The sequence below is a fragment of the Narcine bancroftii genome, chromosome 9 (assembly GCF_036971445.1).
Source record: "Narcine bancroftii isolate sNarBan1 chromosome 9, sNarBan1.hap1, whole genome shotgun sequence".
Classification (NCBI taxonomy): Eukaryota; Metazoa; Chordata; class Chondrichthyes; order Torpediniformes; family Narcinidae; genus Narcine; species Narcine bancroftii.
The window spans coordinates 114,119,386-114,252,576 of record NC_091477.1 but is presented as its reverse complement, the minus strand read 5'-3'; the positions used below and the strand labels follow the sequence as shown (position 1 = coordinate 114,252,576).

Below are 133,191 nucleotides of genomic sequence, written 5' to 3'. Positions count from 1 at the left end.
ATTAATGTTAATGTCCTCTCCCAGGTCAATACATCCAGTCAGGTGGCCCTTGTTAGATTCAATTGGTTATGTTGGTCAGGACACATGGTTTGCATGCCTGCCTCACATATGAAATGACTCTTCTGATCCAACCCTTCCACTGGATGAGGTTACCAGTCAGACCAGTAGTTCTCAACTTTTTTCTTTCCATTCACGTACCACCTTAAGTAATCCCTTTCTAACTGATAATGATGGGAGAAAATTCTGGGCAGTGAAGGTAATACCAGACATGATCATCATTGGTGGCAACTGGGCATGCATATAAAAAACAAATATTATTCTTGAACCTCTCTGACCACAACTGAAGAATGTATCACATGTGAAAATTGTTGAAAATGAGTGGAACTAATATCGGACCTTGAGCATCATGTTGATGGAGAGAAGATGGGATGAGAACATCAGTGACCAGGACTGGAACTTATAGCATGCAGGCACACTTCTCAAGATAATTTTGGACATAAATATTACAGGCCATAACTGACAGAATATCAGACATAAACATCTCTGACAGCAACTGGAGTTTCGGAAATGAACAGTGCTGTTATATCGGGCTTGAACATCCCTGACAATTGATGGAGATGAGATCAGGCCTGAACATGGAGCATGACTGGAGATATCGTTGACCACTTTTTAACATTACTTTTTTAAAAAATCTGATCTTTACTGACAAAGCCCACCAAATTGTCCTTGAGAAGATGATGGCTGGACACCATCTTGATTCCGCTGCAGTCTTTCTGGTGAAGATATCTCGCAATGCTGTTGAACAAGAAGGACCAAGATTTCGACCCAGCGTTATGTGTGATCTGGAGGGGGACCTGCAGCAGAGGTAGTGTTCTCTGTCATCTGCTGTCCTGTCCACTTTGGTGATAGAGGTTACAGGTTTAAGAGATGCTGCCAAAGAATTTTGGTGAGTGACTGCAGTTTACTTTTATATAATGCACAACGACACCGACTGTGTGTCAACAGTGGAAGAAAGGATTGATTAGGATGGTTAATGGGATACCAATCAAAAAGATCTATCGTCCTTAATGATACTGAATTTCTTGAAAGTTAGTTACACTCCATGCCTGATTTGATGCAGACCATAAAATGAGATATAAGAGCAGAAGTAGGCCAATCAGCCCATCAAGTCATTTTATTACAAGCTGATCCATTCTCTCACTCAGCCTCACACCCTGACTTCACCCCATAACTTTTGTTGCCCTGACTATTCCGATACCTATTAACCTCTACCTTAAATATACCCAACGACTTGGCCTCCACAGCCGCTTGTGTCGTACCCTCATAGTCTTAAACTTAGCTGATATTTGTGAGACATCTCATGGTCCTGACAACTGACAAACAATTATTCTAGTGCAACCTCCTGCTGTGAACCAGCTTTGTACTTTGCATTGTCTGGTTACAAAGCCGTCCTTTTAATTTCAAAACGGATTTACTGCTTGTAATTTTAGGTCTTTGATGATTGGTTCTCGTTGGTATCAATGGCCACATATTTCGATAACTCCTGCACAATCCCTAACAAGATGACAAATAAAACCATCATCCTTTGTGAAAGGTACAAATCCAGCCATGGGAGGGATTTCCCATTCATAACAATTGACTTCAGTTTTACCAGAGCTCTGTAATGCCAGATTTTAAATTACCGGCCCACGAGCTCATGCCACACAATTACACCGAAATGACCTACCAGCCCCATACATTTTGAAGGGTGGTAGGAAACTGGACCCCTGGAGGAAACCCACGCAGACATGAGGAGAATGTACAAATCCTTACAGAGAGCGCCAGGTTCGAACCCAGGTCACTGGCACTGGTATGATAACTGTTGTACTATCCGTGCCACCCTTGATCAGATACAGCATCTGTCTCACCTCACACTATTTGGTCCATGTTTGAACCAAGACTTTGGTTAAGCCCAGACGTGTATGTGCAGGTTAAACTAAAATGGGTATGGGTGTGTTGACAACACTGTCAATGACAACTTTCTTGACTTTGCCGATAAATGAGAGGAGAGTGATTAGCTGGATTGGAGATCTCCTCCTTGTTGTAAAATGGGCCATTTTCCAGATATCGTAACTATACCTGTATAACTGATGATGCCCTTTGTTCTGAAGTTTCATTTTTCAATACGTCATCTGGAATGTTGTTTGGTCCTGAAGTCTTTGCTGCATTCAACCCTTTCAGTTGTTATTTAATAACACATGAAGTAAAGTAAACTGATTGAAGACTGACGTCCGTGACAGATTAGGAGAAAGCCGAGACGGATCATCTGCTTGGCACTTTGGTTGGACAAGCTTGTAAATGATTCAGCCTTTACTTTTGCTCTCACATGGTGGGCATGGCCATCACCAAGTGTGGGAATGTAGCTGGAGCTGCTTCTGCTTGTTTGTTGTCTGCCCACTTAACCATCGCTCCACCAATGATGTGGAAGGATGGCAAAGCTTCTGATCTGCTTTGATGTTTGTAAGATTGCTTAGCTCTATCGGTTGCATCTAATTTTTGTTGTCTAGGATGCAGATAATTATATGAGGCTGACACATTTTCATTTTAATTATTTAAGTCTTTCTGTACCATTCATTGTACTGGGTTGATCATCTGATATAATAGAAATTGTAAACATCAGGAACATTTATTGTGGTGATGTTCACTTCTGGTGCTCATTGTCCAGAGTGTCTGGTGCTTGCCAGTTTTCTGCTCTAAAATTTCCCATATCGTGCATGTGAACTGCTACGCAACATGAGGGGCATAGATAGGGTGAACAGTCATAAGCTTCCTCCGGGGGTGACAATAACAAATACCAGAGGGCATTGATTTAAGGTGAGTTGAGGAAAGTTTAGGAGTAAAATTTTTATTCAGAGAGTGGTGGATGCCTGGTTGTTGGTGGAGGCTGGTACAATAGGAACATTTAAAAGACCCTTAGATAGGCACGTGAATGTAAGAAAAATGGAGGGTTATGGGTGTGAGGTAGGGAAAAATTAGATTTTTCTGTACTGCAATATCGCTGCTCAAACTAAAATTTCTTTTGACAAGATGGACTAAATGCAAGTAGACTCTTCCCCCTGAGAGCAGGGGATGTTGAAACAAGAGGACACAAGTTGAGGGGGCAAAATTTTAGGAGAAACACTAGAGGGTGCTTCTTCACTCAGAGTGGTGGCTGAATGGAATAATCTTCCCGAGGAAATAGTTGAGGCAGAGTCAATTCTTAGGAGGGTCTTGGAGGTTATGGGTGGAGAATAGGTGGGGGGATCTAGCAGAGATGTTTGAGTGAACCGGCATGGACTTGAAGGGCCAAGATGGCCTGTTTCCATGCCATAAACTGTTATATGGTTATATGTTATATGGTAGTACATTTATATAGGTCAGTAAAACATGGACTGAGGTGCCTGTACTATACTGGAGTGTTCTATGTTCTATGATGAAGCATATGGAAGATCTCTAAACACATAGGAGTTATCAATAGAAATTAATGTCACAAAGCACAACTGGGCATAAATTAGATACGATCTTCAATGCATGCAACCAGAGACGGTTTAATCAATCAAAAACATGGTTAGGACCTCCTGCGTATATTTAGCAACATAATGGAGAACATTTCAGGCAAGAACACCATGAGGTAACAACTAGAGACCATATTAAACATTACTTCATTGACCAACTGGCTATAAGGTCTGAACATCTCTGAATATGACTAAAGATTATATGCTCTTTTTTAAAAAAAAAATTATTGGTATTTAAAATATAAACAATTGAACAGTAGGTGGAGTAATATCTTTCCATTTATTTCAAAATTGCACGTCTGGCGATCAATGAATTAAAACATAAAATTCGGCTCTGAGCGGGAGTCACTAATAAATCATCCTCTTGAGATATTACAAAGAGAGTGATTAAAAGGCAAGGTTCCAATTTTAAATTTAAAATCTCTGATAGCATTTGAAAGAACATCCTTCCAAAATTTTTCTAAGCTAGAGCAGGTCCAGAACATATGAATTAAGGAGGAGCCTGTTTTACATTTGTCACATAAGGGATTCCTATCTGAATAAAAATGGGACAATTTAACTTTAGACATATGTGCTCTGTGGACCACTTTAAATTGCAGCAAACAATGCTGCAAACAAAAAGAAGTATTCATCAAATTAAAAATAGAACCCCAGAGTTCACTGGCGAGCAAAAGGTTCAAATCCTGTTCCCAGTCATTCTTGATTTTAAAAAACAAGGCTTGTCTTAAATGAACCACTTTATCAAAAATAAGAGATATTAAGCCTTTATAAGGAGATTTTAGTTCAAAAAAATGAATCAAGAACATTTTTGCATCAGGGATTACAGGAAAATCAGAAATCTGTGATCAAACAAAATGTCTGATTTGTAAATATCTAAAAAAGTGAATTTTAAGTTAGTTGAATTTTACCACTGATTGTTCAAATTATGCAAAATTGTCAATAAAAAGGTCTTTAAAACATTTAATACCCAATCTGTGCCACTCGTTAAAGGCGGAGTCTTGCAAAGAGGGTTGAAAAAGATGACTGGATATAATAGGGCTGGCAAAAATGACACACTGAAATCCAAAAAACATTCTAAGTTGTTCCCATAGTCTCAAACTGTGTTTCATTATAGGATTAATTTATATAGAGAAGAGGATAAAGAGGACCTTACAATTACCAACATGGAAAGATTATATAAGTCAAGAGCATCACTAGAGATAATTTCAGACATCCTTAATATTAGAGAAAATTAATGATGATTTAATCAGACATGAATGTCACTGAACACAATTCAAGATGATATCAAGCATGAATGATACTGGCCAGAAATGGAGGTAATATTGAACCTGAGCATCACTGATCACAGCTGGAGACATGTTCAGCAATGAGCAATAATGAGCTCAATTGGATATAGTTTTGGATAAGAACACCACTGAAAATAACTGGAGATAATATTTGATAAGGAACATCACTGATCATAAATGGTGATAATATCAGACCTGGACAGTACTGATCACAGCAGGAAACATGAATATCACTGAATGCCACCAAACATAATACTGGAGATAAATTTCACTGCACACAATTGGGGATAATAGCAGACATGTATATTACTGAGCATGACTTGTAATAATATCGAACATAAACATCTCTGACCACAGTTGGAGATATTTTCAGACATGAGTGATCGGTGAAACTGAATTAAGATTTTCCTTTCCTCATTATTCCTATAATATATTCCAGACATCAATCAAACTACAGCCTTTGGGAATTAAAATAATTTGTATTGATTTCTAATTGAGTTGTGTAATTATGTCAACGCTCTATTGAATGTCTATGTTGATATCTGTGTGGAGATCTAGGGAGTACATTTCTCTAAGCATTAACTGTGGTCAGAATCAACTTCTCAGTGGCATTTATAATATTTCAAGAAAATATCTATAAAGCTCGGCACCCTAATCCAGCTGAATTGTGGAAATCTATTCCTGGGGAGCAATTGTTTTGATCCACTGAAATCCAGACATACTTGTCTTCTCGATGTTTACACTTTGTATTTAGTATTGTGCTTGAAATTTACATAAGAATTGCAAAAAGGATATGACGTAGAGGTAATGGGAAACTTCCTCGACTTACTTATCAGAATAAACAATAATACACAGAAGAAACGAGAAGGAGACTAATGTTAACAAGAATGACATGGGCAGCTTGTTCAAGTTAATTATGTATAAAGTTAATGTGACCTCTCAAGCTATATGAAGACCAGTAGGGGTTTTTTTTTGGTCATGTGTAGAATTGAAAGTTACATCTGACAGAACACCAAGGAAAAGAGGATTGACCCTCCTGCAATGTGGAAGATTGCTAAATTTTTCCAAGATAGCAAGGGAAGCCAGTCATTCAGTTTCTCAACTCTTCTCTCCAAAACATTCAAGCAGACTCTGCCATGTCTTCCCCAAACTTGTTACTTTATTATTGTGGATTTATGTTCAGGTTTACCCAGGGAGATTGTCCATTGCAGTGTTGGGGGATGTTTGTTATAACAATTGGAATCAGGATGAATCAATCCCCGTAATAAAAATAAGAAGTGCATGAAATTGGAGCAAAAAATCATTTTCAATCCCATTGCCTTCATTAACTGACTGCTCATAAGCAACAGGAAGTAGGTTCATTTGATGACTGATTAAAGAAGAGTAAATTCTCCATTAACTGCCAAATCACTCTTGGTTCTTTATTCCCCTTTGATATTCATTTGACTGATTATGTTGTGTTTATATTGTATGATTTGGGGAGATAAAGTGTGGCAGGTTTTTTTTTAGTGTAGGTCACATACAAACACTTCAAAACAGATCCCATTTAAAATACTGGAGCTCTGATCAAGCTAGATAGGCCGGCTCTGAAAGAAAGAGGTTATCATCTGGAAAGCCCTGATGAGGCAAGTTTCTTTGGCAAGACACTGATGTGGCTGATTAAAAGGGATCAGTTTGTGTCCAGGAACAACAATCTCTCTCTGAAAACCAACAAGAACCTTCCTGAGCGATAACCATTTACCTTTCAAGCACCAAAGCCTGGTGAACTTCATAAATGTTAAATTCTATGCACAGTATAAGAATTACCTGCATCCAGTGAACTTGGAGGAATGAGAAGTGAAATTGGACTGTGAACCAAAGAATTTTTCTGAACTTACACACGCATTACATTCACATGCGCTTAGAATTAGAAGGGGGTTAAGTTGGGTTAGTTAAGTTAATAGAGATAAGTTAAAGTGTGATTCTGTTTTCACGTTTAAAGATAATTAATTTAAGTAGTCATTTGTCCGTGAATATCTATTGCTGCTGGGTTTTGGGGTCCTCTAGGCTCGTAACAACGGGCAAACAAAATATAAGGTGAAATTTCTGCCCAAAGTCAGTTTTGGATCTGCTTCACGTGGCACTTTACATTTTGGTGTGGTGCTTTGTGTGAGTCCCATCTGGAATCCTCTAGATATACCATTGACCTTAACCTACTGCAAAGCAGTGGCTGCTTTGATACAACTGTGGCTGTAATTAGAATCTCTAGTATGACTATTTTTGTAGTTTCTTTCTCTGAAACATTATGATAAGAAATCAATTCATTTAAAAACATACTGTGAAACTCCATGGTAGATCACTGGTACTGAGAAGTAAGAGGTATTTGCATGATATTTTTAGCAAGGTGTTTGTTTCATTTATTGAGTGCAGAACTTTGCAAAATGTGGCATTTAATTCAGCAGTTTGGGGGGGAAAACTTGCATAATGTTCTTTGAGACTGAATGCAAGAGTTTATTGTTGGCACTTAGCGACAAAAACTTGATGTAGCTGATACAAAACTGATCACTGGTTGGACAGGAAGTGACAGCAGTGTTTCATTCTTGGACCCATCATGTTGACTGTCAGAACAATAATGCATCCAAAAAATAAAATCAATCCAGAAGAAGTGTTCCTGCTGTTTACTGGATAATTTTACACAAAATTTATACAATGTCTAAGGTTGTTACAAAGAAACTCGTCACTCTTTGTTTTAAAGTGCTCATTATAGTGAAGGATCACACAGCTGGAAAATGCTAAGTATTTTTCCATTGCCCTTCATTGAGAGTACCAAGCACTCCACAGTTACTTTTAGCACTAGGGTGTCCCATTAACATTTCACATTCAGATTGCAACTCAATTCTAACTTTGGGAACACAACCCACTCAACAATCCCACCATTTTTAATCCCTCGACAAATTAACTTCAGGATCTAACAGTCCAAATATTTATGGAACTGCTAATTTGCATTAAAAATCTAACAATTCTTTTCAGTCATAGCAGGTCATTTTCAAAAATCCATTGGATCAGCAGGAGGAACACTGGCTCCATAGCATTTGACTGATTGGCTGTCACTCACACATCTGATTCATCGATTCTGCCCATTTGATGTTGATGTTTAGGGGATAAATGGCTAAAACATGAGTACCTCCCTGGTCCTAATTGGAATGATGAACATCCACCTCAGCAAGATATGCACAAGAACACCCCTCTGGCTGAGAATTGCTCTCTTGCCATTGCTCTCAAACATCAGCTGAATTATCAAGTCACTTCCAAAGGGATGAAGCATTTTGACTTAGAAGCAAGCGCCACGGGCACGTAGGCTGGAAGGTCCTGTGACCCTATGTCTAAATTTAAATTAAAAAAAAATAAAACCTGGGACTCATTACACACAGGATGGGTAGAAGTAGAGATCAGCATTTATTTTAATGGGAAATGGGTCATATATTTGAGAAAAATCAATTTTCATGGTCAGGAAAATGGTGCAGGGAATGAGATTGAATAGATGGCTCAAAGAGGGACAATATGGGCAATGTGGGCCAAGTAGCCTCTTCCTGTGCTGGTAATAAATCAATAATTCTTCAGTATCTTATTTTTAATGAAAGGCTAGTTGAGTGGAGATGGCTTTGAATGGATTAGTATGGAAGGAATGGAAAGGATGACTGGTACACCAGAGTAGATTTCCAGATTTCAGATTTATTGTCAGAATACACACATGACATAACATAACATACAACCCTGAGATTCCTTTATCCTGATAACTGGTAATACACAGCATAAACATGTAAACAAATAAAAGAACTGTAAACAGATAATAAATGTAAACAAACTGACTGTGCAATACAGAGAGAACAAAAGAAAATCAATAGAGTACACAAGTAAGAGTCCTTAAAAGAGTCCCTGATTGAGTTTACTGTTCCTGAACCTGGTGGTGTGAGTCTTGTGGCACCTGTACCTCTTTCCTGAGGGCAGCAGCGACAACAGATCATGTGTTGCATGATTGCTGCTGCTCTCTGTCAGGAGTGTTCATGTAGATGTACTCAATAGTGGGAAGGATTTGCCTGTGATGTTCTGGACTGTGTCCACTATCTTTTGGAGGGCTTTACACTCAAGCATATTGGTGTTTCCATACCAGATTATGATGCAGCTGGTCAGCACACTTTCCACCACAACTCTGTAGAAATCTGCCAGGTGTCATACCAAACCTCCGCAAACACCTGAGGAAGTAGAGGCGCTGGTGTACTTTCTTCATGATGCTATTGGTATATTGGGACCAGGAAAGATCCTCCAAGATAGAGACGCTCAAGAACTTAAATTTGTTCACCCTCTCCAACTTTGATTCCCCCAAAGATCACTGGATTGTACACCTCTGGTTTTCCCTTTCTGAAGTCAGCAATCAGTCTCTTAGTTTTGGTGACATAGAGTGCAAGGTTGTTGTTGGTGCACCATTCAGTCAAGTTTTCAATCTCCCTCCTGTACGCTGACTCATCCCCTTCCTTTATACAACCCCCTACCATGGTATCGTCAGCAAATTTGTAGATGGTGTTATTGTTGTACCGAGCTTAACAGTCATAGGAGTAAAATGAGTAGAGCAGGGGGCTAAGAACACAGCCCCGCGGTGCTCTGGTATTGATGGAGATTGTGGAGGAGATGTTCTTACCAATGTTCACTGGTTTGGAGGTGAGGAAATCCATAATCCAATTACACAGTGGGGTGTTAACTCCCAGTTCTTGGAGTTTACTGATCAGTTTTGAAGGGATAATGGTGTTAAATGCTGAATTGTAGTCGATAAAGAGCATCCTGATATATGCATCTTTGCTGTCCAAGTGTTCCATGGTTTTGTGTAGAGCCATAGACCTGTTACTACGATAGGAGAACTGGATTGAGTACATGTCACTGCTCAGACAGGAGCTGATATGCTTCAAAACACTTCATCACTATTGATGTAATGGTCGACAGTCATTAAGGCAGGTTACTACACTCTTCTTGGTGTGATTGAAACAGGTGGGCACCACACCCTGTTGAAGTGAGATATTTAACATATCCGTGAATACTTTGGTAAGTTGGTCAGCTCAGATTTTTAGTACTCGGCCAGGTACTCCATCCGGGCCAGATGCTTTCCTCCAATTCACTCTCCTGAAGGCAGCGTGCACGTCATCCTCAGATATGGACAGGATGGGATCAGGAGGGGTGGTTCTGTTACTGTTGTCAACTCGGGTGTAGAAGCATTGAGTAACTCTGGGAGAGAAGCTTTTCCTTCTCCTACTTTACCGGATTTGCTTTTGTAACAGGTTATGGCATTTTGGCCTTGCCACAGCTGTTGGTCATCCCTTGATGTTTCCATTTTCATCCAAAATATTTAATGTGTATTTAAATATTTTGTTGTACTTGTCTTCTCACCTTCTTAAGTTAGTTGAGGAAAATTGCTGGACGTCTTTCTACCCTTAAAGCTTCCTTTTTCCATTTCTGTGCCTCCTTAAGGGATGACATTTGGCTCCACCAACTAGTCTTTGGGGCCTTTCAAAGGGATATGTGGCAGGTGGGTTCTCCAAAGGGAATGCAACTACTGCCTTCATTAAACCACCCAGGGAGTAATTTATTTATCTCTCTGTTTGTTTATTTGCAGGTAGATCATAACTGACCCTTCTGGCCCATAAGCCCATTCTGCCCAAATACACCAACTAACCTACACACTTTATGCGGTGTTTGTAACATGGGATGAAACCGGAGCACCCGGAGAAAACCCATGTGGTCACAGCGAAAACATACAAACTCCTTAGAGACAGGGCCAGATTTGAACCTGGCAGAAGGTGGCCCATTTCTGTCTATGTAGATATCCCAAGAAAGACAAATCCTACTCATAATCAAACTTTTCTGGGATTAACTGGATATTTTAAGCATAGAACAGTATTTATTTTCGAGGATCTGGACATCACCATCAAGTTTATTGCTCATTCCCTAATTGCCTGTGAAAAGGTTATCACCTTGCTAAAATATTGTAGCTATTACATAGCACATAGCCCTTTGGCCCTTGATGTTGTGCCGACCTATATATTCCTACCAAAAAAACTAAACCCTTCCTACTTCATAATAATCTATTTGTCTTTCATCCCTGTGCCTATTTAAGAGTCTCTTAAATGCCCCTAATGTTTCACCCCCCACCACCATTCCTGGAAATGCATTCCAAGCACCCACAATTATCTGTGTAAAAAAGAATTACCCCGATGTCCTCCTAAACCATCTGACCTTCACTTTGTACAGATGTCCTCTGGTGTCACCCTTCTGGTGAACATACTTCTCAGTGATGTGATGGATGGTGAACTCCATTATTTAGATCCAGCAACATGGTAGGATCAGCAATGCATTTCCACAGCATGAAAGAGGAGTCAACAGACAGTGGCGTTCCCATGTGCCTCCCTGCCCTCTACTTCATGATGTTGATGCTGTGGGTTTTGAAGATACTCCTGAGGTGTAATTCAGCGTAGATGCTGCAGCCACTGTACACCAGCAGTGGAGGGAATTGAATCGAGTTGCTGGGGTGACAATCAGGAGTGCTGCTTTCTCCTGATGATATCAATCTGATAGTTGTTAGACTCTTTCAGGCATATTGGGAGTATTCTCGCACATTCCTTGTTGAAGGTAGAGAGGTTTTTGGATGTCAAGGACTGAGTCAATTCCTCCCCCAACCCCCAGAATGCACCCTCTAACCTGTTTTAGCATCCTTAGTATTGATATTGCTGTCAAGTTGAGTTTCTAATGCATGGTGATCTCTAGAATGTTCATGGCTGTGGGACTAAGCAATGATAATACCATTGACTATCAAGAATAAGTAGCTGGACTCTCTTACGTCAGGGATGGTCAATGCCTTGCACCTTTGTGACATGAATGTCCATTCCTGAACACTGTTCATATTTTACAGCACAGAAGCCAAGGACTTCTTCACTGGTGTGAATGTAATTGAATATCAACCAAGTCAAGATTCAAAGTGCTTCACAAGGATATCCTTTAACAATTAAAACAATTAACAGCAAAGGAAAGAATGATAAATCAGAGTTTGAAACAAAAATATAGGGTGGCCAATCCACAGGACCATAGGAGTGGCAGGGAGGATAACTGGTCTCCCTCCCCTCCATCCCCATCGACATGATTTACCAGGATCGTTGTCTGAAGAAGGCACAAAATCATTGCGAACCCCTTCCACCCTACACATAGCATCTTTCAGCTCTTCCTGTTGGGAAAGAGATACAGGAGGATCAGAGCCAGCACCACCAGGCCGAGGAACATCTTCTTCCCAAGAGCATTGAGAAAGCTGAACGACCAAAGGAACTGCTCACACTATCCATTCGAGACTCTCATTAGTCATATTTATTTATCTGTGTGTGTGTGTGTGTCTGTGTGTGTGTGTATGTGTGTGTGTGTGTGTGTGTGTGTGTGTGTGTGTGTGTGTGTGTGTGTGTGTGTGTATACATGTCCTGCGTATAAATTTTTGCATGAATGTCTGGTTGTGTGTCTGCATGTTTTGCTCCATCAGGTTGTACTTGTGCAATCAGTTAAAGACAAAAACATCAGTTATGTATTTTTAACTTTCCAGCATTGTGTTTTTACTTCAACCACAGTTTTGTGTTTTACTTCTGATAATAAACTTGACTTAAAAAAAGTTTTTAGAAAGCTTTCAGAGCTACTTAAAGTAAGTTAAGGGAAGAAATTCCAGAACTTTCCCCCCCTTTATCTAAAGCTTATATCTAATGGAAGGATGAAGGCTTGTGATTGCATAAGCGACCAGAATTAGAGGATCACAGAATTTGTTGAGTGTTGCAGGGGAATTACAGAAATGTATAATATTATTTCAGTGAGTTTGCTACACATATCCATTACTCCAAGCCATGTGAAAAAAAATTATCCATAATCCTCAAACTTAGCATTACAAAGCTGAGACATTAAATATTAGAACAAGGAATGTGAAATATGAATGTGGCAAATAAGTATGAATTAGAAATGGGGGGAAAAAGAAATGGAGATAATGTATCTGTGACCAATCTATTTAACCTTGCAGAGAATAAGTGGATACAAGTGTGAACTTAACAGGATTCGATTGAAATTATTTTAAGTTCTATTTTCTCACTATATATTTTGACTATATATTTTGCAGCAAAAGAAACTGGCATTACTGGATCATTAGCTTTTTACAGCATAGATATCACTGAAGAATAATACTGTAAGGTTAGCATCGACAGACCTCATGAAATAGTCCGTGGAAGATCATAATTCCAGCACAATGTGACCATCAAAATATCCTCTGTGGAATGTAACTAATCATTGTTGAATGATACTGGTTGTAAAATAAGATATGATATGTTGTGGTTTAATGTGATTACTTCTGAGAATCAATGGGAAATTTTTTAAACACTCCTTCAAGAGATTGAGAAGTCCAGAGTCCAATTCCTTTTCATCTCCTTGGAAAATGAGGCAGTCCCAATGCCTAAAATAAAATTACATTTGAACCTTATAAATGGCAGGTCACATTAGCCACCTTTTTCTCCTCTTCAACCAGTCCCCTCAGGATCAAGGATTGCTGGCTTCCATTTTAGATGTGTGGGTTTCTGAGGTGAATTAACGAAGATAGATCAATGAAACTGACTTGCTGCAGCTTACCAGATACATAAAACACATGCACATAACAACACGAGAAGAGAAGGTAATAATATGAAAGGAAAAAATATTCACCGTTGGTTACAATGCAAAAAAAAATGTTCTGGATCCAGAGTGCAGACAGTTCATTGTAGTAGTGCTATGGAGCATTATGGACTGGAGAGGTTCAAGATCCTGGTTCCTGTTTCCATGATCAGTTACATTTCACAGTTGAAATTGTAATTGATCAGTGTGGTGGAATTATGATCTTTCATGGATTATTTCATTCTGCTGTCCCAATATGCCTGAAAGAGCCTAACAACTATCAGATTTCATTAGCCTGTCGAGACAAACTTTTCAATATCAGGCCATCATGAGAAAGGGTTAAGGCTCAAAACGCTGACCGCCTTTCACTTTCCATTCATGTTGTGTGACCTGCTGAGTTCCTCAAGCACCTTTGTGTATTGCTCTCCTTCTCCAGCATCTGCAGACTCCTTGATTGCCTCAAAATCCTAGTTGCTGTTGGGGAGAAAAAAAGCAGACTTCAGTCTTCTGCCTGCAGATAACAGCGAGGACCCAGATGATGAGGGTCCTATATGACGAGGCCAAGGTGGAAGGTGTAGGGCTGGAAGTTTGTGACTGGTCTGGGGGTAGCGAACACCCAGGTTATGCACTCTTTTAGCAGGGCTTCAGTGTGCTCCTGGTGCATGGACTTGAGATCCTCAATGTGGTCCTGAATATTTCTCCAGTTTTAGGTCAGAGATTCACATCACAGGCAAAACTTTCCCCACCATCGAGAGTATCTACATAGAAAGCTGCTGTCGGAGAGCAACAACAATCATCAAACATCTCTGTTCTCACTACTGCCATCAGGAAAGAAGTAGAGGTGCCATAAGACCCACACCACCCGGTTTAGGAACAGTTGCTACCCTTCCACCATCAGACTCTTAAACAACAAACTCAATCAAAGATCAATTTAAGGACCCTTACTTTGCTCATTATTGAATACTTGATTTCTAGATTGCAGTCGGCTTGTTTTATTTGTTTAAATTTCTCTCTTTTGTATATTTATCTTTTCTTGATTACTGCTCTTTGCACTGTTGATCAGTAGAAATTCTGCCTGGCCCACAGGAAAAGGAATCTCAGAGTTGAATGTGATGTCATGTATGTTCTCTGACAATAAATCTGAAGTTGAACTTTTGAGTCTGAGAGTCCCAGAAATCACAGGATTGGGCAGCACAGTGACATAGTCATGACCCACAACACTAGAGATCCTGACCTCAGGTGCCACTTGCATGAAGTGTACACATTTGCCCTGTAATCATGTGTGTTTCTTCCAGGTCCTCTGATTTTCACCCACACCCTAAAGTTGTGCAGATTGGTAGATTAATTGGTCTTTGTAAATTGCCTCTCATTTGGGTGAGTGATGTCATCTGAGTTGTGTGGGGGCGGGGGGGTGGGGGGGGGTAGTTGAAGAGACTGTAAGATTAATGTAGATCATTGTGAATAAAGTAAGTGTTTGATGGTTGGTGTAGACTCAATTGGTGAAATGGTTTGTTTCTGGGATGTATCTCTCCAAAACTCTAACAATTCTCCGAGTCAGTGGGAATGTTTACTTTCTTCCAGGAAGTTTGACTATATCAGTAAATTTTATTTCTCTCTACACCTAGACTTAGCTCTATTTTGAGATCTATCAGGAATGCAAGTGACATGGATGGCCATAAAATATCTAACTGAATATAACTCAGGCCTCCCTAGAATGGGGAAGGGACACTGATGTGGGTTCACTTATCCTACCAGAGCATTTGCAGAGACAACAACTTTTTTTTTCAGAAGGTATCATAGAGTCCCCCTCAAATAATGGGTCCAAAGACTTTTAGTGCAGTTGAAGAAGAAATGTAGAGTAGCTGGGAGTGCTCCCTGTATTGTTCTTGAGTTGTCATCCACTGTTCTGGAGATGGACAGAATCCACAGTGATTCAGCAAGCATCACATGTGTTGGAGAAGAAACCTCTTGACAAGCGACATAGAGATCCCTCTGAAGTTACCACAGACTGACTTGTCTCTTTTCTTGAAGATTGCCCTGACTGAAGCCTCTCTGAGGACCCCTGTTACATTCTCCTCATCCCAGATTTGCAACTAAAACTTATTATTGCCAGTTTTAGGATTTGAGGCCTTGTTGTTTTTTTATTTGGATATGGCCTTCTCAATTTCTTGTCAGTCAAAAGTGCAGAAAGGCTCACTGCAGTTTCAAGCCCAAGGCACCCACATCAAAGATAGAATTGCTGTCTTCAAATCGTTTGTTTCTTTACAACCACCATCTCCATTCAAATGATCCTGCACCAGGTCTAAATTGGCACAAGGTTCAACAGCAGATTCACCCAAGAAAGTCATAGGGAATCTCAATAAACTTGATTCATGGTTGGGCTCCACTTGGAATCCACAAGTAATAGACCAGTGGTTCTCAACTATTTTTTTTAACCAAGTCACATACCACCTTAGAATGCTGGAGAGCCTTGCGATCTTGTGCAAGACAATCCCCATACCAGATCAAAATACCGTATGTTCTCAATTCTGCCTCTGTAGAAATCCAACAGTATCCTCGGACAAAGGGAGGTGAATCTTCCTCATCCTCTATGGTTAGTAAGGGATTCTTTAAGGTGGTCTGTGAGTAGAAATAAAAAGATTAGGAACCCCTGCAATAGACAGAGCCCAAGTGGTGACTTTAGAAGATCAGCCTTTTCCACAAAAGTGCTGAAATTTATGCCATTTAGGGTGAGAAATGTTTGTACCTCCAGGTTAAAAAATCCCAGGGAACTTCACAAAAACTACTCCAGAGGTTTGGGCTCAATCAGAAACGCAGTGAAGCAGTTTTATGTTACTCTTGTCTCACTCCTACACTCTCTGGTTTAACATCTATTATCATAAAATTGGAACACCAATTCCTTTAAATGAGCTATGTTAATATTTTATTCATTATGCATACCTTAGCCAAAGCTTCTATAAGTTATTTACAGAAAATTGAATATGAAATTGTTGCGTGATAGAGGTGCAATTTTTTTAGATCTGTGATTTCCTCAGGTAGGGGGAATGTATGGCTTTGACATCTTAATTGAACTCCAGAGATCCATCTTCCACAGATTGGTCAGTGGGAGATTCATGGCCATGTCCTTAGTCCTTCTCCTAATCTTCCTGAATAGATGTCACTGCAATGCACAAATGTCCATCGAGTGCACCTCATTACAAAATATATTTTCCACAGCTTCTTAGATGGCAACCAGGGCTTGCTGATATTGCCATCCATCTGTCAATTCACTCATTAGAAAGATAAGCCAATACTGCATTATATATTAGACATTGCTTCCTGCTGGGTCAGAGGACAAGCTATTTTGCAACATCAGTTTTAATAACTTTAAATGCGAGGGTATAAAAAGAGGGCTTCTTTCAGAAAGTTCATATTACACACAAAATGTTAGCTAGGTATCCTGTGATGCTGCCCATCAGATACTTTATTGCTTCATGTCAAAACACAGAAATGCTGGAGGAAGTCAGAGCACCTCGCCTCTGTCCGCTGCAATAGACTGGATCTCCCTGTGGCTACCCATTTCAATTCCCTGTCCCATTCCCCATGACATGTCTGTCCATGGTCTCAAGCACTGCTAGACTGAGACCACCTGCGAATTGGAGGACCAACACCTCATCTTCCATCTGGGCACCCTCCAACCTGATAGCATTAACATTGACTTCTCTGGCTCTTATTAACCACCCCCCCCCCCCCCTTCTCCTGTCACCTTCCCCCAGCTCTGTCTCTCTCCCTTTGTCTCGCTGTCTCCTTTCACACAGGCAAAATCAATTCTCATTTCTCCCTTTATCATATCCAATGAACACCTTTTGTTGGTCTGGACTCCTTCCCCAGCCAGCACTGCCTCTGTTCTGAGATTCCCTGTTTTTTGTTTATTCCTTGAAGAAAGGCTCAGGCCTGAAATCTCTCCAGCATTTTGGTGGGTGTTTACTACAATCACAGAAAGTGCAGGTTTTCATGTTCCACCCATTTCAATTCCCCGTCACATTCCCTTGGAGACATGTCTGTTCCTGGTCTCATGCACTGCCAGACTGAGAACCCCCCCCGCCCCCCCCCCCCCACCCCCCCAAATTGGAGGAACAACATCTCACTTTCCATCTGTACACAAGCCTTAACCCTTTCTCAGTTCCAGTTGAAACCGCACCCACCTCACCCTGCCCCACTATTTTCTTTGTTTTCTGTCTCCTTTCCTCTCTCTCTCTCTCTTTCTTCTCTCTCTCTCTCACTCTCTCTCTCTCACTTACTCTCTCTCTCTCTCTCTCTCTCTCTCTCTCTCCCTTCCCTTTTCCCTCTGTCTCCTTTCACAGAGCTGAAATTAATTCTCACCTTTCCTCCAATTAAATCCAATTAACACCTTTTGTCTGTTAGGCTGTACTCCTCCCCCTCTCATTCCCCCCCCCCCTTTCTTTCCCCAGCCTTTAATTCAGACGCTTGTCTATTTTCACTCACACCATGAGGAAGGGCTCAGGCGTCAGTAATATACCGTTACCTTCTATGGATGTTGCGAGACCATCTAAGTTCCTTCAGCAGTTCTGTGTTTTGACTACAATCAGTGTCTGCAGACTTTGCTGTTTCACTATATTGCTATATGGCAAGGAGGCTTTCATGCATTTCATGCATTTGATGATTCCCTTTATTGTCATTGTACCAGTAAACCAGCTAATGAAATACAATCAGCATCTACTGGAAGTTGAAAGAAATAGTGCTATATACATTTCAATAAAACATGTGCAATTAAAACCAACAACAACACTATTCTACAGCGAACTGTTAGAAAGTACTGATGTTACAATGTGAGTGCAGTACCATTTAGCGCCATGATTCAGTGTTCAGCTTAGTCACAACTTCATTAAAAACAAGCTCTTCTTGACCCTACTGATGCACGAGCGAAGGCTCCTGTCGCATGTGCCCGATAGGAGAAGAGTAAATAGTCCGTGATTCAGGTGTGATGCATCTTTGATGATGTTTCTCTCCACGCTCAGACATCATTCCCTTACAGATGTTTTCGATGGTAGGCAATTGGATGCCAATAATCCGTTGGGCAGTTTTCACTACCCCCTGGAGAGCCTTGTGACCTTGTGCAAGACAATTCTCGTACCACATCGAAATTGTTTTCAATTGTGCCTTTGTAGAAATCCAACAGTATCCTGGGACAGAGGTGAATGTTCCTTGTGCTCCTCAAAAAATAAAGACGCTGTTGTGGCTTTTTAATCAGAATTTAAAAATTCAGGGACCAAGCGAGATCTTCAGAGATATGGTAAATGCTCCACCACCACTCCATTGATGTAAATCAGGACATGACTAGGGTTTCTGGCATGCCTGAATTCCACGATGATCTCCTTGGTCTTCTGAGTGCTGACTGTCATGTTGCTATTACCACAGCACAAGACAGATGCTGAACCTTATCCCCACGGGCTATTTCATCAGCCCATTGAATGCACTATCTATTGTCAGCCACATGTACAGTGACTGAATACCTCATATCAAAGGTTCACTCATTCCTTTTATTATCACGTTAAGAATGTAATATATATAATTTGACTTCTGTAAGGCAAACAAAGAATCACCATGAGCATTGACTGGTATCACTAACAATGGGAGAAAGAGAAGCAGAAAACAATCCCTTCTGAGGCATTGAATGTCCATGGATTCGCTTCCAGCACTCCCGCAGCCTCTGCAACCACACAGCCTCTAGTTCAAACCATCGGCAACCCAAGCTCCAGATCCAAACCTCTGATGCAATCTTCAGCTCCCGAGACCTTTTGGGAGCCCTTCTTATCCTCAGCACCCTCTCGAGTCTATTCCAATTCTTGGTGTAGAAGGGTATAATATTGGGTAGAGAACATAATAATTTAGGATTTTTATCTGTCCTTTGGGAGGATTTCCAGAACTCGATCCCCAACTTTAAATTGACCTTCTGCACTTAGGCCAATTGTGCTCGATACCAATCTTCTCCCACCTCTCCGAATTTAACTCCATAGCATGACTTTCTGTCCTTTTCCCCTTCATATGTTACCCCACTTCCCCAATGTACTATGCTTCCGAGTGATCGAGCTGTACAGCAATGAAACAGGCCCTTCAACCCATCACATCAATGCCAACCCTTTGGCTAATTAACTCTAATCACATTTGTCTGAATTAGGTCCATATCCTTGCTTGCTAGGTCTGTTCAAATACCTATCTAAGTGTCTCTTAAATGCAGTGCTAGTATTTCATTCTTGCACTTTCACTGGCAGTGTTCCAGATATCAACTCCTGTGTCACAAGCTTTCCCGTTATTTTTTCTTCTCTCCTTCAACCTTTTGTTTTTGACACCTCTGCCATTGGAGAAATAGATTTTGACCATCTACCCTGCCATGCCTCTTTCCTACATCTTTTCTACATCTATCAGGTCAACGCTCAATCTCCCTGACTCCAGGAAGAACAAATCCAGCCTGTCTAATGTCAGACAACATGCTGGTAAATCTCCTCTGCACTCCCTCCAGTGCAACCGCATGCTTCCTGTCGTGTTCCAACCAGAAGTCCACACAATATCTTGTGTGGCCTAACCAGTATTTTGTGGAAATGCAACATAACATCCTAACTTTTATTTCATTGCAAAGGTAATGCAAATTATATTTTGAACAAGCAACCCTGTTTTGATAAATTGGTTTCATTTCAAAGAAAGTGAATTGCTTCAGTGACTGACTTTGTTACCTAAGCAAATTTGAATTATCAGGCACAGACTGGCTTACAATTCCAGCTTTGAACAGCAGATGGCACTGTTGCAATGTCAATCATATTTTTTCCCTGCACCAATGAAAACAGGTTGGCTCAGAGATTTAAATGGCATGCAAACACTGGGTATGCACAGTTGGAGGGGAGGCACTCCCCAGTGGAGGTCTCTGTATACAGGAGTCCTCCCCCTTTACATCAGAGACCTGGGATGGAGGGTGTTGCACCGAGCAATACCATTTAACTGCTTCCTGAGTCAGTTCTCTGACACCCCAGCCGTCAGACACTTTTGTGGCCGGGAGGAGACGGTGTACCAGATCTTTGTGGAGTGTGTGATGTTGCAGCCCCTCTGCCTACCTGAAGTGTCTGCCCTTCATATTCTGGATACGCTTCAGCCCCATGCACTTGATCTACGGCCACCCAGATCCGGGGGCAGGGGGGATCGGGCATTTGATGGGCTTGCTGTTGGGTTTGGTGAAACTGGCTATTCACGGGTCAAGGTGGCAGGCGGTCAAGGTTGTGGGGGCTAGCTGGCTGCCTGGCCATCTTTCGGGGTTACGTCCGAGGCCGTGCTGCTTTGGAGCGGGACGACGCGGTATCCGAGGGGACAGTGGCTGAGTTCCGGGAACAGTGGGCCCCTCAGGGAATTGCATGTGTGGTTGATGGTGAAAATTGTGTTTTAATTTGATGTGTGATACTCTGCAATAGAGAGCCCGTCATGATTACTGCTTCGCGCGGTTTTTTGCCACACGCTAATGGTTGTTTTCAAGTGTGACTCTGTGTGTGTTTTGTGTCTAGCAACGTTGTAGTTTTGAATAAAGTTTATACATTTTAAAAAATCACAGTCAGGGGCGCCCAGCTTGCTCAGCCATTTTATCAGTTCACGGTTAATCTGATAGTAACCTCAACTCTGTATTCCCACTTCAGTAAACCTCACGCATTTGCATACCAAGAAACTTATTTAGTCCATCTTTCTGAGAATGTGAGGGTTGACTTCCTTCAGTCACACCACTACCTTCCTGACCAAATTGGAAAGAGAATTAATTCGTTCGCAACTGAACAATATCTCACTACTGACAAACTGACCAGCAGAAGCCAAATGAAAATGGAGCAGTCTTTATTTCATTATTTATCTCGGGGTTTGTTGCCACAGCAACTAAAGGAACTAAGTATTGGCCAAAGAAAAATACACAAGTGAGCTTGAAAGGTGATGAATCCCAAAGCCTCAATGATTTGAAAACGGAGCTGGCTTTGGAAAGGAAGCCTGCTCTGGTTACTGGTTTCCAAAATGTGGTCATTTCTGCAGATGCTCCTGTGGATCAGAAGGGAGCAAATGTGACCCCAATATTTCAGAGAGAGAGAAAAACAGAAAAAAAAGCAGTGAGCTATCATTCATTGGGTAAGTCCCAGACTGATCAAGTCAGCCTCACATCCTTCAGAATGAAATTCCATCTGCCATTATTCTGCCCAACTTATCGCTGAAGACCTCAGCCCCCCCCCCCCCCCTCCTCGCTCACAACACCACCAATGCTTATGTCATCTGCAGACATATTATTCGCACCTCCTATGTTTATTTCCAGATTGTTGTCACATATAATGTGCAGCGATGATCTCAGAACTGGTCCCAGCGGACTGCTGCAAGCCACAGGCAGCCAAACAGAGAAAAAACAACCTTTGACCATCACCTTCTGCCTCCTACCAGAAGCTCCCAATTTCTATTTTCCTTTTATTTTTATTGTAATTTGCCAATGGTTTTGTTCCTTCATCTCACATTGTCTGTGCAGCGGCCAGTAGTACACTTGGATCAAAGTGATCGCTCCCTTTCTGTTTCTAAGCTCCACCCATAAGTCAAAGGTCTCGGAAAATTCTCCCTCATTTTTTTTTAATCATTCAAGTGATGTTGTCTTTGCTGGCTTAGCTTGCATTTAATTGCCCAGCCCTAAATGGCTTTGGAGAGGCGGTGATGGACTACCTTCTCGAACCACTGAAGTCATTGAGCTGTGGGTGTACCCACAATGCTATTGGGGAGAGAATTAACCCAGTGATGGTGTAGGAATGGTGATGCACTTCCAGGTCAGGATGGTGTGTGACTCGGAAGGCAAACTTCCAGGTGATGGTAATCCCATGCATTTGCTGCCCTTTTCCTCAAGTTATGGGGTTGGAAGGTGATGTATAAGGAGTCTGTGAGTTACATACAAGCCAGAATAGACAAGGATGGCAAATTTCCTTCTCCTTCTCAGAGGAGAGGCTTTATCTGATCTTTATTTTTTCAGTTGCTTCCACAGCTGATGTGCCAATAGATAGGAGTGGAAAAGGAAGACGAGCCTTGATCCTCTCAACAGGGTTGGTGTGGACAGGATATTTCCTTGAATGGGTAAAACAGGAGCAATCGATTGGGTCAGTCATTTTTTTTATCCCATGGTGGAAATGTCAAGTACCACAGGGTACAGATTTCAGGTGAGAGAAGAAACATTTAAAGGATATTTACAAAAACCACAGAGATCAGTAGGTACCTGGTCAGGAAGATGGTGGGAGCAGATACGATGACAACGTTTTAGAGGCATTTCGACAAACACATGAAGACGCGAGGGATGGAGGGACCATGTTCAGACAGACGGAATTAGTTTAATTTGTCGTCCTGTTCAGCACAGTCAATGTGCGATGAATGGCTTGTTCCTGTGCTGCCCTACCATTCTCTTAACCCATCCAAATCCTTGTGCAGGATCTCTGTAATCCCTTGCTTTCCCTCCTAGCTTCATCTGTTATCCATATAGATTGCACATCGTGAGGCCCCAGCACTTACTCCCGACTACTTACAATTGGCCAAGTTGAATGTGATCTAGTTACATTGGTTGCCATTATCTCGCATGTTGTACATTTTGTCCCATACTTTTACATACTTCCCAATAGTTTATTCCTTACCCATCCCACGTTAGCATCACTGAACATGACCCCGACCCTTCCGATTATACAGCAGCTTGTTCCCTATCAGAAACCCCACCACTGATCCATTCTTCGAGGTACAGACTGCATCTTCCTCAAACTCTGCTCACTCTATAAATCTAAGGACTGCTGGAAACAGGTCAGACAGTTCGGCAGCATAGAAACAGATGCTTTGGCCCAACGTCCTCGCCAAACAAGCTTGTCCCATTCTACCTGCGTTTGGCCCACATCCCTCTAAAATTTTCCTGTCTACAAATGACTTTTGAACCGTGCAATCCTTCCTGCTTCATCCACTTCTTCTGGCAGCTCATTCCATATTCCACCATCCGTTGTTAAAGGTGCTCATCAGATCCCTTTTAAATCTTTCCTTCTCATCTCAAATCTATGAGCATTCCTACTTTGGCTCAAAGACTATGATTATTTCCTTATCTATCCTCCTTACAATATTATAAACCTCTCAAAGATCCCCCCTTAGCCTCCTATACTCCAGAGAGAAAAGCCTCAGCCTATATCTCCCCTCCTTATAATTCATTCATATTTCTAATACAATCCAAACATTCTGGTAAATATTTCCAGTGCCTTTCCAACTTAATGATATCTTTCCTGTATCTGGGCAACTAAAACTGTTCCCAATACTCAAAGTACATGCATGGCATCACATACAACCCTGAGAATCTTTTACCTGAGGGCCAGGCAGAATTTCTATTCCAAGTGTGGTCTCGCCAACACCTTGTATAATGGGTATCATGATGTTCCCGCTCCTGTATTTAATGCCCTCACCCATGAAGGCAAGTGAGCAAATCCCTTCTTCACTACCCTGCACTATAATCTGCAATAATCCAGAAAATAACAGAGGTATCTAGCAGCCTCTGTGGAGAGAGTAACAGAGTCAACAGATCTGATCAATGAGCCTTTGTCAGAACTGGAAAATTTATAGCCTGCTGAGTGCCTCCAGCATATTTTATTTTTATCTGCTAATAACTTGGAACAGATTGGAGAAGAAATGGCAAGGTCTTCCAGAACAGAAGGTGGTCCTTAGAGAGTATGAAACTGTGGAGATGCCAATAATCCTTGTGCTTCATATCTCATTGTGTCCTGATCAGTGCATCTATCTGCTGTAGCTTTATGCCCAGGGAGATTGATTGACAGGAGCTAGCTCCTGAGTACAAGGGCAAAAATGATCTGCAAAGAAAATGGAAATATTTAAGAAACTGCCACTAGAGGGAAGTAGATCCTCAAACTTACTTGCACATGGCAGTTTAGAAATCCCAAATACAGATCTGTGAACATGCTTGGCAAATGGGTCAATGTTGGGTCATCAACTTTGGAGTTTGTTCCCGTGCTGATATGTTATTACAAGGTAAAATCACTAACAATCTGTCCTGGTCCCACCATGTTAACACTATAGACATGAAAGCAGACCAACGCTTCTGCTGCATCGTTGCCTAAGGCAATTCGGCATGTTCCCAATGTCTTACCATTTTTTTTAAACCACAGAAAGTATCTTGTCCAGATACATCGCAGCTCGGGACAGGAATTGTTCTGTGCTAGATGGTAAGACATTGCAGAGAGTTGTGAACGCAGGTCAAGCCATCACACAAATCAACCTCCCCTCCATCAACTCTGTCGACGCTTCCTGCTGCCCTGCGAAATCAGCCAACATATTAAAGGACACATCCCACTCTGGTCACTCTCTCTCCTCCCACTCCTGTTAGGCAGAAGACACATGAGTTTGAAAGCATACACACCACTAAATTCCAGAACAGTTATCAGAGCAAAGAACAGACTTCTCATTTGTACAAAACATAATGCCCTTTCACAGTTTAAACTTAACTTTTACTCAATAACACTCGACTCTGCACTTTTGTTTTATTTTACACCACTTCTCTACTTAAATATAGGTTGATTTTACTGGATAGCACACAAAACAAAGCTTGTCAATGTAAATAAATACATGTGACAATAAACACATTCCAGGCTGATGCTTAAGGAGTGCTACACTTTTGGAAGTACTATTTTTGAGATGAACTCTGAAATGAGGCAGATGTTAAAAAAGAACCTTACATATTACTTTGGAGAGAGAGAGAGAGAGAGAGAGAGAGAGAGAGAGAGAGAGAGAGAGAGAGAGGATGGATCATTCTGGTATTCCAGCTAATCTTTATCCATACTGATAATTTCTAAAGTTTTTTAGTTGTTACATATAGACAATCAGCATGATTACAGGCCCGTCTGACCCACAAGCCGGTGTCCCTCAAGTACACCAATTAACATATCCCCGTACATTTAGAAGGATGGGAGGAAATTGAAGCACCCATTGGAAACCAATGCAGACACAGGGAGAACGTGCAAACTCCTTACAGACAGCGCTGGATTCGAACCCAAGTCGTTGCCACTGTAATTACCAGGCTTATCTTATTGATTATCTCAATCAGACATTTTGCAAGAAAGTGTGGGAAACTGCTGCAAGGATTTTCATGGAATAAGATAAAAGGATCATCAGAGAGGTTTACAGCTCGGAAACAGGCCCTTTTGCTCCAAATCATGGCAACCAAGTTGTGTGTTTGAGTTAGTCCCATTTACCTGTATCTGATCTGAATTGTCAGTTCAGTATTACATTGGTTTCTGTGTTTCATCCCTGAGGTGACTATTAGCCAGAATCAGACACACACAAAGATAAAGACTGAACAATAGGCTTTAATCCACAAAGACTTCCACACAGCCAGGCTGGCCGTGGCTGCAGAAACTCTAACTGAAGCCTCGGGAGGCCGGCGCAGGCTTATAGCCCGGAGGATGATTGACACCTGACTGGGTGGGGCTTGATCCATTCAGGCCGACTGATTGACAGCCGGCCAGGTGTTGTCCTGTCCCCTTACACTCCTGCAGGTAGAGATTGCCCCCTGCAGTAGGCCGGTGGTGGACCACCACAATCCCACAGCGAGGGTTTGCATCAGTGTTCCAAAGATAGATTCTTTCAAACCAAGAATTCTGATGGAAGTGTTCCAACAAGAGATTCTGAATGAGACAGTTAAACTGCCAGTTAGCCTGGACATCAATACACAAGTAGGTTATCTGAAATAATATTTGACACTATTTTATATACCATTAATATCTGTTTAATATTGTCTTCATTTTGTCCTTATTATTGGCTCAATTATTTGGATATAGAGTATCGTCTTACCTGAGGATTAGAATACAGACATGCTGGACTAATGATGCAGAGTGAGTTAAAAATCCCAGTTCAAAAGTTTGTCACCTCACAGTGAAGATGATTCTTGGTCTAATTATTGTAAAACTCAAACTGGTCCATTGATGCTTTCTGGGGATGAAGCACACATCCCTTGAATCCCAATAAAGGTCGAAATATTGCTTTAGGCAGGATGCCAATGGCCACTTGAATCTTTGACCAGTCATTGCAATTCCAATAGAGCCCAGTATCGTTGAATTGAAGCTAGATATTTTTATTTACACATTGCAGAGCCCGCAAAGGGCAGATTACAGTTCAGAACCAGGTCTGGGGCCAGAAGCTGGAATGGGAGGGTGGGGGCAGGAGGGAGGCCTGACTCTTTAAGAGAGAAAGGATGATGGATTAGAAGATCAGGGTCTAGGAGGTCAGGGGAAAGGAGACTGGGACATCCACTAGGGACAGGCTCCTCAGATTGGGAGTGGTAGTGGATTACTTCCTGGCATTGGAACCATTAGGAATCAGGAAATTAGGGACCAACCAGGGATTGAGGCTGATAAGGGGGTGGAGGAGTTTGGTGCCGTGATGGAGAAGGTCTTCAAAGTAAGTTTGAGACTAACCTCAGGACAGAACTGTGCGTGCATCAGAATGCACTCCCAGAAAAAAACATAGTTAATGGGAAAGGGCCTCATTTAATGTGCATCTGACACCAAAGATGCATCAGATGCCCAGAGGTGACTCATATTGGAAAGAAGCTGGTCAACTGCCAGAGTGACGTAGAATGACCTAGAAAAGCCTATTGCTGTATTTCACTCTTACATAATTGTTTACAATTTTTTTTCTTTCCACTCACTATGCCATTGGTGCTCTGTGATTAATAAGGGAGAGCTTAAGGTGGGATGTGAGTGGGAAGGGAAGGTTGAGAATCACTGCTCTAAACCCAATGGTTACTGAAATATTTTGCTTGAGAAAAATTGTCATTGGCCCATTTCCTTTGGAGTTACGAAACCATGCACATAATGAGTCAATTAGATATGATTAAAACAGTGGTTTTCAAACTTTTTCTTTCCACGCACATACCACCTTAAGCAATCCCTTACTAATCACAGAGCACCTATAACATAGGGATTACTTAAGGCAGTATTTGTGTGGAAAGAAAAAGTTAGAAAACCACTAACCAAAGTTAATGACCATAAAACTTAGGAGGAGAATTGGGCCATTAAGCCCATCGAGTCAAATCATGGCAGATATATTTTTCTTTTCAAGCCCACTCTCTTGCCTCCTCCTAATAACCTTTGATGAACTTACTCCTCAAGAACCTATAAACGTTTACTTTAAATATACCTCCACAGTTGTTTGTGGCAACAAATTCCACAGATTCACACCCCCCCCCCCCCCATACCCCCAGCTGAATAAACATCTTCTCTGTTCTAAGTCATAAAGCAATGAAAAGAACAGATTCAAGATTCAAGATTCATAGGGACATCATGTAGGACTATAGGGTTAGGACATGGGAAGCCTGACCCTCCCAGTGAATTAGTTAAAAAAGAGTTTTAAACTATTAAACATTTGTAAAATACATTTAAACACTTCTAAAATACTTTCAAGATGCCTCCAAGGAAAGATAAAGTAAATGCTGTCTGACCTGGAGCTTGACACGATGGGAAGATCAAGAAAGATCGGAGGCCTGCTGTGAGTCAGAAGCAGGGAGTTAGCGATCAAGCTGCTCCCTGATTAAGTGATCCTGGTGACGGGACTTCTGCTGATGTCGCTCCCCTGCAGTGTCAGAGAGATGGCGTCAGAGAAGAACCCAGAAGCACATCGTGAAATGCTGTCGGAGGAGGAAGAAGAGAAGTCTGGTTCCCAATGGCCTAGCAGTGATGAAGAGGAAGTTCAGCTACTAGAAGAGGAGGTATTAAAAGAAACTAAAACTTTCAAAAGTTAAGGATATAACCAGCTTTGATTTATTAATTAAGGAATTTCATGAAATGAGAAGAGAAGTGAAAGGAGAAATAAATAGAGTTGTGGATGTTGTTAATAAGCTGAAAAGAAGCAATTGATAAACTACATGGGAAAATTAAGAAAGAACAGGGAGAAAAGCAACATATAGATGACAGAGTTACTAGAGTGGAAGATTCCACCACTGCCCTAATTATGGAAAACCAAAACCTTCAGCAAAAGATGGATATGCTGGAAATTTTTAGTAGAAGGAATAACTTTAAAATAGTCAGTCTTAAAGAAGGAGTGGAAGAGTGAGATCCAAATGCTTTTTTTTTGCAAAATGGATCCCTGAAGTATTTGGTCAAGCAAACTTTGAGCACCCTATAGATATTGGAAGAGTATACAGAGCTCTCAGACCAAAACCGCTTCTGAATCAGAATCCATGTTCTGTATTAATTTAGTTTCTCCGGTATCAAGACAGACAGAGCACCTATGGCATAGGGATTACTTAAGGCGGTATTTGAGTGGAAAGAAAAAGTTAGAAAAACACTAACCAAACTGTATTTTAATGACCATAAAACTTAGGAGGAAAATTGGGCCATTCAGCCCATCGAGTCAAATCATGGTGGATATATTTTTCTTTACAAGCCCACTCTTCTTCTTTCTTCTAATCACCTTTGATGAACTTGTCCATTTTTTGCTGAAGGTTTTGGTTTTGGTTTTGGTTTTCCATAATTAGGGCAGTGGTGGAATCTTCCACTCTAGTAACTCTGTCAGAAGAGTCAAGAGCAAAGAAAGGTCCACTTGAGTATCAGTGCTAATTTATTAAAAAGAAGAGAATTCAACCCAATTAAGACTATTCTTTGGAAAAAGACATACCGATTAAAAAGAAGAGAATTCAACCCAATTAAGACTATTCTTTGGAAAAAGACATACCGATTTGTACTGTACCATCTGGCAACTTTGAAGATTTTCTTGCCAGGAGGTAAAAGTAAGTTTTTCTTGGGATTTGTGCAAGCAGAAGAATTTGTGTATTATCTCCCATTAATCCAGAAGGAATGAAGAATTAGAAATATAATAGTTATTGATATGCTTTGTTGGATTAATATTATTTGGCAGTATAGTGGTTAGTTTAAATACTATCTACTTAGTTTTCCTTTGTGAATTTTTGAAAATTATTGGAATTATTTTGGAATTCCTTTTTTTAATTTTCTTTTCCATGTAAGATTTAAATATCAGAGGGTTTGGGAGAGGAGATGGATTTCTACCTCTTACTCTATCATGTGGGTAACTGTAACTTCAATCGCAACCCGTAAAATAAAAGGAATTAGAGTTGGGTATTATTTAACCAACAGCTACTACGGCGGGGTGGGGGTTCTTATTTATATATATAGTTATAAATGTGCCAATATCTATGCTCCAAAAGTAAATCTGTTTTCTTATTCAAAAAGAATGTTGAGGGAGGAGAGGCCGCAAGCAAGGGAAGAGGAAGGAGTGGACTATTGGGATGAGTAGTAGAGGCAAATTTATAAATTTTAATGTTAATAGGTTAAATGGGATGGTGAAAAGAAAGAGAATGTTATCATATATGGAAGCAGACTTGGTTTTCCTGCAAGAAACTCACTTAACTGAGAAAGAACATTTGAAGTTAAAAATGGACTGGGTTGGGTATGTGGCAGCTTAATCATTTCATTCTAAACCAGAAGGAGTGGCAATTTTGGTGAGAGAAAATCTTTTAATTATCATACCAAATGTACAAACAGCGCTGTTGAGAGACATGTGACGATACACTGACAAATACATTCAGAATTGTGGACTCTTCTAAATCTTTATGCACCAAATTTGTAATATGGGATGCTTTGAAGGCATATCAGAGAGGCCAAATTATAAGTTTTACATCTAAAATTCAAAAGGAATATAAGAAAGAGGCAGATCGATTAGAACAAGAAATAATGGTTTTCAAAAAAGTCCTTCAAAAGAGAAGCTTTGAGGATAAACATAGACAACTAATCAATAAAGAAATCTTCAATATAATACATTACAAACATATAGAATAGATTATGAGTTTGGCGAAAGATCGCATAAAATTGCCACTCCTCTTGATTTTGAATTGAATGAAGAAGATACAACATGGCCAATCCAGTCACTTTTCTATTTTGAGTGTTCTTTTTCTATCTAATGTGTCATCTGCAAAAAGGCTACATCTACACTCATTTTCTTAATATGTGCAAGTATTTTCTTCTGTTTGATGGGTTCATTAATCCCATTAATATTAAAATTTAAGAGTTTTACTGATTTACTCATTAACTTTTTTTTATTTGAACCTTCTATTTCTATCGCCTTTTCCCGCAAACCTCCACCACTTAATTGTAGAATTCATCGTCCTCTGTGTTTGCCCTTGGCCCACCTGACGATCCAAAGACAAAAAAAAGCAAAGGAATGTAAAAAGAAAAGAAAATAAGATACACTACAAAATATGACATCATTTAACAGAGCAAAGGAAAAAAAATAACCCTTGTCATGTTGCTATCCTTAGCAAAACTCTCACCTTCCCTGTGCAGGCCATGACCGCTGTCATAGATACGCACATGAAACGGCAGTGGTCGGCACCCTCCTCCACCTCTCCCCACCCTCCCCCACTCTCCTGAGATTCTAAGTACATTTCTTTTACTTAAAAAAATCCTCATAGCCATAGTTTAACTCCTGTTCAATTGTACAGAGCTAACAAGGAGAGTAAACATCACATTTAGTCCTCAAGGTCTTCATCCCGACTGTTTTCAGGACAAGTTTTCAGCAAATTCCTCTGCCACTTGATGACGTAGAAAGAACTTGCTTTGTCCATTTGGTAGAAAAATTTTAAAGGTTGAGGGTATCCTTTCTCTCCCACAAAATCTTTTTTTACAGGATTGAATACTTTTCTTCTTTTTAAAAGATCTCCGCTGATATCTGGATAAAATAAAATATTGCTCCCTTTATGTACAGCTCTTCTCAATACTTTTTCTCTATCCTGATAAAGCAGGAACTTTATCAACAATGAGCACAGATATTCTTCAGGGGGTGATTTAAGTCTGAGGGCCCTATAAAGTTTTCTTGGCCCAGTATTTCTGGAATCCATTTTTGAAAAATATTGTGGCATATCATATAACCATATAACAATTACAGCATAGAAACTGGCCAACTTGGCCCTTCTAGTCCATACCGAACACTTTCATCCACTTAACCCCACTGACCTACACTCAACCCGTAACCCTCCATTCCTTTCCCATCCATGTACATCGCCAGCTCCTCCTTAAATGCTAATATCAAACCTGCCTTCACCACTTCATCTGGAAGCTCTGGTGGGTGTGTGGTATGAACTCTGAGTAAAGAAGTCCCCCGTGATGTTTCCTCTAAACATTTTACCCCTAACTCTCAGCTCATGTCCTCTTGTTTGTATCTTCCCCTTTTATAAAGGAAAAGCCTCTCCATCCCAATTCTAATAATTTCAAATACTTCAATCAAATCCCTTCTCACATTACCCCCTCTTTCAAAGCCGCAATTTTAATATTATTCCTTCTACTATAATTTTCCAAAACATCCACTTCTTGCCAAAGCTTTTGATTTAAAACAGTCAGAGCGGTCTCATTGGCTTCCATATGAGACATTTTATCTTGAACTTGTTCCACATCTTCTTTTTAGTTTATTAGTTCCATGTTTAGCTTGATCTATATGTTTCTTCACAGTATTCATAACTTCAGTTAACTTACTTATTTTTCCTTTCATACTTCTAAGCTCCTTAAATTGATCCACGTTTCTCAATTTCCTGGGGATAGTAGATTCTGTATCTCTTGGTCACTGTCAGAAAAGGAACTACCTGATTCCGGCGCCTATTTGGACGGGCCTGCTCAACTTCTAGTTTCTTCACCTTCAATGCCATCATCCCGTTATGCCGGGTGTGGCAGCGGAGGCTGCTCACCCATCTCGGGGACAGCTGAAGCGCTGGTCCCCGGCTCTGGAGTCGGTGTAGGCCTCGTCGCCTGTTTCTTCTGGTCATCTTTGCGTTGTACGGATAGGCCACCAGCAGTGTTTCCCTTCTTTTTTCCCCATGATTGTGAGTAAGCAGGAAAATTCAGAAATTGTTTAAGGGAGTTTTTATACAAGTTGCATTACTTTTTTGGTACTTTTTTTAAACCAAATTTTCAGGAAGGTCAGGATTTAGCGTCCTAACCCCACGTCATCACATGACGTCCCCCAGAAGTAATGTATCTTTAATAATCTTATGCATCAGTACAGCTCTGATATGTAGTCATCCTCTATTTCAGGACATTGGCAATATGGTGGCATCACAAATTGCAAGCTCAACTATTCTATCTCAAATCACTCTCAGATTAATTTGGAAACATTACCTCATGTATTACAGGCCGAGTACCCCTTATCTGAAATGCATGGGACCAGAAGTGTTTTTCAGATTTTAGATCTTTTTCGGATTTTGGAGTCATGTGTTTGGGTAACTAAGCAGTAGAGTAGCATCAGCAAAATCCCTGTGTCAGCTGTTAAAGGACAACAACAAACAACAACAGGCTTTCAATCTCCACCTGCAATGCTGTGTTTTTGATCAAAAGGTTACAACACACTGTATTTTATTTTGTTCAACACAATAATGTTGCTGGTCATGTTACACTCAAACATGGCACTTTAGGTGGAGATGAATTTCAGATTTCACATGAAAATAATGTCTTTTACTTACCTTGATTCAGAACCATTTTGGCTATTTCACCATCAGTCATTTTCAACAATATCTTTGTACCGCAGAGTAGAGAATAAGCAAAAATCACCCTGAGTAATACACGTAGGTCTGGCGGTGATGATTATTGGTTACAACAGAGCGTCAGAGGCCCAAATGGGCAAGTCAGGTCAGGTGTGGAATTTTCCACTTGTGACGCCATTGTCAGCACTCAAAAAGTTTCAGATTTTTGGATGTTCGGATAAGGGGTACTCACACGTGCCAGCAACTAGAACTAACACTTTAAACCAAGGACATTGTAGTTGACATTTCAGGGCCCTCCACCCCCTATTGCATGGGTGGCAAAGTTAGCACGATGCTATTACAGTGACCTCGGGTTCAAATCCAGCACTGTCTGTAAGGAGTTTGTATATTCTCCCCGTGTCCATGAGGTTTTCCTCTGGGTGCTCCAGTTTCCTCACACCCTCCAAAACATACGGGGATTGTAGGTTAATTTTGGTGTAATTGGATGGCAAGGATTTAAATAGCCTGAATTGGCTTCTTCACTGTGTTGTAAATAAAAATAAAATTTAAATTCAAGTCATTACAGCCAGACATTGCATCTTCCCTCAGCATTCACTGCTCTCCAATTAGGGTTTTTAGACTGCAGGCTCGTAACAGCAAATTTGCAGTTACATGGACAGTCTAAAAAGGAAAGTGCAGGAATTTTTAATCAATTCCTGCACCACGATGTTTCCTGCAGGACCCCTACTACTTTTCAGACGAAGCAAAACTCATTCATAAAGGCGACGTCCAGCTGATGACTCAGGCCACGTTGCTCCACGTACAAGCGTGTACTGGAACTTAAGGTGTGCAGTGTAAATGACCACAAGGTGAGTAATTATGTTAATGTTTGTTAAATTTTTCACAGATTTTTCCAAAACCCACTAATGACTCCAAGTTGCAAGGGAACAGACTGCCTCTCCAATCCCCTGAATTACAAATAGAAGTAAGACAATTGTGCATGTTCCTTCAGTCAATCAGATCAAGTCTGATTGTTTACTTCAGGGTCACTTTCCTGTATTAACTCTTTATCACTTTATTCCTTTAATATCTCAAAGTCTAATAGTCTCTGTCTTGGTTATACTAGGTGACTGAGCTTCTACTGGCCTCATGTTAATAATTCCAATGATTTACCACCTGCTAAGAGAGGGAATTTCTTGACAACTCAGTTCTGATTGACCCACACGTTATTTAGAGAATGCATTCCTTGGTCTCTGATATCCAAACTAAGAGAAACATCATACCTACATCCACCCAGTCAATCCCTTCAGAATTTAATACCTGTCTCCTTATACAAGAAGGTAGAGGGCAAATCTACTTACTATCTCCTCATAAAACAAATCTAGCCTACCAAGAATCAATCTAACTAGTCTCTGGGGCACTCTGGTTATGGGAAATAGGTAGAATGGCACACAGCGTTCCTTCTGCCATTTCACCAATGCTCTTTCTAAAAGGGAAAGAAGTCTTTATTCATGTGCTCAAATTACCTTGCAATAAAGTCCAAAATTCTGATATTCAGAGGGGTTTTGGAGGGGCAAACCAATTACAGACTGAAAGTGGCAACACAAGTAGATAAGATGGTTAAAGAAAACACACAACATACTTGCCTTCATTGGTTGGTGCACTGGGCATTAAAGTGTGCATGGGAGCATTGCATTCAGTTCTGATCAGTGTGTTACAGGAAGGATGTGAGGGGCTTTGGAGAGGGTGTAAAAGAGGTTCACCAAGATGTTGCCTGGATAGAGAATATTATTTATCAGAGGAGGTTGGACAAACATGGATTGTTTTATCTGGAGCATCAGAAGCTGAGGGGTGACCTCATAGAAATATATAAAATTATGAGAGACAGAAATAGGGCAAACAGTCAGAGTCTGCACAACATTGTGGGCTTACTGGACCTGTTCTATGCTGTAGTGTTCTATGTTCTCTCTTCAGGGTGGAAATATCACATTTTACTTTTACTAGATCTAAGGAACATAGCCACAGTGGTTGATGGATTTAAAACGGAGATGAGGAACAACTGTTTCGCCCAAAGAGTAGTGAATCTGTGGAATTCTCTGCCCAAGGTCTTGCAATGGAGGCTGCCTCATTTAATATATTTGAGACACTGGTGGATAGATTTTTTTTTTGAAGACTTTATTTAAAATTTTATAACATGAGTACAATAGAGAATTACATTTAAAGAAAAATAAAAAAAAAATAAAAATGGTATGATTACAATATTACATCAGAAAACTACACAAAATAACCCCCCCCCAGTTAATTGTAACACAATATTAGTAATCTAACTTAAAATTAGTCCAGCCCTCCCCCCCCAAAATAAAGAGTGAAGAGTTAATAAAATTAACAATATTATATATGGAAAGAAAATACCCACTTACAAAAAAAGAGATAAAACTTAACCTAAAAGAAATTCTAACAACAAAAAAAATTTATCAATACTAAAATATCACGCTTAAACATATATTTAAATCAAACTTAAATGCATATAATTAGCAAACGGAGTCCACTTTAACTTATAAAAAGACATATTATCCTGAATTGAAAAAGATATCCTTTCCATAGTCAAACAAAATTTCATCTCCAAATACCACTTATCTAAAGTTAATATATTTTTATCTTTCCAAGTAAGTGCTATACATTTCTTAGCCACGACTAAAGCTGAATAGATAAAAGAAATCTGATAATCCTCTAAACCTAAATCAATTAATGATTGCATGTTCCCTAATAAAAATATATCAGGATCTAATACAAGATGGATATTATATAAACTGTTAAAAATAGATTGAATACCTTTCCCAAACTGTTGCAATCGATCACAAAGCCAAACAGTATGCAAAAAAGTATTGGCCGTCTGATCACATCGAAAACAAGAATCCAACTTACTAAGACCAATTTTTTTTAATTTCTCCGGCGTTAAATATAGCTGATGAATAAAATTATAATTAATCATCGCTAGTCTAGCGTTAATTAATGGTGGATAGATTTTTGTACTGTCGGGAACTAAGGGTTTTGAGGTAAAAATGTGTAAATGGAGCTGAAACCGTGGCCAGATCAGCAAAGATCTTGCTAAATGGCACAGCAGATTCGATGGGCCAAAAAGCCTTCCCCTGCTCCTATTTCTTAAGGTTAGAGGGGTAAAATGAAAAGGAAGTATGAGGCAAGCTCTTTTTACACAGAGTGTAATAGGGACCCTGCATCACCCTACCAGGTGAGGTGGTGGAGTATAGAGCATAAAACAGTACAGAACAAGAAGAGGCCCTTCAGCCCACTATATCTGTGTCAATCCGCACATCTACCTGAAGATGGTGTTCGTCCCTCCACTTCCCTGCCCGTCTGTCTAAAAATGTGTCTTATGTGTGTGATAGTACAGATCCATCACCAATGTACATAGTGTATATAGTTACTGTATCTAGACTGTGCTTACAGCGATTAGCTGAGAGCTAAGCCACACCTATTGTCTGGGCCTTAAAGGGTTGTGTCCCTAGCCAGGTCGGATCATTCCGGACTGGTCGGCCACCTGTGAAGAGCTCCGGTCTTTTGCTAATAAAAGCCTTGGTTTGGATCAACAAGTCTTTGGTTCTTTCGACGAGCTCTACAATGTGTTACTTCTTTCTCTTTGGCTTGGCTTCGCGGACGAAGATTTATGGAGGGGGTAAAAAGTCCACGTCAGCTGCAGACTCGTTTGTGGCTGACAAGTCCGATGCGGGACAGGCAGACACGATTGCAGCGGTTGCAGGGGAAAATTGGTTGGTTGGGGATGGGTGTTGGGTTTTTCCTCCTTTGCCTTTTGTCAGTGAGGTAGGCTCTGCGGTCTTCTTCAAAGGAGGTTGCTGCCCGCCAAACTGTGAGGCGCCAAGATGCACGGTTTGAGGCGATATCAGCCCACTGGCGGTGGTCAATGTGGCAGGCACCAAGAGATTTCTTTAGGCAGTCCTTGTACCTTTTCTTTGGTGCACCTCTGTCACGGTGGCCAGTGGAGAGCTCGCCATATAACACGATCTTGGGAAGGCGATGGTCCTCCATTCTGGAGACGTGACCCATCCAGCGCAGCTGGATCTTCAGCAGCGTGGACTCGATGCTGTCGACCTCTGCCATCTCGAGTACTTCGACGTTAGGGATGTAAGCGCTCCAATGGATGTTGAGGATGGAGCGGAGACAACACTGGTGGAAGCGTTCTAGGAGCCGTAGGTGGTGCCGGTAGAGGACCCATGATTCGGAGCCGAACAGGAGTGTGGGTATGACAACGGCTCTGTATACGCTTATCTTTGTGAGGTTTTTCAGTTGGTTGTTTTTCCAGACTCTTTTGTGTAGTCTTCCAAAGGCGCTATTTGCCTTGGCGAGTCTGTTGTCTATCTCATTGTCGATCCTTGCATCCGATGAAATGGTGCAGCCGAGATAGGTAAACTGGTTGACCTATGTGTTACTACCACTACGTCATCTAATAGTGTGTTTCAGGCACCCACCACTCTCTGCACCGGCTTATCAACTTTAAATGATTTGTGTACCCCACTCCCTCTTCACATCTTTCAGTCCCTCTCCATTTACCAAATGCTTTGCTCTCTACTTTTTCTGACTCGCATTTATTTCCACTCTTCCTTCACTGAAGCCTTCAAATTCCAGGACAAATTGTGAAAGTAACTTCCCTGCACGTTCGACAATAGGGGGAACAGAGTTTCTATATATCATGTTGCAGGGACTTTGGTTTGTGAAAGGTCTACAGTGAAAATAATTCAAAATGGACAAATTTTCCACTTAATGGGTGGCACGGTTGCCGTAACAGTCAGCGCAACGCCTTTACAGAAGCAGCAATTGGGACCAGATCTGGGCTGGAATCCCGGGCTGTCTGTAAGGAGTTTGTACGTTCTCCCTGTGCCTGTGTTGGTTTCCTCCCACCCTTCAAAATGGACCGAGGGTGTATATTCGGCGCCACAGACTCGTAAGGCCAAGTTGGCCTTGTTACAGTGCTGCAGGTCTAAATTTAAAAAATTAAATTAATCATAACAGGCTCAGCTGAAGCAACTAAATCAATCAACTAAAAATCTAGAAGCTGTTGCAGTGCCAGAAGGTGCCACTAAATTCATGGATAATAAAAATGATCTTTAAAATGTGAAATATGCATTTTATTTTGAACAATAAAAACTATGAAACTGTGGGCATGAAATACCGTGGTATTCATGCAGAAAAATACCTTCTAGTTGTCGTCAGTAGGTTATCAACCTGTACTTAAAAAGGAAATGGTCCCTGTAACAGTTGAACATAGATCAAAGCAACTTGCTTAATGTCTTTGCTGTTTTATACTTGCGCAGATGTTATACACTCCCTAGTGTATTTGTCCTGGGCATTGCGTAAACATGTTTGTCAAAAATTAGTGTAAGCCCTAAATGAGTTGCATTATAACCATGACGAAGGTTTCTGCAACCAATCGTCGACAATTCTTTTTCCCTCACAGATCCTGCTTGGCCCGCAGAGTTTCGCCAGCGGGCTGATTTTGCTCCAGATTCGAGCATCTGCAGTCTCCGGTGGTGCCCCATTGCCAAGACTCTTTAAGGCTTGCTGATCTTGAAGAGGTTTTCCTCCTCATCTTCAACAAGAGTTGTGAGAGTTTCTCTCTCACTGCACTCACCCATTCCTCCCTCCTCCTCACACCCACACCCACCCCCCCCCCAAGTTGTCTTTTTATCTTAGTTGCCTTTCACTGCACAGGTTCATAGTCTCATGCGCGCGCGCACACACACACACACACACACACACACACACACACACACACACACACACACACACACACACACACACACACACACACACACACACACACACACACACACACACACACACACACACACACACACACACACTCCACCAACACCACCACCCCCTGCCCCACCCCCCATTTGAGGATTCAAAATGCATTTGATTCTTGTAGATTTATAGACCAGATTTCCACCAAGAATTCATTTGCTTTAGAATTTGTTCAAAAGAGGTCACCAAAATTGGCCAGCTGTTTGACATTTAGCATGGTCACGTTGGGACAAGGGGCTTGTTTCTGTGCTTTTCTACTCTCTCACTCTGTTCCTTGTATTCAGCGCCACTGAAATCACTGCACATTATGTCTCAAGGGGAGCTATCCCAATTTGCGGACAGCCTGGGAGCCTAAAACTGGAATTTCTATCCCCATGTGAAGAGAATGCAGAAAGGAAGTAATAAGTGAGAGAGGAAGTGGAGGTGATGGGGAAGGAATGAAGGTAATTGCTGTGATGGATGAACAAAGAGGTTGGAGCCATTGAATGATAGAATTGGGCAATCAAATTTCATGTAAAAGGGAGTCATTAAAGGAGAAAACTCCGGTGCATTAGGCCGACTTACTCATCAAAACACATACAGCATGCACCTCGCCCTGTGTGATAATGTTACTTTTTGCCAATTTAAACTCCCAGTAAAGAACCACTTGAATGATAAGTGTGGGTTGGAAAACTAATGGCCAAGTGCCGCTCCATTTTGGGGCAGTATTCCCAGTGGAAAATCAGGATCACAGAATTCCCACCGCATCACCTGAGAAAGGTTCTTGCAAAAGTAAGAAGAAGAAAAAAAGAGGTCAAACAAAAGTTGGAAGTATCTATCTAACCTGACCCCCAATATTATGGAACCTTGTCCAGATACCTGGCAGCTTATCACATTGTCATAGCTTCTGTAGCAAAGAGGTATTCATATATTTCACCATCTTTGTTCCTATGCGTATCATTTTTATTCCAACTCATGATCATGGGACTTTGATGACTTTTGTGAGTTCAATGTTTGGCAGCAACTGAGCTGCGAAAAGTTAACGTGGCAGCACGTTTGGCACAGTGGTTAGTGCAACACTGTTACAGCGTCGTCGATTGGGACCGAGGTTCAAATCCCATGCTGTCTGAAAGGAGTTTGTATGTTCTCCCTGGGTCTGTGTGGGTTTTCCCTGAGGGCTCAAGTTTCCTCCCACTGTTTGAAACATACCAGGTGTCATTGGGTGGCATGGACTTGTGGGCCGAAATGGCCTGTTACTGGGCTGTAGGTCTACATTTTGTTTTTAATTAAAAAATGTAAAGAAAAGTGCAGATGCTGGGGTTGGTATCATTCACAAATGTGCTGGAGAAACTAAGCAGGTCACGCAGATTCCACAGGAAGTAAAGGGTAACCAACACTTCAGGAGTGCATCACAAAAATCTGTAGACCCCGTGGTTGAAGTAAAAACACAAAATGATGGAGAAGCCCAGCAGATCGACCAACATTTCAGGCCTGGGCCCTTCGTCAGGTGTACAGTAAGTTGCAAGTTGTGAAATGTTAGTGACTAACTCAGCAATAAAAGTTAACTAACTTTTCGAATTTTGATAGATAAGTTCACCTGGTCCTGACTCTCGCCAGCTTTCCCGAACTCAGGATGAATGAATTACAGTCGGTTCCAGGAAAGTGCCCACCAGGCCTAGAGTACCTTCTGCAGGTTGTATGGGCACTTAAATTATTACTCATTTTAATTTTGTCAGTTCCATCAGTTGTATGATATGGGATTAACCTTCTATTAAACACAATGCTCCTCAGTTTCTTTTGCTAGAAATGAGATTGAGGCAGGTAAATTGTGTTTGACCAAAAATGTTTTCACTCTCAGAAAATGCTTGCCTCTCTCATCGAGTGTTACCAGTTTTTGCTGATTTTCGAACGTGCAATGGTCGAGCCGTCCACCATCAGCAAATGTGAATTAGACCCCTTATAATGTGATGAGGTTGGTAGGTTTATTGGCAAATGTAAATTGTCTGTACTGTGCAGAACAGATTCAATGGGCTGAAAGGCATCCTTCCACATTGTCAGGAAATATGGAAAAAAAACTCAAAAGATACAGGCTTTTCTCTGAAAGAGAGAAAGAGAGAATTCAGTTCTACAGTTCAGCAGCAGTAGCTGGGACTGGAATAGGACAAGCTGGCAAATGTGGAAAAACCCCATTTTGAAGAAAGGTTGTGAGTTCTGAGTTCAGCCTGTTCAAAGCCCTTGTGGTCCTTACAAGAGGAAAGTACTGGTTGCATAATGTTTCACTTGAAATAAGGGAAACAAAAAAGAACTCTGTAGTGACCTGAAAGAAAGAGGGTATCACCTGGAAAGCCCTGATAAGGCAAGTTTCTTTGGCAAGACACTGATGTGGCTGATCAAAAGGGATCAGTTTATGTCCAGGAACAACAAATCTCTCTCTGAAAACTGACAAGGACCTTCCTGAGCGGTAACCATTTACCTTTCAATCACCAAAGCCTGGTGAAATTCATAAATGTTAAATTCTGTGCACAGTATAAGAATTGCCTGCAACCAGTGAACTTGGAGGAGTGAGACGTGAGATTGGACTGTGAATTAAAGAACTTTTCTAAATTTACACACACATTACATCCACGTGCACTTAGAATTAGAAGGGGGTTAGTTAAGTTAATAGTAATAAGTTGAGGTTTGATCATATTTTCATGTTTAAAGAAAATTAAAAGCAACTTTTGATTAAGTAACCATTTGCCTTGGTGAATATCTATTGCTGCTGGGTTTTGGGGTCCTCTGGGCTCGTAACAGTACAAAGTTTAGAATTGTTCGGTTCCTATCTCAAAAGCATAGGAATCGTGTTCATTTTGTATACCATTTGAAAGGATGCAAAACAAATTAACTCTGTTTTTTTACAGATGGACAAGATTCTGATAAATCAAAAGATGGAATTAGTAGAAAGTAAGTGACTCTGGGGCATAAGTGTTTGAGGAAACCCATCAATTGCCAGATAATTAGTGTTGCAAAACATTCCCTTTCTCAGTGGCACAATGAGGTGAATAATGCATGTTTAATTCTTGTTATCAAGGTCTTTGCTATGGATAAGAAATATTGCCATACAAAATTGTTATTCTCCCCCACACTCACTCTGCAATGCTATGTATGAACTTAAGTACTTAATTACATAAGACTCACTGACAAAAGGCAAAGGAGGAAAAACCCAACACCCAACCCCAACCAACCAATTTTCCCCTGCAACCGCTGCAACCGTGTCTGCCTGTCCCGCATCGGACTTGTCAGCCACAAACGAGCCTGCAGCTGACGTGGACATTTACCCCCCTCCATAAATCTTCGTCCGCGAAGCCAAGTCAAAGAAGAACATAAGACTTAAGAGTCTGGTATGGAGGTGCCAATGTACTGGTCAGGAAAAAAAACTATAGATGGTTGTGAACTCAGCCAACGCCATCATCGGCATCAGTCTTCACTCCATTAAGGACATCTACAGGAGGTGGTGTCTTAAGACAGCAGTGTCTATCCTCAAGGATCCCCACCACCCAGGCCATGCCTTCCTGACAATGCTACCATCGAAAAGAAGGTACAGGAGCCTGAAGACGAGCACTCAGCTCCACGAGGACAACTTCTTCCCCTCTGCTATCAGATTCCTGAATGGACAACGAGCCACAGACACGATCTCACTTTCTCTTATTTTTGCACTAATTTATTTATTTTTAAATGTAACTCATGGGAGTATTTGTACTGTAATATCGTCAAAAAGCAACAGATTTTGTGACTAGCTCATGACAATAAATTATGATCTTATTCTTATTCCCATTCCCAGTGTGCCACGTAATTGTTCGACACCAATACTGCCTGGAGTTATGAATGATGATCCAATCACTACTCATGAGTTAATGAGCAGTGATTGGCTCATCAATCATGACCCAATAATTGATGAGCCAATCATTGATTGCGAACTGTTGAGCCGCAATTGGCATTTTCAGTGAGCAGTCAGGCAAATTTCTCAACTTTCACACAGAGCTGCAAAGGTAATAACTGTCTAGAAAGTCTTTGTATTAATTTCTTAAGCGTTGAATTGCATTAAGGTGATTTCCATGATCAGCAGGCCAAAATCCATAAAATACACCCAAAAGTGTTCAGGAAGCACAATCTTTGTTGTCTAGTGTTCTTTATCTTGGAAAGAGAATAAATTGACCGGTACTTCCACTGATCTTTTGGCTCGTTGGACAAGAAGGGATTCCTGAAAAATCACCAATCGTTAACTCTTTCAGGAAAGAAAAAGAGATGAAAAGTGAGTGTATGCTGTTTAAGCAACTGCAGATCCCATAATTAAAATAATGATTTTGGTGGCCTTCCTTAGGCATTCTTGAATGCAGTTCTCTCGACACCAGGACTAGTTGTAGGGGGAGATTGGATGGGCTGGATCATATTGAGAACCACTGGTTTAAGGAGAGGGGCAGATGGTTAACAAGAACCTGAAAGGTGTTTTTTTCACTCAGAGGTATCTATAATAAAACGGACACAATAACAATGTTCAAGAGGCCTTTAAATCGGATAGGAAGGGCTTACAACGGTAGCCCTCAGCCTTTTTTTTCCCACTCAAAAACTGCCTTAAGTAATCCCTTACTAACCTGTGCCATCCTATGCCATGGACCAGATGCTGACAGGTAGGACTATCCCATAATGCCATTTTGTTTGGCATGGACAAATCGGAGAGAAGGGCCTGTTCCATGCTGTATGATCTATGACATAGAAGATCACTCAACTCATGTAAGGGTTCTAACCGCCACGGACACTGGTGCAATAGTTTTGCATTTTGAGTGGCTGATTCCCTCACATTGACATTGGTGGATATTGAATCTCTCTTTGTATATTTCAGTCACACTTGGGTTTGAGACCAACAACAGATATGAGATTACAAACAAGATCGGGCAGCAAATGTACTATGCCTTTGAAAAGAGTAACTTGTGCTGCAGATTGTTCTGCGGGCTGCGCCGTTCATTCAAAATATACATTGTGGACAACTTCGGCACTGAAGTAATGTGCCTCAAGCGGCCTTTGCGATGTGACCATTGCTGTTGCCCATGCTACCTGCAGAAGGTTAGTGACCAATTAAAATGTTGACTTTTTGAAAATTCTGCACCAGATGTCGGAGAGTACCACTGATTTCCTTCTCCCATCCTCACTCAATGTCCCGCCCTCTGTATCTGCTTTGCAGCCTGGCCAGATTCCTTTGTCATTGCTTTCTTGATACCTCACTCCTAGGAGGCAGTGGTTCGAACCCTGCTTTTGATTGGAACACAGAATGGCTGACTATTGTAATGGTTATGGAGTGTTAGTTTATTTCGGTACAGTCTTCCAAATGAGGCCCTGTGCGCTGTCTAATGTCTCACACCACATATTTCCTGAGCTGATATTTCATCTCATCCAACATCCAGGAGGCAGTATGGTTTTCAAACTGCCCTCCAAGCTCACATTCCACCTAAGCAATCCCTATACCCCAGGTGCTCTGTGGTTAGCAAGGAATCACTTAAGGTGGTATGTAAGTGGAAAGAAAAAGTTTGAAAACCTTTGTTTTAATGGTACCTCATTGACTCGTTATGTGCAGGGTTTCATAACTCCAAAGGATATTAGCCAATGACAATTTCTCTCAAGCAAATTATTTCAGTAGCATTTTGGGTTAAAGCAGTGGTTCTCAGCCTTCCCTTCCCACTGACATACCACCTTAAGTAATACCTCACTAATCACAGAGCTTTTATGGCATAGGGATTGTTTAAGGTCGAATGTGAGTTTGGGGGGGCAATTTGCAAACCACAGATATAACTCACTCTTTCCCTACCCCTCTGTCTCCTTTCCTCCTGCTCCCCAGCCTTCATCGTCCCTCTACCCTTTCCTCCTATCACCTTCCAGCTCCTTTCTCTTCTTCTACCACCCTCCCTCCCTTCCGCCCCCACCCAGACTGATTTTCAGTGCTCGAAGGGCTCAGGCCTGAAACCCTAACTGCCTTTTGCTTTCTGTGGATGCTTCATGGTCTACTGAGTTTCTCCAACACTTTCTCCAGCAAGTAACAGAATACAACTTTGAAAAACTAGAAGCTTGTGGTAAAAAAGTAAACTCAGGTGCAAGTTCCAACACTTACATCATGCAGTGTTAGAGAGTGATGGTGGTGTAAACACAGGTTTAGATCTGGATTGTCTGAATTATATTTGCTTTGCATGGAAGTAAATGATTGAGAACAAATTATCATAGATACCCTTGTAATTTGATTGAATTTGTCATTATTTGTTATAATGTCAGGTGACCATGGCACAAAGCGGGTGATTGGTGGGATAATTTGTCGTGGGGGGGTCCCAGAGTGGGGTGGGGAAGATTGGCATCCCATTGGCAAGAAATTTGCAAATGATGGGGTCTAGTGCAATGTACAAAAATGCTGGAGAAACTCAGCAGGTTATGTCGCATCCTTGGAAAGCAAATGTAATTCAGACAACCCAGATCTAAACCTGCACTTACACTGTTGTGACTCCCTAATGCTGCATGAGGTAAGTGTTGGGACTTGCAAGCTCCTGGTAATGCAGATCTCGTGGAGGTGATTTCCATTTTTTATTATACATGAACTGTGTCTGCTCGCCTGGGGGAGAGAGGCGTGCTCTATAACAAAAGTGAAGGCCTGGGTGATGGTCAAATACTGGGGATTAAAGGGGAAAGGAATTGCAGTAGAGGTGTTTTAGAAAGTTATTGCCTGTAGAATTAATTTAGTGAACAAAGACCCAGTGATTGATAAACTGGGAGTGAAACATTTCAGAATGCTTGATTGGCTAACAATTTGATGCATTCAGTTTCTGCAATTATACATACAAAATCAAAATTGTGCACATGTGGAAAATGCAGGCGGAAGCAGCAGGTTAGGCAATTTATGACTTTATCCTCAAGCTGATCATCTTTCGTCGCCAAGGTCACTTTGACGTTCAATTCTATTCTTAGATCAGCAAATGAAAGAGTAAAGGCCTTTATATCTTAAGGTTGAGAGAATAGCCAGAAGCTATTGCAAAGTAACGATCCTCCTACAGAAATGATCATCCATGTTCACTAAATGAAATGCCTACCTCTAATTAGCACCAACTGAGATGCCACCACTGAGTAGAAAGTCAACTGCGGCAGCTCTGTGTAGTGCGCGTCGAAAGAACCAAAGATTTGTTGATCCAAACCAATTAACTGATATTATTAATATCACAAGTAGGTTGAGCAGTCCAGAATGACCTGGTCTGGCTAGGAGAAATCCTTTAAGACCTGCCAGTAGGTGTGGCTACTACACTCTCAGCCAATCACAGTCATCCCTCACTACCATCTGTACATATGTACATATACGCATTGGTGATAGAATCTGTACTATCACACTCTGTTCTTATCAGGGATATGAGAACAGGTCAGAGGTTGTGGCATGCAGCTCACTGACCAAGAGCACAAAGCCTTGCCACCATCTACAACACACAAGTCTTGAATTCAATGTAGACATAATCCTCGGGAAGATCGTCTCGTTGAAAAGAGACAACCCATCTGGCTAACCTGCCATTCACCACGTTCTTCCTAGTGCAAAGGAGCTGTAGTGTCCACCACATAGAAAATGAAATGCAGCTACTCACCAGCTCCAGTTGAATAGCACCTTCAAACCCCATTCAATTTGTTAAGCAGTAATTAAGACTGGTGAGTGATTATAAGCTACTTGCACATCATGCAAAAATGCTTTGTATTTTCAGAAGTTATTACAAAAAACAATAACATTAATGAGTTTATTATTTTTTGGAGATTTTACTGGAGATTATTACAAAATAGCCATCCCAGCAGGTACAAGAAATGAGTGACAGAAACAGTTTTGTTGTACACACACAAACATATACACACACACACACACACACACACACACACACACTCACACACACACACACACACGCTCACACACACACGCTCACACACACACACACACACACATACACACACACAAACTCACACACACACACACACAGAGTCAGATTCCATGTGCAGACATACACACACCCTCCCACACACACACACACACACACACACACACACACACACACACACACACACACACACACACACACACACACACACTGTCAGATTCCCTGTGCAGACTGTCCTGAGTGGAGTAGGAGGGGGAGGGGGAGAGGGGATATCTGACTCTCCACCTATAATCAGATCTCAGAGATGCAGCTTTGCTCTTGAGACCAAATTTCTCACTCAGGAAGCAGCAGCTCTCGTGCTGGGGTGGCACAGTTAGCCTAGCAGTTACCATAACGCTGTTACAGCGCCAGCGACTGGAGTTCAAATCCAGCGCTGTCTGTAAGGAGTTTGCATGGTCTCCCCTTGACTGTGTGGGTTTCCTCTGGGTGCTCCAGTTTCCTCCCACTGTTCAAAACGTACTGGGATGTAGGTCAATGGGGTGTAATTGGGCAGCATGGGCTTGTGGTCTGAAAGGGTCTGTTACCTTACTGTACGCCTACATGTTAAAAATCGAATGATCTACCTTTTCCATAGTTCTGATCTTATTTCATTTACAGTTAGAAGTGCAAGCTCCACCTGGAGAACTAATAGGATACGTTGTCCAAAAATGGCACCCATGTCTTCCAAAGTTTGATATTCAAGACAAAAACCAAAAAGTCATTCTGAGGATCTATGGCCCGTGTTGTCATTCTGGATGTTTGCCAAATTATAACTTCAAGGTACAACTTTCTCAAAGTGTCAAGTCATACAAACAAAGCAATGGATTATTTAAGATAAAAATGTTCCAGGCTGCCCCATTTCCTTAAGGAATACTTAATCCATATTACTCTTCAATTTCTCAAACAGTATTGAGGAAAGGCAGGGTGAATTTTTCCAATTTAGTTCCACAGGGTTATGTTCTGGGACTCCTGCTCTTTATGATTTTTGTAAACAACTTGGTCAAAGAAATGGAGGGGTGGGTCAGTAAGTTTGCAGATGACATTGAGATTGGAGGTGCTGTAGAAGTTTGAACTTGAAAGCTGAGTACATTGTTAATGGCAGGATTCTTAGCAGTGCGGAGGGACAGAGGGATCTCGGGGTACAAGTCCATCAATCCATCAAGGTTGCCATGCAAGTTGCGAGGGTGCTGAAGAAGGTGTAAGGTGAGCTGCCCTTAATTAGATGGGAGATTAAGTTCAAATGCCATGATGTAATGTTGCAGCTCCATAAAATTCGAGTTAAAACACACTTAGAATGTTGTGTTCTATTCTGATCACCTCATTACATGAAGGATATGGCAGTTTTAAGGGAAGATTTATCAAGATGCCACCTGAATTGGAGAACATGTCTTACGAAGGTTGAGCAAGCCAGGGTGTTTCTCTTTGGAGCATGACTTCTTAGAGGTATACAAGATTAGGAAATGCAGAGGGTGGACAGGCAGCATCATTTCCCAGGAAGTCATTGGCCAATACGAGAGGACATCTGTTTAAGTGAGTGGAGGAAAATTTAGGGGAGATGTCAAAAGTAGTTAACTTATTTATATACAGACAGTTTTGGGGGCCTGGAATGCATTGCAGTGGTCGTGGGAGAGGCTGGAACAATAGTAACAGTTAAAATACTCTTAGATAGACCCAAGGATGTAAGACTAATAGAAGGATATGAGCTGTGAAGGAGGGAAGGGTTAGATTGATGTGGAACAGATTTACAACATCATTATTGGCCCAAGGGACTGTACTGTGATGTAATGTTCTATGTTCTGGAGCAAGGAACAGGCCTCAGGTGAACACACCCAAAAGGTGCATTCTGTGTGAAACAAGCTTTTTGCTGGAGCACGTCAAAATTAAGAAAGAGGTAATGTTGGAGCTTCTGGAAGTCATTCAGATACACATCCCCTGGAGGTTACCATAGAAAGCAAGGAAAGAGATTGCTGGCAAAGATCTTTGAATCCTCTGTGGCCATAGGAGTAGTACTGGAGGAATATAATTGTAGTTACGATGTTCAAGAATGGTAACAGGGAGAATCCTGATAATTATAAACCAATGTGTCTTACTTCAGTGAGACAATCATTTATGATAATTTGGAGAAGGTGGTTAGCATGTCCTTGTGAGGAGCAGGTCATCCCTAACATGCTTAATTAAGCATTTCCAAGAAGTGGATAGAAGAAATTGATAAAGGTAGGGTGATGTGATTTATATGAATTTTAGTAAGGTATTCGACAAGGTTTCCCTCTTGGAAAGTCCATGGAAACTTGGCTACATGGATTCAGAATTGGCTTACCCACAGTGGTCAATGGAAAATATTCTGCTGGAGGTTGGTGGGATGAGAGAGGAAGAAGGCTCCCATTGCTATCCTCCTGGATTTAGAGGCATACTTTCTTCTCTATTAACTGGGACTGCATGAAGAAAGCCTTTAATTCAACTTTTCTGTGTCAAATTTAGACATAGACATGCATCACGGTAACAGGCCCATTCAGCCCACGTGTGCCCAGTTACACTTAATTGACCTACAGTCCCGGTACATTTTGAACAATGAGAGGAACCCAGAGCACCTGGGCAAAACTGAGGTAGACTGGAGGAGAATGTACAAACTTTTTACAGACAGCGGCAGATTTGAACCCCGGTCACTGGTGCTGTAGCAGTGTGGTGCCAACCTCTCCGCTAAGCCTGCCACTCTATTAGATACTGCAATTGAGCCATTAATTACTCCATCAGGCATGGATGCTCCTCTGTGCAACCTCTGATTATCCAATTCCACTCTCTACACCCCCCCCCCCCCGCCCACCCCACCAAGCTAATAAGTTCTATCTTTCTGGCTCAGAATATAAGTGACCTCAAAACCAAAAGTCATTTCCCTCAGCCAGATGAAATGGCCATCTGCCTCATTATTTGCAAGGCCTTATTGGGGTCTGACTCATCTCCACATTGACTACATGGAAATGGCTATAAAGCATTTGAGAAATTCTGACTATTTTTCCGGTGCTAGAAAAATCATAATTCCTTCCTCATCCTTCCATTCGCCCTCCTCGATTCCTCTTTTCCCTTCTCATCCTTGCTCCTTTCCTCTTTTAATTGTTTTTTTGCATTTAGATGTACTGCGCAGTAACAGGCCCTTCCAGCCCACAAACCTATGGCACACAATTACACCCAATTAAGCTACAAGCCCCCGTACATTTTGAAGGGCGGGCGGAAACTGGAGCACCAGGAGACAAGGGAAGAAAGTACAAACTCTTTTCAGACAATGCTGGATTCGAGCCCCGGTCGCTGGCACTATAAAAATGTGGCACTAACCGCTACTCTAACCTTGCCGCCCCTTCCTTGTTCTCTTCCTCTCAGCTTTCCAACTCCCTGAAATGGTATTACCTACCATCAACAGTGTCAAGATTATCTCTGAAGTAAAATTAAATCCCAATCTGTCCCTGGCTGTAAAAAAAAAGCAATCTCAAGCATTCTGTTGATCAGATGAGGGTGGAACCCCAACAAATGACACTAGAGGCTCTCAATTACCTCAAAGTGACTTCCTTCTTGAGAAAGAAGCTGCCAACTAAGCTGAGCTGGCCTGGCTAGTCTTGGCTTGACCTGAACTCAAATACTTGATTGGGATAGAAAGCTGAACCTACCTGAAACCAACACAAGTGGACAGGACATGTCGGGCTTCAGTCTGGTACTTGATAGTGATCTTCCATTGTTATCCTTATCATTTTATTACAGATAAAAACTCTTCATTCAAGTGAAGTAATAGGAAATATTGTCAAGACTTGGGCTGGAATTGTGATTGAAGCTTTAACAGATGCAGATAAATTTGAGATCAGCTTTCCGATGAATTTGGACGTCTGTATTAAAGCAGTCCTTATGGGGGCCTGCTTTTTAATTGTAAGTATAAACGTATTCATGTAGCAGGCAAGATGTGTCCAGAACAGTGGTGGCCGATCTGAGTTATAAAGCAATAAAGTTTCCAAATCCAGAGGTGATCCAATAAATTAATCTTCTCAAGCTCACGAGATTGAGAGAAAATTTGTTAAAGCTATTCAAAATCTTTCTAAAATAGAGAATTAATTATTGTGCTGCAATAATTAACGTTGCAATGCCTCAAAATCAAGTTGAGCTTATCAGTTTGTACAACGGGTGAATGAAAGATAAAGTCCATGCAGTTCTTAGAATGTCAAGTGTATTACTGCAAACTGATCGTCATTGAACTGATTGCAACAGGAGTAAGGAGAGAGAGGGAGGATAGGCCTAGTCTGAGGAAGGAGAGTGAGTGAGAGAGAGAGAGAGGCTGGGAGAGAAAAAGTGCACAATTTTGAGGGATAGACAAACTGCACAGGAAACACCAGCTTAGCCCAGAAATTGCATGCCAATAGGAATCAGTAACCTCAGACTATGTGAAACCTCAGGGCTGTGAAACAAAGCAAGTTAAATCTCAGCATGAGTCAGTAACCTCAATGTTGCGAATCTAGAGAACGTTATTCCAGAATAGATCAGTTGAGAATGAAAAGCAAACAATTGCCTTAAACATCTTACAATGATGATCAATCCATAAACGCCTCTATTTGTTACTGTCAGTGAGGCATCAGTTAGTTTACCTAAATGATTATGGAAAGGTAAAAGCTCTGCTGCATAATATAATGGGCGTCAACTTCAAAACTGGAAAATGTTAAGGATGCCATTCATAATCGGTGATAGAAATTCAAACAGGCAGTGTTACAGAATGGGTACCATTGGATCTGCAAAATGAACAGTAATCTGACTACCGGCTGCAGGTTAATCTGGACTTCCTATCTGATAACAGTCAAGATATTTTCCAACTTTCCTCAACTTTATTCAATGAGTATTATCAAGTCCTTTCCGAGCTGTTATGATCTTGCTCTTAGAATCAAAGAATGTTACAGCACAGAAAACAGGCCTTCTAATCTGTGCTGACCATTATTTCACTGGTCCCATTGACCCGCTCCCATTCCATAATCCTTCAGATCTCTCTCATCCATGGATCTATCCAATTTATTCTTAAAACTCAAGATTGAGCCTGCATTCATCACACCAGGTGGCAGCCCATTCCACCCTCCCACCATTCTCTGAGTGAAGAACTTTCCTCTAATGTTACCCTTAAACCTTTCCCCTTTTACCTTAAAACTATGACCTCTTGTATTTATATCCCCCAATCTAAGTGAAAAAAGCCTACTTACATCTACTCCGTCTATACCTCTCATAATTTTGTAAACTGCAATCAAATTTCCCCTCATTCTTCTTCACTCCAAGGAATAAAGTCCTAACCAGTTTAATCTTTCCCTGTAACTCAACTCCTGAAGACTGGACAACATCCATGCAAATCTTCTCTCTGCACTCTTTCAATCTTATGATATCTTTCTTGTCATTAGGTGACCAGAACTGCACACAATATTCCAAATTGTCTTAAACAACTTCAACATAACATCCCAACTCTTGTACTCAATACTTTGATTTATAAAGGCTGAGATGCTCAAAAGCCTGTCCACCTGCGATGCCACCTTCAGAGAACAATGTATCTGTATTCCCAGATCACTCTGCTCCTCCACACTCCTCAGTACCCTACTATTTACTGTGTATGTCCCACCTTGGTTTTCCTTTCCAAAATGCATCACCTCACACTTGTTTGCATTAAACTCCATCTGCTATTTCTTGGCCCATTCTCCCAGTTGGTCCAGATCCCACTTCAAGTTTTGAAAATCTTTCTCACTGTCCACAGCGCCTCCTATCTTTATGTCATCAGCAAACTTGCTGATCCAATTAATCACATTATCATCCAGATCATTGCTATATACTACAAACAACAATGGTCCCAACACAGATCCCTAAGACACTACCACTAGTCACAGGCCTCCAGTCCGAGAAGCAACTATCTACCACCACTCTCTGTTTTCTCCCACACAGCCAATTCCGAATCCAGTTTACAACTTCTCCATGGATACCTAGTGTTATAACCTTCTGAACTAACCTCCCATGTGGGACCTTGTCAAAGACTTTAATAAAGTCCATTGTAGACAACATCCATGCTATTTGCCCCACTATTCGACCAATCCTGTGCTAAATAGTTCATTTGTCATTAAATAATGTCCTTTAATCTTTTGTGATGTCTAATACTGCTAGGATTGAAATGGTTCACATTGAATGGGAATTGAAACATGACTTTTTCAACCATTTGACTCAGTTTTCCACCTCTATGAATTTCTGACCCCAATCCTCTTTGGCAGTTCCTAGAAGGCATTTCCCATTTCTGTTGTGCCTTCCCTCAGTCTACCTGCCACTGCTGCCTTCATCGAAGCTTCTGTCACATGCACAACTGGCCTCTGCAACTCCCCCAGTTCCAGTAACCCAATGGCTCTGTGTCTGAAGTCTCCCAGTTTCTCAGGATCAAAGTCCTCATCCAAGTTTACAGATCTCTTCATTGCCCAACTATTCTCTGCCTACATTTGACTTTCTACTGACCCTGCATTTGGGAGTTGTGCAATCATTAAATCTCTGGCCTGGTGCACTCCTCAGAATCTTTCTTCCCTGCAAATGCCATTCAATGATGAATGCGCCTTCATCCACCTCAAGCGCACAATTCCCCCCTTAGACATCTCTGGGTCCCAACTGCTACTCTTTAAGAAGCTTGTTAATCCATTCTTCAAGTGTACATGAAGTAGCTAGTAAAATGGTGGCATGTTTCATGTAGCGGTTAGTGTATCGCTATTACAGCGCCAGCGACTCGAGTTCAAATCCACGTTGTGGAAGTTTGTATGTTCTCCCTGGGACCTGAATGGGTTTTCCCAGGGTGCTCTGTTTTCTCTCACCCTTCAAAAGAACATACATACATACATACAGCACAGTAACAGGCCATTTTGGCCCACGAGCCCATGCCACCCAATTACTCTACAACCCCCAGCACATTTTGAATGGTGAAAGGAAACCGGAGCCCCCGGGGAAAACCCACACAGACACGGGGAGAATGTGCAAACCCTTTAGAGCCAGAGCGGGATTTTAACCCTGGTCCAGATCACTGTTGCTGTAACACTGTTGTGCTAACAGCTACAGTAACCGTTACAGTGTTGGTTAATTAAGTGTAAATGGATGGTGTGGCCGAAATCAACTTCTACTGTGTTCAGAGCAACATTTTTTTTAAAATAACGTAACATTTTCTGTTAATTGTGTCGTACAGTAGTTGCTTCGTTCAGCCTGACACTAACTATGCTTCTCAAGGGCTCCAGAAGCTGTAATGTACAGGTTCATCATGAATGGAACTTTAAAAATACAAGTCTTTATTTTTGTTCTATTAATGAACATGGTTTAACTTGGCAGGATTACATGTATTTTGAAAATAAAGTCTGATTGGAAGTTACTGATTCGATAGTGATAGATCGGAACCAATCACTGAGTAAGTACGCACATTTGCATAACACAAGCTTAATTTTAAAATTAATTTAATTTAAAATAAAATATAATTTAATTCAGAAATCAACAATTAGCTCAGTAACGGTGAAGCAATCCCAAAAATCCTGCCGATTTTGTGTTTAAATTGCATTACAAAGCGATGTCCAGACTCATTTCACACTACTTCGATGCCTGTCTTTCCTGGAGAATTTCATTGGTTGGTGGTGGCTCACCACAAGGCAGGCGAACCGGCCCCACTTGTAAGCCGGCCAAAATGGCGCCGTCGGGGATTTCCCTTCCTTCCAGCTCGGGGCTCAGAAACCCGCGCTTGGGGATCACGTGACACCCGGATGACGTCAGCGCCCTCCAGCGCGGTTCTCAGCCAGGTCCGGGCTGGGAGTATAAGTGAATCTGGGAGTATAAACTAGTCTGCTCACTGAGCTCAACCCATCCGGTTGCATGTGTTATTGCAGGAGCAGTGTAGCCGGCGCTACAGGTTCAAAAATACTTGGCTTGGCTTGGGTGCAGATGACGATAATCTGCAATCATGTTTAGATAGGTAAGAGGGAGGAAACACGAAGGATAGGAAGAAATGAGGAAGTGAAGATTAGACATAAAACACGAAAATCTGCAGACACCGTGGTTGAAGTAAAAACAATGCTGGAGAAACACAGCAAGTCAAAGAGTGCACTTTATAGTGCAAAGATAAAGATACATAACCAACATTTCGGGCTTGAGCCCTTTATCAAGGAATGGAAGAAAGGTATGAATGATGTGGCAAGTTACATGTTGAAGGTGTCACAGACAAAAGTCTTGATATATCTATTGATATTGGCAAATTTTTTGCATATCAGAAAAAAAAATTGTATATATTTACTGTGTCAGTCAATACCAGTGGAGGGAGAAACAAAGGTAATGTATTGGGAAAATATCCTTTGGAAGTGGCAAGATGTTTTGATTTTTTAGAGCAGTAGCTGTAAGTGAATGAGAAGGCAAGGCAGAAATGACTGAAGGACAAATTAAGGCCAAAGAGCCCGGTAATTGGAACAGTCAGAGACTCAAAGCACAAGTCCTGAAGAGCTCAACATTCCATTGGCCACACTTTCAATCTGAATAAAAATAGAGACTAGTAGTTCTGATCTAAACTTACTGAATCTATAATGAGATTAATGAATGTATTCTTGATGAATTCTGTGCTTTATAAAAATTAACTTGATTAATTAATTTGACCTTTTTAGAGATTCTGGAAGAACTTCAGCATTTAGGAAGCAAGAACTTTGACATTTATGTCCCATTTCGTTGCCTACCTGTTGGAAATTAGAAGCTGCTGCACAGGTTGCTGAACAATGTTTACCCCTTGCGGGTTGGAATGTACCCTCCCGTTGGGCTGATTGTGGCCCAAGATTGCCTTTTTAATTTGGAAACTTCCTTAGGTTAAGTTCAAAGCAACCCTCTCACTTCATGGTTTAAATTCTTGTCGAACCAATGTTTGGAAGGTAATCCCTTGACGTGGCACTTTAATGAACTGCCTACAGATAGGTCAATACCTATAGCAGAGAAGGGGCTTAATCAGTAATGAACTGAGCATTAAATGAGGTTTCACCCAAAAGGCTATTGGATTTGTGGGCAGAATAAATAAACATTCCTGCAGATTTCTTTTTGGACTGAAGTGTATTGATATCATCCTACAAATCGAGTTGATTACAGCTGTTGTGTGCAGGAAATGAGATTTGCTACCCTACAATGTGGTTCTACCTTATCTCAGTAAGGGTCAGAGGCAAGCAAATAGTTTTTTTTTTCAGCCAAAAGACTCAAAGGAAAGATGGATCAAAAATTAGTAGGTAAAAAATAAAAACAAAAAAATGGATTTTAAAATTTAAAGTTGTAGAATTAACAATGATACCATAGCTTTTAAAAAGGGAAGTATGAATGTGCACTTGTGCGGGAGGGAGGAGCCGTCCAGAATTAGAGCCAGCAAACATGTGCCAGCTTGTTATCACTTCACTTCATGACTATCTGCGGGCGAAAAGCAACACGTAGTGCTTTGAGAACTGAATCTGATGGAGGAGTGCAAAAGAGATCTGTGTTTGTTCCATCACTTTATATAATTGCAATAGTACAGTGAGGATCCCTGAGTGAAAATGTACCAGTATTGTTTAACACTGAAAGCTAATGTCGCTGTTTGTTCAATAAGTGACAAAAGCTCCATCCAGATGATAAATTTTTTATAACACTGCCCAACATGCCTCATGAGCCTAACTGAGTTTTTTGAGGAAATAACAAAAAAAATTGATGGTAGGGAAGAGATGTAGTGTATATGGATTTTATTAGGGCACTTGACAAGGTCCCCCATGGTAGACCTATTCAGAAAGTCGAGAGCCACAGGATCAATGGAAGTTTGTATTCAGAATTGGCTTCCCTGCAGAAAGCAGAGGTTAGTAGTAGATGGAATGTATTCTGCCTGGAGGTCAGTGACTAGTGGAGTTCCACAAAGATCTGTTCTGGGACTCTTGGTGATTTTTATAAATGACCTGAACAAAGAAGGATGGATCAGTAAGTTTGCAGATGATGCAAAGGTTGGAGGTGTTGTAACCTACAAGAACTTTCTGGCAGAAGGTTCTTATGGGTTACAACAGGTTATAGACAGAATGCCGAATTTGGAGAAGTGGCAGATGGAGTTCAATCCAGATAAGTGTGAAGTGATGCATTTTTGCAATGCCGAACTTGAAGATAGAGTCAGCGTTAATTGCAGGATTTTTAACAGTGTGGAAGAACAGAGGGATCTTGGGGACCAAGTCTATAGATCTCTTAAGTTTACCATGCAGGTTGATTAGGTAGTTAAGAGGCCTTACAGCATTCTGGCCATGATTAGTTGGGGGATTGAGCTCAAGAACCATGAGGTATTGTCACAGTTCTATAAAACACCAATTAGACCAGATTTGGAATATTGTGTTCAGCTCTAATTGCCTCATTACAGGAAGGATGTAGATGCTTTGGAGAGGGTGCAGAGGACATTTACCAGGATGTTGTCTGGATTGGAGAAGGTGTCTTATGAGCCAAGGTTAATAGAACGAGGGGTTTTCTCTTTGGACAAAGAAGGATGAGGGTGACTTAATAGAGGTCTACAGGATTGTAAGAGGTGCAGATCGAGAAAAGGGTTGAAAAACCATTGTTTTAATCGTCCCTAATTGACTCATGAGCACAGTTTCATAACTCCAAAGGAAATGGGCCCATGACAATTTTTCTCAAGTAAAATATTTCAGTAACAATTGGGTCTAGAGCTGTGATTCTCAACTTCCTCCCCCTCCCCCCTCCCTCACATCCCACCTTAAGCAATCCTTAACTAATCACAGAGCACTTATGGCATAGATTGTATCAACATTGCAGGCTGAAGGGTCTGTACTGTAATGTTCTGTGGAGGTAGAATTACAATGTTTAAACAACACTTCCATGGATAGGAAAGGTCTGGGAGGACATGGGCCTATTTGGACCAGCTTAGGAAGACAACTTGGTTGTATGGGGCGAATCTCGAAAGTCTGCAGATGCTATGATTGTAGTAAAAACACAAATGCTGGGGAGGAACAGCAGACGTTTTGAGCCTGAGCCCTTCTTCAATATACGAGGAATTAGCTGGCAGGGACCCAAATATACCAGAGTCCTGCTCACAACTTAACCAAGAAAATGAAACTAAAAGATAAAATAATCGAAAGTAATGTACACAGTTGGAATCAGACCACAGGAGTTTAAACTCCAAGCTTTTCCCTTACCCCAGTTGTTGGTGTAAGGGTTTATTTCTCTCTCTCTTTAAACAGTGGTATAAAATTTGCACGAACGATTCCTGAATGGACTGATCACGTTTTCATCGTTAACATGATGCCTTAGGGCTCCGCTTCTTTTGTTAGCGGATAGTATTTCTATTGATGGCACCTTTAGATTCAGCTCCAAAATTCCCTGGTACTTGGAGCCACAAGTTTCACTGCTCAACGCCCTGTTCCCCCAGTCTTCTTGCTCCCCACCCCGAAGACCAGGTTGTCACCAGTTGACGATTAAGTCAAATGCGAAGCCCGCTGACTTCCTCAATCTCGATCCAGCCCCCCGTCCCCGCCCGGTGGAAATTCTATGCTGCAAACACCGCCCACCTAAACCACATCCGATCAACAAGTGGGACGGGTGTAGTCTGATCGGGACGTCCGTCCGTTCGCACGGGATTGGGTCTGCAAGGTAAGGACGGATTCTCGCCCCAGCCCCCAAAGTAAGGACTGATTCTCACCCCAGCCCCCAAGGTAATGACTGATTCTCGCCCCAGCCCCCAAAGTACGGACGGATTCTCGCCCCAGCCCCCAAAGTAAGGACTGATTCTCGCCCCAGCCCCCAAGGTAATGACTGATTCTCGCCCCAGCCCCCAAGGTAATGACTGATTCTCGCCCCAGCCCCCAAGGTAATGACTGATTCTCACCCCAGCCCCCAAAGTACGGACGGATTCTCGCCCCAGCCCCCAAGGTAATGACTGATTCTCGCCCCAGCCCCCAAGGTAATGACTGATTCTCGCCCCAGCCCCCAAGGTAATGACTGATTCTCACCCCAGCCCCCAAAGTACGGACGGATTCTCGCCCCAGCCCCCAAGGTAATGACTGATTCTCGCCCCAGCCCCCAAAGTAAGGACTGATTCTCGCCCCAGCCCCCAAGGTAAGGACTGATTCTCGCTCCAGCTCCAGCCCCAGCCCCGGAGGGATTTCAACGATAACGGGGTAGGTTCGCGACTGGTCCCCGCTCTCAGAAACCACTCCTGAAAAGACCTCTCTTGGGTGAAACCGACTCGGGTTGAGCCACTGGTTTAAACTTTCTGAAATGGACGCTGGAGAATGGGTACTCCTTAAAAGAAAATACATCATCAAGAACTGGCCAACGTGAGGATAATGCAAACATTTCTGAAAATCCCTCGTCACTGAGGCTGTGTTTTAAACGGTGATGAAGATGTTTATTCTTGCAGAACACGCAGATGCACTGAGCGCAATCATCTAAATTCAATCACTGTCCTGGGCCATCAGCCAGAGGGGAAGTGAAAGAGAGATGTCAATGTTCACAGATTCCAGGAAATGCCCGATCTGCAAATAGATTGGGGCAAGTTAAATGGTGCAAACTGCCCACCGATGAACAGGTCCTTAAAGCTTCCAGTAATACCCTCTTGATACCATCTCTGAGAAATATCCTCCTTTAAAGAGGGTTGGAAAAAAAGTGATGGGGTATGATAGGACTTGAGAGAGAGAAAAAAAGTCTGAAATGCAAAATGTTTTCTAAACTGTGCCCAAATTCTCGTGGAATATTTAACAGTTGGATTATCTATTAATTTTGATTAAGAATGGAAGTGAATAGACCAGAAGAGCTGAATTTAATAAAATTTGGGAGGGGGTGAAATACAGCTGTATTGATATTCATAATGGGCAGTCAGAATGATTATGATAAAAGGACGAGTAGGTAGAACTTCGTATGTTGACTGCCTAATAGCAGAATCTAAAGTTTTTGGTTTCCCAGAGTCTGAATTAAATTTTGTAGATGAGATTTTTTTTTAGTTTTGTGACTTCTCGTAAAGGTTTAATATTTATGAGAAATTGTTATGTTTAATTCAGACTGTGTTAATTAAAATCAAAAATGCTTGGGAACAGGATTTAAATCTGACTATATCAGTCGTGGATTGCCACACAACCGTCCTCTTTGTTATGTGCTCGACATTTCCTCTTAAAGTGGTACATGGAGTGCATTTGTCTCCGGCTAAATTGTCTTGCTCTTGTGTTGCTATAACTTCCTGGTGTGACTCCCTGGTGTAAAAGCGGAGAAGCGTCATTAATTCATATGTTCTGGATTAGTCCTAGTCTCGAAAAGTACTGGAGAGAGGTTTTCCATCCTTCGTCAAAAATTTTCAATATAGATTCAACACCGAATCCTTTGGTGGCCTCTTCGGCACAACAGGAGGGAATGATTCTTGTTTATCTCTGGTTCAGAGTCGCGCCATTTCTTTTCCCTCTCATTTGGCGAGGCATGTGATTTTTACTTAACCACTCATGCTCAGTGGTTGCGCGATATCATGTCCTGTTTGATCATGGAACAGATTTGTTATTCAGATACAAGATTCCGGAAGTTATGGGGGTCATTTGCGACTCACTTTGTTACTTTATAATTTTACTCCAATGTAATTAAATTGTCTGACTCATATCTTTTCCATGTTCCTCATGAGCACAATAAGGCACATTTTCAGCATTTTCTCTTTTTCAATGCACTCCACCTTATTTTAAAAACAATCTGGCAACACTTGACAGGTGAAGCAGCATCTATGGAGGCAAAAGGATGGTTTGGATTAAGTCCCTACATCACGAATGAGAGTGGAGTGGGGAATTAGCCAGTATAAAGATGTGAGGGGAGGCAGCTCTAGGTGGATCCAGGGAAGGAAGGGTTGATAGACTGGTGGAGCCACACGCAAGCTCCAGCAAGGGTAGTCTACAACCCACTGGTATGAACATCGAATTCTCCACCTTCAGGTCACCCACACTTCCTCTGTACTTTCCCTCTCCTTCTGATCCACTCTTTCACGTAAACTCTTTAATTCCGCCGCCCCCCCCCCCCCCTGTCTCCTGTTCCCCATGTTCTCTTCCTACTTGTTCTCATCTGTCTGAAAATATATGGAGATATTCTCCAGCTATAATTTAGTAATATCTCAAATAAGAAATTAATTGTTTCAGATTGAGATTAATTATGTTTTTTATGTGGATCGATTAATGCTTGGTCATTGCATATATTCAAGGCTGAGATCAATACAATTTGTGATACCAAGGGAAATAAAAGTATATATATGTGTTGGCAGCTATTCTCAATCTTTTTTCAGCTGTGCCCTCCCCACCCCCCCCCCAACCATGACTCTGCCCAACTTTTTATAGGCCCCCTTCCCTGTGAAGCAGTCGAGTTTTGGTTTCTTCCATACTTGCCTTCGACATTAAAATATTTGTGTTATGTGAGGTGAAATCAAGGCTTTTACTTAAATGTGCCATGGCCCCATATGGGGGGGGGCGGGGGGGGCGTCAGGATCTCACTGAATAGAGGAGCAAACGTCAGAAGTCACATGATTTACTCCTATTTCTTGAGCTTTTAAGAAGCAGTGTGCGGATATTCGCAAGAATGGCTATTTTTAGCTGAATGGAAGTTGCATCCTTCTCTTAATCAGACCTTTTCGGCAGCTGTTGTGAATTATTTAACTTTTCGATCTCAATAAAGAGATTAAATCGCTGTTGCTGCCATTCATTTAAAAAAAATGCCACAGAGTAAAGTCATTTCCTTTATTTGTTTCACAAAACAGGACAAAACGCTGTAGATGTTGGGAAATTCAGATTTTATCAGTGGCTTTGATCATACTGTTTTTTTAATCAGTGTTTGGTCATATGTCTGTTTTATTCTTTATTGAAAACTTCCAGTGCCTTTGTTTTAAAGATTCCATTGTTACCATATGGAATTTGAAACAAATGGATGGAAATAGTTTAGAAATTTGCCAAGGAATATCTGTTTACATGTGAACTAAGAGAGTTTTGGAGGGGGATATTACCAGAAAAGGATGAAATTGGAAAAGAAAACCAAGGATTATCCTTTCTGAATTTTGCCTCTGCATCCAGATTCAATGCTCCCACTTGATCAGCATATTCTCTCAACTGATCCAGCGTGAATATTGACACATAATTGTTCAACTTAATCCGTACCTTGCATTCATAAGCTTGCAAATTCATCTTGTAAGCCAATGTAACTCTTTAAAGAAAATCCTTTGAAGTATTTTATATCTGCTACTCCTGGCTACAATTTTCCACATGAGGCTCAACTGAACTTGTAAAATCTTTCTCTAAAAAAATCTACCACTGATCCTAAATAGTAAAAGCATCTGCAGATGAAACAGGCAATGTCCTAACCTACTTGTACTCTCAGAATCCGGTTTTACGCAGAATACCAGGCTTTCCGTCACAGGAGTAGTCTTGTCCCGACAACAAGACAGGTCCTCCAGAGGTATTAACGTACTGGTATATACTTAGGAAGTGGGAGTTTAGTGCTGCAGATGCCAGAATCTGCAAGCAGTCTTGTCTCCAATTAGGGGGCTAGCCTCACTCTAGATCCTGTGTCATCAGAATTGTATCACTGATCGTAATAATGTCACGTTTCTCAAGTATGATCTTCCCAGTTCCATTAAAAACATTACAGCACAGTACAGGCCTTCTGGTCCTCGATGTTGTGCTGGTCTACATATTCCTACCAAAAAAATACTAAAGCCATCCTACCTCGTAACCCTCTTTATTTTTTTTCTTTCATCCATGTGCCCATCTAAGAATCTCTTGGGCATGAAAGCTCAGTGGTTAGAACACTGGCCTTGTAAACCAGGGATCACGATTTCATTCTTCACTGGGGCCTTATCTCTGTGAAGGGTGCTGGACAAAATGGCGACTCTCTATCCTCCTAACAGTAGACAATGTTAAAGAATTTCATGTATGCTACATTCTAAATGCAGTATTACATGACAATATGAAACCTTGTACATCTCCTAATGTTACAGCCTCCACCGCCATCTCTGGCCAAGGCATTTCATACACAATTCTCTGTATGAAAATTTTGTCCCTGATGTCTCCCCTAAATGTCCCACCCTTCACTTTGTACATATGTCCTCTGCTATTTGCTATTCCTTCCCTGGGAAAAAGTCGTTGGCTGTCTACCCTACCCGTGCCTCTCTGAATCTGTTGAAATCTAACAAGTCACCTCTCATACCTCATCCTTCATCACTCCAAAGAGAAAAGTCCTAGCTCTGCTAATCTTCCCTCTTAAGATACATTTTCAAATCCAGTCAACATCCTGGTAAATTTCTTCTGCACCCTCTCCATAGCTTCCACATCTTTCCTGCAATGAGGTGACCAGAACTGAATAGAACACACCAAGTGTTGTCTCACTGGAGATTTGTAGACTTGCAACTCTGAGATGCATCTGCTGTATTCCAAAAGAGTCTGGCAGAGTTGTCCTGAAGCTCCGATGTGGGCCTCTCATGTGCAGCACATGTGTGAGCAACATACAAGGTTTATTGTCAAGTGGCTATCCAAAGTAAAGGGTGACTGGAGGCATCAGCTATCAGCTGAGCAGCAGCGACTGCCTGGAACTCAAGTGCATTGGATCACCCGTGAGAATCATTTGCAATGTAATGCTTATACAAACAATTTCTATGTTACTTTAAATTAGTCCATTGCAGAAAAAAGATGTTGGCGTACAGGTTGTCCTGAACTTACAACTGTAATTGGGACTGAAGGATTGGTCGTCAGATTTGCCTGTTTTATGGTAGACAAAGTTAATAATTTCATCTATGCTACATTCTAAATGTAGTATTACCTGTACATCTCCTAATGTTTCAGCCTCCACCACCATCTCTGGAAATTGAAAAGATTTTCAACAAATGAACCTTTAATGAAGAATCTGAGAACACGTAAAGTATTTTTTTAAAATTTCGGTAGTATGTGTGGGTGACGTAACTCGCATAGTTTGTAAGTTGAGGACTACCTGCACTTCAGTTAAAAAGGAAATTAGGGCAGCCATTGCAATTGTCCTATGAATGAAAGGTACAATGCAGAAGCTGATCATTCAGCTCATCTTGACAATGACATTGTTAATAAGTTGGTCCCACTTCCCTCCATTCTTTTTCCATGGACTTACCAATTTTGACTCAAATCCCACTTGAAAGTTTTTAAACATTGCTTCGAGCAGTGGATTCTGCATCTTAACATGGCTGTATACATTGAACAGCCTATTCCCGATTACCCTGAGCCCGTAACTGGTTACAGATCTTTTCCGCTACAGAAGCAGTTCTCTACTTCATTCAAGCTATTTGATTTTTTAATGGGCTCAGTGACCTAGTGTGTGCTGCCAAACTCTGGCCTCCAGAGTCTTCCCCAGAGCAAAGACCTGGTGAAATCTGAAAGAGGAGCAGTGGGTAGTACTGCTGTCTTACAGCTTCTTGTTCTCCACTGCTCTTTGTGAGGAGTTTGCTAGTTGTTTGTCCCCTGGGTGCTCTGGTTTCCTCCTAAATCCCAAAGATGTATTGGTTTGTAGATCAATTAGTCACTGGAAATTACCTTTTATAGAGCTGGGGTGAAAGAATAGGTTACAGGGAAATAAGTGGGATCTCGTGATTTTTCTGAATGGCCTCATGTTTTAGGGCAGCTCAGTTAGTGTAGCGGTTAGCGCAACACTGCAGTGACTGGGACCGGGATTCGAATCCCGCACTGACTGTAAGGATGTTTGTACCTTCTCCCCTACCTGCGTGGGTTTCCTCCAGGTGCTCCAGTTTCCTCCCACCCTTCAAAAATGTACCAGGGATATAAGTCTTTTTCAATATTTTTATTAGATTTTTATATAGGAATACATACAAAAAAAAGAATGAAGCTGTAAAAAAGTAAGCCAACTTACTATAACAGAAAAGATTTTCCATTATTCAACACTCTACTCAAAGAAAAATATCAAAAATAATAAAAATAATTTTAGAATCCAAACCATTCCAAAATTGCATGGCTAATATAATGTAAAAATAAAAAGAAACTCAAATCCACGAGAACCACAGATTCTTTGGCTTGGCTTCGCGGACGAAGATTTATGGAGGGGGTAAAAAGTCCACGTCAGCTGCAGGCTCGTTTGTGGCTGACAAGTCCGATGCGGGACAGGCAGACACGGTTGCAGCGGTTGCAGGGGAAAATTGGTGGGTTGGGGTTGGGTGTTGGGTTTTTCCTCCTTTGCCTTTTGTCAGTGAGGTGGGCTCTGCGGTCTTCTTCAAAGGAGGTTGCTGCCCGCCAAACTGTGAGGCGCCAAGATGCACGGTTTGAGGCGTTATCAGCCCACTGGCGGTGGTCAATGGGGCAGGCACTAAGAGATTTCTTTAGGCAGTCCTTGTACCTTTTCTTTGGTGCACCTCTGTCACGGTGGCCAGTGGAGAGCTCGCCATATAACACGATCTTGGGAAGGCGATGGTCCTCCATTCTGGAGACGTGACCCATCCAGCGCAGCTGGATCTTCAGCAGCGTGGACACGATGCTGTCGACCTCTGCCATCTCGAGTACTTCGACGTTAGGGATGAAAGCGCTCCAATGGATGTTGAGGATGGAGCGGAGACAACGCTGGTGGAAGCGTTCTAGGAGCCGTAGGTGGTGCCGGTAGAGGACCCATGATTCGGAGCCGAACAGGAGTGTGGGTATGACAACGGCTCTGTATACGCTTATCTTTGTGAGGTTTTTCAGTTGGTTGTTTTTCCAGACTCTTTTGTGTAGTCTTCCAAAGGCGCTATTTGCCTTGGCGAGTCTGTTGTCTATCTCATTGTCGATCCTTGCATCTGATGAAATGGTGCAGCCGAGATAGGTAAACTGGTTGACCGTTTTGAGTTTGTGTGATTACTTCATTACCATTACCATTAAAGCAGTGGTTCTCAACTTTTTTCTTTTTATTCATGTACCACTTTAAGTCATCCCTAATGCCATCGGTGCTCTGTGATTAGTCAGGGATTGCTTTTTGGTGCTATGTGGGTGGGAAGCGAAGGTTGAGAATCACTGCTCTTGACTCAATTGTTACTGAAATATTTTGCTTGAGAAAAACTGTCACTGGCCCATTTCCTTTGAGGTTATGAAACCGTGCACATCCTGAGTCAATGAGTTGCAATTAGAACAGTGTTTTTCAAAACTTTTCCTTTCCACCCACATCCCACCTTAAGTCATCCCTTAATATTTAAAGTGGGATGTGAATGGAAAGGAAAAGAAAGGAGCCCCAAAGATTTGAAAAATTTAAATTTAAAGCACTTGCTGAACATCTACTTTTCTCCAAAGTTAAATATGACTATTGATTATAAGTGTGCGAGGCGGCATCTTTCCATCTGATCAAAATGACTCACCCCGCAATAAGAGAGGCAAAGGTTAATAATATATGATGTTGAGGTAGAGACATTTTCACTAACTTTTGTTCACCCATCCCAAACAAGGCCACCAGGGGTGTTAACCATTTGGGTATAATTGGGCAGCATGGACGTGTGGGCTGAAACCGTGTGATACCGTGCCGTATGTCTAAATTTTTTAAAAGAATAATAATAAAATATAGAACTGAGAAATACCCTGGAATCATTTTAGTAAATCGCCTCTTCGTCCTTTCTTAAAACATTGGGTGTCCTATGCAAGATACCATTCTCAACCTTTATTCAGCCACCCCCCCCACCTCGCCCCACTCCAGCCCCCAGGACTCTGCTCATGGTTATTGGCCCACCTTCCCTGTGAAGCAGTCAATTTGGTTTCTTCTGTACTTCCCTCCTACTGACCAGATAAATAAGAATAAATTACAAATATTTGTTATGCGAGGTGAAAAGAAAGCAAATGTAAATGTGTTATTGCCCCCTCCCAGGCCCCCACTGAGAAGGGCTGATGTAGAGAATGCGGTTAAAAATTCTCTCCGAGACCCACACTTACCATAAGGATCTTGCTATTTATTCTAATTATAAGGCCAAGACTTCAGTGGGAAGAAACTTGTGTGTGTACTATTATTTAGCTTTTTAATAAAGGTTTTATTATTTGTAAAATTATAAATTATTTACAAGCTGGACCAAAAGGCTGGTCTCCTTGCTGTATGACTCTGTGTCTTGGTGCCAGGTCACTGCTCCTTCACTCTGTGTGAGATCACCTTGGCCATGGAAACACCTACATCAGGTTGTTGTTCATTGACTACTGCTCAGTGTTCAACACCAAAAAAAATGCTGCCGTTACAGCAACTGCGCTGCCACTGGCACAGGTAGTGGAGGCAAAGTGCTCCCCCGCCGGGATCCAACCCCCCAGTCCGACTGCTATCAGCTCTGCACAGGCTTTAATCAACTTGTTAAAGGAGCTGATGGTGGTTGATTTTAAAATCCTACGACCACAGGGCCTGGGCCCAAGATGGCAGCACCTGTGCTCGGCAGTGGCCTCCAGGGGGTTGCAGACTCTTGGGAAGCAGAGAACTGGGGAAGGGCACCATAAAAAAGGGAGAGCATCCCCAGTTTGAGAAGGAGAAGCAGAGGAGGTGACCACAGCGGTGGACCAGTGAGCAGGGCTGCAGTGCTGCTGGAGCTCACCAGAGCGCCACTCCAGCACCTCCTTGTTGCGTTTTTGGTGATCTCTGGTACCCCAAAAAATTAGCACTGCACCCTGCCAGTGAGCAGCTCTGCGGTTGAAGAACACACAGGCTGCAGTTGAGAGATTCACACCAAGCTATGGACTGCTGTACACTGGCTTGAGTCTGGCTGAAAGAATCGGGATGCAAGAGGATGGCGAGGGCACTGGAGGTTTCCTGATCGATTCAGAGGATTGAATCTACAGTTTGGGTTACGATGGTTTAGACTGAAGGCTGTGTGGCTGCGGAAGTACTGGAGGTGAATCTATGGACACTCTGGAGAGGACTCTCGTTTGCTTCTCTTTTCCCTGACTGTAAAGGGCCCCGGGCAAGTTCTGCTGATGGCGAATCTTTGGTGAATCTTTTGTAATATTGCATTTTCTGTTTTATTACATGTCAATAAAAGAAACTTGAATATTGAACCATCATCCCCCTGCGTCTGTGTCCTCTACTTCATCAATCAGTAGGCGAATCAGTGTGATCGGCAGCACCGCCTTCGTGCTGACACTGGCACCTCGAGGCTGCGTGCTTGGTCTCCTGCTGTACTCCTTCTGCATTTAGGCTAAGTTTGGCTCCAAAGTAATCTATAAATTCACTGATGACGTCTCCATCATTAACCGAATAATAGGAAATGGATTTTGGAATACAGGATAGATATCGAGAGTTAAACCAGAAAGTCTGTGATTGTACTTCACACAAAAATGCTAGAAAAGCTTAGCAAGTGACACAGCGCTCTGTAGAAGTTTACGAGAGGCTTTGGTGACATACCAAATCTCATCAAACACCTCACAAAGTATAGCTGCTGGCAAACCTTTGTGATTGCATGAACATGAAGGCTCCAAAACAGATCCTTCGAGATGTTCACACAGGTCTCTTGTTTGTTTTTGGTGGGAATAAATTCAAGAATGTGTGTCAGCTCATATCTGATGTGCTGCACTTGTGACCAGAACCAGTTTTCCAAGTGTGTGTCAAAAACAATGAGCAAATGTCAATTCCCTGTTGGGGGTGTTGTGTCCAGTTACATCACACTGCCCACATTCCTTCCAGCATCCTTTGTAAGAGCTCATGTGATGTTGATAATCCACACGTGTGTTTAATTATGCCCACAACTGAACAAGTTATGCTGGTAACAAGCAAGAGGCTGTTGTCGCACTTCTTCTCGGGCTTTTGATAATTGTTGAAGATAAGGAAGTTTGAAATCTTACTTTTCTTGTTGACGCAGGCAAGAGGTACGTACACGGAGGTAAAGATTTGCAACATGGTCCAGGAAATGGTTAATTAATTGTCCTAGGCTTCCCTTCAGTTTGTCATGGAAAGCATTTGTACAGGCTTAAAGTATGCTTGCTACTGAGAACTGTGTGCTGGGAGCAATTTGGAAAATGATTCTGTTGTGGCGGCTCACCACAAGGCAGGCGAACCGACCCCACTTGTAAGCCACGCGGTGGGGCAGCCAGCCAAAATGGCGCTGTTGGGGGTTTCCCTTCCTCCCAGCACGGGGCTCAAAAAATTGCGCTGGGGGACCACGTGACGCCAGGGTGACGTCAGTACCCTACAGCATGGTTCTCAGCCAGGTCCGGGCCGGTAGTATAAGTGCAGCCCAACAGCCTGCAAATAAAGAGTCTGCTCACTGAGCTCAACCCATCTGGTTGTGTGCGTATTATTGAAGGACCAGTGTAGCTGCCGCTACAATTGGTGACCCCGACTGGTTCAAACATCTTTGAACCCATCATGAGCGAGCCTGGGATCAGCGCTATAGCCGTAAAACTGCCTAAATTCTGGGTTCAGGAGCCGGAGACCTGGTTTGGCCAAGCGGAGGCTCAGTTTCACCTCCGCCAGATTTCGCCCGACACGACCAAATTCTACCATGTGGTCACTTCCCTGGACCAGGCCACCGCCAGACGCGTGCTGCAACTTGTTCAGTACCCACCCGCCGAGGACAAATACGAGACCATCAAGCGAGTGCTTTCCGGGTCCCTTGGACTGTCCAGACACCAGCGTGCCGCTTGGATGCTGCACCTCGAAGCTCTGGGGGACAGGTGCCTGATGAAGCTGATGGACGCGATGCTCGTGCTCATAGGTGAGCACACCAACTGCCCACTCTTCGAGCTCATCTTCCTCAAACATATGCTCAGGGACATCCGGCCGCTGCTAGTCCAGGAGAGCTTCACCGACCTGAAGAAGGTCGCCCAGAAAGCCCAAGAGCTATGGCTTGCACGATTCCCAGAGGGCTCAGTGGTCCAGCAGGTCATCAGGTCATGAGGCACGGGCATGACCATGCCAAGCCTGCCCTCCCGGTCCCTGCAGGAGCCCCCAAAGAGCATAACCACAGCATCTGCTTCAGACCTCTGCTTCTACCACCAGCATTGGAGAGCCAAGGCTCGGAAGTGTCGTCAGCCCTGCTCGTTCCAGGGAAACGACCAGGTCAGCCACTGTTAATGGCTAGAGCGGCTGGCCAACAACACAGCCTCCTCTAACTGCGGGACTCAGTCAGTGGCCTGCAGTTCCTAGTTGACACTGGAGCCCAGATCAGCATTATCCCGGCCATGGCCGTCGAGTCCAGGAACCGACCATGTGGACCTCCCCTCAGTGTGGCCAACGCAACGACAATCCGTACGTATGGAGACAAGACAGTCCACTTCCAGATCGACCAACGGAATTTCGCGTGGAGGTTCACCATCTCGTCCCTCCCAACTGCCATCCTGGTACAGACTTTCTCCTCGCACACGGACTTCTGATGGACCTTCGAGGTAGGCGGCTGGTGGACGCCCGTACCTTCCAGGCCATTTGCCTCAACGCCTCCCGCTCGGAGCAACCGCGGATGGCCACGATCAGCACGCCCAGAGATGAGTTCCAGTGAATCCTGGACAAGTTCCTGACACTACTCAAGCCACAGTTCTCCGCTGCCTCGCCGTGCCACGGGATGTTCCATCACATCCCCACCCAGGGCCCACCAGTTCAAGTTAAGGCACGCTGGCTCCAGCCTGACAAGCTCCAGGTAGCAAAGGAAGAGTTTTCGCATCCGTTGGAGCTGGGGATCATTCAGCGGTCTGACAGCCTGTGGGCCTCACAACTGCACCTGGTCCCGAAAGCCTCTGGAGGCTGGCGTTCCTGCGGAGACTATCAACGGCTCAACGAGGCTACCGTTCCTGACCGTTACCCCATCCCTCACATCCAAGACTTTATGGCCAACCTGCACGGCGCGAGGGTCTTCTCCAAGGTTGATCTAGTGCGTGGATATCACCAGATCCCGGTGCACCCTGAGGACATACCCAAGACGGCCATCATCACCCCCTTTGGCTTGTTCGAATTCCTGCGTATGCAGTTCAGCCTCTAGAATGCCGCTCAGACCTTCCAGCGCCTCTTGGACTCTGTGGGCAGAGACTTGGATTTCGTCTTTATTTATTTGGACAATATCCTTGTCGCCTGCAAGGACCGGGCGTAACACAAGGCCCACCTATGTGCCCTTTTCTCCCGACTGGCCGACTTTGGCCTTGCCATCAACCAAGTGCCAGTTCGGGAAAGAGTCCACGCAGTTCCTGGGCCACACCATCACAGCCAAAGGACCCATGTCGGCTGCTGCGAAGATCGCTGCTATCAGGGAGTTCCCACACCTGGACAGCCTCAAGGGGCTGCAGGAGTTCGCAGGTATGGTCAACTTTTACAACTGCTTCATCCCGGGAGCTGTGCGCATCATGCAGCCGCTATTCGCCCTCATCGTGGCGAAACACAAGACACTCTCTTGGAACCCAGAAGACTGCGTCGCATTAGAGGCCACCAAGGACGCCCTCGCGAAGGCCACCAGGCTCACCCACCCGCACACTGACCTGCATGTGGCACTCTGTCGATGCCTCTACCATAGCTGTTGGAGCCATCCTGGAACAGCGGGTGAATGGACATTGGAAGCCGCTGGCATTCTTCAGCCGCCTGCTCCGCCCGCCAGAATGCAAGTATAGTGCCTTCGACCGCGAGTTACTGGGCTTGTACCTGGCAGTGCGGCATTTCCGCTATTTTTTTGAGGGGAGAAGTTTTATGATCTTCACCGACCACAAACCCCTCACGCAGCCGCTCGCGATGGCAAAGGATCCTTGGTTGGCCTGCCTGCAGCGTCACCTCTCCTTCGTGTCAGAGTTTACTACCGACATTATGCACAAGGCGGGGAAGGACAATGTGGTTGCCGATGCACTATCGCAACCGGCCATTTGCGGGCTGACGCCCGACCTTGACTTCAACCAGCTCGCCTGGGACCAGGAATCTGATGAGGAGACGAGGGCCTTCAAGACCGCCATCATGGGCCTGCGGTTCCAAGACCTCCCGACTCCAAGTAGTGAAGGTACCATCCTGTGCGATATCTCCTTGGGCACCCTGCGGCCAGTGGTTCCCCAGCAGTGGCACAGGCAGGTCTTCCATCACATCCATGACCTTTTACATCCGTCCATCAGGTCCATGCTCCAGCTGGTGGCAGAACGGTTCATATGGCATGGGCTGCGAAACCAGATCACGGGCTGGGCCAGAACATGCACCCATTGCCAAATGTCCAACGTGTACAGGCACAACAGGGTGCCCATATAGGAGTTCGAGCATGTCCAGGAACGGTTCAGCCACATTCACGTGGTTTCCCGGGACAACCGTTACCTGTTTACAGTTGTGGACCGCACCACTCGTAGATCCCGATGTCAGACGCCTCCAACGACTCCTGCTCCCGAGCACTGTTGCATGGTTGGGTCGTCCGGTTCGGCGTCCTGGGTCACCTCACCAGAGATCGGGGCGCCAGTACACATCTGCGCTCTGGGCACAGCTCGCCAACAGGTTAGGGATCCAGCTACATCGCACCATCCACAGGTCAATGGACTGGTCGAAAGTCTGCACCACCACCTTAAGTCGGCGCTCATGGCCCGCCTCACCGGCCCCGACTGGGTGGACGAACTGTCTTGGGTGCTCCTGGGCATCTGCTCCACTCCCAAGGAAGATCTGCAGGCGTCATCAGCTGAGTTGGTCTACAGTGCGCCACTGGCACTACCTGGTGAGTTCGTCAACGCACCTCACAATCCCCAGCAGTCGCCGCATGATCTACTTCCTCACCTCAGGGCATGCTTGGACTTGTTCGAACCCCCACCGCTGCCCAGGCATGGCACCCACCCTTCTCACGTTCCCGGCGAACTGCTTTCCGCGGAGTACGTTTTCGTTCAGCGGGACCCGACCGTGGCACCTCTGCAGCGACCGTATGAGGAGCCATACAGGGTTGCACAGCATTCTGGCTCGACGTTCATGCTGAACATTGGTGGCAGGCGGGAGCTGTTTACCGTGGACAGGCTGAAGCCAGCGCACCTCGTCCCACCAAGCCGGTGATCATTGCCCAGCCCAAGAAGCAAGGCTGCCCAGCAAAAAAGGACATTGGCGCTGGTTCTGGTGGGGGGCTCTGTGGCGACTCACCACAAGGCAGGCAAACCGGCCCTGCTTGTAAGCCACGCGGCGGGGCAGCCTGCCAAAATGACGCCATCAGGGGGTTTCCCTTACTGTACGGGGCTCAGAAACCCGCGCTGGGGGACCATGTGACACCCGGGTGATGTCAGCGCTCTCCAAGACGGTTCTCAGCCAGGTCCAGGCTGGGAGTATAAGTGCAGCCCAGCAGCCTGCAAAAAACGAGTCTGCTCACTGGTGTGTGTGTGTGTGTTATTGCAGGAGCAATGTAGCTGCCGCTATCCAGTTGGATTTTCATAGATGCTTCGGAAACTTTGCGTGGCACTTGACCAAAGATGAATTCTTATTTCTGCAAAGGAAGAAATGTAAATAAGTCTTAGCAATCCTATTTTGTTTCCTCTCTTTAGTTGATCACCCTCAAAGAACACTGTGTGATGGCCACGACAGGTAGGAAATTATTTCAGAATTATGGCTGAAATTTCAATTTTTTTTAAATGTTACTAAAACAAGAAATGTCTGAGAAAATCATGATGGGCTTAGATAAGGTAAATATTTTCTCTTTATCCAGGGTAGGGTAATCAAAAACTAGTGGCCATAGATTTGAAGTAAGGGGAAACATTTGAAAGGGACCTGAGGGCTACTTATCTCACATAACAGGCCCTAGGTTTATGGAGTGAGCTGCCGAAAGAAAAGGTAGACGTCTGACACAATTTATTGTCATGTAATAAAACTGAAAATACCATATATTTTGACGTATAAGTCAAGTCATGAAACCCAAAAAACTCTCAAAAATGGGTATCGACTTGAATGCTGGATATACTTCTGAGACCTTAAATTCAGCTCAAATCCAATCTGTACCAATCTGGCATAATGTCAACTCATAAAAAGCAGATTTGGTGTATAATTCGACCCTTAAACTTAAACCTTGCTTCATGTTTTTGTTGTGAGTTGCATTGTGTCGCTGGACCCTCCATGATAGCAATCACCTCTGGTCAACGCCCAGCAGATCAATCTGCACAATCTTTGGGAGGAGGGGGGTCAACATATACACTGGTCAATGGCCCACAATTGGGGTCGACTTGTACACCAGACATACCATAAAACCTTTAAAATGAGCTTGACAAATGGGGGTCGACTTGTACGCTGGTTGACTTATACGCTGAAATATATGGTAGACTTTATTCACCATAAATCATTTACAAAAGGAAAACTGTTCAGAGTCTGTTCCCACTCTGACTTCCATATCTATACATTCCTGACATTGAGAATTGTTACATTTGATTCTATTTATACCGTTACCACCACTATGGTACCTTGTCATTACTTTCCCCCTCTCCCCCTCTGATGTTTGACGGACTTCCCCTCGGACATTCCCTAATAAAAATGAGAATCCCTGCATGAGTAACTTTGAAATTACTCCTACTACAAGAGAAGAGGTCCTTTAACTAATTCTGAATTCAGCACTATGTTGTAAAGAGATATTGACTCTACCTCACCTCCAACACATTTAATCAAAGTCATCTCCCCTGTTGATCAAGAGTTAAAACACTTACCAACAACAATAACTGAGCAGTATCTCTCAGAATTTTAACTGGAACCTGTGATTCTCCCTCCTTTACTGAAATCAATCCCTCTGACACAAAAGATTTGAAAATATCCATTACATCCTTACCAGGTTTGGAACATCTGCTCTCCTTAAATTCAACTGTCTGAATACATACTTCTGGTAAAACCTCCTTTTCTCATCTCTTTTTCAACACTAAACAAATAACGTGACCAGGTTTCTTACAAAAATGACATACAAATCCAGAAGTTCTGTCCTTTCCCACCTGACCTTCATCTTTTCTCTTACCATTCTCCCCAGACTTAATTTCAGGTTTATTAGTCTGCTCCACATTAACTTTCTGAACAGGCTTACTAATCTGAAATATATTTTTGTGAATCAGACCAAATTCATCTGCGAATCTAACCATTTGCCGCCAGGTCCCTACGTCTTTCTCATCCAGGCATAATTTTCTCAATTAACATCGATTCTCTCAATCCGTCAAAATCATTGTTTATTCCTTTTGAGGCGCACCAATGATCAAACCATACAGATTGCTTCAGAGCAAAATCCAGACAAGATTAATTCCATATTTTCACCAAACTTCTAAATTTTTGTCTATATGCTTCTGGAACCAACTCCCAAGCTTTCAATACTGCTTGCTTAACAGTGCCATAATTTGCCACTTGCTGTGCAGTCAAGCTAGAGTATGCAATTTGTACTTTTCCCTTCCACACGCTTTGGAACATGAGGCCATTTTTCATTTGGCCATTTTTACCTCTCAGCAACCTTTTTAAAAAGCTGAAAATATGTATCTATATCTCCCTCATCAAAAGAAGGAATTATATTTACCTCTCTACTAGCCAAAAACCTCTCCCCAGGAGTTACAGCCTCAATTCTCTTACTTCCCTCCATCTCAATTTTTAACTTCTCTAATTGAAACCATCTGTTCCTTTCAATCTTTTCCAAATCATATTTCTTTTGTTTTTCAGCTTCCTCTGTCTAATATTGTCTCTGTTTCTCAGCCTCCAACACCCTCCGTTTCTCTCTTTCTTCTTCCATCTTCAATTCCAATTGCAACTCAAAAGATCTATCCTCCGCAAAATTATCTAAGTCTTTATCAACAAAGTTTCCCTCCCCCATATAATATTTCACTATAATCTTCAGTATTTGTATTTTCCTCATCCAATGCATGACTTCAGACAGCTTTAATGCCTTAGAAATAACTATCAGTTCCTCTTTTCTCTTGCTCTGCAGCTCTGCAGGTGATGGTTGTGACAAGAAATGTATCAACATCCATGGCTGCTGTTTTTCCACACACAATCTTTAAAATAGCTTGAAAAAAACAATTAATTAATAAATCACAAAAAACTCCAATTTTCAATCCGAAAGGACGAGCCCCAAAAAATGTTACGAACCCAGAGGACCCCAAAACCCAGCAGCAATAGATATTCACCAAGATGAATGGTTATTTAAACAAAAGTTGTTTTTAATTATCTTTAAACATGAAAACAGGATCAAACTTTATCTTATCACTATTAACTTAACTAACCCAACTTAACCCCCTTCTAATTCTAAGTGCATGTGTATGTAATGTGTGTATAAGTTTAGAAAAGTTCTTGGATTCACAGACAAATCTCACTTCTCATTTCTCCAAGTTCACTGGTTGCAGGCAATTCTTATACTGTGCACAGAATTTAACATTTATGAAGTTCACCAGGCTCTGGTGCTTGAAAAGTAAATGGTTATCGCTCAGGAAGGTTCTTGTCAATTTTCAGAGAGAGATTTGTTGTTCCGGGACACAAACTGATCCATTTTAATCAGCCACATCAGTGTCTTGCCGAAGAAACCTGCCCCATCAGGGTTCTCCAGATAATGACCTCTTTCTTTCAGGTCACCACAGAGTTCATTTTTGTTTCCCTTATTTCAAGTGAAACATTAGGCAGCCAATCCTCTCCTGTTGCATGAACCACAAGAGCTTTGACCAGGCTGAACTAAACGCCAGAGAACATTTGTACAAAGTTAAGGGAGTAAAGTTTAGGGGACACATCAGGGATAAGTTCATTTTTTACACAGAGAGCTGTGAGTGCCTGGAATGCCTTGCCAGGGATGATAGTGGAGGCTGAAACATTGGGTACATTTAAGAGACTCTAAGACAGACACAGATGGAAAAAAAATGGAGGGTTTTGGGATAGGGAGGGTTTAGTACTTTTTTTGGAATGAATATATGGGTCGGCAAAACATTGAGGGCTAAAGAGCCAGTACTGTACTGTATTCTATGTTCTATCTGTATAAATTAAAATTACTACTTGAGATAAAGAGGATAGATAAATATTTACTGTTTGTACAAAAACTGATGTGGCGATAGTATTGGTAGAAAAGGATTTATTTAGGTGGACAAGACAGTCAGGATGGAGGAGTCGGGCGGAAGGGTCTATTTTGTTTCTTATAGCTGTGACTATTTATTGAAAGGGCACACCTGCAACTAGAGAAGCAAAAGTCAGATTCTTTTGCAAAACAGATGAACTTGTCTTCTGCAATTTATTGAGAAAGTCCACAATACGCAGTACACAATAAAATCTATCTCTGCTTGAGTCAGCTGATAGGCATCTCGACAGATAATTAAGTTCTGTTGAAGTCCATGAGAAAAAAATTCCATATGTTACATCACATGCCAAATTCCATTAGCTTGCTCAGCATTAGACTTACTTAATATATCTCATTTGAAATCAAGAGATTTTATACTGAGATATAGTTCTAACTCATTGTCCAAAAATTCGGACATATCCTTCAACGACTGATTAGATTGAGTAGGTGAGTTGATAATTGTTGTGAAATATTAGCCTTGATTTTAACCAAGCTTTCCCTTTGTCTCAGCGTCATAATTGGACTTGAATCCATGCAAGACCCATTAAGGGAGTCAGCTTCAAGTCTCAAAGTTTAAATGTCAATGTTCTAAATATGTTTTACAAACTCAGAGTTTGTTTGTCATTATCTAACCGGAGTTGTTCTGAGATTCCAAGTGTTCATCAGAGGTTATTTTTGAATTTGGTAGGAAATTGTTTTATACATGTGAAGAATTTGTTGCTGTTGAATGTTATGCTCTTAGGAATTGGTTCTCAGCAAAATAACCCACCTGGGGCCTTGCCGCCTGGATCATGCCCACCTGGGGCCTTGCCACCTGGATCATGCCCACCTGGGGCCTTGCTGCCTGGATCATACCCACCTGGGGCCCTGCCGCCTGGATCTTGCCCTCCAATGGCCTTGCCATCTGGAGTCTATTATGCCCCTCAAGTTCCTCCAGGAGTAAAAGGTCAAAGTGATCATCAGATGATGCCAATGCCCATCAGCATCCCAAACTGCCCACCTGGCCTGGAGTATCTTACGCAGGTAAGTGATTGAAAACAAACTGTAGGAGCTTTTAATGTAAAAGTTTCCCCATGCTGAAAACTTGCTTCTGAATAAAGAATACAGCAGAGAACCCCAGAACCAGTTTAAAATGCAGTCTATACTTCAACTGCAGTAATGCTAGCCGGAGGGAGGAGGCAATAGGAAAAGTCAGAGACTCTTCTCTAGTACTTTGTCCTTTCTCAAAGATCAGTCTGAAAGGGGTCAACTTGTATAGTAAATTGGATCAATGCCTACCTGTGGTTTCACATTTTCCTACTAATTGGAAACAACTTTACATTTGTTCATTAAATCGGATTTTGTAACAGTTACCTTGATCATTCAATAGAAACTTACAAAGACTTTTAATTAATTCTTATCTCTAATCACTCATTCTCAGCCTGTCATATTTAATGTGTCTCACAGATGAGGAATGTTGCAGTTTGTACCTCTTTACAGATAAGACAGGCTTTTCAACTGATTTATGTGACAACATTTCTAGGGAAACAAAGCTCTTAATTACTTTTAAAAAAAACTAAACTTGAGGCCCTTTCAGATAGGGCAAAAATTCAAATGTAAAGGCAAAAAACCTCCGCTAAAATGCACAATCACGTACCTCTCTGAATGTGTGAAGGTCGACTCCGAGCTCCATAATTTAACCCCCCTTGGAGAGGGATAATCAGTGGAGCGCTGCGCTCCGCCGATCAATTTGAATGAACAGCCACGCTTAGCAGCTGTTTAGGGGTGGGCTGATGATGCGGTTTTCAGGTCCACTCTCTACAGGTCAAAACGCGGCAGAGCAATGACTGTCTTTCCTACCCATAATCCCTCAGGCAGCTGAAACCCCTCTGTGGTTCCCAGAACAGTTCCAGCTGCCTTGGGGATTATGGGTAGGGAAGACAGCCATTGCTCTGCCACATTTTTATGATGGATGGTACTATGGCACCAGCTGCCTCACCTCCATTGGCTCCAGACGGCGTGACAAGGCATCTCTGTATATGAATGGAACACTGAAGCAGCCTTTTAGGGCTGCTGTTTGACAGGTAAGTTCTTAGTTTTCCGTCTGCTCCTGTAGCCGGCTGCAAGGTGGAGGCCTGACATGAAATGGCCTATAGTTACTTCTACAGCTATAGTCCCAAAATCCTTTACATTCTATGATGGCCAACTTTTCCAGCAGAAGTCCCAGAATGCCACAAAATAATGTTATATTTTCCACAAACATTAACATATCCATGCACAAACAACAGCAAGTGTGGGCACTTTATATACATTGAAAATAGAGAATAAAGACATGGCAGAAGAACTAACCCCCCCCCCCCCCCCAGTGGGGCAAGCTGTGCCTGTAGCCTGGTGATATGAGCAAGATCGCCAATGACTACATTTCTCCCACCAGAGAGAATGACGCAGGGTCTAGGGAGTTTTGGCTGATATCCTGGAGCACAAATGTACCAAGAAGGGCTAAGTGCAAGAAATACTGGAGCAGAATAAATTGGATAGATTCCTAGGGCCAGGCATAATTTACACCAAGGTGCACGGGGAGACATGACTGAAGCTCAGACTAAGATTGTTTCATCTTTCTTAAGTACTAGAAGTCTCAAAGGAAAGTCATGATTTCACTTGTTTAAAAAGGCCAGTAGGAATAAGCCTGTAAATGACTGTTTGGGGAGTCTAACATTAGTGGCAGGGAACTAGCCTGAAGAGGGCGCACAAAATCAGTGAACCGGTGCGGACTCGAAAGGCCAACGTGGCCTGTTTCCACTCCATAAATGGTTATAGGGTTATGGTTGTGGAATTAGAGGGACAGGGCTTTGCATTCACTTGCAAAGGGAAGGTTTTGACATGGTTTTGCGCAGGGAGTATCATGCTTACAAATCTGATCGAACTTTTTGAGGAGGTGGCTAAGGACATTGATGGAGACATGGTGATAGATGTCAAAAGCTTTTTTAAAGTGCATTCAGAAAACACGATCCCAAATGGTTGGCCTGCATAAAAATGTTGAGGCACAAGGGAATCAAAGTGTGCTAGTGAACCAGAAGCAATATTGGCAAGGTCATTGGAGACAGAAGGTAAATGGTGGGTGGATCTTTAATTCTGACGTAAATCTGCAGGGATTGGTGCAACTGGGATCATTGCCATTTTCATGCAGTAGAACCCCCGGTATCCAGAATTCGAGCAACCAGCAAAAAAACTCAAGGAAAAAAAAATGAAAATATAAAAATAAATAAGAATAATATGAGATAAGATGTATGTAAGATTAAAATTGTGATGGTAAATGTTCTCTGAAGTAACATATAAACCTTTGGTGAAGATGGGAGCAAATATTCAGCCAGCGGAGGGCCTTGGCCGTGCTTTACTCATTGCAGCTGGTTGAATAAAGGCGTGTGAAACAGCAATGACATCACCCAATAATGCCATTGGGGTAACTCTTTTGAAGAGTTTCCTCATCCATGCTTAGTAAGGGTCACTCCAGAAACTGCAGATACAGTGATGGTTAAATGTTTTCAAAGAAAGTAGTGTTATTTTTTAAAGTTTATATATTGATGGAAATTATGTTTGCTCAGTGTAAGTATGGTATGTTTGCCTTTTAAACCATTAATTGTTATTGCAGGTGCTTAGTTAGGTATATGTTACACACACACACACACACACACACACACACACACACACACACACACACACACACACACATATCAAGGAACTGAAAGAAGGTAAATAGGTCATTGAGCTTCAAGGACAATGGATTCCTCAGACCTAATTATTTACATAGTAGAGTTTTCAGAGAATGAATGTCTGTTGTTTAGTCAGTTTGCTGATGAGGCAATAATTGGTAGAGTAATGGATAGCAAAGAAGGTTTTGAATGGGAATAAAGGGCCATACATCAGTTAAAACATTGGGCAGAGTGGTGACAGATGGAGTTTAATGAAACCAAGGATAATGGCATCATGCATTTTAGGATGTCAACAGCCTATTGACTCATATGCTTGATTGATACATATTTCTTTCAGTTTCTTGATGTCCATAGACCCTGGATTCTTTGTTGTGTTTGAATCCATCTTCTCCATCATGTACAGTGAATGTCAGGGACTGCAGAACTAAAGATGCACAGAGGAACCTTGGGGATCAAGTTCATAGTGCCCCCCCCCACTCCCCCAAAAATGCCAACACTAATGGAGAAGGTGGTGATAAATGATTTTTGACATGCTTTCCTTCTTAGGCCAAAAAATTGAATATAAGAGTTAGGATATCATGTTGAAACTGTGCTAAACATTGGTTAAGTACAAATTTATTGTCACTGAGGTGCTGTGAGAAAGTTTAATTTGTGAGCAATCCAGCAGTCAACCATGCAGCAGTAAAACACAGCATGGAATAAGAGCTACGGAGAAAGATCAGGTAGAACAGACCAAAGGCAACATTATTTTACCAGTGCTGGAGGAACTATAGATGAGGAAATAAAAGATTTAAATTCCCCAGGACCAGCTTTCTGTTGTGGAAGCAATTTACACCAATTCCATGTGTAAACAAGGTCATCAGGTGTGAAACTCAAGCACATCAGCATCCAATTTCAAAACAGGTTCAAATTTCATTGTCTCTGTAGCAAGGCAACTATGGTAGGAGAAAGAAAACACACAAATGCTGTAGAAACTCAGCAGGTCAAACAGTGCCTTTATGTAGCAAAGGTGAAGATACATCACCAACGTTTTGAGCTTGAGCCCTTCATCAAGGTCCTACTATGGTAGGAAGTCAGCATGTATCTGAATGAACCTAAAATAGTTTTCCAAATACAGTTTAAAAACCCATGGTATCTGGACTTCAAGCAGCCAGCACCCTCAAGCAACTAGCAAAAAAAAAATCAAGGAAAATAAATGTTAAAAAATTAAAAAATACAGATAGTCTCTGACTTACGATGATCTGATTTGTGATTTTTTTTTCAAAGTTATCATGTTTGAATCTATACTGTACTTCAAATTTTCAGTGTCTCCCGACAGCTTTGTATCAATCCCCTCACAGATTCCACAGCCCCCACACTGATCCCACTGCCCCGCTCTCTCCCCACAGACCCCACAATGATCCCACTGCCCCGCTCTCTCCCGACAGCCCCGTGTAAGTCCCCCCACTGCCCCGCTCTCTCCCAACAGCCCCGTGTAAGTCCTCCCACTGCCCTGCTCTCTCCCGACAGCCCCATGTAAGTCCCCGCACTGATCCCACTGCCCCGCTCTCTCCCGACAGGTCCGTGCAAGTCCCAGCACTGATTCCACTGGCCCATGTGATCCTACTGCCTTTTTTTCGACACAATTTTTTTGACAGCCAATGGCAGTGCCAGCAATAACCCAAAACTTTTTAAAAGCACCCCAATTGCCAAAGCTGTGAATTACTGTAAACAATTTTTTTTTAAAAAAACACCAGCCGACCGGGCAGGAGCGGTGACCTTTTCCTGCTCCTGCTGGGAGAACGAGGTTACTGCTCTAGAGAAAGAGGTCACCACTTCTGCCACATGGCAGAAGCAGTGACCTCTGGAGCAGGAGCGGCGACCTTAACCTACGTGGCAGAAGAGGTGGCCTCAGCTTACCGGGCAGGAGCGGCGATCTCGTTCTCCTGGCAGGAACGGGGTCCTCGGGCTCTATATAATTGTAGAATGTCTAGGTGGGTTATGGTTGTGCCTGACAGTGGGGAGGTGTCAAGGAACAGGAGTTGTGATTCCAGGGTCGACGTACACCGAATTGGCATCAAACAGTTTTGAGCTGAGCTTAAGGTCTCAAAAGTAGATATGACATACAAGTTGACCCCCATATTTCAGTGATCTTTGAGGGTTTTATGACTCAAAGTGTTCGCCAAACTATATGATAATTAAATATTGCAACTGTTTATGAGGATTTTAAGGATACAATTACAGTCGGCAGGAAACATACCTCGAGGGTGAAGATGGAAAGTTGTTTGCTTGCATGAAAGGCATCTCAAGCAGAGCATTTTTTGCTGTTGATAGGATAATAATTGTGCGCTGAAATTACACCACTAGAACATTGTTGTGGAAACCGAACAATGATACAAGCAGAACAACAGTAAATGAGATAAGTGTAGGTAAGAACCTCTGTTGGCATGGACATTCGAACCTTTTCCATGCTATATAACTCAATAAATCTTAGCAGAGATCCATCTGTTAAAAGCAGTGCTGCACTCAGACATTTTAAACACGTCTTGAATTGGGTAAACATTTGGCTAAACCTATCAAAGCAGCAAAAAATTTTTTTAAAATCTTTGATTGTCAAAGTGAAATGTTCTCCAAAGGGATATATATATTTTTAGAATTCATTTGTTATACAGAGATGATTAACATTATGTTTCTATCATAGGTCGATCAACTTCTAGTTCATCAGCAGGTAGAATTGTTGGAAGGTAGGTTGTTATTACGATAAAGCAGAAGTGAAACTGGTTTTGAGGAAACCTGCTACTACACTGCTTTATATTCTGCATTATTTACTTGACGCACAACCCCATTTCAACCCCCTTAACACTGATAATGCTTTATTTCTCTTTTGGTGTTAGAATGACAAGCTCCGTCTTAGATTATGTGCATTTTTTATAAATAATAATTTGCAGCCTTGATGTCTGCTTTTCTAGTTATGAAATCAATCATAAAATTATGGAATTACAAAAGGGTGTCATTTGACTCATCAAGTCTGTGCTAGCTGCTAGCAGATGTATTACCGTCACGCTGTAAAATACTGACTGATAAATGAACAAAGAGCTGTATTAAATAATACTGAGACCATGTTTCCAGTACTCCTGAATCCCAGATTCTAACCATCCTCTAACTAAGAATTTTTGCCTCAAATTACCCTTTTACCTATATTTTAAATCTGTCCCCCCCCAGTCCTATCCCTCAATACAAGCATTTCCCTGCCTAAATTTCATTGTGATCTTATTGAACAGCAGGGAAAACAATTGGCCTGCGCCTGCTTCCTTGCTTCATGTTTCAAACCAGCCATTAAATTGCACACCGTATGAAATCTGTTCATTGCAGGAACAAAACTTTAGCTGCTCGTTGTGGCTGAAATCCTTTGTCTCTGAAATCCTTCCTGCACCCTTTCTTCACACCCTTGTGTTGTCAGAATGGGATGTATTACTCAGATAGAGATTCATTATTCTTTGTATAGTGTTAGCATAAGATGCCGGCATTTTAACTTTTGATATCTATTTATAAATCTCTGGATCGCAAGTTCACTGACCACTCTCCAGAGTCATAAAATTCTATTTTCAAAGATTATTGTACACCCAGGCTGTTTTGGTTCCTCTTTAATTCGTCTATATTTTCTTGAATAATGAAGGAACATTGAATCTTGTCTCTCATTATTTCTGTCTATGTTTACATGTGTTGGTATTAAATTACAATTGGCATTTACTTGGAAATTCAGCCAAGCCGACTACAGTATTTCCTCTTGCATATCTCCTCACTACTTGCCACAGCTCTAATCTTTATGTCATCTGTTGAAATTTTATTCCCCCACGCCCACATATACATGCCAAATAAGGTAGGTTGCCCCAGCACTAATCTCTGGAATCACCACTGTTTACCATCCTCCAGCATAATCCTATATTACAGTACAAGGAAATCTGCAGATGCTGTGGTTGTATTGCAATCGACAAATGTGCTGGAGAAACTCAACACAGCATCCATGAGAAGTAAAAGGTTAATTTTGTTTTAATTAAATAAAATTTCAAAAGTTATCATTCTTTTCCTTACCAATTTAAATTGATAACCTTAATTTTTCTAATGACTTGGAAAGGATGTTTTCACATGCCTTCTCAAAACTTTCCACACTTTTAAGTCTTCATGCCACATTTTTACAAAGCCGACTTCTTCTTAAAATATTTTTTATTGAGTTTAATAGAAAAACCCCTTTATTCATGATCTTCTAATTAATATAAATAATATATACATATCACAGGTAAATTATAAAGCATAAATATAATGAGTTACTTACCCCACTCGAGTTCTATGATCGAGTTAACAGTTAATCCATTCCTCATAATATAACAAAATTAATGCTGTATAGAAAATAGATAAGAAATAATTAAGATATCCTTATATTTTAAAAAAAGGATTCTATACTTCTCAGGTATTTTCATCTTATTCTGTGATATGATCAATATTAATGACTCGCAGTTAAAACCCATCTTTACCTAGTTTATCTCTACGAATTAAAAAAAGAGATTAAAAAGCCAACCTTTAACGGCAGTTTTATCCTTGTTAAAGGAGGAAAGAATCAAACGTGTGTTCATGCCACTCATTCTTCCACAATATGTTTTAAAAAGTCCTTTCACCACCCATCACCTACGTGCCTCTGTCAACCATGTCCACACCTGCCCCCACTTCCTCAAACTCTGCCCCATCTGCCTATCATCCTTCACCCCGGCTCAGTCTTCTTATGTTGCAGATGAATGATTTAGATTGTGGAAGAAGCAAATTAACAATGTCGAAAGTGTGCGGTCACGGTAGAAAAATAAATGGACAGACGAGTGCTAAATGGGGAGAAAATTGGAAAAAAAACCTCGATACAAAGGGAGCTGAAGGTAGACTTAGAGGTTGAGCCAGTGGTGAAGAAGGAAAATGCAATCTTGGCATTCATTTCAAGAGGAATGAAATATAACAGCAGGGATGTAATGTGAGTCTTTATAAGGCACTGGTGAGACCTCATTCATTCAAGTGCCTTACAGCTCGGCGTAAGCAATCATGTCTCTCCATCCATCACAATCTCTGACCCTCTGAATTGTAGTTGTTGTCTTCCTTGTTCTTCTTCGGTGAAGACTCCATCTTTGAGCTGAGACCGTAGTCCATGTTGAGTTCATGACTATACAAGGGAAACAATACTGAAGTGTTTTTTTCATTGCTTTCTTTAGTTGCAGTGAAGGGGTAACCCTGGCCATTGATCAACAGATTCATCTGCCCAGCATTTTTAGTTTTACGACATAAATTCCAAGTTGCAGGATCTGCCTGTAAAAACCATCCACCATCTGCATCCAATGGCTTCACGTGACCCTGTTTGGGAGGTTAAACAGGTTCTACACCTGTAGGCTAACAGACAGAAGGAGCGCCTTTTGTTGAACAATTGTGCAGCACCGACTCCAAAAATTGCATGAGATCTAATTTGGGATATTGTCAGCAATTTTAGGCTTCCATTTAAAAAAACGTGTGCTGACATTAGAAAGGGTTCAGAGGAGGTTCACAAGGATGATTCTAAGAATCAAAGGATTATCATATCAGGAGCGTTTGACAGCTCTTGGCTTGTACTTGTTAGAATTTAGGAGAAATGGCAGGGGAGGAGCAATCTCATTGAAACATTTCATATGTTGAAAAATATGGACAGAGTAGACAAAGAAAGGTTGTTTCTCATGGTGGGAGAGTCTAGAACAGTGGTTCTCAAACATTTTATTTCCACTCACAGCCCACTTTAAGTAATCCCTATGCCATCAGAGTTCTGTGATTAGTAAGGGATTGCTTAAAGTGGTCTGTGAGTGGGAAGAATCACTGCTCAAGACCCAATTGCTACTGAAATATTTTACTTGAGAAAAAATGTCATTGGCCCATTTCCTTTGGAGTTGTGAAACCGTGCACATGACGAATCAATGAGGTATGATTAAAACAGTGTTTTTCAAATTTTCTCTTTCCACCCTTAAGCAATCCTTTACTAATCACAGAGGATTTAATGCATAGGGAATACTTAAAGTGATATGTGAGTGGAAAGAAAAAGGTTGAGAACTACTGGTCTGGGACAAGAGGGCACAACTTCAGTATTGAAGGGCATCCGCTAGGAACAGAGATGTAGAGGAATTTCTTCAGCCACAGGGTGGTAAATCTGTGGAATTTGTTGTCACAAGTGGTTGTGGAGGATAAGTTATTGGGAGTATTTAAGGCAAAAATTGATCGGTTCTTGATTAGACAGGGCATCAAAGGTTATAGGGAAAAGGCCAGGCAGTGAGGTTGAGTGGGAAAATGGATCAGCTCTTGATTAAATGTCTCCATGGGCTGAATAGCCTATTTCTGCTCCTATGGGTTAAAGTTTTATGGTCTTATAGTCCACCTATCACCAACAGGCCCCCGTCTCACGCCTCCCCCTCTCCTCTAAACTACTTTCCCTCTCAACTCATTTCTGATGAAGGATATCAACTAAGGTGTCAGTAATTCCTTTCTCCCTAGAGATGCCACATAACTCTCTCTGCATGCTGTTTGCTCCAAGTTCTAGTATCTACAATCTCTGATGTCTTTTTTAAAAAAACTTCATCTTGTCTTCTTTCTTGCTTACATACTGCATGGGGAAGAAGCAAACAATTTTGGCTGGGTTCCTCATCAGCAAGTTCCATTTCACTAAATAGCCAGAGGTTTTCTCATCTTGTTGACTTTAGCCTTGACCGGATTTGAGACCAACAACAAATTTCAGATCAAGAATAGCCTTGGTCAACAGATCTTCTTTGCCGCTGAAGAAAATGACTTCTGCACTCGGAATTGCTGTGGTAATATGCGCCCCTTTGACATGAAGATTCTTAACCCTTTCGGACAAGAAGTCATGAATGTGTACCGGCCCTTGAAGTGCACTGGCTGTTGCTGCCCATGCTGTCTGCAGGAGGTTAGTGACGAGTATCGTTGAGGATTACATGTGCTGAATTCGATGCGGTTGTTAAGCACCAGTTTTTCTGGGGGACAATAGCGAATGCCAGAGGATGTGTGTTTAAGGTGTGTGGAGGAAAGTTCAGGGGAGATGTCAGTTAAGTTTTTATTTTCATTCAGAGAGTGGTGGGTGCCTGGAATGAAATGCCAGGAGTGTGGTGGAGACTGCCCCAATAGGGACCTTCAAAAGACACTTAGATAGGCACATGGATGTAAGAATAATAGAGGTGATGGGTGTGAGGTCTGGAAAAATTATTGTTGTTGAGTAGGTTTACAAAGGTTGGCACAACATCGTGAGCTGAAGGGCCTGTTCTCTGCTGTAATGTTCCATGTTCATTTCATCACCATTGATCACAAATAGCACAAAAAATTTCCTTTTCTTGAGTCCTCTCTATGTCTGCACTCACTTCCTTCAGCTGCTCTGTTTGATGAATTTTTTTCATCAACACTGGGAAATACCTGCAAAGATCTGGAATAAAAATGTTACATTTACGTGGTCAAAACTCTATAGTTCACTAAATATGGGATGTAACTCCAAACTCAACAACGTGGTTTGTTCATAATTGCCCTCTTTCTCCCCTCCTCCCCCCCCACCTCCAGAGAATGTTGCATTGATAGATGTAGCTTTTGGAAAAAGTCCTCGTGTTGGACCTTGTAGAGACACACAACGCTGGAGAAACTCAGCCGGTCAAACAGTGTTCTCTATATAGCCAAGATAAAAATGCATAACTGACGTTTCAGGCTTGAGGATTTCATCAGGTATGAAAGAATGTTGGCAGGCAACCAGACAAAAGTGTGGGGGGGGGGGGGGGTGACATGGGGGAAAAGGCAGGAGGTGATGGGTGGAGAAGGGAGGGAGGAGAGCAGCCATCAAGGGGAAGAGGGATGGCTGGATGAGTGGAGGGGAAGGGAGGGAGGAAACCTGGAGTGGGGGTAGGAAGAGGAGAGCAGATTAGCAGAAACCAGAAAAGTCAATATTAATGCCAACTTGCTGGAGAGGGTCCAGAGGGAAAATCAGGTGTTGTTCCACCTATCGCCTCCTACCTTTGTCCCACCCCCGACACTTTTGTTGGAACACCTACCTTGATGAAGGGCTCAAGCCTGAAATGGTTATCTTTGCTACATAAAGGACACTGTTTGACCTGCTGAGTTTCTCCAGTGTCCTGTGTTTCTACTTCAACCGCGGTGTCTACAGATTTTCATGATTTGTATTATATTGGACCTCATTTGCCATCATTATGATCTTTAAATTTTTAAAAATTTAGCACAATAATGGGCTCTTCTGGCCAACGAGCCTGTACCACCCAAATACACACACTGGACCAATTAACTCTCTCTTTGGAATATGGGAGGAAACCAGGACACCCGGACGAAACACACACAGGCGCGAGAAGAACGTGCAAACTCCTTACGGACAGCGCCAGATTCGCTGGTGCTGTATTAGCGTTGTACTAACCACCGCACTCACTGTGCTGCCTTAACTTAATAAATCGTATGGTGCTCCTTCGAATAAGAGCAAGGGAGTTCTCCCCAGACTACTGGCCAATACTTATCTCTCAACAGTATGAATAAATCAATGAGCTGGCCAGTATGTTATTATTTCAAAGAACTGGATAAGTACAGGTTGCCTGCTGTGTTTGTTACACTGACAGCATTCTAAAATTAATTCATAGATTGTAAAACATTTGGTGACCGCATGAGTTAAGATAGGTGCTAGAGAAATGCAGGTCTTTCCTTTATTATTCTTCTATCCATATGTGAAGGATTCTGTTACATCAAGGTATACAGTCATTCTGCCTCTATTTGGTGTGGTCACCTCCTTCCCTCTGCCTTGCAGCTGCTTGTGTTGTTGTACCTGGACCTTTCCATTGTCCAGCTCCCAACTGCTGTGTGGTCTCACACCTGCTTATCTTCCATTCATTTTTTATCTGACCTGTGAAGCTTTAATTTATTTTGCCTCTTTGAAACCATTGACAGTTTGGAAGGTAGCGGTCAGGCTAACAGGTGGGAAAATTTATTTTTTCTTATAACTGTTGCATTCCCCTTTCCGCATTGCCATGCTCATTCTTACTTTTTTTCTGCTTTCTTTATCATGTATCTCTGCCTTCTTGCTCTGTCTCCTTTTTCACTGTTGTTCGTCAGCGCCTCTCCTTCCTCAGGAGCTTGCGGTGGTTTGGTCTGACGTTGGAAACCCTGGCAAATTTCTACAGTAGTCTAGTGTTGACCGGCTACATTTCAGTTCTGGTATGGAGGCGCCAATACCTCTAAGCGGAAAGCCCTGAGAAAGGTAGTGGACATCGCCGAGGTCATCACTGGCAAAACACTCCCCACCCATCAAGAACATATACAGGAACACTGCCAATGGAGAGTAGCAGCAGTCACCAAGAATGCCCAGCACCCGCTCTGCTCTCTCTTCTGCCATCAGGAAAGAGGTGTCGGTACCACAAGACTCACGCCACCAGGTTCAGGAACAGCTGCTCCCCCTCCACCATCAGACTCCTCAACAACAAACTCAATCAGGAACTCATTTAAGGACTCTTAAAAACTTATAGACTTTTTTTCTCTCTATTGCACTATTTGTTTGTTTACATGTGCACATATATTTTGAGTTTAGTTTTTTGCACTATTGATAGGTGGTAATTAGGCCTCACTTGCAAAAAAAAGGATCTCACAATTGTGTGTGATGTCATGTGTGTAATCTGATTTTTTTCTCACATGTAAAGGGACCATTTCACTCAGAAAGAAATCTTGTTATGATGACGGTCCTCTGGTTTCATTGCAAGAAGTAGATTGCATCCTCTGCACTAGATAATAACCACAATGTGTTTAATACTATTTTCTTTGTAGATGGAAGTAATGGCACCACCTGGCCAGACAATCGGATATATCATTGAAACATGGAGTATGTGTCTGCCAAAATTTACAGTCCAGAACGAGAAGAGGGAGCCTGTTCTGAAGATCAATGGCCCATGTTGCGCCTGTGGCTGTGGAGATGTTGATTTCCAGGTATCGTTGCTTTCCTCTCCTCCCGGATCTCTTTGCGTGCTACTGAAGCACAGAGGAGTGGACATGATGTGCAAGTGGCCTGACTGAGTTGCGGGGGCGGTTCATCCCGTTCTGTTCTCTGCAAGCTACCGTAAATATTCGAGTATAATGCGGGAAAAAAATTCCCCCCTTTTTCCCCTCAAAAATAGGGAGGGGGGGTCGCATTGTACACAGGAGTAAAAAATTTTTTTTAAATTTCTGCAACTTGTGACTCGGGCCAAAGAGACTCCAACGCGACTCAAGCAGGTGAGGGGAGGGGGGCCATGAGAGATGACATCACAAATCGGGTTGGCGAGCGGGCGGAGAGACAACAGCGCGACTCGGGTGGGTGAGGGGAGGGGGGATCGTGAGAGACGGCAGCGCAACTAAGGCAGGGAGGGGGGATTGTATTATACATGGGGGTAAAAATTTTCCCGCTTTCCACTCAAAAAGGGGGGTGGGGTCGCATTATACAAGGAACACATTATACATGAATATTTACGTTAATCTCAATCTTTAACGGTGAGGTGCAAGCTTATCAGGTGCATATAGAATCTGATAGCAGTCCCTGTATGTACCACACTTTCAGACCACAGGATTTATTAGTTTAAGGCAGCACGATGTTCAGGTTTGTGGTTGGCACAATAACTGTTACAGTGCCGGGGACCTGGGTTCGAATCGATTGCTGTCTGTAAGGGGCTTGTACACTTGTTCCATTTCTGTGTGGATTTCCTCTGGGTGCTCTGGCTTCCTCCCACCTTTCAGAATGCCTTTACTCTTCCAGGTTTGATCCCAGCCTTTTTCTTCATGAGGATCCATTTTGTGCCAACCTTCTTTTCCACCTTGACTCTAATTGGTCTCCATCCTGCTCTTTCCAGCGCCCTTCTCAACCTGGTGTATGTGGGCAATCCATTGCTACAACTCATCTAATTACATTATGATCATTGCCTGAAAAATACATTTCCCAAAAGTCCCTACCTCGTTGACCAAACGAATCCCTGAAACCAGGCTCAGAATTCCCACCTAATTCTAATTTTTTTTTATTGAAGCAAACGTTCCTTTGAACATATCAAAAGATATTTGTATCTCTGCAATATTGTTGTCCCAGATAGTATTAGAAAAATTTTTTTAAAATCACTAGATATTTATTCTCTGTTGTTTGAATGTTTATCAGAACTGGATCTACGTGTTTATTCTGCCTCTTGAATGTTTGAGGCCGAATGTGCACTCTCCGCTATGTCCTCATCCTTTATTCATTCTACTAAAAGGCCAGCAGTATCAATCTTTCCAGAATATAATCCTTTTACAGAGCTGTTGCTCCTTACCAATGTGGCAATGCATCAGTTTTTAATTTCTCCTCTCCAACTTACCTGGAATTCCTTATCCCCATGAATCCTGAGCTATCATTCTTGCTCTCTAAGCTACGATTCAGTGACAGCCAGTTAATACCTTGACATCTCCTTCATTTTGATAATTTAAGTATCTTTATTCCCTCAGCTGTTTGTATGGAATAATGTACCCCTAAAATTATGGACAGAAATAATGCTCCACGTCAGCCTCAATGACACTGGATTGACAAAGGGATAAGGCCCTGGATGCAATTGCAGGCAACTGGCTAAAAAGGAAAAATAACTCAAAATGTCATAACCTTCTATGGCATGAACTAGTGAGGAGATAAACACATGGTACAGTTAGCACTGCATTCTTCCAGCCCAGCGATCCGGGTTTATATCCCATGCTGTTGGTGAAGAGTATGTACATTTAACCCGTGTCTATGTGGGTTTCCTTCGGGTGCTCCGGTTTCTTCCCATCCTTCATAAACAAAAGGGGGTTGTTGGTTAATTGATCACATGGACATATTTGAGCGGTGCGGTCTGGAAGGACCTTTTTCTGCAGGGTATCTTCAAATTAAATTTAACATTCAGAAGGATAAAAATAGATTAATAATAAATAGTGTTACATTTATTATTAGTTCGACTTATCGCCTCTCCCTGTGCACAAAAAGAACAATTTTCTTCAGAATAAAAATAAATGTAAAGAATATTGCAAATTTTAAAGATGTAAACACTGTCTGACTCCTCTTTCTTTCCCCTGTGGCATTTTCACCTGCTCCCGTTTTCCTTATCCGGCATTGTCTATCTTCCTTTGATTTCCCCCTCCAAATTCTCACCAAGCCCATGAGCAAAACTCCAAGGATGTTTAGATGCAACACAGCTGGGCCTGAAAAATTTCCAACAGCCCCTAGGATAGTTTCAATGCCCATTTAATCTAACGTCTTCCCTTGTGCACAGTTTCTTCAGATGAGCATTTATCTTCTCACTGATTCATGCCATCGAAGTTTACTGGATTTTGAGGTTTCTTTTCAAGATTCAATTTATGTAATTAAAAAGTTATTTTACGCAAAGTAATCACGCATGTGATTACTTTGTGACACCTAAATATCAAATGACTTAATAAAAATGTATTTAGACTTAACTTTTTTTTTCCATCTTAATTATAGGTTACAAACCTCGATGAAACTGAAACAATTGGCAAAATAACCAAACAATGGACTGGGTTACTGAGAGAAATGTTTACCAGTGCAGATAACTTTGGGATCCAATTCCCCTTGGATCTAGATGTGAAGGTGAAGGCAACCTTGCTTGCTGCATCATTCCTCATTGTAAGTAGTAACAAATCAGCTCAGGTTCAATTTGTAATTATCTCGTCATTTACAAACAGTCGAAACAGCATTTTTCTGGACCATGGTGCACACGTGTACACACACATCACCTAGATACATAAATTTACACGAATATATATAAATATTTCGGAATGATTTACTCAATTACAGGATACTTTTCATCAATTTCACAATGTGTACTTGAAAACACTGTCAGGGTTCTTACTGATTTTTTTTTTCCCCTTTTGCCATTGGCTCATCTTGCCTTGCTTTCCATCTGGCAGTGATAGGACTGTGCATAACCTTGGCATGCTATCTGACACAGAATAGATGGGCTGAAGGGTCAGTTTCTGCGCTATAGGGTTCTATAGTTCGATCCAGTCTTTCCTTATAATTCAAGTACAGCAACCCTTACCTGTCTGTCTCCCATAATTTAGGGCTTGTTTTCCTGTGCATTTTTTCTGCAACATTTCCAGCTCAATGACCTTCTCTGGAGTTGGGTGACCAAAACTGCACACAATACTCACTGAGTTTAAACTCATCCTAAACTCCCCGCTTCTCCAATTTCCCAATTTTAACCACCTCACAGTGGACAACTGTCAGACCACTAAAATCTCCCTCCAGCTGCCAAACCCCCTAAAATCTGGAATTCTCTCCCCATTTTGTCTCCATCTGCCAAACCCCTAAAATCTGTACAATTTGTGCACCTTTATCAGGATCCTTCTTCCTCCCCTTCAACCTTGTCCGCTCCAAGGAAAAGAGAGTCCGCCCGGTCCATGCCATGGCTGAAGTCAAGTTTGCTGTCATCTGATTGCACAAGTGCAACCCAACGAAACAGCGTTCTCTGGTCTTCGGTTCAAGACACATAACATTCATAGAGATGAACAATACATATGCAAGACAAGTACTTCATCTATACAAATAAATAAATATATATTGTTTTGTGAATATTAGAGTCTCGGAGGGTTAGTGTGAAAAGTTCCTTTGGTTGTTCAGCATTCTCACTGCCCGTGGGAAGAAGCTGTTCCTCAGCCTTGTAGTGCTGGTTTTGATACTCCTGTATCTCTTCACCGATGGGAGCAGCTGAAAGATGCTGGGTGAAAGGGGTTCTCAGTGATTTTGCATGCCCTCTTCAGACACTGATTGCAGTAGATCATGTCTGAGGGGGGCAGAGATACTCTAGTGATCCTCTCTGCTGCTCTTGTGGTCCTGTGGATTGACCTCTAATCCATTTCTCTTTCGCTCCTTCCAGACAACATCCAGCTAAATCTCCTTTCCATTCTCTTCAATGTTATTATGGCTCTCCTTTAGTGTAGAAAGCAGAAAAGCCCAGCTCTGACTGGGCTTGTGCTTGTACTTGTGCCATTCCTCCTTGTTCTTGTATTCCATGCTCTGGTCAATGAATGCATGTATCCCATGCATTCATTGTCATCCTATATCACTATATTCAGTAAAGAAATAACAAGATCAGGACGAGGACGTTAGTGGCTCATGGCATTGCTACATTACATAAGACTTCAAAACACCCATATTTGTGCCCACACCAGATGTAAACACCTAGTGCTGCAGAAACAATAACAATTCTATTTACATAGAACCCATCAAGTGTAAAAACAAGAGCACTCAGGAGAACATTATAAAATGAAATTTATATCCTAGCTAAACAGAAACAAAAGTCGCCAGAAATGATTAGTTGGTCTGGTAGCAGCTGCAGAGAGGGGAGCAAAGACTGATGAAAGGAACTTTCGAATACTTGAGGGTCTTGAATAATTGTGGGACCATATGTGATTGATTGTTGAGCAGACATTTTCTCATTGCTGTTTGAAGCATCTTCCAATCCACAAACCAGCCACAATTGGTCAGTGACCCCCTCTTCCTCTGAATAGTAGGAACAAAAAACATACGGAATGCATACCTAATCAGGGAAAGACTTGACACTCCTTTCAAACAAGTTGGATACATGTGTAAGAGGAGCACAAACCTCCTCTACGCCAAAATGCAGATTGGGTGACAACGTGACCGAATCCCTACACTCTGTGGGTTTTTAGCTTGATTGTCCTGTATCCTGCTATTTCGGCTCCCTCAGTTACATCTGCAATTATGCTTCTGTCCTCCTTGTCATCCACTGTCAGTGTGAGGTGAAACATACACTTGAGGAACAATGCATCATATTCCTCCCAGACAGTCTTAAACCTAACAACATGAACATTGATTTTTTTTTTTCCCCAACTTGAGCTAATCCCCTTCACCACCCATTTGATTTCCCTGTTTCCATTTCTTCACCTACCCCAGTACTTTTTATTCATCTCTCTCTAATCTCTTAGCACCCCTATTCCTAGTGGCTTCTACCTCTACCTGCCTTTCCATCTCTCACACCTCCTGTCCTAGACCCTTTCAGCTCTAGGTCCGTCACCCAATTTCTTTCACCCTCTATATACGTAGTAATGTCACTTTTTCCTTTATTCTCGATTAAGGGTCCAGACGCAAAACATTAACTGACCACTTCTACCCATTCATGCTATCTGACCTCCTGAGTTCTCCAGCAATTCTTTGTTTTTCAGGATTAATATGTAGCTAAGAACCACAAAGGTTATATGGCAAAATATAAATTTGTGTGAAATTCTTCAAAGAACATTGGAAGTATTCTAATGAGAACAACCTAAAGGGCCCTCCATAAAGTTTGGGTCAAAGACTTTTTTTTCCTCTATTTGCTTCTGTGCTCCACAGTTTGAAATTTGTAATCAAACTGTTCACATATGATTAAAATGTGCATTCCAGATTTTATTCAAGGTTATTTATATTCTTCTTTGGCTTGGCTTCGCGGACGAAGATTTATGGAGGGGGTAAATGTCCACGTCAGCTGCAGGCTCGTTGGTGGCTGACAAGTCCGATGCGGGACAGGCAGACACGGTTGCAGAGGTTGCAGGGGAAAATTGGTTGGTTGGGGTTGGGTGTTGGGTTTCTCCTCCTTTGCCTTTTGCCAGTGAGGTGGGCTCTGTGGTCTTCTTCAAAGGAGGTTGCTGCCCGCCAAACTGTGAGGCGCCAAGATGCACGGTTTGAGGCGATATCAGCCCACTGGCGGTGGTCAATGTACCAAGAGATTTCTTTAGGCAGTCCTTGTACCTTTTCTTTGGTGCACCTCTGTCACGGTGGCCAGTGGAGAGCTCGCCATATAACACGATCTTGGTAAGGCGATGGTCTTCCATTCTGGAGACGTGACCCACCCAGCGCAGTTGGACTCGATGAAAAAATATACATTTTGGTTTAACTATATAGAAGTTACAGCACTTTATAAACATAGTCCCCTCATTTCAGGGCACCTTAATATTTGGGATATTTATGTTCGCAGGTGCTTGTGAGTTTAATTGCTTCATTGTTGCAAGTACAAGAGAGCTCGGTTTGCTTCTAATCCTTTGATCACCTTTGAAGTCTGTAGTTGTCATTTTTCAACATGAGGACCAGAGTTGTGCCATTAAAAGTCAAAAGAAGCCATTATGAGGCTGAAAAACAAAGAATAAAACAGTAAGAGGCTTCACCCAAACCTTAGGATGATCAGAATCAGCAATTTGAACATCATTAATAAGAAAGGGTTTACTGGTGAGCTCAGTAATCTCAAAGGGACTAGTATTCCAAGGAAGACCTCCAATTAATTCAATTAATTGAATTCTCATCATAATATGTAAAAATCCCCAAACAGGTGTCCGACAGATCAGAAACGCTCTCCAGGAGGCAGTTGTGGATATGTCCATGACTACTGTCTACAGAAGACTTCATGAACAGAAATACAGAAGCTGCACTGCAAGATGCAAACCACTAGTTAGTCACAAAAAAGGGTAGCCAGATTACGGTTTGGCAAGAAGTATTTAAAAGAACCTGCAGAATTGTGGGAAAATGACTTGTGGTGAGATAAGATCAAGTATCAGAGTGATGTTGAAGTGCCAGTTGATGAAGTAGACAAAGACGATGTGGTCGAACAATAATCATGGCTTTTATTAGCAGAAACTCATGGTACAATAATGAAAGACAATAGGTGCATGCACAGTTATACCCAAGGGGAGTGTCCTTAACAGTCGAGATAATGCACAGCCAATGTTAGTACAGCAAGGCTCGCCAGAGGGGAGACAGGCAGCTTGGCAGACATTCACCACAGTCTCCCCCCGGTAGAAGAAGTTAAAATCAAAAGGACAGCTGCTAGGAAAGACTGAAGCAAGTGATACATGGATACCATGTTTAGCATTGAGAATACTCTAACAGCCAAACTACACCAGTATCTAGCAAGCAATCCAATATAATTAGATGTTTTATGAATGTGTCAGCCTATCAGGTTGTTTACGAATTCTGGTGCTTCTTCTCAAAACAGGTGACTCCTTTGCAGCCTTGGGAACTGGTACAGTTCCTGGGTCTGTAGTGTGGGAAGGACTGACTTCTGGACCCACTCCAGAATCGCTAGCATGAGGCAGTGGAGTTTCAGGATGGCCATCTGAAAGCTTACTAGGGTTCACAAGCTGGGGGGGGTGATCCCAATCTCTCAGGCCCACTCTGAGTAGGGTTGTGAGGAAGGGGCGAACCAGGTGAGGCCAGATCTCTTAGAGGTACAGTGTCAGTACTCCCACCTGGGAATTTAATATTAGCGTAGTTGGGGTTGGTATGCAGTAGCTGAAATGGTTGGACTAGGGGGTCTGTTTTACGCGCCTGAGCATGGCTCTTCAGCAGCACGTTTCCAGGCTCAGATAAACAGGCTGGCCAGTCCATCACCGTTCCTGATTTCCTAGGAAAGGCAAACATGCGTTCATGAGGTGTTTTATTTGTTGCAGTACACAATAATGACGGAATAGAGTGTAGCGCCTCAGGCAGCACCTCCTGCCACCAGGTAACAGGGTAACCATGTGTTTTTAAAACAAGATTAACAGTCTTCCAGACTAGCATTAGCCCTTTTGACCTGCCCATTGCCCTGCGGTTTGTAGCTCATGGTACGGCTAGTGGCAATCCTCTTCCGCAGCAGTGCTCGCTGCAGTTCAGCACTCATGAATGCTGAGGCCCTCACGGTATGAAGGTAAATGGGAAAACCAAAAATGCTGAAAATTCTGCCAAGTGACTTAATGACAGACACTGACAAGATATCAGGGCAGGGTATTGCAAAGGGAAACCTGGAATATTCATCATTACAGTAAGGAAATATACATTTTTGTTGTTGTAAGGTAACGGTCCTTTAAAATCTAAGCTAATCCTCTCAAAAGGTCAGGCTGCCTTGATGAGAGTGGCCTCCGGAGCTTTGAAGTATTGCGGTTTGCATTCTGCGCAAATGGGACAGCTTTTAGTCAGTTTCCTGACTTCTTCCAGAGAGTAAGGCAGGTTGTAAGCCCTTATGTAGTGGAAGAACTGCGTGACTCCTGAGTGGCACAGTCTGCTATGGATCTCTCTTAGCCCCTCCAGCTGAGCACCAGCAGCAGATCGTGATAATGCGTCAGAGGGATCATTTAACCTGCCCGGCCTGTACTGGATCGCATAATTATAATTGAGAGTTCTATTCGCCAGCGTGCCATCTTATCGTTCTTGATTTTACTTTTGTGTTTAGTACTGAACATGGAGGCTACAGATTTCTGATCAGTGACAAGAGTAAATTTTCTGCCAGCTAGAAAGTATCACCGGTAGCGAACAGCTTCAATAATAGCCTGGGCTTCTTTTTCAATGGCAGGATGTTTAAGTTCAGGTCCGTGTAACGTGCGTGAGAAGAATGCCACAGGTCTGCCCTTTTGATTAAGGATTCCTGCCAAGGCACAATCTGAGGCATCAGTTTCCACTTGGAATGGGACATCCTCGTCAATGGACGAGAGTGCAGCTTTGGCAATATCAGCTTTAATTCTCTCGAAAGCATTCAAGGCCATTGGAGAGAGAGGAAAATATTTTGTGTCAAACAGAGGGTGTGCCTTCGTGGCATAGTCCCGAACCCATAAGGGCTTTTGCTGAGGATGATAACTTCTTAAGGGGGGCCATTCTTTCCGGGTCGGGGCGGATTTCGCCCTTGCAGACGATGTAGCCCAGAATGGGTAGCTCTGTCGTGTTGAACACACATTTGTCCTCGTTAAATGTAAGGTTGAGTTCTTTAGCTGTTGCTAAAAATTTCTTTAAGTTGTTGTCATGCTCAGCCTGTGTTTTCCCACAGATAGTGACATTATCCAGGTAGGGAAACGTACCCTGTAACTCATACGTCCTAACAACCTTAACCATTTCCCTCTGAAACACGGACACACCATTAGTGACCCCAAAAGGTACCCTTTTAAACTGGTATAACCCCTCATCAGCCTCAAAAGCCATATAGGGCTGTTCCCTTTTCTTAATGGGGATTTGGTGATAAGCTGCTTTGAGGTCGCTAGTGGAGTACACTTTGTATTGCACTATCTGATTAATCATTTCATTGATGCGTGGCAGGGGGTAGGCATCCAGGTTCGTGTAACGGTTGATTGTCTGGCTGTAGTCAATAGCCAGTCATCTCTTAGAGTGATTTTTCACTACCACTTGGGCCCACCACGGACTCTTACTAGGTTCAATTACTCCCTCTTTAAGCAGTCTCTGGGTCTCTGCTTTGATAAACTTATGATCCTCTTTGCTGTAAGAACGGCTCCTGGTGGCCATCACCTGACACTCAGGGTAAATCACTGAAAAGGGAAGGAGCTTTGATCTTTAATGTGGACAGACCACAGTAACTAGCGCGGGGGATGGTAAGTGTGGGTAGTCGCCCACCAAAATTTAACACTACACTGTTCATCTGAGATTGAATATCTAACCCCAGTAACACAGGGGCGCAGAGCTCCAGTGTAATAAAGATCCACACATCAGCAAGGCGATGTCCCTGCAAATTTAAAGTAACCTTACTCTTGTCCCATACAGTTTTTGTAAGTTCACTACGAGCCATCGATATCTTTCTGTTCACTGGATATCTCCGCAAATGTAAGGCTCTGGCAACTTTCTCGTGGATGTAGCTGTCAGTACTCCCTGAGTCTATTAGACAATCAAGAGTTTCACCATTCATCTCCCCCTTCATAGTAGACCAGTCTGTAACATCCCCCAAGCTTTACAGTCAATTGAGCGATCACAGGGGATCTCACTTCACCGTCACTTGAAGTTGAATCAGCCTCCTCGTCTGAAGATTTCCCCCTTTTCACAGTTGTCTTGCATTCCTGTCACTCTTTGTGCTTCTCTTCTCCTTCTTATCAGTGGGAGTACTTTTCGCCTTGCACGCTTTAGTGAAGTGGCTGAGTTTCCCACAATAGCTGCAGGTAGCAAATTGAGCCGGGCACTTCTGTCTGGGGTACCAGCTCTTATCACAGAAGTAGCATTTTTCAGGAGTTTGTCCTTTTCTTTCCTTCGGGGTTCCAGCACTCCTGGATGTTTCCTTTTCGGTTTCTAGCATTTCACTGGGCTGCATGGCACTTCTCAGTGGTTTGGCTAGAGTGACTGCCCAGTCGTAGTTTAAGGGCTCCATCTCCAGCAGCCTCTGTCGGATGTAACTGGAATCAATCCCGTTGACTAAAGCATCCAGCTTCAAGGCATTGTGGTGTTGTTGCACATTGACTGCCCTGACATCACATTCATTTGCCAGCGAGTCGTGGGCCAGTGCATAGGCAGCATCACTTTCCCCGGGTTTCTGGCGTCTAGTCAGCAACTGGTGTTGAGCAAGCACCACATTCCGTGGCACTGCATAGTAAGCAGACAGACGTTCCCGGGCTATAGCCAGAGTGGTAGCTCCTTGCGTTACGGCGAAAGGGACCTCACCCAGCAGAGAGTTCAGGTGACCCCACTGTATCGCCTCATCGACCACGTTGTTTCGAGCCATGGAGTAATCGAAACAAGCAATCCAGTGGTTGAAAATTTCTCTGGCCCTCGGGGCAGACTGGTCGATTATCAGCCACTCTGGCTTGAGAGCTGCATCCATTTCTGCTAATAAAATTGAAGTGCCAGTTGATGAAGTAGACAAGGACGATGTGGTCGAACAATAATCATGGCTTTTATTAGCAGAAACTCGTGGTACAATAATGAAAGATAATAGGTGCAGATACAGTTATACCCAAGGGGAGTGTCCTTAACAGTAGAGATAATGCACAGCCAATGTTAGTACAGCAAGGCTCACCAGAGGGGAGACAGGCAGCTTGGCAGACCTTCACCACAGATGGCAAGAGCAAAGTGTGGAGGCATAAATGAACTGCTCAAGATCCAAAGCTTTCCACCTTTTCCATGGTTTGCATTGTCCAGTCAGGGGAGAACATTATCTTGAACCATATCAAGAGCTTTGATTCATTTCTACAAAAAAGAAATGTGAGGATTTGAATGGTTATTACCTTCATCAAATTAAGTATATACTTCACACAAGCTAAGTTTATTGTCATCTGATTGTACAAATACAGCCCAACCAAACAGTGATCTCCGGTCCACGGTGCAAAACATGCAGACACACAACCAGACATAGCACATATAGACAAACAATACATATGCAGGACAAGTATTGCAGGACTTATAGTATTGTGAGCAGTTTTGGGCTCTTCATTTAAGAGAGAATTGGAGAGGGTGCAGAGGAGGTTCACAAAGATGATTCCGGAAATGAAAGGGTTATCATGCCCATTGGAATTTAGGAGAATGAGGGAGGATCTCATTGAAATATTTTGAATGTTGAAAGCAATGGGGAGAGTAGATGTAGAAAGGTTGTTTCCCATGGTAGGACAAGAGGACACAATTTCAAGATGGAAGGGTGTCCACTTGGAACTGAGATGTGGAAGAATTTCTTTTGTTAGAGTGTGGTAAATCTGTGGAATTTGTTGTCACTGGAGTTGGTGGAGGCCCAGTCATTGGGTGTGTTTAAGGAAGAGATTAATAAGTTCTTGATTAGCGAGGTCATCAAAGTTTTGGGGGAGAAGGCCGGGCAGTGGGGCTGAAAATGGATCAGCTCATGATTGAATGGTGTAGCAGACTTTGATGGGCTGAATTGTCTATTTTTGCTCCTTTGCCTTGTGGTCTAATGCAGATTTATCTATACTCTTGGGGAAGTACAACTTTTTTGTGATTTTGTTTGAAAATTAAGAGATTTTAGCCAACTTAATTTAACTGGAATTAATTATTTTTTTTCCCCATAGGATTTTTTGTACTTCGAGAAGAACAATTAGTGAGCAAAGATTTGACAAAATATGAAATAATCTCCACTGTAAGTGTCTGTACCCATTTTCCTCTTTTTCTTGTAGCATTTAACCTCAACAATTCCATACATCACTTCTCATGGTTTATTTCATGATTTTAATTACAGAGTTTGAAGCTGATTCCAAGGATCATTGTGACTCTTCCACTGTCGTTTGAGAATCGAGAAATGGCATAGAACAGAACAAATCGGTTGGTATGAATCTGATTGGATATCCAATTGGACAGACTGATGTGGCAAAATTACACATTTCTGGAAGGTAGAATTAACTGGCAATTTTGTTTGCCAGCTGAACCAACTTCCTGACTCAGTTCAAATAGAACATTTAAGGTGGCGGCCTGCGTCATGGGCATGCTATTCTCTTCTACTATGTTCCATTGTTCCCTGGCATTAGAGGCAAGGGTAGAGAATAATGGATAACTTGCTGTTTAGTTCTTTGCATGGTGTAACCAGCTCTTCGCGTGGAGTGACTTTTTTAAAATATGCCGCCAAAACTATGTGCATTATTTTACCTTTTGTGCAAAGGAATAATTCATCAGTTTTCTAACACCAATTTGTTAGAAATACATACATCATACATTTATGTATAATTTGTATTTGTGGTATTTTAGAATACATAATTTTAAATTTTGACACCATCGGAATGATTTGTAATGTATGTATTTGGTATCAGAATTTATTGTCATGAACAAGTCACAAAATTCGATGTTTTGTTGCAACATCAACGTGCAACATTCATATAATCACTTTTACAACAATAAATTTAAAAAAATACCAAAATATTGCACGAAAAGTAAGCCTGTATCTTGGTTCACTGATCATTCAAGAATCTGATGGCAGCGGGGAAGAAGCTGTCCTTGTGCCGCTGAGTGCTTGTCTTTAGGCTCTTGTACCTTTATGGGTGGCACGGTTAGTGTAGCGGTTTGTACAATACCTTTACAGCACCAGTGATCGGGACTGGGCCTGGGTCCTCATCTCATGCTGGCTGTGAGTTTATATGTTCTCCCTGTGTTCCCTTTATCTGCGTGGGTTTTCTCTGGGGGCTCCGGTTTCCTCCTATCCTTCAAAACATACTAGCATTTAGGTTAAGGGGGTGAAATTTGGGCAGTACAGACTAATAGGGCCGAATTGACCTGTTACAGTGCTATATGTCTAATTTTAAAATTTCCAGATAGTAGCAGGGTGAAGAGGATGGTGGGAGTCTTTGAGGATAGTGGCTGCTTTATTAAGACACTGCATCTTGTAGATGTCCTCGATAGAGTGAAAGTTGGTGCCTGTGATGTCGCAGGCCGAGCTAACAACCTTCTGAAGTTTTTTCATGCCATGAGAGTTGGTGCCTCCATGCTAGACAGAATACTCTCCACAGTCCACCTGGAGAAGTTTTCCAGAGTCTTCGGTGACATTCTGAATCTCCTCAAACACCTCACAAAGTGTAGCCACTGGCGAGCCTTCGTCGTGATTGCATCAACATGGAGGCTCCAGGACAGATCCTCAGGGTTTGTTAACACCCAGGAATTTGAAGTTCTTGATCCTCTCCACTACTGAGCCCTTGATGAGGTCTGGGTCATGTTCCCCTGACTTTCTCCTGAAGTCCACAGTCATCTTGGATTTGTTAACGTTGAGCACAAGGTTGTTAGCGTGACACCATTCAACAAGCTCAATTAGATGGCAAAATCGCTTATTGTCATCACCCTTTTGTTCAATCCAAATACCTCCGTGGTTCTGCCTGCATTTTGCTCATACCTTGCAAAAGGGTTCAGGCCTGAAATGTTAGTTACCCTTGACTTCCTATTGAGGCTGCGTAACCTGCTGAGTTTCCCCACCTCTGTTGTGTATTGCACTACAATCACAACGTGCAAACTTTCTTATTTACCTCGATGGTTCTGGCTCTATTTGATTCTGCCTTTAATAAACTATTTTGCAGCTTTCCCAGAGATATTCAGCAACTTAACACATTTGTAATTATCAAATCTATGTCAGTGTTTTTATTGTAGCCAGAGTAAATCACAAGTTATTGTTTGAGTTAATTGATTGCTGACACCACACTTGAGAAAATGATGGTTCTTTGTATTGTTAGAAAAGCAATTTTCTAGTTAAGGAAAACCCAGCTTTTCAGTTAAATGTAAAAGGGAAGCAGGTACTGTGTCTGGAGTGCACAATGTTTTCAATGGGACTGTGGAGAGGTCCATTGCACATAGTCAGTTTAATGGTCCTGGTAATTTATAAAATAGAACCAAGAGTCAGACATCTGGTGCATTGATCCTGCTCCACCATTTAATAATATTATGGTTGATCTAGCCTACCCGCCTGTTCCCATTACTCTTAGTATCCTGACTCTGCAAAAATCTACGTGTCTTAAATTCAATGAGGTAGCCTCCACTACTTCCTTGGCTGGAGAATTCCATAGATTTGCTACTCTGTGGAAGAATCAGATCCTCTGTCACATCTGCTCACTTGAATCTTGAGGCTATGTCCCTTAGTTCCAGTAAGATGGCAGTAGCTGGACAGACAAAAGAGGAGCATGGAAAGGAGGCTTGTTGTTCTGACATCAATCAACAAGAGCATCGCAGCACATTGAGGTGGAAATGACTGCCATTTATTTTCCCCAAAAGGTTTACTTTCCAAAGAAAAATTGGGGATTATCATAGACAACTTCCAACTGAACACAAAGATAATTTCAGATTTGCTGTATCACATAGGAAGTTGGAGAAACATTAAATTCACTTTTATTGAATTTAACAGGTTTAATTGTATAATAATACTGACACATTCTGTTAATTCAACTGACCTAAAAATGTTTTATTGCAGATTTTTGTTTGTACTCAGCATCTGATGCCTCTCATGTCAGTGTCCAACAATAGTTGGCCAGCATTGATAGATTCCAGCTCCCCCGTTATTGCTGTTCCATGGTCGCAATGCCCTGGTGACACCTTTCACCATGTTCGTCACTGACTGCGCCAGGATCAGCAGGGAAGAAGTCCGAGTGCGAATGCAGAAAATGAATTTTCAATGACATGTTGCAATTCGTTGTTTTGTATACTTGAAGTAGATTTAAAATATAACACTTAATTCACAAGAATAGGTTATATTTGCAAAATAAAATAGTGAGCGATAGGACATTATTGAGGCAATTTTCACGATCAGCACCCCAAAGTCCATAAAATACACCCAAAAGTGTTCAAAAAGCAAAATCTTCATTGTCCAGTGTTATTTCTTTTCTGAATTTCAAGCATTCAGCATTTCCAAGGGATGAGATGCAGCAGAGGAGAAGCTGTTTGGAATAAGGGCAATGGGGAAGGATAAGATGGCAGCTGACCCTTTTTAGTTATGTCTTGTGCTTTCACAACCACTTCAAGCAGCCCAATTCAAATTTCGGGTTCGTCTTTGTAGGATTTGTTGTTGCAGGACAAATGGTGGCCATTCTGCCAATCAAGCCCATGCCGGCTCTAAATAGACCAATTGCATTAATCCCATTATCCTGCACTCTCCCCACATCCCCATAATTTTCTCACACTCATCCAATTCCCTTTGGAAAATAAGCTTCCTTGCGTTCAGCAGTGTCTTTGATGTAAAGAGAAAATTCTGGAAATATTCAGCAGCATGTGTGGAGAAGGAAACCAAGTGACCGTTTCAAGTCAATGATGCTGGAACTGGAAGAGCTTGTATATGGTAAGATGTCAAGGGCTAAGATCAGAAGAGAGAATAAATATCAAAAGCAAAAATGTTGTAAGGTGTAAAAAGATAACTGAGATGGGAAAGAAATAATCAGTCTGGAAATGATTAAAATGGGAGAAGTAGGAACTCACTGAAATTACAAGATTAACATGGGAGGAATGCATGGTTTTGGAAATTATTGGCCTCAGGGTCGAATTGGGATTGCTGTAGGTACCTATACAAGCTCAAGAGATTCCACTGAGCTTCTATTTTTCAGTAGAACAATGTAGGAGGCTGAGGGTGGGGTATGATGGAGAATTAAAATGACAAGCAAGAGAACCTCAAGATCACAAAATAGGCTTTTCTCTACCTTGTGAGTGCAATCAGTTCTGTTTTTCCACTTTATTCAGCCTTCATACTCTTAAGACATCCAAAGCCTCTTCCTTCCAATCCACTTCCAGTTGCAATGAAAGGTCTCGTCCTCAAATGTTCACCACTTGCTGAATATTTTTGGGATCTGGGACTTAGTTTTAATTTTTTTAAATTTAAATGTAGACCCTTCTAACCTAAGAACTTGCACCACCCAATTACATCCAATTAACCTCCAACTCTCATACAAATTTTTTGAAGGGTGGGAGGAAACTGGAGCACTCAGGAAGCCCACACTGACACGAGGAGAACATACAAACTCCTTACAAACAGTGCTGGATTCTAACCTGGGTTGGTGGCGCTGTAACAGTGTTGCACTAATATAGTACGCTTCCGATTATCCGAAAACCACTTAATCAAAATTGTCAGTTATCCAAAATTTTGAAAGTTGAAAAAAAATTATTTTCAATTTATGCAGTTATCTTATTTTGTAAGGGGATATCGCGTTGCTTTTTGGTAAAAATTAGACATTATTTCATGCTTGAAAACCTCCTATTGTCTTTTTCCCTTGTTTAATTGCTGATACATACTGTAGTTGTGCTAACTGGGCCACCTTTGCTCAGCCTGAGGGCACAACTGCTCCCCGCTTAGGATGTGAAGCAGTCATTTAGTTGGTTTCTTCTGCACTCTCCTACTAACTATATAAAAACATTTTTTTTAAAATCCCCCTTATATGTGCTACGGGGGTGGAAGGGGAGCATCTAGCCCCCATTAGGAATGGCTGCTGTAGATGGTATTTTTCCTGGAACTTCAGCGCATTTGCACAGGGCAGTGCAGTTACCATAGTGATTAGTGCAACACATTTGCAGCACCAGTGGCCCAGGTTTGAATCCGGTGCTGTCCGTGAAGAGCTTGTACGTTCTCCCTGTGTCTACATGGGTTTCCTCTGGGTACTCCAGTCTATTCTCACCTTTCAAAATGTACAGGGGTTGAAGGATCATTGGTATTTTTGGAGGACACAGGCTCATGGGTCGGTAGGGTGTTACTGTGCCATGCATCTAAAAGAAATTTGTGCATAGTACTTATATATATGACAATAAGATTTCATTTGATCTCATTTCAAGCACATGAAAAATAAATCTAAAGTGTGATCAGAGAGGAGATCAGTGAGAGGTGCAGTTAAGTCAGGTTCTTGGCCAACCTTGGGCTTGTGGGGGAGATTGGAGTCATTGTCAGTGATGGTGAAGCCCAAAAGGATCTAAGCACAGGCAATAGTCCTGCAACAGTCCGATACAGAAGAGTCTTGATTAAGACTGACAAATGTTGACTGACAAACTCTCTCCATGGACGCTGCCTGACCTGCTAATTCCCTTCAACTCATTATTTATTCCAAAATCCATGTTTTGCAGGTACATCCAATGAAAATATGAAAAAGTAATCAAAAAGTTAATCCAGTTCTTGAAAGTCTTGGGCCAGATAATCAAAATGCAATGTCTAAGATTAACGTGAAGTAACATTACTTTTGAGCACAGTTTATAGCTTCGTTATTCAATCTGGACTTGAAGAAAATGAAATATGATCACCTAACACAAGGAATTCATGTCTTTGTTATATCAATGTCATCTCCCGATCACAGAAGGTAATCAGAAAGGACCTTGCTAGACCTCTTTAATTTGCTTGAGATTGCCCTCTCCAGCCCGTTGCATTGTTTGGAATACCCAGGAAATATTTTAGATCCTTTGCAAGGATATTCTTTACATTTCAATTTGAAGGAGATGTGTAATTAATAACATCCAGAATGACTCCTGCTCTCTTTACCAACTCCTTTTGACGCTCTATAATCACACCCAATCACAATTGTATTGTTCAGAAAATTAATACTTTATTGTGTTCGTTCTCCTGCGCAGGAGATACAATTTGATATTGTGGTCTGAAATTTCAGAAGATACACTGTGGAATGTCATAAAAGGAATTGCTACAGCTGTTGTTACTATGACAGTTGGAATTGATGAATCCAGGCTTTCATTTTGTTGTGACATCACTTTACCGCACTGACAACTCGGCCAGAGGCAAACGGCTGGTCCTGCCTGAAATAGTTACACTCCAGCTCACAACTTCTCTCTGTTCTCCAGCCTGTTCACAAATAAAGATAACTTTGGAGAACAAAAAAAAAGAGATTGAAGAAATTAAATTAGAAATTAAATAGCCTTCGAGTTGCATGGAAACGAGAGATGTGTGGAGAATGTCTGAATAGGTGGAGACAGGATAAACTGAATGAAGTTAAACAAGAACATTTGCATATGCTGGAATCGAGTGCAATACACAAAAATTCTGGAGAAACTCAGCAGGACACACAGCATTCATGGGAAGCAAAAAATGAGCAATGTTTCAGCCTGAGCCCTTCACCTGCATACAAAGGTGGGAGTGGAGAGGAGGGAGGAAGGTGAAGGCCAAGGAGCACAGGTTAACAGGTAAGAAGTAAGATGGGGATAACGGTGGGAGGGTAGAAGAAAAAGAAGCCAAGAAGTGATGGGGAGAGAACTGAGGGTTAAGAAGATGGCTCTGCGATGAGAAGGAAGGGAATAAGGGAAGAAAGCTTTAGGAAAGGAGACCCGGGGAGGCTGAGATGGATTATGAGCTGATGTTCATCTAATTTGAAGGTAGATTCTGTTTGGCAGTATCTGAGGCTGTAGACAGATGCGTCAGTGTGGCTAAGGAGTTTGGAATTAAAGTTGTTGGTCACTGGAAGTTCCTTGCTATTGCAGCAGACAGAGTGAAGGTGCTCAACGAAATATTCTCCATGACTGCATCCAGTCTCTCCGATGCAGTAAATTATCCCTACCTGGAACGACTGGGGGCTCCAAATAGTGGTGAGGGAGGAAGTGTAAGTGAAGGTGCGGCACTCCAAGGGAGTAATTACTGGGAAAGAATGAGTGAATGAGGGAATATAAGAGGGAGAGATCCCTACAGAAACTAGAATGGGGAGGAGAGCAGAAGAGAGGTGGTGTCTCATTGTAGGTGGCAGAAATTGTGGAGGATATATGTTAGATGAGAAGACTGATGAAACAGATACAATACACAGCAGATAATGGAATAATAGAAAATATTGGAAATGCAACTGATTTACAATAATAAAAGCCTCCACATATATCCTGACAAGCTTCATAGATACAGACTTTTGGCAAGCAGAGGGCATCAGTAATGGAGAGACTACCCCCATCCCAATTTGAGGAGAATCAGAGGAGTTGATCCTATGGACGGTGAACATGGCAGCAGACCAGAGAAGGGCTCTGCGGCTAATGAACACACAGGCGGTGGGAGGGTTGTTGGTGATTCAAGGCGAGGAACCCATGCAGTCTGCGGGAGGCTGCTGACGACTGCGGTCAAAGGACTCGCACCAGGCTGCGGACAGCTGGAGATTGGCTCAAGACTGGCTGAAGGTGTATCAGGTATCAGAACTGGGATGCAAGAGCGTTGAAGGCTTCCTGATCACGTTGGAGGTTTGGATCTGACCCTCAGGTTGCAGATGGTTTAGGCTGACATCTGTGGCACTACAGAAGCTGTGGGAGAGATGGCAGTGAATCCACGGACTCTCAATGACTTTGAAGGGACTTTTTTTGGCTCCTCTTTCACTGACTGCCAAAAAATTTCTGCTGATGGCAGAAATCTCTCTTATCGCAGAATAAAGGCAATTTTGTGTAATATTACATCAAGGGCACCAGTCTTCCCTCCATCAACGATGTCTACAAGAGGTGGTGTCTTACTAAAGCAGCCTTTATCCTCAAGGTCTCCCACCACCCAGACCATGTTCTCTTCACTCTGCCACCATCAGTAGAAAAAAGGTACAGGAACCTGAAGACGAGCACTCAGCGGCACAAGGACAGTTTCTTCCCCGCTGCCATCAGATTCCTGAATGAACAATGAACCAAAGACACTGCCTTACTTTTCATTCACTATTATTTTTATTTTTTTTACAGTTATATTGTAAGATGGTTATAATACGAATGTTTGCATTATGATGTTGCTACAAAACTGCATTTCGGGACTTGTTCATAACAATAAATTCTGATTCTGATTGTTCCTTTAATTTGATTTCACCTGATTTGTTTTCAGATTGATTTAACCCTTTTCCAATTTCTATAAAAAATAAGAAAAATTCTATCATATTAAGACCATTAAGATACCATAGCTAAAACACCTTGATCCCTTGTTGGCTCTTCTACACACTGATCTGGAAAGCCATCCTTATACACTCCACAAATTCATTCACCAAACTAGTGTCACTCATTACATTTGGCCCACTCTGTAGGTTACAGTTCCCCATGGTTATTATTGTATGTGCTTCTAATTACCAAGAATGAGCAGCACTTAGAGTGGTAATTTGAGCTGGTTTATAATGCAAAAATGCATTGCTTACAGCATGTATGAGATATGACCTATAGACCATTAAAATAAAAATTAAGCTAAGAAAATCCCAGGCACAGCTGGCCAGTATTCATACAGATGGAATAGCGAATTAACTGATGTTTAAGAATCCAGAAGGCTGCAACAGGCCAAGGTGGAAGATAATTGTAACTCGCCTATCTGCTCAGTGTAGGGATCCCCAAAGTGTCGATTTCGACCCATCAAGGTCGATAAATTCCTGGGGGTCAAATGGGGGTCGATAACAGCGGGGGAGGGGTCAATAATGCCGGAGGGCATTATTGAAAATAGCGCCAATGGCAGTGTTGGCCAACCACTTGCGAGAGTGGGCTTTGGTGGCCGCCATGTTGTTTTTGATTTTGGCCTTTGAATTAATTTAGAGCCCACAGGAGAATGGAAAGAGGTATGTGTTCTATCTTTTATACACATATAATCAGTGAATTTTTTGAACCACATTTTGGGGAAAAAAAGGATAGAGGTAGACTTTTACATGGGTCAAACTTTTGACCTCATGAGTAGCTGCATTGTTCAAGGTGTTGGGAGATTGGATAGCTGGGATGAGATGGTATGTTCATGGTTGGGGCGTTGGTAGCTCAGATGGCATCAGGGTAAGGATCTGCAGCTGGGAGTTCAGATGGGCGGGATTCTGGGCAAGGATCCGCAGTTGGGAGTTCAGATCGGCGGGCAGCAGGTGCGAAGGTCCATGGTCAGGTGGTTCATATGGGTGGGTGTCAGGGTGATCTGACAGGGTGATCCTGATCTGCGGTCAGGAATTTGGATGGGCGAGCATTGTAGCGAGGAACTATGCTTGGGAGTTTGGATGGGTGAAAGTTGGGGCAAGGATTTGCGGTCAGGAGTTAGATGGACAGGCATCGGGGTGAGGATCTTCGGTTGGACCGTTGGGAGAACAGATGGGCTTGCGACCGAGGCCAAAAATAGGGGGGTTAACTTTGACACGGATCGATTATTACACGAGTATATATGGAACCTATGTTACTGCCCTCCCATCTAGTGCCTCCACTCCACTCCACCCCCAGTCCAGTGGTGCCACTCCCTGTCTAGTGCTACAACCCTTCATCCAGGGCACTGTGACCCCCATGTCCAGCGCCGTGACCCCACTGTCCAGCAGTACAAAACCCTGCTGTCCAGAGCCACCACCCCTGACCAGTGCTGCCAATCCCCAACACAGCACCACAGCCCTACCGTGTTCAGTGCCACCCCCCCCCCCCCCCCCACTGCTTCGTCCAGCACTGGAATTCCATGCCTGGAGGTCAATGAGGGATCAAATATTCCATGAAGGGGTTGATGTTCAAATAAATTTGGGGATCCCTAGCTCAGAGGGAGGCAGAGAAATCCAAAAAGCTAAGAGTCAAATATGTACTATGCAAAGGTGAAAGAGGGGAGGAAACTGGCAGCAAAAGCATTGAAATGAGTAAGAATGCAGGAAGATACATCAATACAGACACCTATGTAATGGATTGAAGCAGTAAAGGGAATGAAGAAGGCACATTCCGTGCTTCCCACCAAAAGAGTGGAACATCCGAGTTTAATGAGAATTCTCAGAGCCGAACCTTTGATCAGTGCAGTTGAAGAAGTTGCTCAATATCTACCCCATCTGTTGCTGCCAACTCCCAGAGATGTTATGTCACGAACCTGTACCTGCCACCCTGCCAAACAGCTTTTAGATTTTTCTGCTGTGTTTTAGATTTCAGATTTATTGTCAGAGCATGCACATGACATCACATACAACCCTGAGATTCTTTTCCCTGCAGGCAAGTGCAAAAAAACTGTACACAATTTACACATGTAAACAAATAAAGAAATGTAAACAACTGACTGTGCAATACAGAGAGTGAAAAAAATCAAACAATAAAGTATAAAAGAAAGAGTCCTTAAATGAGTCCCTGGTAGAGTTTATTGTTGAGGAGTTTGATAGTGGAGGGGTAGCAGTTGTTCCTGAACCTAGTGGACCTTGTGGCACCTATACCTTTCCTGACGGTAGCAACGAGAACAGAGCATGTGCTGGGTGGTGTAGATTCTTGATGGTTGCTGCTGCTCTGCGATGGCAGTGTTCCCCATAGATGTTCTCAATGGTGGGGGTAGCTTTCCCAGTGATGTCCTGGGCTGTGTCCGCTACTTTTTTCAGGGCTTTACACTTGAGGGTAATGGTGTCCATACCAGACCATGATCAGCCAGTCAGCACACTTTCCACCGCACATCTGTAGAAATTTGTTTGGGCCCAGGAAAGATCCCCAGAGATAGTGAATCCCAAGAACTTATATTTGCTCACCCTCTCCACCTCTGGTCCCTCAGTGATCACTGGATCGTACACAAGTGGTTTTCTCTTCCTCATGTTAACAATCTGCTCTTTGGAGTGTGAGGTTGTTGTTGATGCACCCACTACAACCTCACACTCAAAATTAAATGAAGGTTTCAATTTCACCGTAGTCAGTCTTATGAAGTGTCCAGGAGTTTCACCACAATCTTGACCTCGGGATAAACCTGAGAGGTTGCAGACCCAAAGCCTAAAACCTTGACAAAAGATACCAGAAGCTGAAATACCTGGAGGAGTTTGTTCCCCTGGGAAGCCCTGCCATACAACATGTCAACATAAAGGAGCAACCTTTGAGAGAAAGGATTTCACGTAAATGAAACCTTCCATGAATTTAGTACACTGTGGAACATCTTTCAGCTCTAATATAGACACCCAATTACCCCCAATTGACCTGCAACCCCCAATATGTTTTTGAATGGTGGGAGGGAACTAGAGCCTCTGGAGAAAACCCACGCAGACAGGGGTGGGGGGAGCGTACAAACTCCTTACCCCCAATTGACCTGCAATCCCCAGTATGTTTTTGAATGGTGGGAGGGAACTAGAGCCCCTGGAGAAAACCCACGCAGACAGGGGTGGGAGGAGCGTACAAACTCCTTACCCCCAATTGACCTGCAATCCCCAGTATGTTTTTGAATGGTGGGAGGGAACTAGAACCCCTGGAGAAAACCCACGCAGACAGGGGTGGGGGGGAACGAACAAACTCCTTACAGACCACACTGGATTCGAATCACAGTTGCTGGCCCTGTAGCAGCATGGTGCTCATCAGACAACCGCCCAATCTAGAAGTAGTTTTGAAGTGAAGTCACTCTACAAGTGGTTTTGAAGTGAAGTCAATATTGCAGAGAAGGAACCACAGACACCACTTTGTGCAGAATAAATCCACACAATTACTCCCCTGAAAATTACCAGCGAATCATTGAGGGGATAATGAGAATTGACCAGTTCACTGGGGCTACTCCTCTTTCCTTAAAACTGATGCTTTGAGATCATTTCCATTAACAGGAGAATGCACTTGTAACTCTCCAGAACTCCCTGGAGTGGAAACCTCTAATTGGATTTATCCACAGCCTACAACTGAGTTGTGTCTGTCAGTGAATTAGAATGTCACAAATCTGTTCCAAATAATGGAAGGTGGAAGGCATTAGGAAATGGTTCAGGAGGTTTTATTTTCTGGCTGACATGAATAATCCATTCAAGTAATTGCCTCTGCTCACAAAATCACATATTTTTTTTATTTTAACGGAGCAGCATGGAAAAGCCAATTCCACCCAATTAACCCCGTACGTTTTGGAGGCTGGGAGGAAACTGGAGTACCCAGGGAAAACCCACGCAGGTCACAGTGAGCGATAGCGCCAGATACAAACCCGGGTTGTTGGTGCTGCAACCGCATTGCGCTAATCTATCTGAATTCTGACAGATAGCACGTGAACAGTGGAGAGGTAACAGATGGAACACTTAGTGTAGCGGTTAGCAAAATGCTGTTACGGCGCCCGTGACCTGGGTTCAAATCTGGTGCTGTCTGTAAGGAGTTTATACGTTCTCCCCGTATCCACGTGGATTTTCCCGGGCTGCTCCGGTGACCTTCCACTTGTGTTTGTGCGCTTGTGGGTCAGAAAGGCCAGTTATCATGCTGTATGTCTAAAATTTTAAATGGAAGTGCTGACTGTTGTTTCAGCCCGTGATAATGATATCTAGGTAACACCCAACTGAGAGTCCATGTAGTAATTTGTCCATTGTTGCTTGGAAAATCGCAGGTGTGGCTGGAAATCCATAAGGCCTACGTGTCTAGGTGATTTGTCCCAGATGGGTATTGATTATCATGTATTGGGTATAAGCTCGCCCTCTGCTGGACATCATGACGTCCACGTCATGATGTCACCCTTCCATATATATAACCCTGTGTGTCAGTAGCCAGGTTAGTCTAATAGAAGGATGTTAGCCTGTGATCCACCCCCTGCCCCTTCCTCCTTCCTTTCCTCCTCCCTCATCCCCTGCCTTTTTATTCAGGCACCTGCCTGGCTTTGCTTATATCTGTTGAAAGGCTCAGGTTTGGAATGTTGATTACCTTTTACTTCCTATGGGTGCTGCAGGCCCTGTTGAGTTGCTCTAACATGTCTGTGCAATGCGCTGAACTTCAGTCGACAACCTAGTCTGCATGGACCAGATGGGCTGAAGGGCCTTTTCCTGTCCTGTAAGGATTGGTGGCTCCATAATTCAGCATTGCTCAATTTGCTGCCAATAGAATGGCCCTACTGATGGAAACAGAGCTGAACTTTAGATGCATTCAGCTCCAAAGTCTTTCACTGCTCAAGGTAAACATCACTCTTGTTGCTTGCAGACGATTCCAGGTTTTTCACATCTCTTGTTTGTAATTCAAAGCAGATAAACTGTTCAATCCCAATGCAAGCCTTACATTTAAATATTTAGGATTAAAATGCAAAAAGATAAATTTGCCTTGAGTGGTGTGTGAGCTCATCTTTCACTCCCAGCCCTCAGTGATTTCATCTGTTTCAGTGTACTCACTCGAACATGGATAAAATAACAACCACACACATACTGTATTTAATGAGTGGAATTTTAATCCATCTGAGCCGCTGCTGCAGATGATTCCAGTCCCTCCCCACCTCTTCCCTTATTCAGGCTATACCCCTCCCCCCTCCTCCCAACCAATCTCAGTCCTGATGCAGGGTCTGGACCCAAAAAACGATGGTTCTTATCCCCCAACAGATGTTGCTTGTCCTGCGCCCCCGCAGCCTCCTCCAACAACCCCCCTCCACCCCCTCTCCCCACCTCCTGTTCCTCCAGCAGTTTGCTCCATCTCCAATATCTGCAGTTGCTCATGTTTCTGCTTTTGGCATCATCAGGTTGCCAACTGATCAGTCACCACCTTCGTGCAAGATTTCCAAACTTGTCCTAACTTCTCGATCACTGATCTTTTCACTTCTTTCTCTGGACACTGAGTTTAAAAGGTGGCAGCGGGGTTGAAGATTGGAGAGAACTGTGTAATGTCTTATCAGAACATTTAAGTCTGCATGCAATATCTTGGAAAAATACACAGTGGTAACATCAGAGAGACTGGGAGGCTGCACCTCCGCTCTCTTCGCAACCACAGCGACCTCCCAGTGGCCGACAATTTCAATTCTGAGTCACACTCCAGTGCTCACATGTCTGTAATGGTCTTTATGTACTGTCCCACCCTGACCACCCGCAGTGTGGAGGAACAACACCTTATGTTCCATCTGGGCACCCTCCTGCCACCATGGCATGAATATTGACTTTACTGCTTTCCTTTAAACCTGCTCGCCTTTTCTTTTACCTCCCCTCTTTTCCTGTCCTTCAAGTTCTTTTACCCACCCACCCCAGCCATTGCCCCTCCCCCTCATTGCTGCTGTCTCCTCCATCCTTTCTCCACCTGTCATCTCCTGCCTTGCCACACCCCTCCCCCCCCTATTCTTTTGTTCGGAGGCTTGCCAGCATTTTCTCATTCTTTGATGGGCTCAACTTGGTTGGCATGGACGAGCTGAGCCAAAAGCCATAATCTTATGTCTCTAGATCATTTTTATTTTCCACAGAGAACCTTTGGCATAGGATGAAATAGGTTTCTGTGGTTATTAAGGGATTACTTAAGGTGGTATGTAAGTGGAAAGAAGAAGGTTGAGAACCTTCTAGAGTTCTAGAGTTCAAAGGTTAAAGTGATGAAAATCTGAAGTAAAACATCAAAATGTTGGATCTACTCAACAGGTCAAGCAGGAAGTGTGGAGAAACAGAGTTTTTGGACCTATAATTCTTTCCATAATTCACGGTGTTCTTTGTCTCTGTTCTTCAGCTAATTTCAGATCTTTCTCACTTTTCCATCCAATTTCTATCCGAGTTGTGTCATTCACTTGCTCCCACTACTCCATCCTATCACAGACTATTTCTCCAATTGGTTTTCTCTGCCTAACAATTCTGCAACTTTAATTCTGCAGTTCTTGTAAAAGCTCATCAACATGAACCATGGATTGTTTCTCCCTTCACAGATGTTAACTGGCTTGCTGAGAGCTTTTTCTGCTGACAATGCTTGGCGGACCAGGGTAGAGGAAATGTCTTCACTCAGAGGGCTGTAAACCTGTGGAGTTCTCCACCACAGAATGTGGTGAAAGCCCCATCGCTGAGTATATTTAAGAAGATGAACAGATTTATGGATGGAAACAGCATCATAGAGAGAGTAGAAGGATCAACTATAATTGAATGACATAGCAGGCCCAAACAAGTGTAATAATGTTGCACACAAGCTCTATACCTTCTATGCTCACTTTCAAAGCAGAAACAATTAACTTAATTCACTGAACTAAATTCAGAGGTACAGGAGGGTAACGAGCCACAAGCCTTGTAGAGCTCGTCGAAAGAACCAAAGACTTGTTGATGCAAACCAAGGCTTTTATTAGCAAAAGACAGGAGCTCTTCACTGGTGGCCGACCAGTCCGGAAGGATACGACCTGGCTAGGGACGCAATCCTTTAAAGCCCAGACAGTAGGCGTGGCTTAGCTCTCAGCCAATCGCTGTAAGCACAGTCGAGATACTGTAACTATATACACTATATACATTGGTGATAGATCTGTACTATCACAAGCCTGTGCCGCACAATCACACCCATGTAACCAATTAACCTAGTAACCCTGATCATCATGGCAATGCAGGAAGAAACTGGAGGAAACCATGCAGACAGGGGGAGGACAGATTCGAACCCTCGCGAGACCCCCAGTCCCTAATGACGCCGTGCTCCCGGGAACAACCTCGTCTCACTCTCAACCTTCAGGCAGAAGGTACAGGAGCCTGAAGACCTGCACCTCTCGGCTCAAGAACAGCCACCTGTCTCTAGAACCTGCCATTAATCATGGACTTCTCCATGCAAAAGGACTGTCTGCACCTCAGTATTTATTTGGTCCTTTAATTCAATTAAGTAAACAATTCTAGTTGCTTTTTAGTTGATTTAGTAATTATTTTTGTACAAAGCATCCATTCAACTGCAGCAAGAAAGAATTTTGCATATTGAACAATGGTTGCAACAATAATCTCACGATCAAAATTTCAAACTAACCTGTTCCATTGTACTTTATCCAAGGTCCTCTGGATTTCTAAATACACCACATCCACTGGTTTTCCTGGAAAAGAGAAATGGCAGTAAGAGGGAAAATGATTTCAGATTTATTATCAGTGTACATGCATGACATCACATACACCCCAGAGATTCTTCTTCCTGCGGGCGAGGCAGGAAATGGTACTGCAAAACAAAACTGTACACAATGTACACATGTAAACAAATAATGAAATGTAAACAACTGACTGCGCGATACCGAGAAGAAAAAGACAAACAATGAAGTGCACAATTAAGAGTCCTTAAATGAGTTCCTGATCGATTTTGTGTTGAGGAGTCAGATGGTGGAGGGGTAGCAGCTGTTCCTGAACCTGGTGGTGTGAGTCTTGTGGCACCTGATGGCAGCAGCGAGAAAAGAGCGTGCGCAGTATGGTGTGGATCCTTGATGATTGCTGCTGCTCTCCGACGCTGCCGTCGGAGAATGAAGGTTAAAAGGGTGGAATGGGGAGTGAGGAGAGATATATGTCAGTGCAGAGGATGCTTGGAATGCTTTAAAGAGGAGATGACAGAAGCATTTTGCAATCAAATGAAAAGATAAATCTACAGCAGATTATTACTACTGTAAAATATAAATTATAAAGTACACTGGTGGCCTCTAGTGGCCATTATATTAAGAACAGCCTCACTCTTGTGCTTGAACTCCATTTAAAGTCAAGACACCCAAAATGCACATTATTTTTACAGATATAGTAAACCCCTGGTTTCTAGAACCTTTGGGGATTAGTAGATGCTGGATAAGTGAATTTTCTAGTGGTTTGAGGTTGCGCGTTAAGTGATTGGTGAACTAATGGCGAGGCACGCCAATTTTGAGTTTCCGTATTTTTTTCCTATTTATTCTCCACGATTTTTTTTTGCCAGTTGCTTGAGGCTGCAGGTTGCTTGAATTCCGGACAACTGAGGTTTTATTGAGAATCTTATTTATGACACTAACCTTGAGCAGAGAAATGTCACGGCCCGTGGAGCTGCAGTCTGTCTGCTCCAGCAACCCAGATTCAGTCCTGATCTTAGGTGCTGTGTGTGGAGCTTACGTGTGATTTCTCTCAGGGTTCTCAGATTTCTGGCCTATCCCAAAGGGTTTGTGGGCTATAACGTGCGGGCAACTGGTAGAAAGTGGAAAACGTTCACGGGAAAATGGGCAGAATAAAATTGGATATACAGTGTAGTAGGATGGTAGTGATAAAAGTTTATTGTCATACACATTGTACAATGTACATATGCACCGAAATTGTTACTTGGTGAAGCTGAGCAGGTTCTTTTAAACATAAAGTATAAACATAAACTAATTGAATTTAAGTATAAACATAAACTAATTGAATTTAATTAAAGAGAGATAGTAAATACATAAGATAGAGAGATCACATTTAGCGTAGTAATTAGTGCAACGCTACTGCAGCGCCAGCAATCTGTGTTCGAATCCGGTGCTGTCTATCAGGAGTTTGTAAATTCTCCCCATGTCTGCGTGGGCTTCCTCCACATGCTCCAGTTTCCTCCCACCTTTCAAGATGTACTGGAGTGGTCAGTTAATTGGTGTATTTTGGCAGTATGGGCTCGTGAGCCGGAATGGCCTGTAACTGTGCTCTATGTCTAAATATATATATTTTTTTTAATTTAAAACTTCACAGTAATAAGGATTAGAATAAATGGTTGCTTGATAGTTGATACAGACTTGTTTGGTGCAGAGTCCTCTGTCCACTGTGAACATCTCTGAAACAAACCTTTCATACCTTCACCGTTTGAATTTGACAATCCTTATTCTTTAATGCCAGAATCATTATGTCAATACAAGTCAAGTACCTCTTCTCCAAAATGCCTGAGACCAGAAGTGTTTCAGACTTTAGATTTTTTTCAGATCTTGGAACATCATATACTCAGACATAAAGATACACGCATTCACATTAAAAATACAAATATTTACATATGCACAAATTAACTAAAGTAGATACATATTGAAAAATCTACCCTCAATACTGCACTACTTACTTTTGTGATTTTATTTAATACCTGGTTTAGATCTTCCCAAAACTTTTCCACTTTCTCACATGCCCAAATTGCATGCACTGTTGTTCCCGTTTCCTTCTTACAGCGAAAACATCTATATCTGATACTGTTGGGTTCCATTTATTTAACTTTTGGGGCATGTGTGATAGTACAGATCTATCACCAATGTATATAGTGTATATAGTTACAGTATCTAGACTGTGCTTACAGCAATTGGCTGAGAGCTAAGCCACGCCTACTGTCTGGGCCTTAAAGGGTTGTGTCCCTAGCCAGGTCGGATCATTCCGGACTGGTCGGCCACCTGTGAAGATCTCCTGTCTTTTGCTAATAAAAGCCTTGGTTTGGATCAACAAGTCTTTGATTCTTTCGACGAGCTCTACACTGTGTAACCAATTATACTGTATCATGCGTAACCTCGTGTTTATTGTATTTCTCATAGTTCCAGAGCATAGCTTTTCCCATGTTTCATTCTTTATCTTTATGTTTAGATCTTGTTCCCACTTTTGTTTGGGTTTACAGCTTGTTTCCTCATTCTCTTTCTCTTGCAGTTTGATGTACATGTTTGTTATAAATCTTTTAATTATCATTGTGTCTGTAATCACATATTAAAAATTGCTTCCTTCTGCTAACCTCAGCTTCCTTCCCAATTTGTCCTTCAAGTAGGTTTTCAGTTGGTGGTATGCAAACATTGTACCGTGAGTTATTCCATATTTGTACTTCATTTGTTCAAAAGATAATCATTTATTTCCCAAAAAACAATTTTCTATTCTTTTGATCCCTTTTCTCTCCCATTCTCTAAAGGAAAGGTTATCTATTGTGAAAGGGATTAGTTGATTTTGCGTCAATATTAATCTTGGTAGTTTATAATTTGTTTTATTCCTTTCTTCGTGCATCTTCTTCCAAATGTTGAGCACATGGTGCAGTACTGGAAAATCCAGAGATCTTTCTTCTAAGTAATATAAGAAATAAAGAATTTGGACTCGATTTGGATGGAGCACAAAAAAGATTTATTATGATAGCCTTAGATGTAGCAAAAAAATGTATAATGTCAACCTGGAAATCAGAAGAGAGCCTGAGAATACAGCAATGGTACATAGAAATGAATAAATGTATTCCATTGGAAAAAATAACATATAATTTAAGAAATAACATCACAGTATTCGAACAAATTTGAGAACCGTACATGGAACACAACAGAGAAGTCCTACCGCGGACCTCCACCACCTAAAATGACAGAATGAGAAGAAGTCGAAATGAACTGACCCAGTGTGTAAAAGTAGATGACACAAATTTCTTGTTTATTTTCATTGTGTGATGACATTGTTTAATGGGTTTAATTTATCATATAGGTTGAATGTTGAGTGGGTGGAGAGGGGGAGTGGGTGAAGGAGGGGAGGGGGTGAAGGAGGGAGGGAAGGGAGGGGGAAAAAAGGGAGAAAATGACACTGTGTATATTCAAGAAGGAAATGTTTGTGTGTATTTTGGTTAGTATGGTTCACAGTGTGAAAATTTATAATAAATCTTTAAAATAAATAAATAAATAATGCACTACTTACATCTGCTAAATCCCATTCTCTGATTGAGATTTCTGAACTCTATTACATATTACCTGATGGGACCACGGACAAGAAAAGTTTTGGATTTTGGATCATTTCAGATTTTGAATATTCCGATTAGCAGTATTCAACCTGTATAAAGTCACACAAAAGTGCTGGAGGGACTCAGCAGGTCACGCAACATCCACAGAGAGCAACAGGCAATTAATGTTCCAGGTCTGACTGTCTTCTTCAGGTAGGCCAGGGATGAGGCAAGCACCTGAATAGAAGGTTGTGGGGCGTGGGGTGGGAGGGGAGGTAGGGGAAAGGGAGGAGCACTCGAAATGTCAACAGCCTACTGCAGATGCTTCTTGACCTGCTGTGGTGATACGACCACCAGCCTACTGCAGGGGGTGATCTCTATACCTGCAGGAAGACCACCTAAGGGCTGACTCCACCTGGCCAGCTGTCAATTAGCTGACCCGAATATAGATCTGAGCCGCCCCCTCCTGAGCCAGTCACACGGGAGCCACCGAAGCATGAACTGGTGTTCAGACTTTTACCTGAATAAAGACTGTTGTACAGTCTTTGAGTTTTTTGCTTGCTCGCTGCTCCCTCAGCGCGCCGCACCTGCTGATTTCCTCCAACACTTTTGTGCGTTGCCCCAGTTCTGCAGACTCCCTTTATAAGATCCCATCTTTCTTGTTTTCAACTCGCTACTTCTGCATTGCAGGTGCTGGCAATCTGAAATGAAAGCATAAATTGCTTTTTGGTCTTGCAGTTTGGTCTTGTGAAAAAGTGGGAAAATTTTGGGAAGACTTGAATATGTTATTGGGACAGATTATGAAGATACAGATACCAAAAGATCCAGAATATTTTTGCTTGGTGTTGTTTCAGGTTGAAGACCTTTCATCAGAACTGGAAATGTGAGAAAAAGGTCGTATTAAATCACATAGAGGATGCGAAATGGATTGAGAGGACAATGAAAGCATTTCTGATTAGGTTAGGTTACCAGCATGGACTCACTGGTTATGAAGCCATCTAGGTTAAGGAGGGCAGTGAAAAATAAATAAAACAATGCGTCATTCAATCAGAGAAATATAAAGGCACTGCAGATGGAGATATATGGAACAAGAAACAGAACTCTGGAGGAACTCAGCATTTGATGTGGAATCTCAACCCGACAGACTGAGGTCTTCCAGTGTTCTGTTTCCTTGTTCCAGTTTTTCAAGGCGCAGGTCACACGATTTCCTGAGACCCACCTTAAGGCCAGGCCTTGGCACTTTTCAAGCTCATGACTGCATTCTGTCAGCTCACACCATATGCGCAGAGCTTTAGAACCAAACTCACCCTTCTCCCCTCAATCTTTTCTCTCCACCCTCTACCATTCTCACACCCTAGATTATACCATTCATCTACACACCAGGGATAATTTACAGTAGTCTATTAAATGATCATGCCTTTGGGATGTGGGATAAACACTCGAGTAGCCAGGAGGTCTACGGTGATCCCATCGGGGCCTCATGTCTCCAGCAATGCAGGTTCATTCTTATCCCCTACCCCAAATGCTGACAATGAGGAGTTTGCATGGTCTGCCTGTGATAGAGGGTCCAGCCGTTCTTCCAGGAGAATTATGCGCAAGTGGTGCCAAAATGGACAATGCTCTTTATTTGTGACCAGTTGCATGCCCAACAACTTCCATGCACATCTGAATTGTAGGCAAAGAGGAAAAGTTTTCATAATCAGTTTATCACCATGCAAAGTACACATTTGTGTTTGCCAGTCAAACTTTAGATAAAACCCATTTATGTACTGCATGAAAACATTGGACTATGCAATAGAATTTCAATCCTCTACACCTTCTAATGCTGTTCAACCGGTTCACAAGCAGTGAACTACTCAGGAATGGTGAACAACCAGATCACATTAGCCTGATATTCCAGTTTAGCAGCTTGGACTACACAACTTGCGGGGATTCTAACTATGAGTTAAAGATTTGGATGATAATGAAAACTCCTTCACTACCATTAGGGTTAGGATTATATCTTTATATCCCTCAGATGTGAATGGAGTTGAACTGTTTATTGTCATGCATACCAAGATACAGTTTTTTTAAGAAAAAGCTTCCTTTGGCTGCTATTCAAGCAAGTCAACCAACAGGCAATGACACATAAACAAATAAATAAACAACAGTATCACAGTGAGTCAAGAAGCATAAGGTTTTGTGCCAATACAATTAATGTTAGCTATCAAATGGTACAATATAATTTTTTACACCAATTATACTTTTTTTCTTTCTTTGGTTTGGCTTCGCGGACGAAGATTTATGGAGGGGGTAAAAGTCCACGTCAGCTGCAGGCTCGTTTGTGGCTGACAAGTCCGATGCGGGACAGGCAGACACGGTTGCAGCAGTTGCAGGGGAAAATTGGTGGGTTGGGGTTGGGTGTTGGGTTTTTCCTCCTTTGCCTTTTGTCAGTGAGGTGGGCTCTGCGGTCTTCTTCAAAGGAGGTTGCTGCCCGCCAAACTGTGAGGCGCCAAGATGCACGGTTTGAGGCGTTATCAGCCCACTGGCGGTGGTCAATGGGGCAGGCACCAAGAGATTTCTTTAGGCAGTCCTTGTACCTTTTCTTTGGTGCACCTCTGTCACGGTGGCCAGTGGAGAGCTCGCCATATAACACGATCTTGGGAAGGCGATGGTCCTCCATTCTGGAGACGTGACCCATCCAGCGCAGCTGGATCTTCAGCAGTGTGGACTCGATGCTGTCGACCTCTGCCATCTCGAGTACTTCGACGTTAGGGATGAAAGCGCTCCAATGGATGTTGAGGATGGAGCGGAGACAACGCTGGTGGAAACATTCTAGGAGCCGTAGGTGGTGCCGGTAGACGACCCATGATTCGGAGCCGAACAGGAGTGTGGGTATGACAACGGCTCTGTATACGCTTATCTTTGTGAGGTTTTTCAGTTGGTTGTTTTTCCAGACTCTTTTGTGTAGTCTTCCAAAGGCGATATTTGCCTTGGCGAGTCTGTGGTCTATCTCGTTGTCGATCCTTGCATCTGATGAAATGGTGCAGCCGAGATAGGTAAACTGGTTGACCGTTTTGAGTTTTGTGTGCCCGATGGAGATGTGGGGGGGCTGGTAGTCATGGTGGGGAGCTGGCTGATGGAGGACCTCAGTTTTCTTCAGGCTGACTTCCAGGCCAAACATTTTGGCAGTTTCCGCAAAGCAGGACGTCAAGACGCTGTTTACATCCGGTACCGCACGGATGGCAGTCTCTTCAATCTGAGGCGCCTGCAAGCTCACACCAAGACACAAGAGAAACTTGTCCGTGAACTACTCTTTGCAGACGATGCCGCTTTAGTTGCCCATTCAGAGCCAGCTCTTCAGCGCTTGACCAATTATACTACACTCCTTATAAATTACATGGTCTTAATTCAAATTGTTCTGATAAATTTTTCAGATGTTACAAAGAAACAGGAACCTCATCACATTCAATTTGGACTTGAGAAAAAGTGGGAAAATTTTGGGAAGACTTGAATATGTTATTGGGACAGATTATGAAGATACAGATACCAAAAGATCCAGAATATTTTTGCTTGGTGATTTATATGGACAATGATACTGAATTGAAGTTAGACAAATATCCATGCAAATTTTCGATTATAGTGATAGCAGTGGCACGGGAAATGTATGGCAGTAACATGGAAGTCAAATAATTTTATAAGGTTGGATAAATGGCATTCAGACATTCAAAACGGTTTACCCGTTGGAAAAGATGACTTATAATTTACCTAATAATTTTCATATGATTTGGAAACCATATATGGATTTCATCAGTAAGAGTCCATCCACATGGTCCATAACACCCACTCCTCCCAATTAATACGTACAGAATAGAATAATATATTAGGATTATATGAATAGTGGATGATAAATAAATTCAGGAGTTTTCTCTTTTTCTCTCTTCTTTTTCTTGAGGAAGGAGGATAAAAAAATTTATAAATCATTTTGTATCTTTTCATTACATTGTATTGTTACATGTTGAAGAATTTATATGTACATATTGATGCAAATGAAAAATAAAATTTTCAAACAGAAGAAGCACAAGGGTTATAGAAAATTTCAGTTGCATAGATTATAAAGATAAGTATGTCAATAAAGAGTGCATATGTGAAATCTGTTAAATTGTCAGATAACAGCAGGAAAGAAGCTATTATTGTTTCTGTGTGCTTGCTTCAATAAATGTGCAAGTCATAATACTGAGGTTAACTTTATCTGGACGATCCACAGACTTGTTCCCAATCATGTGTGCTATCCAATTTTTGGCTCAAGTATTATTTTTCTTTTATAATATATTGAATCTGTTTTCAACATTCTGTAATTTCTTTTTTGGCTTATTTTCTGTGGTGAAGAATTGTCCACTAACAAAGGGAGAACAAAGAAATGAATGTTGTTTTAACTTAAAGAAATTAATTAGGCAAAGCTCGCTAGTCCAATTAATATACAAATTCAGCCCCGAAACAAAATATTAATTAAAAAAGAGAATGTGGAGTCAAATGCTTCACTGCATCCCATTCCAATAAGAGCTCTCTGAAAGATGAACAGTTGCTGCAGGTGAATCTACAACTTATGCAGTCCACATTTTCCGCTTGGCTTGTCCCATTTCTTGTGCATTGTACAATTAGACAGTGCATTTCACAGAAGAGATTGAGAGTGAGCAATGGAGTAGAAGGAAGCACCTGAAGAAGATGACACAACCTACACCACTCTCTAAGCTGCTTCAAACCAGACGTGCATTCTTTATGCAGAGCTGACAATGCCTCTCAAGGTATTTGATGCAGGAGGACTTAATGAATGGATAAACAGGGCAAGTGAGGGAGGAGGTGGAAGAGAGAGGACAAGAAAATACTTGTGAACGCTCTGTGACGACAGCAAGTAATTTACACGTAGGTTTTCTTTTACACTAGGTACCTTGCTTCAGCAAAAAAAAATCCCTGTTAATATGGAAGGATTTTCATTTCCAGGATGTAGGCCATCCCTTCTACACAGCAGTTTGGATTTGAACTTGGAGGGAGGGGGTGGTGGAATTGGGATGTTTGAAGATGTTAAACCAGAAGCTATTCTAAATTGCAAGGAAGGAGACAGAAAAGTGAGAAAGGACAGAGCTGGTTTCGGTGTTGAGATTGAGCAACGGCTGATTTGGTTTAACCACACACCTGAGGTAATTGACATAAGACTTAAAATGAGAATAGATTTTCAAAAATGTGGAAACATCTGCACTTGAAGATAAATGGGGATTTAAAGCTCTTATCCTAAAATCATTGGGTTGGAAATTTAATCATGTCAGGAAAATGGATTTCAATTGGAAAATTGGTGGCAAGAAATTTACACTTGCTTGTGTGAAGTGAGGAAGTGAAACATGGGCCACCACGCAGATGACATGTCTATAGTGGTGGTCAAGCAGCGGTGAAGAAAACTGGTGCATCATGCACATTCAGCATTATGGCTGGGAGATTCAAGCAGAAACCCTTGCTGAAGAAGCCATGTGAGCCTCAACAGGAAAAACAGCCCTTAATAATAGAAAGAAAACTTCTGTTAATGAATGAACCAAGATGGTTTCAGGGTCCATCACTGAAACAAACCATGGAATCCTCATCAATGAGGAAAATGTCCAAGTCGGGATCTGTGAGAGGTGTTGCGTCCGAAACTTCCACCAAAGTGGGAGCTCCGGCTTGTATGCTCATGCCTGTGTGGCTCTGAGTCAAGGAGCATTCCAGCATGGGAATAAACCCTTTGGCCCAACTTGTCCATGCAGTCCAAGTGGTATATCCAAGCTACTCCCATTCACCTGCTTTCAGCCCATATCATTCTAAACCTTTGCTGTCTGCACACTGTTGTTTAAACTTACCAATTGTACCCATTTCTATCATTTCCCATGGCAGATCATTCCAAGCACCTGCCTCTCTTAAATTTCCATTACTAATTTGCAGGTCTGGAAATCACATTGTGAACATGTGCAACTAATCATATGTTGTAAGGATAAGAAATGTTCCACTTTGTCCCTCCCCTTGGAACCCTCAAAGAAATTTCCAACTCCATCTTAGTCTGTGTTTACACATGCAAAACAACTTCTAGTCCACAGTGTTTTCCTTTCTGGTCAAATCCATGGAATGTCTTGTCCCACTGAAGACCTTGCAAGGTCCATTAGGTATCAAGGGCTTCAGGAAAGTGGAATCAGGGGAACTCAAATGGTCAGCAATGGAAAGGGTTAAGAAAGGGTGTCAACATCTCTGAGGATCTGACTCTGAGGCCTCCATGTTGATACAATAACAAAGAAGGCTCACCAGCAGCTATACTTCATGAAGAGTTTGAAGAGATTTGGTGTATCACTAAAAACATTTACAAATTTTGACAGGTGTACTGTTGAGAGCAATTCCAACAGGTTGCATCACTGCCAGGTATGGAGGTGCCAATGTACAGGACAGGAAGAAAATACTACAGAGAGCTGTGAACTCGGCCAGCACCATCATGGGCATGAGTCTCCACTCCATCTTATTGATGTCGGATTGCCATGTTATAGCTTTTGCTACTTTAATGGCTAGAAGATGTATTTTGCTAAGATGGAAGGAGACTATCCCTCCCAGTTATGCTCAATGGACGACCCAAACCTTATCATGCTTGAACCTCGAGAAGATTAGATGTAATGTTTTGAAAACTGAAGTTAAGTTTAATAAAATGAGGTACACTTTTATGGAATATTTTAATGTTTAATACATAATACGGTGGTTTACTATTGTGTATCGAGTCCACGCTGCTGAAGATCCAGCTGCGCTGGGTGGGTCACGTCTCCAGAATGGAGGACCATCGCCTTCCCAAGATCGTGTTATATGGCGAGCTCTCCACTGGCCACCGTGACAGAGGTGCACCAAAGAAAAGGTACAAGGACTGCTTAAAGAAATCTCTTGGTGCCTGCCACATTGACCACCGCCAGTGGGCTGATATCGCCTCAAACCGTGCATCTTGGCGCCTCACAGTTTGGCGGGCAGCAACCTCCTTTGAAGAAGACCGCAGAGCCCACCTCACTGACAAAAGGCAAAGGAGGAAAAACCCAACACCCAACCCCAACCAACCAATTTTCCCCTGCAGCCGCTGCAACCGTGTCTGCCTGTCCCGCATCGGACTTGTCAGCCACAAACGAGCCTGCAGCTAACGTGGACTTTTACCCCCTCCATAAATCTTCGTCCGCGAAGCCAAGCCAAAGAAAGAAAGAAGAATATAACATACAAAGTGTTTCTAGTCTCTTCCTGAACTTACTTATTTACATATAAGGCAATTCACCAACGTACCGTTACTGTTACCCTTTTGGTGGTTTAAGACGTCCAGTGGTTTTATTTTTTTCTCTCTTTTTTTTTAGTTTAGGGGGTATAATTTAGCATTTGTTAGTTACAGGTTTTTTTCTGCATGAAAAAAATATAATATTGAATTCTATCTGTTTATCATAAGTTGTGACGTTCATTTTTATTCCAGGATGTATTGTAATTACTTTGTACCTGTACAGCATATTTTTCTTGTTCTTATACATTTTGTTGTGTATATATATATAAAATTATTATTTTTAAATTAAAAATTTAAAAAGAGTCTCCACTCCATCGAGGACATTAAGGCAGTGTCTTAAGAAAGCAGCCCACAAGGACTCTCACCACCCAGGACATACACAGGAAGGAGGTACAGGAGCCTGAAGATGAACACCCAATGGCAAAAGGACTGGCCTGGATTAACCATGAAGCAAAATAAGCAGGTGCTTAAGGCACCAAGGAAAGGGGGCACCACGGAGATTTTTCCTGCGCCGGATTTACCATGGTGCAGCTGAACGGGCCCCACAAAAAAGGGGCCCCCAGAATAGAGATTATATTTAATATAGTTGTGGCATCTGGCCTAGAAGAAAACTGAATATTTAATCTATTAATTCACACTCAGCACTCATGGAGCCTTAATGTCTTGTCAGTTAGGTGATGGAAGGGTCGAGGGGGAACCATTATTGGGCTGTGCTTAAGGCATCAGTTGGCCTTAATCCAGCCTTCATAAGTACAGCTTCTTCCCCTCTCACATCAGATTTCTGAATGGACAATGAACCACAGATACTGCGTCAGAGATGCCGGTGAGGGAATGCTGCCGAATGGCATATTCCAGGCTGCAGGAGTATGTGCTGAGGGATGCACTGAGGCTGGGTGCAGGCAACATGAGGGCACTCTGGGGTAGGACAACGTTCTAGAGTTCTCCCAATACCGACCATTGAGGGGCTGAGACGGAGGGGAAGTCCCTCAAACAACGGAGGGGGTGAGAAGTGACAAGGTGATGGTGCAAATTAAGGGATTCTCAACCTTTATTTTCCTCTCAGATACCACCTTAAGTAGCCATAGGTGCTCTGCGGTTAGTAAGGGATTACTTAAGGTGATGTGTGAGTGGTGGAAAAAAAGATGGAGAACCACTGGCGTAAATAGAATTGAATTAACAATGTACAGTGTAGGGGATGTATGGGTATGAAAGTAAGGGTGGGAACAAATTATATGGTTACGCTTTGTAAATAATTTATTGTGAACAATTTTGGGAAAAAAGATGTCCAAGTCTGGAGACTTCATTCATACTCTTCATGCATGGAAACAGTCACCCTGACCTGTCAGATCTGTGCCTCAAATCAATGTACTTTACTCTGAGCAGCCCTCAGAAGTGATAAAACTGCTACAACCATGGTCTGCTTCGAGAAAAGCAATTACATTTGTGCATCAATGCTGAGCTTGCCTTCAAAGTCCATGTTACATGGTGAACTAAAAAAGGGTTGCTGCCAGGACAGTTTGTCATGCAAAGGGTGCTTTCTTTCCGAGTATCATTTGCACATGTGTGCAACAGATCAGCCATCACTACAGCCCTCCCTCAAAGAAATTAAAAGCCCGCACCAGCTTGTTTGAGTCCTAAAATTTAGTACTAGCCTTACAAATATTACATAATTTCTTGTGCCTTTATATTTTTTTTCATAACATGGAATATGAAGCTGTGTTGTGCAGCCATCCGTACTTCTCTCCTACCGACTACCTAAAAGAACCAGAAAATATTCATGCAACGTGAGGTGCAAAGAAAATGAGGCTTTTTCTTAAATGTGCTGTGGCCCACAAGGAAGGCCATAGGGCCCCCATTGAGAATGGCTGCTGTTGAGTAATCTTAAATGCATGTTAACTAGTGTTCATACAGGCTTCACTTACAATCACATATTTTGAATTACATACATTGGCAGCAAACAATGGGGTATCATCAAGAAACAAACAAGACATAAATTTGAAGTCCCTTTATTTATATTGAGTGCAAACAGCACTCTTTGATCACCACAGGATTTATCAACATCTCTGTGATTCAGAGGTTATTCTTGCAGACTCCATGATGTCACATAAAAAGACATAGGGCTATTATTGGAAAAGGAAACATGCGGACATTTCTGGGAAAGGAGCAGGGTGTCACATTTGGAGTTGGTTATTTCAGTGAGATCCACTGAATCTCTCAATCACATCAGGCCATCCAAGAGTGAAATAGGTTGAAACAGCAAGGAACTAGCACAAATAGCTGTGTTTCTTGAGGATTGTTTGATTCTTTTGTAACAGAGCTCTCACAACACTTATCTGTCCCTGATCATTGAGATCCCTGTAATGAGGAAAGTGATGTCTCCTCTGCAAAGGCGGATGAGGATGCCTAACAATGGGTAGGGAGGCTTGCAACACTCGGGGCTTATTTACCTAGCGTGTGAAGCCTGGATTTGGCAGACTGCGCAGAAGAAACTACCACTAGTTCAACGGGCAGAAAGGTGATTCTCAGCAATGCGTCGTGGAACGCTAAGAGGGCACAGTGAGACACATACAGAACACTGCTAGCCATCCACTGCATCCTGACCTGTCTCCAGCCGTCTCGACTATGTCTTGCCACCAGGTCCAGATAGGCCGGGGCGAGGGAGTGAGGCTGATGACCTGCGCAACTCTCCTTCACTTTAATCCAAGTCAAGCGCAAGTCATGATTTAAACCCAATTTTGAAGTCATGATTATCTTCAACTACGAAGGTCGAACAACAACAACAATGAGGAAGGTCATGTGACCCATTCACCGGTGAACCTCCTAGTCGGAGGTCACCTCATGTGCCATTCAAGGCTGAGACCACCCACAGGTGAGTACCCATCTTGCAATTGACTCTCTTCATCACCTTGTCTCATTTGGGCATACCTGACCCAGCCCCTCCATCCAGCTGCAATATAAAGCCACCACATGGAGCAGCTCTTTCTCTTTTCCCCTGGGAATGAACCTGAGCTCTGCTCCAAGAGGTGAGTCAGGGGCGATGCTGGAGAGACCATTGTAAGGTGTGTGCTGATCAAGGTGTGTGCATGCTTAAGAAAAGGGATTCTCAACCTTTCTCTTTCCACTCACAGACCACTTTAAGTAATCCCTATGCCATTGGTGTTCTGTGATTAGTAAGGGATTGCTTAAGGTGGTATGTGGATGCAAATAAAAAGTTTGAAAACCACTGTTTTAATCATCCCCATTTGACTCGTTATGTGCACGGTTTCATAACTCCAAAGGAAATGACAATTTTTCTCAAGTAAAATATTTCAGAAACAATTGGGTCTATAGCAGTTATTCTCAACCTTCCCTTCCCACTCACAGACCACTTTAAGCAATTCCTTACTAATCACATAGCAACAGTGACATAGGGATTACTTAAAGAGGGATGTGAGTGGAAAGAAAAAGGTTGAGAACCACTGCTTAAGAAGGACTATTGTCATTTGTTATTTATCTGTAGTCAATTAGGCTGCCATGCCTGCTGGAGAGCAATGGGTGGCGGGTATTGTTTATGCCTCTTTTGTATTAGTACTGGGCAATGAAGAATTTGTTTCCTGAACACTTTTGAGTGTATTTTATGAATGTTAGGCTTCTGATCATGAAAATCTCCTTAAGGATTTCCTATCAAGTATCGATGTTTAGATATGACCTATTTTTTGTGATTTTCTGGGTCATATTTTAAGTCTACTTCAAGCAGACAAAACCATGAATTGCAAAATCATTTTCTTCATTTGCATTTGGACATCTTCCCTGCTGATCTCGGTGCAGTCAGTGACGAACATGGTGAAAGGTTTCACCAGGACATTGCGACAATGGAAAAGTGGTATCAGGGCAACTGGAATCCATCAATGTTGACCGACTATTGTTGGACACTGAGGTGAGAGACATCAGACGCAGAGTACAAATGAAAATCTGCAGCAAAAGATTTTTAGATCAGTTGAACTAACGCAATGTCCCAGCATCATTATGTGATTAAACATGCTAAATTCAATCAAAATTTATGTCATGCTTCTCTAACTTCCTACCTGATACAGAAAATCTGAAATTATCTTTGAATTTGTCTAT

The 133,191-nt window shown here is 42.3% G+C and overlaps 2 protein-coding genes across 12 annotated transcripts; both read left to right on the top strand.

Moving 5' to 3' along the window:
• Positions 1-26,163: 26,163 nt before the first annotated feature.
• Positions 26,164-55,902, top strand: LOC138742673 (phospholipid scramblase 1-like). 10 transcript variants are annotated; one of them, XM_069897395.1, is made up of 10 exons: positions 26,211-26,259; positions 28,163-28,292; positions 33,787-33,916; positions 40,455-40,560; positions 41,768-41,810; positions 43,747-43,967; positions 47,444-47,605; positions 50,573-50,734; positions 54,176-54,251; positions 55,486-55,902. In XM_069897395.1, the coding sequence occupies exons 4-9, from the start codon at positions 40,501-40,503 to the stop codon at positions 54,203-54,205; spliced, it is 678 nt and encodes a 225-aa protein (XP_069753496.1). In that variant the 5' UTR covers positions 26,211-26,259; positions 28,163-28,292; positions 33,787-33,916; positions 40,455-40,500; the 3' UTR covers positions 54,206-54,251; positions 55,486-55,902. The 10 variants fall into 10 exon arrangements, with proteins under 10 accessions (XP_069753500.1, XP_069753496.1, XP_069753498.1 ...); XM_069897402.1 differs by lacking the exons at positions 26,211-26,259; positions 33,787-33,916 and adding exons at positions 26,286-26,418; positions 33,955-34,032; XM_069897394.1 differs by lacking the exon at positions 26,211-26,259 and adding an exon at positions 26,286-26,418.
• A 2,472-nt stretch (positions 55,903-58,374) lies between these two features.
• On the top strand, positions 58,375-103,085 carry LOC138742672 (phospholipid scramblase 2-like). Of its 2 annotated transcripts, XM_069897392.1 has the most exons (10): positions 58,383-58,468; positions 63,667-63,737; positions 73,249-73,288; positions 77,494-77,774; positions 83,121-83,163; positions 87,172-87,392; positions 90,281-90,439; positions 92,958-93,119; positions 102,245-102,312; positions 102,412-103,085. In XM_069897392.1, exons 3-9 carry the CDS (start codon positions 73,276-73,278, stop codon positions 102,272-102,274), a joined length of 909 nt encoding a protein of 302 aa, XP_069753493.1. In that variant the 5' UTR covers positions 58,383-58,468; positions 63,667-63,737; positions 73,249-73,275; the 3' UTR covers positions 102,275-102,312; positions 102,412-103,085. The 2 variants fall into 2 exon arrangements, with proteins under 2 accessions (XP_069753492.1, XP_069753493.1); XM_069897391.1 differs by lacking the exon at positions 63,667-63,737 and having other exon boundaries at positions 58,375-58,468.
• Positions 103,086-133,191: the final 30,106 nt, after the last annotated feature.

Excerpts from the sequence above, each read along its gene's own strand:
- LOC138742673 (XM_069897399.1), top strand. The coding sequence starts at position 40,501 with ATGAATGAATTACAGTCGGTTCCAGGAAAGTGCCCACCAGGCCTAGAG. Across the intron at positions 47,606-50,572 it reads TGCCAAATTATAACTTCAAG|ATAAAAACTCTTCATTCAAG; the intron begins GTACAACTTTCT and ends ATTTTATTACAG. Across the intron at positions 50,735-54,175 it reads TGGGGGCCTGCTTTTTAATT|GATTACATGTATTTTGAAAA; the intron begins GTAAGTATAAAC and ends TTAACTTGGCAG.
- LOC138742672 (XM_069897391.1), top strand. Across the intron at positions 77,775-83,120 it reads GCCTGGAGTATCTTACGCAG|GTCGATCAACTTCTAGTTCA; the intron begins GTAAGTGATTGA and ends TTTCTATCATAG. Across the intron at positions 87,393-90,280 it reads GCCCATGCTGTCTGCAGGAG|ATGGAAGTAATGGCACCACC; the intron begins GTTAGTGACGAG and ends TTTTCTTTGTAG.